This window comes from Oncorhynchus tshawytscha, linkage group LG28 (genome assembly GCF_018296145.1).
Source record: "Oncorhynchus tshawytscha isolate Ot180627B linkage group LG28, Otsh_v2.0, whole genome shotgun sequence".
Lineage (NCBI taxonomy): Eukaryota > Metazoa > Chordata > Actinopteri > Salmoniformes > Salmonidae > Oncorhynchus > Oncorhynchus tshawytscha.
The window spans coordinates 3829799-3972349 of NC_056456.1; the positions used below are offsets into that span (position 1 = coordinate 3829799).

The 142551-nt window shown below is 43.2% G+C and overlaps 4 protein-coding genes across 21 annotated transcripts; 1 reads left to right on the forward strand and 3 right to left on the reverse strand.

The window, feature by feature from the left end:
- The first annotated feature begins 14907 nt into the window (after window positions 1-14907).
- LOC112247705 (cold-inducible RNA-binding protein B) lies at window positions 14908-22120 on the forward strand. 5 transcript variants are annotated; one of them, XR_006080170.1, is made up of 8 exons: window positions 14908-15038; window positions 15747-15856; window positions 15938-16044; window positions 16286-16451; window positions 16608-16779; window positions 17784-17845; window positions 20254-20353; window positions 22035-22120. XR_006080170.1 is itself a non-coding variant. In XM_024416523.2 (7 exons), the coding sequence occupies exons 2-6, from the start codon at window positions 15757-15759 to the stop codon at window positions 17842-17844; spliced, it is 606 nt and encodes a 201-aa protein (XP_024272291.1). In that variant the 5' UTR covers window positions 14908-15038; window positions 15747-15756; the 3' UTR covers window position 17845; window positions 18192-19058. The 5 variants fall into 5 exon arrangements, 3 of the variants coding, with proteins under 3 accessions (XP_024272291.1, XP_024272293.1, XP_024272294.1); XR_002953106.2 differs by lacking the exons at window positions 20254-20353; window positions 22035-22120 and adding an exon at window positions 18192-19058 and having other exon boundaries at window positions 17780-17845; XM_024416523.2 differs by lacking the exons at window positions 20254-20353; window positions 22035-22120 and adding an exon at window positions 18192-19058.
- An 8292-nt stretch (window positions 22121-30412) lies between these two features.
- Window positions 30413-34790, reverse strand: LOC112247703 (NADH dehydrogenase [ubiquinone] 1 alpha subcomplex subunit 13). Its single transcript, XM_024416521.2, has 5 exons — window positions 34636-34790; window positions 32652-32730; window positions 32466-32537; window positions 30858-30927; window positions 30413-30661 (listed from the first exon to the last, which is right to left on the reverse strand). Exons 1-5 carry the CDS (start codon window positions 34727-34729, stop codon window positions 30542-30544), a joined length of 435 nt encoding a protein of 144 aa, XP_024272289.1. The 5' UTR covers window positions 34730-34790; the 3' UTR covers window positions 30413-30541.
- Window positions 34791-36054: 1264 nt separating this feature from the next.
- Window positions 36055-97244, reverse strand: LOC112247706 (transcriptional repressor p66 alpha). 12 transcript variants are annotated; one of them, XM_042307857.1, is made up of 12 exons: window positions 97072-97244; window positions 81578-81666; window positions 64642-65160; window positions 56834-56963; window positions 53397-53525; window positions 53025-53102; window positions 52764-52892; window positions 52259-52432; window positions 40824-41097; window positions 40218-40657; window positions 38411-38642; window positions 36055-37928 (listed from the first exon to the last, which is right to left on the reverse strand). In XM_042307857.1, the coding sequence occupies exons 2-12, from the start codon at window positions 81610-81612 to the stop codon at window positions 37792-37794; spliced, it is 2277 nt and encodes a 758-aa protein (XP_042163791.1). In that variant the 5' UTR covers window positions 81613-81666; window positions 97072-97244; the 3' UTR covers window positions 36055-37791. The 12 variants fall into 12 exon arrangements, with proteins under 12 accessions (XP_042163791.1, XP_042163784.1, XP_042163785.1 ...); XM_042307850.1 differs by having other exon boundaries at window positions 52259-52453; XM_042307851.1 differs by having other exon boundaries at window positions 52259-52429; window positions 53376-53525.
- Window positions 97245-108444: 11200 nt separating this feature from the next.
- Window positions 108445-129795, reverse strand: LOC112247702 (MAU2 chromatid cohesion factor homolog). 3 transcript variants are annotated; one of them, XM_042308031.1, is made up of 19 exons: window positions 129293-129795; window positions 129064-129081; window positions 126146-126211; window positions 125690-125785; window positions 120809-120903; window positions 120637-120664; window positions 120179-120331; window positions 114197-114343; window positions 114016-114106; window positions 113744-113847; window positions 113567-113644; window positions 113360-113434; window positions 113186-113269; window positions 113040-113089; window positions 112871-112948; window positions 112588-112699; window positions 112375-112465; window positions 112171-112298; window positions 108445-109809 (listed from the first exon to the last, which is right to left on the reverse strand). In XM_042308031.1, the coding sequence occupies exons 1-19, from the start codon at window positions 129524-129526 to the stop codon at window positions 109732-109734; spliced, it is 1806 nt and encodes a 601-aa protein (XP_042163965.1). In that variant the 5' UTR covers window positions 129527-129795; the 3' UTR covers window positions 108445-109731. The 3 variants fall into 3 exon arrangements, with proteins under 3 accessions (XP_042163965.1, XP_024272287.1, XP_024272286.1); XM_024416519.2 differs by having other exon boundaries at window positions 113369-113434; window positions 120179-120334; window positions 129293-129793; XM_024416518.2 differs by having other exon boundaries at window positions 120179-120334; window positions 129293-129792.
- Window positions 129796-142551: the final 12756 nt, after the last annotated feature.

Consider the following 142551-nt stretch of genomic DNA (forward strand, 5'->3'; position numbering starts at 1 on the left):
TTTTTCTACTTGCGTGCATGAAATCAGAACCATTGACAGCCACATCATATTTAGCTTATGATGATTGGGCAAATGATTTTTAGTATCTTTTAGTTGTCACTGAAGTAGACTAAGCAGAGGTGATTTGATGATGTTGAAATGGTGCTGGAATAGTGAAGGCAGCTCCTGATTTCTTTGCGACTTCTGGTAACTCCGTGGTTCTAAATCAATAGGGGTTTAGTGGTCCGAAAATGTCGGAAAGATTAACCTGCTTAACCTTACTGTAGGTCATGTAACTGTCTTACGCACAAAGTGTCAGTTCATGCTGCAAGAGCTGCAAGAGCTCTGATAGGTTGGAGGACATCCTCCGGAAGTTGTTATAATTACTGCGGCAGGTAGCCTAGTGGTCAGAGTGTTGGACTAGTAACCGTTACGGTTACAAGATCGAATCCCTGAGCTGACAAGGTAAAAATATGTTGTTCTACCCCTGAACAAAGCAGTTAACCCATTGTTCCTAGGCTGTCATTGAAAATAAGAATTTGTTCTTAACTGACTTGCATAGTTAAATAAAGGTATACAATAAAACTGTGTAAGTCTATGGAAGGGGGTGAAAACCATGAGCCTACTAGGTTTTGTATTGAAGTCAATGTACCCAGAGGAGGAAGGAACTAGCTGTCCTCCGGCTACACCATGGTGCTACCCCAGAGAGAGCTGTTGAGGCTACTGTAGATCTTCATTGCAAAACAGTGTGTTTTAATCAATTATTCGGTGATGTGAATATATTGATTATAGTTTTATATAAAAAGGATAACTTTTTAAATGTTTCACTATTTTTATGAAATTCACTGAAGAGTATGGTCCTCCCCTTCCTCCTCTGAGGAGCCTCCACTGCGCTCAGCCACGAGCTCTGGATAATGATTTGCCCAGCATTTTGTATTTCCTTCATTACCGTTCTTATAATTAGGCCTATCTGTTGTATTTATTTAGGCTACCCCACCACTAATGCGCAGAGACGTTGACCAAGAAATGCTGTATTTAGATTGTGTGTGATTGACATAATGAATAACATATTCAGAGTCTCTGTAACCCACATGATTCACATATTATTTAGTCTACAGACATAGACTCAAGGTGTCGACTGAGTATTTGGAATGATTCCACATTTGTCTTGTTCACTGATGATAGTAATCGGCATGAGCTCATCGCTGAAGGTCCTAGGACTGAGGACACACAGGAACACGTACACACATAGTGATCTATTAAACCGTACCTCTCAGGCTGTGTAAGCTGTGTTCTTTCTAATATAGGCTGGGAAACAAATATCCACTGAAGCTGATTTTGCTCATTTGTGGAAATCTATTTTTGCAACTTGTATTGTGTTATTGTATCCACTGAGACTACTCGGGGTTATTTCAGGATAAGTCCACGGACTCTAGACAATAAGGTACAGATTATTTCATTGCACAGGGTTGGAAAGGGATTGATTTTGATTACAGGAGGCAGTGTCTTGCATTCTATCATACTCAATCAGGTGTAAATCTGTATTAGGCAGTATAGGCAGTATTGTGTCTTAATGAAGATAGCTTATATCTTTTTGAGCAGGTATGGCAGTGAGTTGGTGTTCCTTTGGGTTTGTGTTGTTGGTAGTGTTTACATGTTAAACTGATGCACATCCTAACTGGAGGTTTCCTCCATACAACAACCCCCAACCCCAAATTACAGACTCTATGCCTAGACAGCCCCAGGGGCCACAGCTGCAGACTCCCCAGAGGAGTCAGTGCCCACAGCTGCAGAATCATCAGAGGCAAGAGCCCCAGTGGCCACAGCTGCAGACTCATCAGAGACCAGAACCCCAGTGCCCACAGCTGCAGACTCATCAGAGGTCAGAGCCCCAGGGGCCACAGCTGCAGACTCCCCAGAAGCAAGAGCCTCAGTGCCCACAGCTGCAGAATCATCAGAGGCAAGAGTCCCAGTGGCCACAGCTGCAGAATCATCAGAGGCAAGAGCCCCAGTGGCCACAGCTGCAGAATCATCAGAGGCAAGAGCCCCAGTGGCCACAGCTGCAGACTCATCAGAGGCCAGAGCCCCAGTGCCCACAGCTGCAGACTCCCCAGAGGCAAGAGCCCCAAAAGCAGACTCCCCAGTGGCCAGAGCCCCAGTGCCCACAGCTACAGACTCATCAGAGACCAGAGCCCCAGTGCCCACAGCTGCAGACTCATCAGAGGTCAGAGCCCCAGAGGCCACAGCTGCAGACTTCCCAGAGGCCAGAGCCACATGGGCCACAGCTACAGACTCCCCAGAGACCAGAGCCCCAGAGGCCACAGCTGCAGACTCCCCAGAGACCAGAGCCCCAGAGGCCACAGCTACAGACTCCCCAGAGGCCAGTGATCCAGAGGCCACAGCTGCAGACTCCCCAGAGGCCAGAGCCCCAGAGGCCACAGCTGCAGACTCCCCAGAGGCAAGAGCCACATGGGCCACAGCTGCAGACTCATCAAAGCCAGAGCCCCAGAGGCCACAGCTGCAGACTCATCAGAGGCCAGAGCCCCAGAGGCCACAGCTGCAGACTCATCAGAGGCCAGAGCCCCAGAGGCCAGCAGTAACCAAAACTCCAGATCAGATATGTCAAGTACAGGTGGGATCTCATCATTGAAGAGTAACTACAGTACTATCCACCTCATTTCCATGCTTGCTGCTCCCTGATTATACGACTTGCTCTTTTTACTAATACTGTATGTATTTTGAACAATATGTTTGAGATCTCTTCGTTATGTGACATCAAAGGTATCATGTACCAATATGTATTTTTTATTGAGGCTTGCATGGAAAGTGCTTTGGACTGGAAGGGTTGTATGACATTTTGCAACATGAAGTTTCTATTACTCCCCTTTCTTTCCAGATGTTCCTACCAGAATGATAATTACCTGACCACCATGGTCCCTGTGGAACGTTCCTCTGGCCTTCTGTACCCCAACCACTTCAAACGTTTCACCCTCGATGTTCACCTCTGTGGATCACACTCTGTCTCCCCAGAAAGATTGGGTAATTAGCTGGCTTTTTAAAATAATAAATACTTAATTTGATATACTATTTACTTTTCACTAATTATTTTTTATTCTGTACTCCCTTTCCAGATTTTCATCCACTGTAGTACCTCTGTGTGCTACCCTACTCCAGGGGTCTCCTGTGAACCGAAATGCAATTGGGAAAATAGGTAGTGGTTCTCCCTTTATAAAGGCCTTGCTTGGGCACCATGGCCCATATTTAAAGTGTCTCAGAGTAGGAGTGCTGATCTCCAATCAGATCCTCCCTGTCCATAATCTTAATCGTTATGATTTAACAGACAACTGATCCGAGATCAACACTTCTACGTTCAGATGTTATTGTGAATGTGGCCCAGGTTCTGTTCTTATCTGTTTCCGTGTTGTTTTTCAGGGAGAGATGTTTCTGCTGCTCAGAGGAAGACTATACAGAATGCTGTGGTCTCCAGTGGAGAAGTGGTCCTGGTTGACAAAAGGCCTGTCTCCCGTTCAGACCACTAATTCAACCAGCTACATACAGTTTGTAATGGGGTATGAAATAATGTACTCCGTACTTCCATACCTGTTACAGCAGAGGTAGTGAAAAGCACTAGCACTCATTTTTCAACAAACCTTTACTTGGCGATACTTTGTTCTTGATTCGTAAGAAACTTGTCTTTAATAAACACCCGTGTCCAGTTTTTTTATTTTACCTTTATTTAACTAGGCAAGTCAGTTAGGAACAATGACGGCCTAGGAACAGTGGGTTAACTGCCTTGTTCAGGGGCAGAACAACACATTTTTACCTTGTCAGCTCAGGGATTCGAACTAGCAACTTAGTTGCAGGTGATACTCCAAAAATCAGAGAATATTCAGAACGATATTAAATCCACCTTTTGCACCGAGTGAGGAGTTCCCTCGCCATTTTAGCTGCCAGACATCTTGCTTTTCCCAACATCTTTAGAGGAACTAGTCGTTTCTTTGCGACGTGGCCGTATCACACAGTGCAACCAAAACAAAGATCTATACACCTGCAAGAGGCATTTCTCACTCGATCCAAGTATTTTTCAGAATATTCTCTGGTTTATAGAGTTCTACCTGCAACTAGCCACAGAAGTTGAAGAAGAAAGTATTGCAAGTAAAGGTTAGTCAAAAATATCCTGATTACGGCTAAACAGCAGTCTATGCACAATCTCAGACACCAACCTTAGCTCTGCCACTAAGATTCATGTTAACATGGTTATAATACAACATGGGCTCCTGATTTTGCTACGTATTCATTGTTTCTAATAAACAGTTGTACCACAAAGTTGGCAATTCATAAAAAATGTATTTTTACTTATTTGTGCATATTGAAGCCTACTCTCTCGACATAAAAATGTGGATGTAGGATCTGTAAATATACACCTTGATAGCAGTGGTCAGGGTTGTTATGTGAAGGCATTGTCTAATTCCTGGAACACCTTGATAGCAGTGGTCAGGGTTGTTATGTGAAGGCATTGTCTAATTCCTGGGACACCTTGATAGCAGTGGTCAGGGTTATTATGTGAAGGCATTGTCTAATTCTTGGGACACCTTGATAGCAGTGGTCAGGTTTGTGTAGAACTATCATTCTGGGCCAAAATACAGAACAGTTTTAGTAGTTTTACTATATAAGGTCTGTAGGTCAACACTAAATTGCCTCAATTATCCATACTATTATCCAACTGAGTATATTGACACAAATAATTATGGTGGAAAATAAGTATTTGGTAAATCTCAATACTTCGTTATATACCCTTTGTTAGCCAGCTACTCGCCTGAGTTAGTATACCTCATGGTGTATGCTGTAGACTATTTACAGTACCACCACAAACCTATGCTGGCACTGAGACCGTACTCAACGAGCTATATAGGGCCATAAGCCAACAAAAAAATGCTTATCCAGAGGCAGCGCTCCTTGTGGCTGGTGATTTTAATGCAGGAAAACTGAAATCCATTTTACATCATTTGTACCAACATGTCGCCTGTGCAACCAACCTGGTCTCAGAGCATTTCGTATTATTCTGTATGTAAATCCAAGACACTCCATTTAGTATATGTTAAGTTTCGTATGGTATGTATTCAGTTGTCCATCATGCATTTCGTATGATATACAAATTGTAATTTGTAACATATGTTTCGAATTTGCAAAAGGTACAATATATTCAGAATTTGCTAAATGTATGATATGTTACAAATTCTAATTTGTTGTGGCTAACACTAGCTAGGTAGCTAGTTGGTGAGTGCTAACCTTAGCTAGCTGGGTAATGTTAGCTAGGCTAGGGATTAGGGTTAGGGGTTAGGCTTAAGGTTAGTGTTACATTTAGGAGTTAGTTTAAAGGATTAGGGGTAGGGTTAGCTAAAAGGGTTTTAGGGTTAGCTAACATGCTAAGTAGTTGCAAAGTAGCTAAAAAGTAGTAAGTAGTTGAATAGTTGCTAATTAGCTAAAGTTGTCCGTGATGAGATTCGAACACACAATCTTTGGGTTGCTAGACGTTTGCGTTATACACTCACCCATCCGCCCCGACCAACCATCCTACTTTGTATTTGCCTTAAGTAACCTTGTGTCTTATGTAACCATACCAAATTTAATATTTCATACTAATTTAAGTGTCCCGACATACATTTACTATGTTATGTATAGTCTGAGACCAGGCTTGTGCAACTAGATGAAAAATTTTTACTCTAGATCATCTTTACTCCACTCCCAGAGATGTATTCAAAGCTCTCCCTTGCCCTCCATTTGGCAAATCTGACCATAACTCTATCCTCCTGATTCCTGCTTACAGGCAAAAACTCAAACAGGAAGTACCAGTGACGAGCCCAACGCGGTATTGGTCCGATGATGCGGATGCTGATGATACAGGACTGTTTTGCTAGCACAGACTGGAATATGTTTCAGGATTCATCCGATGGATTCATCCGATAAGTACTCATCTCAGTCATCTGTTCTGATCTTCAGCTCTTGCAGGCTCCAATGAAGTTTGTGCCATGATCACGTATTTGCTTTGCAGGTCCTCGGATAGAGAAGAATCTTCTCAAAGCATTGATGAATCTGGGGGTAGACATAGACTCTATCAATTTGATGTGGACCGCTCTTGTACTCATACAGGAGAACAGGACGGCCCAGCGTTGACTTTCAGCGCTGCCTCTTCTGGTCCGAGGGGAGGTGATGCTCCAGGGTCCAAAGATGTCCAGTCCAATATGAGGGAACGGAGGATCAGAGGCAAGTCTGTCTGCAGGTAAGACTGACATATTTTTCTCTTCTAGTGTTCCTCTAAGTTTTCTGAAGATCACACACTTATGGATTATGCTGGATACAAGTATTTTACTTCCAATGATCCACAATCCAGCTGACCGGACTGCACCTTCAGTGAATGGATCACCCTGATGTGCAACTTGCTTGTATCTCTACCACTCCTGCTGTCTCTAGAGAGTTGAAATCAGCAGGTCTGGGACAGGTAGCACATCCAGTGAACAGGTCAGGGTTCCATAGTCGCAGGCAGAACAGTTGAAACTGGAGCAGTAGCACGGCCAGGTGGACTGGGGAAAGCAAGGAATCATCAGGCCAGGTAGTCCTGAGGCATGGTCCTAGGGCTCAAGTCCTCCGAGAGAGAGAAAGAAAGAATTAGAGAGCATACTTAAATTCACACAGGACACCGGATAAGACAGGAGAAATACACCAGATACAGTGCCTTGCGAAAGTATTCGGCCCCCTTGAACTTTGCGACCTTTTGCCACATTTCAGGCTTCAAACATAAAGATATAAAACTGTATTTTTTGTGAAGAATCAACAACAAGTGGGACACAATCATAAAGTGGAACGACATTTATTGGATATTTCAAACTTTTTTAACAAATCAAAAACTGAAAAATTGGGCGTGCAAAATTATTCAGCCCCCTTAAGTTAATACTTTGTAGCGCCACCTTTTGCTGCGATTACAGCTGTAAGTCGCTTGGGGTATGTCTCTATCAGTTTTGCACATCGAGAGACTGAAATTCTTTCCCATTCCTCCTTGCAAAACAGCTCGAGCTCAGTGAGGTTGGATGGAGAGCATTTGTGAACAGCAGTTTTCAGTTCTTTCCACAGATTCTCGATTGGATTCAGGTCTGGACTTTGACTTGGCCATTCTAACACCTGGATATGTTTATTTTTGAACCATTCCATTGTAGATTTTGCTTTATGTTTTGGATCATTGTCTTGTTGGAAGACAAATCTCCATCCCAGTCTCAGGTCTTTTGCAGACTCCATCAGGTTTTCTTCCAGAATGGTCCTGTATTTGGCTCCATCCATCTTCCCATCAATTTTAACCATCTTCCCTGTCCCTGCTGAAGAAAAGCAGGCCCAAACCATGATGCTGCCACCACCATGTTTGACAGTGGAGATGGTGTGTTCAGGGTGATGAGCTGTGTTGCTTTTACGCCAAACATAACGTTTTGCATTGTTGCCAAAAGTTCAATTTTGGTTTCATCTGACCAGAGCACCTTCTTCCACATGTTTGGTGTGTCTCCCAGGTGGCTTGTGGCAAACTTTAAACGACACTTTTTATGGATATCTTTAAGAAATGGCTTTCTTCTTGCCACTCTTCCATAAAGGCCAGATTTGTGCAATATACGACTGATTGTTGTCCTATGGACAGAGTCTCCCACCTCAGCTGTAGATCTCTGCAGTTCATCCAGAGTGATCATGGGCCTCTTGGCTGCATCTCTGATCAGTCTTCTCCTTGTATGAGCTGAAAGTTTAGAGGGACGGCCAGGTCTTGGTAGATTTGCAGTGGTCTGATACTCCTTCCATTTCAATATTATCGCTTGCACAGTGCTCCTTGGGATGTTTAAAGCTTGGGAAATCTTTTTGTATCCAAATCCGGCTTTAAACTTCTTCACAACAGTATCTCGGACCTGCCTGGTGTGTTCCTTGTTCTTCATGATGCTCTCTGCGCTTTTAACGGACCTCTGAGACTATCACAGTGCAGGTGCATTTATACGGAGACTTGATTACACACAGGTGGATTGTATTTATCATCATTAGTCATTTAGGTCAACATTGGATCATTCAGAGAACCTCACTGAACTTCTGGAGAGAGTTTGCTGCACTGAAAGTAAAGGGGCTGAATAATTTTGCACGCCCAATTTTTCAGTTTTTGATTTGATAAAAAATGTTGAAATATCCAATAAATGTCGGTCCACTTCATGATTGTGTCCCACTTGTTGTTGATTCTTCACAAAAAAAATGCAGTTTTATATCTTTATGTTTGAAGCCTGAAATGTGGCAAAAGGTCGCAAAGTTCAAGGGGGCCGAATACTTTCGCAAGGCACTGTATAACAGACTGACCCTAGCCCCCCGACACATAAACTACTGCAGCAGAAATACTAGAGGCTGAGATAGGAGGGGTTGGGAGACACTGTGGCCCATCCGACGATACCCCCGGAGAGGGCCAAACAGGCAGGACCTAACCCCACCCACTTTGCCAAAGCACAGCCCCCACACCACTAGAGGAATATCTTCAACCGCCAACTTACCATCCCGAGACAAGGCCGAGTATAGCTCACAAAGATCTCCGCCACGGCACAACCCAAGGGGGAGCGTCAACCCAGATAGGGAGATCACGTCAGTTACTCAACCCACTCAAGTGACGCACCCCTCCTAGGGACAGCATGGAAGAGCACCATCTGATTATGGTGGTTTTGGCTTGTTTTAGATGGTTGCCCTTGTCACTGTTTGGAGCCCTGGAGAAGGATTTGGCCATTTGGAGTAGTTTTGCGATTGCTTGGGTGAGCGACTTCCAGCTTGAGAACTGTTCAAACCTGTGTGGGCCAAGTTGGACTTCAGTAGCGAAGGTTGTGACTTGCAAGCCAGTCCGGACATTCCCATGATGAACCCAACGTGACTTCTTCCTTCGACATCGACCACTCTGAGGTAAGCTACAGCTGATGTGGATGAATCTGAGAAGACGCACAGTTATCTTCATTGCATGGAAGACAAGGAGACAGGGACATAGGGCCTTCGGATGGTGAGCTGTTCGAGTTCCATCAGTGGGTCTTTCCACATTTTCCACTACATCGCTTTCTCTTCTGGTATGTTCATGTTCAGTAGAGATTTCTCTACTATAGATTTCTCTATTTCAATGCCTTGCATTGCATAGTGATAGGTGCTACAAAACATCTAGGCTGTTGACTGTGGACAGGACACCTCGTCTTGTGAATGGCTTCTCTTCTCAGGATACAGGAAAGGAGAAGCTGTCTGTTTCCAGATTCCAACTGATGCCTAAGCTTCGCTGAATAGGTAATGGATCTGACCCTAGATCCAAATCTTTTAGATCTTTTGCGCGATCCTCTGGAAGAAATGCTTCCATGACTTTGCTGCTGTTGGAGGCTATCTTGTGCAGCCTCAAGTTTGACTCGACTAACATGTCTGTTTTTCTTTTCAGGATGTCAATTGCTTCTTCATCGCTGGAGAATGAGGTACATCCATTGTCCACACAGAAGTTCCTCATGACAAACTGTTTTGCATCTGTGCTGTGCTCTTCTTCACCCTTCCACCCACCTCAGGCTGTAGATGGCCACAGCTGGAGAGGGGATGTTGCCAAGCACATGTACTTTCATCCTGTACTCTGTTATATCAATGCTAAGGTCGTGGTCTTCAAACCACAGGAACCTCAGGTAATCTCTGAGGTCTTCTCTGACAAAGAAGCAGTAGAACATCTGTTGCACATCAGCTGTGACTGCAATACGTTATTTTCGGAATCAGATGAGGAGTCCGAGGGGTGTGTTTTTCAGGTCTGGTCCACTGAAGAGGACATCGTTGAGGGAGACGCCTTCATGCTTAGCGCTGGAGTCAAAAACTATTAATATCTGACCTGGTTTTTGGGGATGTTAGATATTGGGTGTTGCTAAGAAAGGATGATTTCCAGGCCCAGTAGTTTTCTGGATGGTCATCAAACTTGAGTAGGCCGGAACTCACCATTTCACGACGTATCAGGTATTTCGTTACATCTGTAGCTCCTGGTGAATCAGGTGGATCCTCTCTGAAGGCAGTTACAGGCCGTGGTTGTGGCTGAGGAGACAGCAGGTGAGCTTGGTTGGACGGCCCGATGTTGTAGAGTTGTTCTCCTACAGACATGTTCTCTCTTCTGTAGCTTTTAATGGTGTTCTGGAGAGGGGGGAATATGTTTCAGTTCTGCTGGTTACCTGAAGGACTGACAGGTAGACCTCTGTGCTCATGACCACTTTGTTTGCCAAACCGGAGGACTGGTTCAGTTTTGTAGCATCTGGCTGTATAAACGTTGACCACTGCTGAATGGACCTCCAATGACCTTGGGTCATGATGAGATGGAGCAGTGTACATGGTTGTGTGCGATTGTACATACTCACTGATGCATTGAGCTGTGCTGAGAGGTGTCATCTGTGTTTCTATCAGACGATGTGACTCCATGTTTTCATCTTCAGCGGCTGCTTCCAGAACCTCAGCTTTCGCTATGGCTGCACTAGCAGCTTTCTCCTGTTTGAGAACATGCAAATGGACGTTTACCTCTGCTTTCCTTCTAGCTGCCAGGGCAGCTACTTCAGCCATAAGCCTTTGTTGCTCTTCTTCCATGCAGGCTTGTTGTCTAATGATATCCTCTTCACGTATAGTATAAGAAGCCAGTGTGCGTGCCGCCTCTGCATTAGGACAAGCCTTAGTGGCTGCAGCTTTAGCTGATGACAGGTTAGAGTGACTTGAATGCGTGGAACTCATGCGTTGTGACATGGCAGCTTCAGCACTAGCTGATGTCAGGTTTGATTACCTAGAGTCTCTAGAGCTTGAGCACCGTGACCTAGTCCCCAGGGTGTTCTATGGGCAGCCCTCTACATCTGGATGCTGAAGGAAGGTTGGGGTTTTACCTTGATCCTTTGGTTGTTGCACGATGAGCTTGGGTTACCTCCCTGCGATGATGTCTGATGGCTGAAGAGTCTGGCTGGATAGCGACAATACCCCACTGTTAGTCTACACCTGCTGTCTACGAAGCATGTGACAAATAAAATTAGATTTATATTTTATATTTGATTCAATAAACAGTGGATATGTTTGCGATGCATTTAATGTCTCTGGATAGATTTGAACAATCTAGACCAGATTTCATAATATACTGATCCAGAATAAAATTATATGAACAGCGGGGACCTGATCCTAGATCAGCACTTCTACTCTGAGACACTTTATAAATATGGTGCAGATTTGCATCAGGATTGCTTACGTTATCATCACACCATTGACTCAAAATGATTGAGTTGGTATTTGTTTGTCCCTCAGCCACATGAAATAGAATATTTATATTGTATCTCATTGCTCTTCTGGTCCCAGTAAACCGTTTCCTCATCAAATAGCACATTCGGATGGGTGAGGATAACATTTGGCAATTATTTTAAATACAATGTTATTATGTTATAACAGAGAATTTAAAAAGAAAAATGTATGTGTAAAACTAGAAGCCATACAGGAAGGGGGAGGGAGGAGGAAGATAAAGACACGTTGAGGACATCTAAGGACCAAGAAAATTCCATCTGTTCATACTGTCTGCCAGCAGATGGCCCTGTTGCACTATTTGGGGTATTGAGAGGAACACTTTGATCATATACTTTGTGAAAGAGAAAGAAATGGAAAAGTTCCACATTCCACATGTAAAGGATTCGATAGATAATTAAAATAGATTTAAATACTTCAACATTTCAGGACCTGCTTTGTAATTGACAATTGTGCTACCATTTGAACACTGTCCCTCATGTTCCACCTCTAGCCTGCCCTTAACCCCAACAACTTTACATTTACTGTATATTCTGTAGAGGTTTTGTTGTTAATGTAAATGTCGATATCTTGGCCACATGGACGGCATTGTCTCATTTCCATTCACACAATCAAGAGTTGACTGTGAAAGGGACAGCCATCCACCCCAGTGTGTCTCACATTGTATTCAGTGATGTGGGGGATGGTCCCTTCAATGTTGTTCTAGATGGGAGGGGTAGATGTTTCACCAACAACCGACTGTCACCCCTGTAGGGACACTTATCCAAAGTACAGTCATGAACCTGAAGGGACCAACCTTCCCTGGTGGAGCGTAGAACCTTTCACAATTCCAAACAAAACCAACTTATATCTTCCAGTTGCATTTTTAGCATGTAAATCTTGGTGGGGCAAACAAACTAAGCTAATTTGGGATGCATGCAAGCAAAGGCACTACACTAACACTATAGCCCACCCAATTTACCTACCTCATCCCCATACTGTTTTTTTTATTTGATTTACTTTTCTGCTCTTTCGTACACCAGTATCTCTACCTGCACATGTTCATCTGATCATTTATCACTCCAGTGTTAATCTGCTAAATTGTAATTATTCACTCCTATGGCCTATTTATTGCCTACCTCCTCATGCCTTTTGCACACAATGTATATAGATTATTTTCTTCTACTATGTTATTGACTTGTTAATTGTTTACTCCATGTGTAACTCTGTGTTGTTGTCTGTTCACACTGCTATGCTTTATCTTGGCCAGGTCACAGTTGCAAATGAGAACTTGTTCTCAATTAGCCTACCTGGTTAAATAAAGGTGTTCTCAACTAGCCTACCTGGTTAAATAAAGGTGAAATAAAAAATAAAAAACAATACATTAATTGCACTATAACGATGACAAACGATGCCCACAAACTGTTAGGGCCTATATCAGCAGAGTCCCAACAGCAGAGTCCCAACAGCAGTCCCAACACCTTACCACTGCAACACCTGGCTATCAGAGGAGCCTGGTCTGGCAGCCTCATTTACTGCCTTTAAAAAACATAGACATATCAGCTAACTTGCAAATGTGATTTCATACTGACAATTGAGATGTACAAACTATAACATAAGGGGACAACAAGCGAATACGAGGCAATACGTAATTTCAATTAAAAACATTAATGAGCGAGCTAGGACGGACGAGGCCAATATCACTATTTGTTCAGCACTTTTGAAATGTACAGTGACAGAATTCTCCCTGTACACCAAGTCAGAACCATAGAATAAATAAAGGAGGCATATGAGCAGACAATGAAAGCTCTTACAACATTCAATGATTACATTTCTCTAAAACAGGTTATAGGCTACATGTGCATCACCAAGTTAGAACAGTAGGTGAAATTAAGAGGGAATAGGCTACAAACAGCTTACTACACAACATACACTTAGTATTACTTTCTAATCTACAGGATACAAATCTCCCTGGCATATTACATAATTTATGCAGCAACATACAAGACATTTTTGGACTCACCTGTTGTGCTGTGCTCACTTGAACAGGAGGTGGCACGGAGGTCCTTCGTGGGCAAATTTTGTCCTCAAAGTCTGTAATTATCTGGATTTATGGTGCTATCAAGACAACTTCGAACTCTGAAAGAAACAAAGTTGAATCATGATGACGTCAGTAATCTTCACGTCGTAGCTCTAGAAAGAGGCCCGAGTTCCCGACTTACAATTCCAAGTTCAATGACCGTTCAAAACTTATTTTCCCAGTCGGAACTCGTTTTTTCCCGAGTTCCCAGTTGTCTTGAACTCACTGAAGTCAGATTTCCCAGTTCCAGAGTTAACAGTTGTTTTGTGCGCGGCAGAAATCCTGCTGGATTGACAGCATGGCCAATGTTGAATGTTTATAATTTTAAGCTTGGAAAAGATACCCTTAAACCCAGACTTGGGACCACACACCCACTCCACTGAATAGCAGGCTAGTGATTGTTTTGCCAAGCTTGCAGTTAGCCACTGATTCCTTCCAAACCACTCATTGTTGAATGTGTGTTTTCCAACTTGTTGTGTAATGTTTATGTCCAATGGTCGATGAGCATTGATACGTTTTATCTATAATTTATCTTCATTATTTCTCTTCATATGACGAGGATTAAAAAGGATTTGCCAGGACATTGTCTACTTGATTCATGATGACTGCTAGCTAAGATTTCGAAAGTATTATGTTGACATGATCAGTCCAATCAAAGCTACTCTAGATATAATGTCATTTGACATTATGTTATCTGTGGCCAATGACCTTGAGCCTTCGTGGATGGGCACTTCTAATGTAACTCTATGGCAGCACCCAAGGGGCTTGAATTTTCAAGCTCTACCCTTAGATTTGGCGGTGACATAGTGTTCCCATGAGTGACTGAACACTGAGCCAATCACAGCGCAACTAGAGAACATTACCATCCCCTACGCTCCGTATTTTCTGCTGGCTGCCCCACCACCACAGAAAGCATTGAGCTAGGCTGAAACACCTGCATTTTGGAGCTGCCTTATGCAAGAAAGCAAAAAATAGAACATGTTTTTATGCAGCTTTATTAACTCAATGATTAAATTATTATTTATTTTTTTACAATGTTTGCAAACTTATATGTGACACGTATTAATGCCAAAATAACATGCAAAACAGGCAAGCCCACATGCCCTGAATGACGGGTCGACACTGATCGATCTCTTCATCTTTCCAATGTAATTTTCCCTCTCAAAAAGGCAGAATAAAGAAGGTGATATAGAGGATCTCAGAGTAGGCAAGACAGAGATTTAAATGTCTGAGTTTTGTATATTGTCTTCTGTAGGCTAAATCCCCATCACACACATGGAGACAACAAAAAAAGCTTTTAAGTGCTATATGCAGAAAGAGTGCCATGCTTGCAGAAAAAGTGGACTGTGGGATAGATACATGGACACAATTATCATTATTTGTCTCTTTTCCACTTCCAGTACAAATGTTTTGAAAAGTTGCCTAAATAAAACTAGTGTGTGCTTAATTGATAAATAGCAAACTCATATATTATTGAATAGCTGTTATAATGTGATCAATTCGTTTGATCAGGACATTTCCAACAGAATGTTACCGCCAAAAATACGTGTCTATATTCAAATTAGACAAGATGACGCCCTCCTCCTATTTAGCCAGCACTCTCCACAGAGCACCACCTTCCATTTATCTTGCGACGACGAGCCTCTTCAAGCACCAGCTCTTCGCACTCGGTCTGTCAAAGGTACATTTTATACAAGGTCGTGTTTATCTGACTACACAATTTAGTCATATTATTATTTAAGTATTCTAAGTAGTAGTTAATGTGTAAATGACTAGACTTGAGTTATTGTGAATAAACATGGTTGGAATGCGGCTTCAGCTGTTATCTAACATTAGCTGTAGTAGCTTCTTCACACGCACCAATTTGCCAGTTTACTTAACCTGTGAACATTTTATACGGGCTACATTAACATCTGTCAAACACACGGCGGGGGTTTCACTCTTACAAATATATAATGAACCGTATTTAACTACGCTAGTGATCAACTTTATTGTAATGATTGTTGCATCCGCCTTTAGCCAGTTAGCTTAGCACCAAGTGGCGAAGCAGGCCAACGTGGTGCAAAATGGCGCTTACATTCTTGGCCTGCTTTTTCCCCCAACACGCATTTAGCCAGACTCATTTAGTGGGCTTAGTCTGTCGTCCAAACCTTATCACGTTATGTCAAATAACATTGAAATTGTTATTTGCCTGAATTGGATTAACTATGTACAGCTAGCTAACTACAGCACCTTGGTTGGCCTACCGCTAGCTATCTGGCTAATTCTGTGCGCAATATTTCGGACAACAGCTCCCGCACACGGCGTGACCTACGTTTACGACTCTGAGCTGCAAGTATCACAATGTAAAAAGTAGGTGTTTTACTTGACCCGGATTGATCCCTTGCAGACACAGAATCATGTCCGACGAAGGAAAACTTTTCGTCGGAGGCCTGAGCTTCGACACCACAGAGGAGTCTCTGGCGGAAGCTTTCGCCAAGTATGGAAACATCGCAAAAGGTGCGTTCTAGACATGTATTTCATTTGCTAAGTGATCGCTGGCTACGTCCAGAAATAATAATTTCTGTTTCTCTCGCACAGTTGATGTCATCAGGGACAAAGAAACGGGAAGGTCTCGTGGATTCGGCTTCGTAAAGTACGATAATGCCGAGGATGCGAAGGACGCATTGGAGGGAATGAACGGCAAGGTATATCGTTATTACTTATATTTACCAATTATTGGAGTTGCTTTTGTTTTAATAACCTTAATGACATAACTGACTAGATTACTAAGAATACATCTAGGTGTAGCTTAATGAACCATAAAGTTATTTCTGGTTTTATCATATCGAAGTTAGCCAGGTAATTTATTAATCCTGTTAACGTTATCCCATTATGAAATGTCACATGTTTATGGCCCATGCTGAGTAACTCTCCTGTCTCTTGCAGTCTGTCGATGGCAGAACCATTCGTGTGGATGAAGCCGGCAAGGGTGGTGGTCGCTCAGGAGGTGGAGGTGGCGGTGGATTCAGAGGTTCCAGAGGCGGTGGCGGATATGGTGGTGGAGGTGGCTATGGAGGGGGGAGAGGAAGAGGTGGGCGAGTTTACTCGCGAGGTATGGGCAGGCAATCTGCAAGATGGTGTGCTCCCCATCATCCATTAGCGTTTTGTCTTGCCCTCCCTCTTAGCCGTAGTTACATTTCAGTGTGTTTGTTTTAGCCGTGAGTTTGCTTTGGCCGTGAGTTTGAAGTCTTGCGGTGTTTGTTCCCAGGTGGTGGAGGATATGGTGGCGGTGACAGGGGATATGGTGAGAGGAGCTATGGTGGTGGTGGAGGAGACCGCAGCTATGGGGGTGGAGACCGGAGTTACGGGGGTGGCGGTGGATACAGGAGCGGCGGTGGCGGAGGGTACTCTTCTGGTGGCGGAGGATACAGAGACAATAGGTGAGGCGACACGTCTGATTACACATTTCCTAAATTGGTGTTTGTGGACATTCCCCTCTTGCATCCTTTACAATGAACTGTAGTGGTGAACGATTAACTGATGTTATAAATTCCATTTAGCTCAGGTGTTTGAGCCCAACGTGCCCCTTTCCCCCCAGTTCTTGATGTCAAGAACTGGGGGATGCTGGGTTGAAGGGAGTTGAGGTTTTCATTCTGCACGTTTTCAGCTTGGTACAGCGTAGAGGCGTGGTAATTAACTACAAAGACTGCTCGACTGGCTTTTTACATTTTTACCCCCCATCTCGGTGGAAGGGGTTTTAAGAGGATTCACACCTGCTAAAGTCTGCCCAAAAATAAGCCCAATGTGTATGTATGGGACCATCTATTGTTGGGGCATGGACATGATAATCGCGTCATTGTGTACAGCTCTCTGGGCAGATAGGCCTACACTTAAAAAAATATATATTTTTTTTTATTTTACCTTTATTTAACCAGGCAAGTCAGTTAAGAACAAATTCTTATTTTCAATGACGGCCTGGGAACAGTGGGTTAACTGCCTGTTCAGGGGCAGAACGACAGATTTGTACCTTGTCAGCTCGGGGGTTTGAACTTGCAACCTTCCGGTTGCTACTCTAACCACTAGGCTACCCTGCCGCCCTTTTGTGTCCACTTTATGCCTGCATGGTATGTTGGATGCACACATGAGGGGGAGCAGAGACTGGACTTTAAGGATTGGGAAATTAAGTCATCAAACTATGTAATATACACCTATCTTATTTCATAGTAACTTTCTTTCTATTGTCTAGACAATGTGAACCTGCCAAACAATGGAATGTTTTGGCAACTGAATAGCTGACTTTGGATTCATTTTTTTAATGCTAATGACATTTCATGTTAAATAATTCGAACAGTGATTATTTATTAACAATCTTGCTGGAACCAAACTGGCCCCAAAGCACTAATGAGCAGGGACCTTACCTATATTTTTTCCCTTCCAATGTTAGGGGCCAGGGAGGCTACGGGGACCGCTCTGGGGGTTCCTATAGAGACAGCTACGACAGTTAAGGTATGAGCTCATGTATTTGTTTCTTCATAGGCCTAGGCTGCGTTAGGCCACTTCCTCATTCCAAGGTTCTGGACTTGAACCTTTTACTAGGTTGCGGCTGAATAGTTTAGGATGAGATCTAGTTCTGCTCCAACCCTAATCTAGCACACCTGATTCTAATACTTAGCTGGCTGAATCTGGTTAGTTACAAGTGGTTGGAGTGATCCTACAGGGGTAGCTCTCTAGGAATATTGTTTGGAGAACCCTGGTTTAGTGGGTAAGTGGGGATGTTATCAAGCTCAAATGTTCGTGAAACTTGTTTCCTAAACTCAGTGTCTTTACCTGTGTGCCCAATTCTTGTCCTCAGCTGCACACGAGTAAAAATCCACCCCTGATTCAAGATCATCCCTTGGCTGGCTGTATTTAAAAAGCTCCTCAAGAAATTTGTCCACATGTTGACCTGATTTTTGTAGTCCTATTCTGTGTTTAAGTAGCTCGAGCGTCTTTAAATTTAGCCATGAGTTTTGGCCATTAATTTACAAACCATGTTTAAAAAGTTAATGATCTCTAAAGGATGCATCTCAATTTGCTCTTATGGCATTTAGTTCAATTGATAAAGCATAATGTCTGACTTGTTGGTGCTGTAAAAACCAAAACGTTGCTTCACATGGCTGTTTGTATATAAACGCCCACTGTTCTTTACATTCTACTCCCTGTCCCTATCAGCACTGACATCTCCATTTAAATCCTTGATATTAGTATTGTGGATATCAACGAGGCTTGTTTACCTTCCTGTTTTCCTTTGTTTTAAACGACAATGTCCGACCTACCTCCTGCCAAGTTTTAAACTGAGCGAGAAATAAAATGATTCCTTTGACAACCTTTATCTACACAATTGAGGTTCTTAAAATAGCTGAGGGTCCTGTATGTTCAGTTTCCAAAAAGAGTGAATTCCTTTCAGGCTGGTAAAGCTGTTCATGAAGTTGCAAATTGCAGCATGCTACAGTCTGCTCACGGTATTTTGTTATTTTGCTCTGCTCAATGCCTGCATTTTAAATGTGCTTGTTATAATGGACTGAACACAAAGATCAACATCAATGTTACTGCTCTTCTTGCCCAATAGTATTCCACCTGGGAACGATTTTGTACTTTCTGTTCTTTGTATCATCAACATTGAAGATTATTTTGTCAATTTTGGCTTCATGGAGCCTATTAAAACAATTTGTTGAAAATACTTTCTTGTGCCTTGAACATGCTTATGGGGGAATTGGCTGGTTTATTGTCAGTGATTATTATAGTTTATCTTCATAGCGTTGGCTTGTTTCCCTTATGTGGGGCTTTAGAGCTAATTTCTATGGTTTAAACTTCCCAAAAGTGAGAACAAGAACTTTGAAATTTTACAGAGATTCATAGGAAGTGACATGGTTCCAGTATTTGTCTTGTCTTTGGCCTATTTAAGTGATGCTTCTCTGGTGGCTTATGTTGCCACTGACTCAAGTGTGGTGTTTGCCTTTAAGTGGTTAACAGTGAGTGGGGTACTGGTCAAGTATAGTCAATGCACTTTTCCAGTTTCCTCAAAGCAAAATTTCACTGAAGTATTGTTCTCATTTTCTGCTGGCTTGCCACCGCAGGGCACAGCAGTGGTTGGTAAATGGTCATATAATCCTCTAGTTGTAGTCAATGGCAGTTTCCAAATTGGCCGTTCAGTATGACTTTGTTTCAAAAGTTTGTCAAACAGTGCTAAGACGTACCCCTCAATTGTCATGCATATTTCAACCTCTTGGGTTGACAAATCTTCCATGACTTAAGTGGGGCCTAATAGTGGGAAGTAGGTGGTCCTGTTAATGCTCCATTGCTCAGCTACAGAAAATGCCTACAAGTCCTTGGAGAATGAAGTGTTGCGCCTACCAACAAGTGCTCGTCAGAAGTGAAAGCTGCTCTCTTGCCTAGTTCATTTGTGGAGAATCGATAGGCCAGTTCACGTGAGGTAATCTCCTTTTGCTCTCCTGCTCACATCCTTCAAACTGAGTTCTCATTATTTCCAGAAATATGTTATCCATTGTCCCCCTCTGCTGCAAAGATTGCCACAGTCCAATGTTCCTTGGCCACTTCTGAATTTCACAACTCTACACTCTTAAATCCACATAGAAAACAACTGCCCCCCCCTTTTCAAATGTGCCTTAGCAAAATTACCATTACCTGGCCCCAGTCCAATTACTTTTGCATCATGTCCTTAAGAAATTATCTGATCACCTCAACTGGCTCAATTGTCCCCTCCTTCAGGCCTGATTTTTAACAACCCCCCTTGTATAGTGTGGTTCTAAGCATTGTGTTAAGTCTGGGTAGATGAACATGTTATGGACGACTGCTTGCTAAAGTATTGGTGTTTGTGAGCTTCTGTTCTAATCTCGCGAATGTCTTCTCGTTAGGATGAATTTACCCTCTGGAGACTAACCTGTCCTGAACTCTCCAGTGTGTCAGATGGTGATGAGCTGGAGTTGCAGTTACTCCTGCAGCTACATTTTTCAGGTTTGTCTCTTGTTCCTGTAAATTTCCACAGGTGGCAATTAACTTTTTTTTTTTTGGCAATGCCGTGCTTTACTATTTGATATGTGCTAGTACTTTGGTCTTTATTTTCAGGGCTGGGTTGTATTTGAATTTTACCACTCAACAGCATAGCGTTTGTTAATCAGAAAAATGCCTTGAATTCTTTGACTAATCCAAACAGCTTTTTTTGGTAGCTTGGTTGCCTGAGCCATAGAGCAAATTAAAATAAAGGGTTGCGAACATGTTTTTGCCCCTTATTTTTGACCTGAAAATGAACCATTTATGATTTGACTGCATTTTACAATGCTGCTGCTCCCCATGTGTCCCCAAGACAAATGGTTTTGATTCATGGCTTTGGTGCAGCTAAACCACACGTCTATCCTATATCTGCAAAAAAATAAAGGAATTTGTAACTTGTGCTGTTAGATTTGTATTGGCGTCTCAGGTCCGACGCGCTCAGGATGTTACATGTCATTTGCGATGTGCATTGTAGCATCTCATTCCACTTCCCCTGTGAGAACCATGAGCATAGGTTGGCTGTGCCAAGCCTGCCAGGAGCCTACCATACAATGTAAAACTCCCGCCTGAGCCATGGCACAAATTAAAATAGGGGTTTCAAACTTGTATTTGCACCTTTTACCAGCGGCAAGCCAGCAGTTGTCATGACCCTTGTGGTAATTAAAAGTCCCATGACACTTAATGTAAGAGTAGGGGTGTTAGCCACGACCCCAGGGTTAAATTCCTAACCTGCCACCATTCCATCATTGTCATCTAATCATCCCCCTCATTCCTAAATGGCATCACTCACCTCCATTTGATAACTGTGGTGTGCGTTCTGGCACAATGGTTGCCGTGCATTGGTGGTGGATGAGGTAAGTTTCCCCCTTACTGTGCTTTCCTCAGTTGGTAGAAAAGCACTAAATCCAATCTATTATTAATACTATGGAAGATGAAAAACATTTGGAAATATGAACAAATAGATGGAAACCAGTATCTTTGATTTTGCCATCTGTTGCAAAGTTTTCCCTAATATGACTAACAAATCCAGCTCCAGAACCAGCCTTAACTTTACTTCCGGGTAGTGCAGATATCTTTCGAAAGTTTAATTTTGTGTTCGTCTGGAAACTAGGGTGACTTGTAACCACTGAATTCAGATGCTTCCCTTCCACCACAACCTCGTTGGTGACTTGCTCTTTAGTCTTGTTTTTGTCTAACAGCTGAACATACAATTTTTTTTGTTATTGAAAAGAGACAGCATTTTGCAGCAATTTAGATGGTACAATTATTCTTTACGCTGGCTTGTTTTGTCACAAACTGAAATTAGGCGAATGCCATTTCCTGGTAACCAGAATCATACAGAGTGATATCTTTTGAACGCTTGCTCGAGATGCCCATGCCTCTGAGTGACTGAAGAGGGGGATGGTGAAGCCTTCCAATTTGATAACGAGAGACAGACAAGCTTTGGTTGAGAAATCAGAGGGCAATTTTTCATTAGAATGCAAAATTATTGAAACAATATTACTGCAGATATTAAGGACATTTTTAACATTTCAATGCAAAAAATATTACATTGATCCTTTAAGCGTGTCCATTAAGCCGCTACTGTTCTAATGTTCTGACAATACATTGATTATAATTGGTTTCTTTCATTCCTCGGTCTCAGGTCCAGTGTATGGCGTTGACGTGCGTGTGAGCAGAAGTGGAGTCAGAAATCTGCATTAGTCCGAAGACCTTGGACTTTAAATATTTTAATGTACAACAAGCTGCACCTCATTTAGGAAACTGCTGTTAGGTGAAGCTTTTCGCTATACTGACGTGTTACAGAAGAAACAAAAGCACTTGTTTTAATTTGAGTTACAACATTTCACAGCTCAGTTGGTGTTCATGGCTGTGCAACATGTTGGAGCATGTGTTCAACTAGTTTTAATGTGATGAATTTGTACATGATGTATTGTGAATTCAAGTATCTTCAATAAAGGTGCAAATCATTAAGTGCTCAATCCCATATTGCTTATCTATCAAATTATTTAAGGAAATAGACGAGGACAAACCTGTTGAGTCTTTCAATTAGACATGGAATTGATCAGTTAAAATCCCTGAGAGATGGCAAGCAATGTTTGGTTATCCCAGCTCAGACATTGTGCTGCAGTACTCTGGAGCGTTGATCATAGGGAAAGATGCATCCTGCCCAGTGATTAATTTGTCAATTGGGGTGACCTGGGGAATCAGAACCATGAAAGAAATCCCATAGAGCATTGCATGCCTTATCGCTTTTACGTACTGGTGTAAAGCGGTGCTTGCAGAAGTTGCACACATGGGGAACATATTTGATTTCATACAATTCTACACCATTTTATATGCCTGGAGAATTTTTAATACCTCACAAATGGAAATGACAGGCTCCTTTGACAACCTGAGATCAATGAAAACAGCCTTGGTCTGGAGACATTGTACAATATGAGGAAATGATAACCCTAAAAAACCTTTGGCTCAGTGGAACTGGAATGATGTGGAGCTCACCCACCGGCGATGGCCAATGCGCTCTTGCCTGTCAATTCCCTTTGCTCAGGTCTATTTGGAAGTTTAACTTGGTAGCCTACAAACAGATTAGTCTTTTCCTGCGATTGTATTTGGAATGTCACAAAGGGCCTGATTTGGTAATTTTAACTTTGACATGTATTTCAATTTATCATGGGCACCTCCAGTACCCATGATTCAGTGCAACGCTGGAGAGATGGGTTGCATGCTCATGTCTATCACAGCAGGGAGAGATAATAGAATGTGATAGGTGCACTTATATAGGCTACAATGTTGCATAAACTGAAAATGTCTCATGTCATGAAAGGTACCGGATCCTGGAAAATGGGTTCCTGAGAGATGAACAGGATCAGGCTCAAATTAAGCACTAGTCCCACCAGGTAATGTGTCCCACCGAAACTGACAGCACACTTCTTTAGTGCCATGTATTAGCACTGTCGGGTTTATACAGTCGACATTGGCCTTGTCTCACCCTGAAATCACAAATGAGGTCATCAAATAAAACTGGTGTAGACCTTACCGTGAAATGTTAACTTACAAGCCCTTAACCAACAATGCAGTTCAAGAAATAGTTAACCTAAAGTGAAGGGGAAAAAATTACACTATAAATAGTCCAGGTGGCCATTTGAATAATTGTTCAGGAGTCTTATGGCTTGGGCATAGAGGCTGTTAAGGAGCCTTTTGGTCCTAGACTTGGCCGTGCGGTAGCAGAGAGAACAGTATGACAGGTGACGAGTCTCTTGGGTGACTGGACAATTTTTGGGGCCTGACACCGCCTAGTATATAGGTCCTGAATGTCAGGAAGCTTGGCCCCAGTGATGTACTGGGCCGTACGCACTAGTGCCGTATGGTCAGATGCCGAGCAGTTAACATACCAGGCGGTGATGCAACCGGTCAGGATGCTCTCGATTGACAAGCTGTAAAACTGAGGATCTGGGGACACGTTACATTTCTTTTCAGTCTCCTGAGGGGGAAAAGGTGTTGTCGTGCCCTCTTCACAACTGTCTTGGTGTGTTTGGACCATGATAGTTTGTTGGTGATGTGTACACCAAGGAACTTAACTCCCGACCCGCTCCACTACAGCCCCGTCGATGTTAATGGGGTCTGTTCAGCCCTCCTTTTCCTATAGTCCAAAATCATCTCCTTTGTCTTGCTCACATTGAGGGAGAGGTTGTCCTGGCACCACACTGCCAGGTCTCTGACCTCCCTGTATGCTGTCTCATTGTTCTCTGTGATCAGCAAACTTAATGATGGTGTTGGAGTCGTGTTTGGCCACACAGTTATGGGTGAACAGGGAATACAGGAGGGGACTAAGTACACACCACTGAGGGTCCCCAGTGTTGAGGATCAGCGTGGCAGATGTGTTGTTGCCTACTCTTACTACCTGGGGATGACCTGTCAGGAAGTCCAGGTTCCAGTTGCAGAGGGAGGAGTTTAGTCCCAGAGTCCTTAGCTTAGTGATGAGCTTTGTGGGCACTATGGTGTTGAACACCGAGCTGTAGTCAATGAACAGCATTCTCGCATAGGTGTTCCTTTTGTCCAGGTGGGAAAGGGCAGTGTGGAGTGCGATTGCGTGATCTGTTGGGGCGGTATGCGAATTGGAGTTGGTCTAGGGTTTCCGGCATGATGTGAGCCATGACCAGCCTTTCAAAGCACTTCATGGCTACCGACGTGAGTTCTACAGGGCGGTAATCATTTAGGCAAGTTACCTTCGCTTTCTTGGGCACAGGGACACTATGCTGGTCTGTTAGAAACATGTTGGTCGTTCGGAACAGCTGGTGCTCTCATGCATGCTTCAGTGTTGCTTGCCTCGAAGTGAGCATAAAAGGCATCTAAAAGGCATTTAGCTCGTCTGGTAGACTCGCGTCACTGGGCAGCTCGCTGCTGGGTTTCGGATTAGTGTCCCGCTCCTTGAAAGCGGCAGCTCTAGCCTTTAGCTTGTGCTAATGTTGCCTGTAATCCATGGCATCTGGTTGGGAAATGTACGGTCACTGTGGGTACGACGTTGTCGATGCACTTACTGATGTAGCTGGTGACTGAGGTGGTATACTCCTCAATGCCATTGGATGAATCCCGGAACATATTCCAGTCTGTGCTAGCAAAACAGTCCTGTAGCGTAGCATCCGTGTCATCTGACCACTTCCGTATTGAGCGAGTCACTGGTACTTCCTGCTTTAGTTTTAGCTTGTAAGCAGGAGGATAGAATTCTGGTCGGATTTGCCAAATGGAGGGAGAGCTTTTTATGCATCTCTGTGTGGAGTAAAGGTGATCTAGAGTTTTTCTTCCCTCTGGTTGCACATGTGACATGCTGGTAGAAATGAGGTAAAACAGATTTAAGTTTGCCTGCATTAAAGTCCCCGGCCATTAGGAGCATCACTTCTGGATGAGTGTTTTCTTGTGGCCTTATACAGTTCGTTGAGTGCGGTCTTAGTGCCAGTATCGGTCTGTGGTGGTAAGTAGACGGCTACGAATAATATAGATGAGAACTCTCTTGGTAGACAATGATAATCTGTAGACCACACTAAGTATTCTCATGCGAGAATACCTCGTGCGAGCAATACCTCGGGACTTCTTTAATATTAGACATTGTGCACAGCAGTTATTGACAAATAGACACCCACTCCTGCCCCTCGTTTTACCAGACGTAGCTGCTCTGTCCTGCCGATGCATGGAGAAGCCAGCCAGCTCTATATTTTCCGTGTCGTCTTTCAGACACGTCTCGGTGAAACATAAGATATTACAGTTTTTAATGTCCCGTTGATTGGATAGTCTTAAATTGTAGATTTGGGCCTCGTCTTGACAAAGCAGTATATCCTTCGCGTCAAAAATCTCTGTCCTGTTCGAGGTGAGTAATCGCTGTTCTGATGCACAGAATCTCTTCGGTCATAAGAGACGGTAGCAGCAACATTATGTACAAAATGAGTTAAACAAAATAGCACAGTTGGTTAGGAGCCCGTAAAACGGCAGCCATCCCCTCCAGCACCATTATCCAACAATATCATACGTCTTATCTTATACTGTACTGGCAGTAAAAGAACACATTACGGCATCATCAGTCCAACCCTATCAAATAACACTAACCTTGGATAGGTTTTTAGCCCCTGGTAATCTTGCAGGTAGATATCATGTCAAGCAGTTTATTATTGATTAGGCTGTCTTGATGCTTTCATCCAAGTGTGTGTATACGTTGTAGTCACATGAGGGGATGTCCACGCTGGCGATGGGGATGCCTCGGTGTCTGAGGGAAAGCAAGATGCTTGAACCTTGGTTAGCATTCATTGATTCATAGTAGTTCCCTTACCTCTGTGGGGAGAAATGAGAGGAAAGGGAAGTCAGTTCTCTCACACTGCTGTAAAGTCCTGGTGCAGGGCAAGAATAGAGCACTTAGGGCCTTCCTCTGACACCTGGTATAGAAGTCCTGGATGGCAGGAAGCTTGGCCCCAGTGATGTACTGGGCAGTACGCAGTACCCTCTGCTGTCTAATCAATGGCCACTGTGAGATCAGGAAGCAAGCGTTGAACTTTCAGTGCATCCTGCTCTAATACACAGCTCTATTAACATCATATACAATGAGTGTACAAAACATTAGGAACAATTTCCTAATATTGAGTTTCACCCCCTTCTGCCCTTAGAACAGCATCAATTCGTTGGGGCATGGACAAAGTGTCCCACAGGGATGCTGGCCTATGTCGACTCCAACGCTTCCCACAGTTGTGTCAAGTTGGCTAGATGTCCTTTGGGTGGTGGACCATTCTTGATACACACGGGAAACTGCTGAGCATATAAAACCCAGCAGCGTTGCCATTCTTGACACACTCAAACTGGTGCACCTGGCACCTACTACCATGCCCCGTTCAAAGGTACTTAAATCTTTTTTCTTACCCATTCTCCCTCTGAATGACACACATACACAATCCATGTCTCAAGGCTTTAAAATCCTTCTTTAAAGTGTCTCCTCCCCTTCATCTACAGCAGGGACCATCAACTAGATACAGCAGTGGGTCGATTTTTAACATGTCTCCTCCCCTTCATCTACAGCAGGGACCATCAACTAGATACAGCAGTGGGTCGATTTTTAACATGTCTCCTCCCCTTCATCTACAGCAGGGACCATCAACTAGATACAGCCGTGGGTCGATTTTTAACATGTCTCCTCCCCTTCATCTACAGCAGGGACCATCAACTAGATACAGCCGTGGGTCGATTTTTAACATGTCTCCTCCCCTTCATCTACAGCAGGGACCATCAACTAGATACAGCAGTGGGTCGATTTTTAACATGTCTCCTCCCCTTCATCTACAGCAGGGACCATCAACTAGATACAGCAGTGGGTCGATTTTTAACATGTCTCCTCCCCTTCATCTACAGCAGGGACCATCAACTAGATACAGCAGTGGGTCGATTTTTAACATGTCTCCTCCCCTTCATCTACAGCAGGGACCATCAACTAGATACAGCAGTGGGTCGATTTTTAACATGTCTCCTCCCCTTCATCTACAGCAGGGACCATCAACTAGATACAGCAGTGGGTCGATTTTTAACATGTCTCCTCCCCTTCATCTACAGCAGGGACCATCAACTAGATACAGCAGTGGGTCGATTTTTAACATGTCTCCTCCCCTTCATCTACAGCAGGGACCATCAACTAGATACAGCAGTGGGTCGATTTTTAACATGTCTCCTCCCCTTCATCTACAGCAGGGACCATCAACTAGATACAGCAGTGGGTCAATTTTTAACATGTCTCCTCCCCTTCATCTACAGCAGGGACCATCAACTAGATACAGCAGTGGGTCGATTTTTGTCTTGAGTGGATGATCGGTGGCCGGAACATAATTACAAATAATTTGTATACTGTAAATTGACCGCAAGAAGCCCGAACAGATAATTTGGACAAAAACATTATTTCAAACCTTGCTTACATTTGTATATGATCTCTCTATTATGCATGGAAATACTTGGGAACAGATTTACGCTTGGGAACAGCTGAATTCCTGGTGTTCAATTGTTTTATATCCAACATTGAAAGAAACAAAAAACCTTTGGGGAGCACAGAAAACATGAGGACAAAATAAAAACCCCACAGGCAGCCAGTTGGGGAACCCTGATCTCTACGGATTGAAGTGGATTTAACAGGTGACGTCAATAAGGGATTATAGCTTTCACCTGGATAGTCCATGTCAAGGAAAGAGCAGGTGTCCTTAATGTTTTGTATACTCAGTGTATATCCATTATGAATGAGTGATGCTGGGGGGTATCTAGCACGGCCTCTTTGCCCCAGATTGGAAGCTGGTGATGGGTAGGGGAAATGAGGGGGAGTGTGGCATGGTGGATGGAGGGCTGGACTGCTGCAACTGGTTTCTCTAAATGGTTCTTCCTCCATAGGGAGTTTTTTCTTCATCTGATGTTACACTAAATTCTCTCTTTTATGGGATTTAGATGATTCGTTAGGAATTCTGTGAGAAAATATTTTAAACACTAAATTTCAATTAGATTGATGGTCTGATTTAAAAGAGAACATTAAAGGCAGGTAAAGACCTCCTACCCCCTCTACTAATCCCTATGGGGCCACGGTAATCCTCAAATGTCACACAGCAGAATTATTCATAACATACCATCAATCTGACACCGGTCTGTCACAATTTTTACAAGAATATTTACATAAATACTAGTAACAGGAATGTGAGAATTTTGAGGGAATGATAGCAAATCATGATGTGGAAACAATATTTTTTCAGCATTGTGGGAGAGAGAACTTCCTCAAACACTACACATGAAAAAACATAATCCAATGACAAGAATGCCTTAACAAGAGTAGCTACATGAGTGAGACGGTGTTCAGTCTCACCTGAGGGAGGCTTTCTGGGCATTTCCTCCAGGTCAGAACAGCTGTAGTTCATCTTCAGAATCTGTCACAAATTGGTATTTTTGTTTGTCTCACCTCTCAAACTCACAGTGATGCACACCTCCTGTGTGAGTGATGCCCTTTCAGGACTCAATGGGGGTGAATCTGATTAGTTGAAAGTAAACAGTCTAACTAAGCTAAAGTGAAGGGTAACACACCGCTGGAATGCAAAGCAGTTGAGAGGGGTATGTGGGTGTGTGCCAGATGCAGGGACCTAGTAACCGATTTTCAAGCTCCCACCGATGAACTGGACATAACAATGAAAGCGTTGAGGCCTCTCACTCCATCTGCACATAATGAAACAGTGTTACCAACAGCAGATAGGTGTCATCCAGAGACCGCAAGAGGCTGAAAAGAACAAGGAAACGGCAAGTCTCTTTTCATCTGTCACAGTTTTTCTTTCATAGTCTGGGTGGAGTGACAAGTGTTGGCCCCCTTTGTTGAATGGGACAAAATAATTGCTGAAGACATTACCACTGAAGCAGATGTAGGATCAGCGTTTCTTGCCCCAATCTTTTTTTTGGGGGGGGGCATTTATTGTATTTTAAAACATACAATCTACCTGCAGTGAAGCCGCACAACATTTACATTAAATTCAGTCATCTAGCAGACACTCCCATCCAGAGCGACCCACAGGAGCAACAGGGTCAAGCGCCCCACCTTAGGGCACGTCAACAGATCTCCAGCCAAGTCAAATCGGGGACACGAACCAGCGACCTATCGGCCACCTGCCCAAGCTCCCAACCGCTAGGCCAACCATTCAAGATTCCCCCACAGTTCCCCGAGAGCTGCCCCTCAACTGCCCGAAACCCCCCACAGCTGTCTGCCAGTTGATCTTTTATATTGGGAAGATAGACCAGTTCCCTACCTCTTGCCCCAATCTTAACCATAACAAAACAATAAATAACATGCACAACTGACTTAAGATCAGATATGTTGGCCTGTTTGGGCTGGATTTTGGTTGCAAATAGTAATGTGTAGATGGCAGACACAGTTCTCCACATGACAGAGGCATGTCTGTTCTACACAACACATTTCTATCATGCGGCTAGGCATTCTGTTATATAGAGCGCTCCTGAATAAGCTTGGTGATTGTCCTTGCCTCCACTGACCGCTGCAGTCAGGCTTCCTGTTGTAACAGGTGCCAGCACAATGAAGAGCAATTTAACATGACTGCATCTCACTGAATAGCAGGCTAAAAGGAAAACAACTTTATTTGGTTGAAATTCCCCAACAAGGCTCAAAGGAGTCTGAAGAGTAGCCTGTTTGGCACCACTCAACAGAATCACTCCACCCAATAGGGCTGGAAGACTGTGTTCGGGGCTGCACAGACAGCCATTGTTAAATAAGGAAATCCACATTGCATTGACAACATGTTATTCTATTGCATATTGTTATAACGGAAGAATTCAGGCTTGTGATTTGAATAGGTGCTTACATGTTGGGTAGACTACACACTTTCACTAACCTGGAGAGAAAAAGAAGCAGGAACTCAATGACAACCATGTAGGCCTGGCTATAGAATACATTCAAGATCCTGGTAATCCTGTAATATTCCTTCAGTAATTAAAATAAACAAAAGCGACAGAGAATCAGTATGGGATACAGAAAAGATGACTTTAATATAGAACATTTACAAGCTGTGTGGAGTTGTGGACTCCGGTCAAAAGGGTACTGGCTGTGGCTGGTATGGTAGCTGAGGTGTACACAGTTGGACTGGGGTGCGGCTACACGTACCACAGGAAGCCAAAGCGCTTGTGGAGAAGCTCTTCACGGGGTCGAAGGTTAAACAGCTCCTCTGTGAGGGGGGCCACCCAGCGGTCTGTGTGGAAGACATTCTCGCCCACCTAGACGGAAACAAATAGGAGCTTTGTATTCATCCTCACCGTAGAATAAGCAGCATTGCAGGGTTATTACCTTTTCTTGCTTTCATTTTAGTGCATATTCCAGAACATTTAGAACTACCATTTCCCGCTTCATGACAATTGACAAATAAAACAGATGTGTGTGTCTAGACTGAAATGGAATCAAGCTTCTCTTTACCTTCCAGCCGGGCACACCTTTCATTACAACTGCTTCCTCCTCCAGATTCTCCCTCAGCATCCGTAGTTGCCTAGAGAGAGAAAAAAATCATCAGCTAAATTTAGAGCTCCTAAAACAGATAATCCAGTAACTAGGTTTCTATCCAATTGACGACATATGTTCGTTCATGTGAATATTCTACATGAAGAAAATATTCACATTTTCCCAAGTGTTGTTTCCATTAAACTGACTTATTGCGGATCAATTGCATGATGTCATCCACAGAAAATGTGTACTTTTTCTGCTTACATTTTTTATGTAACAAATATAAAGTTCAATGTGCTTCCCTCGTATTTTTATCTGTACTGATAATTTTGTCACAAACACTTAAATAGTACATGTGCCTACTCTGGTCTTGGCATGTTTGCGCTAGCCAATAGCACGATACAGTGCAGATATGTGCAGGTAGGCTAGTCTACATGATGAGATTATTACAGTGCCTTGCAAAAGTATTCATCCCCCTTGGCATTTTTCCTATATTCTTGCATTACAACCTGTAATTTAAATGGATTTTTATTTGAATTCCATGTAATGGACAAACACAAAATAGTCCAAATTGGTGAAGTGAAAAAAAAAAACTTGTTTCAAATAATTGAAACTGGTCAGAATTGAAGGAATGATGGATGGCACTAAATATAGGGAAATTCTTGAGGGAAACCTGTTTCAGTCTTCAAGAGATTTGAGACTGGGACGGAGGTTCACCTTCCAGCAGGACAATGACCCTAAGCATACTGCTGAAGCATCACTCGAGTGGTTTAAGGGGAAACATTTGGGTAAAAAGCCCAGTGGCTAGATGTGCCAAGCTTATAGAGACATATCCCAAGAGACTTGCAGCTGTAATTGCTGCAAAAGGTGGCTCTACAAAGTATTGACTTTGGGGAGGTGAATAGTTATGCATGCTCAAGTTCTGGTATTGTTTCTTGTTTGTTTCACAATAAAAAATATTTAGCATCTTCAAAGTGGTAGGCAAAGTGTAAATCAAATGACACAAACCCCCCAAAAATCTATTTTATTTCCAGGTTGTAGGGCAACAAAATAGGGAAAATGCCAAGGGGGTGAATACTTTCGCAAGCCACTGTATGTATTAAATATATTTATATTTTTCCCAAACGGCAGTCAAGCATCGACCATCATGTCACCAGAATAAAACCCTTGATATTTATTGGAATGGAGCATCAAGCTCATCATCTTGCACTTTCACTACCCTATGAAGTTCATCATAACTTATTTCATCGGTAGCCTAAACTGCATGGTTTCCCCGAGTCGTAAAAGATAGGCTACTGACTAACTTAGGTTTGATCACTAGTTTCTCCTTTCATCCGTGGCGCTGCTTTCCTGTGCTAGTCTACAAGTGCTGCACTATCATATCAGCTGCTTAATTAGCCATATGTACTGTAAGCCGAACAGCTGTACAGACTAATAATATGACCTCATTAGGAAAAATAATGCTTTACTTCACTCCCTTACTCATAAAAGTAATCTGATTATGTAATGCGTTACCCCCAACACTGTTCATTGGCACATCACCTATACCCCTGTTGAAGTAGCCTTTGACTCTCTCTCCCTTACCTCCGGTCCTGCTCTGCTTGCAGCAAAGGCAGAAGAGCTATCCTCGCTTCCAGCTCCTCAATCTGCAACCGCCTACAACACACCAGCAGAACATAACAGAAGGACATTGACCAACAATAACTCGTCACAATGATCTGAATTGGTACAATGAATCAGTGACATTAACTGGATTACGGCAATTCTTACCTCCTCTCCCTGTTCCATTTGAAGAGTCTCCAATAACCGAAACACATAACACCAACTCCAATGGTGAGCATGCTATACCCTGAAAATAAGAATGTATATTAATTGTCAGCCATTTATTTCAGCGAGATAAGAATCACCACCACCAATTTGACCACTAATGCTAGTTACTAATCAGGTTTCCATCCAACCTTTATGCGAGTAAAGTACATATTTGATTAAAAAAATAAAATAAATGTGAACAGGCCTTTTGTTGTAATGTTTGAATCACATGAATACACATTAGACATGGAAAAATGTGTAGAATTGAAGACACTTAGCTTTAAAGCTGCAATATGTAACTTTTTGGGTCACCTGACCAAATTCACATAGAAATCTGTGTAATAGATGTTACTGGCATTGAAAGCCTAAAGTCTAAGAAGCCGTAGATATATTTTGTGTGCTATTTCCATGCTTAAGATTCATATTTTACTTTGTTTTGTACACCAGCTTCAAACAGCTGAAAATCTAATATTATTAGTTATGGAAAACATATTTCACATTGGTTTATATTGTACAATGATTCTCTACGCTATACTAAGTAGTTTTATCACAAACTTAAATCAGGCAAACTGTCATGAACAGTGTTTGTGCTCATAGAAATAGACGGATGGGGCACAAGATGTTCCCCAATTCTGGAAGGGGGGCCTGAGTGAAAAAGTCTGGGAACACCTGGTGTAGACTATCCTACCTGCACTGTATCTGCGAGCTGTTGGCTAGCGCGCATATACCAATATACCAGTGGGCACACTCACTATTTCAAATTAGATGGAAACTCATTTAACTTCTATTGTTTTATTCGGTACATGGGAATTTATCCACAAACTGTATGTTTATGTGCACTACTTCATCAAGCAAATACTTTTATCCGCAACAAGTCAATTTGATGGAAACGCTTCTCTGGTGGGAAAATAATGCACATTGGAATATTCAAAACTCACCATAAAAACAATGAAAATCTTTGCCAATTGGATGGAAACCTAGCTACTACTGTTTTGTTAGATCTGTTAAATTGAACTTGGACTGATCTGTTAATTGTTTACATTACTGCGCAATGCATGGCATACATTCAAATAAAGCCAGCACAGCCCTGATTTTCAAACAACTGACAAGGGGGAATGTACATGATGTTTCACTGATTAGACTTCACCATGAAGCTAGGCAACTGATTAGTTTACCAGCTAAGCTAGGCAACTGATTAGACTTCACCATGAAGCTAGGCAACTGATTAGACTTCACCATGAAGCTAGGCAACTGATTAGACTTCACCATGAAGCTAGGCAACTGATTGATTAGGCACTTCACCATGAAGCTAGGCAACTGATTAGACTTCACCATGAAGCTAGGCAACTGATTAGACTTCACCATGAAGCTAGGCAACTGATTAGACTTCACCATGAAGCTAGGCAACTGATTAGACTTCACCATGAAGCTAGGCAACTGATTAGACTTCACCATGAAGCTAGGCAACTGATTAGACTTCACCATGAAGCTAGGCAACTGATTAGACTTCACCATGAAGCTAGGCAACTGATTAGACTTCACCATGAAGCTAGGCAACTGATTAGACTTCACCATGAAGCTAGGCAACTGATTAGACTTCACCATGAAGCTAGGCAACTGATTAGACTTCACCATGAAGCTAGGCAACTGATTAGACTTCACCATGAAGCTAGGCAACTGATTAGTTTGCCAGCTAAGCTAGCAAGCTGAACCAACAAACTATAGTTGGTGGCAACTACACGTCGCTACATCGGTTTCCATATTTCTAAAGTACAATAGTGGGATAATAAACATGGTAACAACTATTTAATGGTAGAATAAATAGCTAATATCACTAGCTAGCTAAAATATTGAACTTGTTAGCCACTAGCATTGGGGTAATTGTTTGACTGTAAAATGATCTCCTCAGAACTTCGGCCATTACAACTGTAACTAGTATACTGACCAGAAAGTCCCCGTTTCGGGAGATTTCTCTTATAGTCGACAGGGCCATAACCTCCAGGAGGAGGCATGTCCTGCTTCACCTTGGACGCCGCCATCTTCCACTCCTTCCCTTCTCCAAAACAGACCGGAGCGTGACGGTTTTGACTAGATGGTATACAGCTACGGCCGGAAGTGACTTTTCGTAGAAGGTCGATCACCCGCACAATGTTTTGCGTTTTGGAACACCAGAAGTGCCTTTCAGTATTGCGTCGCAGAGGCAGTTGCAGTGCGATCTGTTCTGGGTGGCGTTGCATTTATCGAATGTACACATTGTATGCAAACTGCTTGACAGAAATGGTAGCAGAAGGTTCATGTTGAATTTATGTTGCACACATATCCAGATGATGCCGCGTGCCAATTTGCACAATAACGCCTCGATCACACCGAGTGTCCAATCCCATCATCTGGATATGCGCGCAACCACATTCACCTTCTGCTACCCTTTCTGCCAAGCCTTCAACACATACACGTTATGCATATGTTCGACAACATACTGCCTCTGCAACGCAAATGTAGCGTTCCATTGGAAATGTATCTACTTTTGGTGTCCCAAAACGCAAATTCCCTGTCTGTGTAATTAAGGAGTTATTATATTTTGTGCAGCAGGTTAGGAGAATAAGGTTACATTAGGAAAACGTTTAGGGTTAGGTAAAATGCGATCCTAACCTGCTACGAAAAGTCACTTTCGGTCATCTGAGCGTGATACCATATTAATCTACTTCTTGTCTAGCGCGACAAACCACAGGAGAATGGGCTCTTTCGCCCCCGGCCAAGCAAAAGTGTAATAGAAAATCAAGTCCTGAGAAATAATACTATGACTGGCAGAAGCAACAATTTAATGACACATTCCCACTAAATGAAAGGGTTCAAATGACTTCGTATGTTTATTGGTACTTCTTGGAGCTGGGAAACATCAAACCAAACAAATTGGACAATCAGTTTCCATGAATGGGTGGGAGGGTTACGCTTGACAGTGAAGAGCCCAATCTGCCCTAAGAAACAGGGTGGTTGCTGGCGGTCAGTGTTGTGTAGTGGTTCTGTGGTCCAACTTCAGTTCTTGCGCTAGGTGTCACGTTTTTCATATTTCTCAGCGATGGCATCTGAACTAGCACTGCAATTATTCCCTAAACAATTTCGACAGCAGTAGACAGAAACCCAAACACAGATGTTAATTCATTTATAAACCAAATAGCAGGCCTATGGAACTTTTACAGAAGATAATTACAGTAGAAGAGAACAAAACTGAAAAGTGAGTATGAGACTGTAGTTGAGGAAGTAAAAGGAGCCTACAGGAGCACTGTAGTAAACCCAATTACCTCACCACAGGCCTGTCTGGGATACAAGTTATTGGTCCTGATGCCAAGCATACACAATCAATGAGTGATTTCAATATAAGACATGTTTATTCTCTCCTCAGTCTTTTGTACATCCTCAAACTTCACCAAAAAGTTGCTGTACCTAACCAAGCTTCATGACATGGAATCCAAAAACCTGAAATGTACCTGAGCAGGTGACAATACCCGCAATGTTAACTTTTTTTCTTATCACCAGATGAGATCATTTTGTAAAATGATCTGGGATATGACTCCTGTGAGTCTAGATTATTGTCTTCCACTGAAACTTTGTTTGCATGTAATTCAGACAGTCTTTATTATGCCACTAGTTCTCTTTACAGACATGTTATTACACATATGAAGGGGCAACTCGGGAATTAAATGATGTAAAACCAAAGCAGAGGCTACAGACAATATAATAAAGAGATCATCTCTACTTGTTCTGCGTATGTGAAACATATGAAAGGAGAGAGGCTCTGTCAAACTGTAAATAGCTGAATAACATACATGTGTATGAGGCTAGTATTAATTGTTCAGTTTTTAAAACCATAACACCAAAACAGGAATTGTTCATTTATACATCAGTCCCAAAAAACAACCAATAACTTACTGTAAATACCCCAACAAATCTAAGTCAACCGTTTGAGTTTATACACTGAAAACATCCCTGCTCAGTTTCTTTAAAAAGATCATTTTCCTTTTCTATAAGCAAATAGCATGTTTTCGAAAGGTCTAGACACTTTTTTTCCCCAGTTTCACTTGTTTTTGAGAAACTTACCCCAAACAGCCATTCACCCTCATTGTGCCATACGGGGGGCTCTGAAAAGACATGAATAAATGCTCCACAAACACCCTTTTAGAGACTGAAATGCTCTATTGTGATGCAGGTCTTTAGATGTTGTACAAAATGGAATATAACGTTGCGGATGAAGTTTGGAATGACACAATTGCATGTGTACAACATCTAAAGACCTGCGTCACTATACTGAGAGCGTTTCTGTATTTAGGTGTTTTTGGAGCATTTGTTCATGTTTTTTCAGAGCCCCCGTACTGGACAATGAACATGATGAAGTGAATTGTTGGTTCAGGTAAGTACAATTCTTTTTTAAGGGAAATCGCACAAAGTGTGTGGACCCTTCTATAACATGCAATTTACATCAAAAATAGAGATTTGGTTGTAAAAAGCTAACTTTTCACTTAAAGAAGATCTTTACTGATCATATTTTTTGTCTTTTATATTTTTTGGGGGTACTCTTGAATATAAGGCAAACAGTTCAACTAGTCAGTCATTTAATCTTGAACACACCTCGACAGTTTGTCTGCATCCCATTGCTGAGTCTGTGATGACAAAAGGGCAATCGGCTCATTGTTCTGTCCAATAGGTAAAGCTCCATACATCGTTTTCATGGTCGGATATCAACGCACAGTTGGCAGAACGCCGTCTCATGAGTTCTTGAGAGAAAAGCAGCATTCTCAAAGCATCATGAACTCGCAGACATCATGGCTGACGAACATATGGAAGGAAGCCCTTCAGACACGTGTATTTCTGTCCTTCGGAGTAAATCGCTGTTTATGCACACTGACCAAACATCGGTGAACTTCAGAACAAACAATAGACATGAAAAATAACATAAGAGAAACAAAAACACTGCAAAAAAAGAAAAGAAAGGAGAATGCTTCTCCTCAAAAGTTTGAAGACTGCGTTTCCTTAACTGTAAATTGCATTGTTTGCGTTGACAACAGTAGCTATTGGTAAAAGGTTATTGATAATGAGTATGAGATGATTATTTCCACGTGTTAGCTGTCTGGGAGATGGAGTGCGAGGGGATCATGTCCAGGAGGTACTCTCTCTGGCGGGCGTCCACTGTGGACGAGGTCTTATGGACTGACAGGCTGGGGTTCACATAGGCCATGGTCACACCTGGAGAGAAAGAGGGGAAGAGGGGTCAGTCTCTGAATGGGAGGGTGCACTGAGCAGAATAAAACACACACACACACATAACATTGATATCATAGCAGGGAAATCATGGACCAACTCTACTATTGGGGAGGTGAGCTAGCCAGGGAGTCAAAGGAGAATGCCAGCCACCAGAGGGACTGAAGCAGAGAGAAGGAAACAGAGCATTGGGGACACAAAGAGCAGTCAAATGCCTAGTCCAAAAACAATCCCTGGCCTCTATTGTGATCCATCTAACCCTCTGATGGGCGTAAAGGAGCCCCAGCCGTATTGCTTAAATGCTTTTCTTATTTTCATTGAGACCTGCAAACACCACGGTGGAGGTGACTAGTAAAAGGGGCTAGGAGATATTTTTTGGACAGGACAAAAGTTCAGGGTGTAGAGGTAGGGGTTGGGGGGGGGTGAGTTGTGGTGGTGGGTTGGAGTCCGAGACGGTATTAGTCTACCTGTGTTGATGTTGTTCTGCTTCCTCCATGCAGTGGCTTGGGCGCTACCACTGCTGCTGTTCCCACTGGAGCTGCCCTTTGAACCCTGGGCAGCCGAGCGCACATGGGCATGCTTACCTGGCCGGCTGACCAAGCCTGCAGCGGCCACTGCACTCTGCAGCTGAGAGGAGGAGAAAGAGTGGGACACGTCCCTCACTCCCACAGACGGGACACCGCCACGGGAGAGCTGGCCCTGAGGTGGAAGGGAGGGGGGGAGAAGGAAAAAGAAGATTAAGTGACAAGAACATACAACACAAGCCAAGGGAACCATTGGGCTGTTGCAGATGGGGAGGTTCAAGTCCCTAGTGAGACACCATGGTAGAATGTAGGGATGTACTGCAAGAGGAAATGGTACAATGCTGATCTAATGGAAAAGATGGCGTGATCTGTGGCTGCATGTTGGAATGAATGAGTGATGGGATAAATACATACACACATGCACAGTGGAAAGGTTTGAGGTCCTCTAATCAGGGTTGAGGGTGGGGGTGCGTTGAGTTATGTGTGTTTTGTGTTTTTGTTTCACGCTGTGAGCGAAGGGTATGCTGATCCTGGTGGTTATGGGTGCACTTGCTTCCATGCCTGCCCGGCGTCAGCGGGTCTTGGTCCTTCCCGCCCTTGGAAAAGCATCTCAGGCCGGGTGGGGGCGAGCGTAACCACTGATCAGAACACCCACTGATGGGAGCAGCCATTTGTATTGATGTTGTATTGTAGTTGTTCAAATGATTAAAAAGGGAACCATATGTAAGTGAATATTATAACCGTCTATATCTAATTGAATGTGACAGGACCTGTAGTCATTGAATGTGACAGGACCTGTAGTCATTGAATGTGACAGGACCTGTAGTCATTGAATGTGACAGGACCTGGAGTCATTGAATGTGACAGGACCTGGAGTAATTGAATGTGACAGGACCTGGAGTAATTGAATGTGACAGGACCTGGAGTCATTGAATGTGACAGGACCTGGAGTAATTGAATGTGACAGGACCTGGAGTCATTGAATGTGACAGGACCTGGAGTAATTGAATGTGACAGGACCTGGAGTAATTGAATGTGACAGGACCTGGAGTAATTGAATGTGACAGGACCTGGAGTCATTGAATGTGACAGGACCTGTAGTCATTGAATGTGACAGGACCTGTAGTCATTGAATGTGACAGGACCTGTAGTCATTGAATGTGACAGGACCTGTAGTAATTGAATGTGACAGGACCTGTAGTAATTGAATGTGACAGGACCTGGAGTAATTGAATGTGACAGGACCTGTAGTCATTGAATGTGAAAGGACCTGGAGTAATTGAATGTGACAGGACCTGGAGTAATTGAATGTGACAGGACCTGGAGTAATTGAATGTGACAGGACCTGTAGTCATTGAATGTGACAGGACCTGTAGTCATTGAATGTGACAGGACCTGTAGTCATTGAATGTGACAGGACCTGTAGTCATTGAATGTGACAGGACCTGTAGTCATTGAATGTGACAGGACCTGTAGTCATTGAATGTGACAGGACCTGGAGTAATTGAATGTGACAGGACCTGTAGTAATTGAATGTGACAGGACCTGTAGTCATTGAATGTGACAGGACCTGTAGTCATTGAATGTGACAGGACCTGTAGTCATTGAATGTGACAGGACCTGTAGTCATTGAATGTGACAGGACCTGTAGTCATTGAATGTGACAGGACCTGTAGTCATTGAATGTGACAGGACCTGTAGTCATTGAATGTGACAGGACCTGTAGTAATTGAATGTGCGTCACCCCTACCTGTTTGATGTTGGTTGAGTGGTGGCATGCAATGCTCTGTCCTCTGTTGTGCTGATGGTGATGCAGAGAGGAGGCCTTAGCCTGGGCCTGGGCCTGTTTCAGTTGCTGGGACACTAGATGCTCCGCCTTCACCGACGGAGAGGTGGATGAGGAGGAGAAAGAGGAGGAGGGGGTGTGAGAGACGGGGGCGGCAGCCTGCTGGAGGATCTGCTGCTCTATCTCCTGTTCCTGCTGCAGGGCCTTGACAAACGCAGCCTTCAGCCTATTGGTGTGCTCGGCCTTCAGGGCCTTCTTCTGATTGGAGGACATGCAATCCGCACAGAGGATGGTCCCGCCCTTGGCCTTGTCTTGCCTCCAACGGCAGGTAAAATCGGTGCTGCACTGGGTGCAGGTGAAGGGCTCTTTGATGGAGGGCTTGACCGGGGGCTTCCCTGTTTTAGCTGGGGAAGACAAAAAGGATAGCACAGCAGGGGGAGGGGTGGATAAGGAAGTGATATTATTGTGTAAATTAATTGTATGTAATATGATGGAATACTGTATGTAGTGTTTGCACCTCTGATAGCATAGTGTTATATAGTGTTTACACAAGCATAATATGTATACTACCTCTAATCATGGAGTCCAGCAGGTTCTGCACCACATCCTCCAGGCCCACCAGGTAGATGAACTCGTTGTTGGCTGCCGAGGGCAGGAAGTTTAGCTCTGGGGTGGGAAGTTTGGGAGGAGGGATCTCCAGAAGGGTCTTCTCCAGCTGCTTACGCAGGGCTTGCTTAGCTGCGGCCTGACAGGCAGCAGGAGAGTCGTTCACGTTGACCACAGACACACTGCTGTTTCCAGACTGGGTGGTCATAGAAGGAACCTTCATGTTAGTTGCGGAGGCCTGGGGGAGAGAGGAATGAGAAGGGGTTGAGAGGGAGAAAGAAGGGGGTAAGATCTTTTTATTTAACCTTCATTTAACCAAGCAAGTCAGTTAAGAACAAATTCTTATTAAACAATGACAGCCTCCCCCGGCCAAACCCGAACAAACTATGTAGAATAGGTTTGTATGTAGACCTACTGATAACTAGCTATAATTCTATCTATCTAATAAATAACCTCTTTAATCTAATAAATAACCTATCACAACAACTACTGACCACTTCCACACAACTACTGACCACAACTAACCACAACCACACAACTACTAACCACAACCACACAACTACTGACCACAACCACACAACTACTGACCACAACCACACAACTACTGACCACAACCACACAACTACTGACCACAACCACACACCTACTGACCACAAACACACACCTACTGACCACAACAACTACTGACCACTTCCACACAACTACTGACCACAACTAACCACAACCACACAACTACTAACCACAACCACACAACTACTGACCACAACCACAACCACACAACTACTGACCACAACCACACACCTACTGACCACAAACACACACCTACTGACCACAAACACACAACTACTGACCACAAACACACAACTACTGACCACAAACACACAACTACTGACCACAAACACACAACTACTGACCACAAACACACACCTACTGACCACAAACACACACCTACTGACCACAACCACACACCTACTGACCACAACCACACACCTACTGACCACAACCACACACCTACTGACCAAACACACAGCTACTGACCACAAACACACAGCTACTGACCACAAACACACAACTACTGACCACAAACACGCAACTACTGACCACAAACACACAACTACTGACCACAACCACACAACTACTGACCATCAACACACTACTACTGACCACAAACACACTACTACTGACCACAAACATACTACTACTACTGACCACACATCTAATCACCACAACTACTGACCACACAACCACTGACCACAACCGACCACTTCCACACAACTACTGACCACAACCACACAACTACTGACCAAACATACTGCTACTGACCACACATCTAATCACCACAACTACTGACCACACAACTACTACCGACCACTTCCACACAACTACTGACCACACAACTACTACTGACCACTTCCACACAACTACTGACCACAACCACACAACTACTGACCACAACTACTAACGACCACTTCCACACAACTAAATCAAATCAAATCAAATTTTATTTGTCACATACACATGGTTAGCAGATGTTAATGCGAGTGTAGCGAAATGCTTGTGCTTCTAGTTCCGACAATGCAGTAATAACGAACAAGTAATCTAACTAACAATTCCCAAAAAACTACTGTCTTATACACAGTGTAAGGGGATAAAGAATATGTACATAAGGATATATGAATGAGTGATGGTACAGAGCAGCATAGGCAAGATACAGTAGATGATATCGAGTACAGTATATACATATGAGATAAGTATGTAAACCAAGTGGCATAGTTAAAGTGGCTAGTGATACATGTATTACATAAGGATGCAGTCGATGATATAGAGTACAGTATCAACGTATGCATATGAGATGAACAATGTAGGGTAAGTAACATTATATAAGGTAGCATTGTTTAAAGTGGCTAGTGATATATTTACATCATTTCCCATCAATTCCCATGATTAATGTGGCTGGAGTAGAGTCAGTGTCATTGACAGTGTGTTGGCAGTAGCCACTCAATGTTAGTGGTGGCTGTTTAACAGTCTGATGGCCTTGAGATAGAAGCTGTTTTTCAGTCTCTCGGTCCCAGCTTTGATGCACCTGTACTGACCTCGCCTTCTGGATGACAGCGGGGTGAACAGGCAGTGGCTCGGGTGGTTGATGTCCTTGATGATCTTTATGGCCTTCCTGTAGCATCGGGTGGTGTAGGTGTCCTGGAGGGCAGGTAGTTTGCCCCCGGTGATGCGTTGTGCAGACCTCACTACCCTCTGGAGAGCCTTACGGTTGAGGGCGGTGCAGTTGCCATACCAGGCGGTGATACAGCCCGCCAGGATGCTCTCGATTGTGCATCTGTAGAAGTTTGTGAGTGCTTTTGGTGACAAGCCGAATTTCTTCAGCCTCCTGAGGTTGAAGAGGCGCTGCTGCGCCTTCCTCACGATGCTGTCTGTGTGAGTGGACCAATTCAGTTTGTCTGTGATGTGTATGCCGAGGAACTTAAAACTTGCTACCCTCTCCACTACTGTTCCATCGATGTGGATGGGGGTGTTCCCTCTGCTGTTTCCTGAAGTCTACAATCATCTCCTTAGTTTTGTTGACGTTGAGTGTGAGGTTATTTTCCTGACACCACACTCCGAGGGCCCTCACCTCCTCCCTGTAGGCCGTCTCGTCGTTGTTGGTAATCAAGCCTACCACTGTTGTGTCGTCCGCAAACTTGATGATTGAGTTGGAGGCGTGCGTGGCCACGCAGTCGTGGGTGAACAGGGAGTACAGGAGAGGGCTCAGAACGCACCCTTGTGGGGCCCCAGTGTTGAGGATCAGCGGGGAGGAGATGTTGTTGCCTACCCTCACCACCTGGGGGCGGCCCGTCAGGAAGTCCAGTACCCAGTTGCACAGGGCGGGGTCGAGACCCAGGGTCTCGAGCTTGATGACGAGCTTGGAGGGTACTATGGTGTTGAATGCCGAGCTGTAGTCGATGAACAGCATTCTCACATAGGTATTCCTCTTGTCCAGATGGGTTAGGGCAGTGTGCAGTGTGGTTGAGATTGCATCGTCTGTGGACCTATTTGGGCGGTAAGCAAATTGGAGTGGGTCAAGGGTGTCAGGTAGGGTGGAGGTGATATGGTCCTTGACTAGTCTCTCAAAGCACTTCATGATGACGGATGTGAGTGCTACGGGCGGTAGTCGTTTAGCTCAGTTACCTTAGCTTTCTTGGGAACAGGAACAATGGTGGCCCTCTTGAAGCATGTGGGAACAGCAGACTGGTATAGGGATTGATTGAATATGTCCGTAAACACACCGGCCAGCTGGTCTGCGCATGCTCTGAGGGCGCGGCTGGGGATGCCGTCTGGGCCTGCAGCCTTGCGAGGGTTAACACGTTTAAATGTCTTACTCACTTCGGCTGCAGTGAAGGAGAGACCGCATGTTTCCGTTGCAGGCCGTGTCAGTGGCACTGTATTGTCCTCAAAGCGGGCAAAAAGTTATTTAGTCTGCCTGGGAGCAAGACATCCTGGTCCGTGACTGGGCTGGGTTTCTTCCTGTAGTCCGTGATTGACTGTAGACCCTGCCACATGCCTCTTGTGTCTGAGCCGTTGAATTGGGATTCTACTTTGTCTCTGTACTGGCGCTTAGCTTGTTTGATAGCCTTGCGGAGGGAATAGCTGCACTGTTTGTATTCAGTCATGTTACCAGACACCTTGCCCTGATTAAAAGCAGTGGTTCGTGCCTTCAGTTTCACACGAATGCTGCCATCAATCCACGGTTTCTGGTTAGGGAATGTTTTAATCGTTGCTATGGAAACGACATCTTCAACGCACGTTCTAATGAACTCGCACACCGTATCAGCGTATTCGTCAATGTTGTTGGCTGACGCAATACGAAACATCTCCCAGTCCACGTGATGGAAGCAGTCTTGGAGTGTGGAGTCAGCTTGGTCAGACCAGCGTTGGACAGACCTCAGCGTGGGAGCTTCTTGTTTTAGTTTCTGTCTGTAGGCAGGGATCAACAAAATGGAGTCGTGGTCAGCTTTTCCGAAAGGGGGCGGGGCAGGGCCTTATATGCGTCGCGGAAGTTAGAGTAACAATGATCCAGGGTCTTTCCACCCCTGGTTGCGCAATCGATATGCTGATAAAATTTAGGGAGTCTTGTTTTCAGATTAGCCTTGTTAAAATCCCCAGCTACAATGAATGCAGCCTCCGGATAAATCGTTTCCAGTTTGCAGAGAGTTAAATAAAGTTCGTTCAGAGCCATCGATGTGTCTGCTTGGGGGGATATATACGGCTGTGATTATAATCGAAGAGAATTCTCTTGGTAGATAATGCGGTCTACATTTGATTGTGAGGAATTCTAAATCAGGTGAACAGAAGGATTTGAGTTCCTGTATGTTTCTTTCATCACACCACGTCTCGTTAGCCATAAGGCATACGCCCCCGCCCGTCTTCTTACCAGAAAGATGTTTGTTTCTGTCGGCGCGATGCGTGGAGAAACCCGCTGGCTGCACCGCTTCGGATTGCGTCTCTCCAGTGAGCCATGTTTCCGTGAAGCAGAGAACGTTACAGTCTCTGATGTCCCTCTGGAATGCTACCCTTGCTCGGATTTCATCAACCTTGTTGTCAAGAGACTGGACATTGGCAAGAAGAATGCTAGGGAGTGGTGCACGGTGTGCCCATCTCCGGAGTCTGACCAGAAGACCGCTTCGTTTCCCTCTTTTTCTGAGTCGTTTTTTTTTTTGGTCGCTGCATGTGATCCACTCCGTTACACTGGTTGTAAGGCAGAACACAGGATCCGCATCGCGAAAAACATATTCTTGGTCGTACTGATGGTGAATTGACGCTGATCTTATATTCAGTAGTTCTTCTCGGCTGTATGTAATGAAACCTAAGATGACCTGGGGTACTAGTGTAAGAAATAACACGTAAAAAAAACAAAAAACTGCATAGTTTCCTAGGAACGCGAAGCGAGGTGGCCATCTCTGTCGGCGCCGGAAGTCTTCTACTGACCACAAACACACTACTACTGACCACAAACACACTACTACTGACCACACATCTAATCACCACAACTACTGACCACACAACCACTGACCACAACCACACAACTACTACTGACCACTTCCACACAACTACTGACCAAAACCACTGACCACACAACTACTGAACCACAAAACTATTAACCAAAACTACTTACCACAACCACACAATTACTGACCACAAACACGCTACCACTGACCCCACATCTAATCACCACAATTACTGACCACACAACTACTGACCACAACCACACAACTACTGACCACACAATTACTACTGGCCACAAAACTGACCACAACTACTGAACCACACACCTACTTACCAAAACGACGGACCACAGCTATCAACCGCAACTACTGACCACACAACTACTGATCACAAATACAAAACTAATGACCTTAACCAAGTATATTTAAACTCAGTTTTTCACAATTCCTGACATTTAATCCTAGTAAAAAAATCCCTGTCTTAGGTCAGTTAGGATCACCACTTTATTGTCAGAATAATAGTAGAGAGAATGAATTATTTCAGCTTTTATTTCTTTCATCACATTCCCAGTGGGTCAGAAGTTTACATACAGTCAATTAGTATTTGGTAGCATTGCCTTTAAATTGTTTCACTTGGGTCAAACATTTTGGGTAGCCTTCCACAAGCTTCCCACAATAAGCTGGGTGAATTCTTGCCCATTCCTCCTGACAGAGCTGGTGTAACTGAGTCAGGTTTGTAGGCCTCCTTGCTCACCCACGCCTTTTCAGTTCTGCCCACAGATTTTTGAGGTCAGGGATTTGTTGTCCTGCGATGGCCACTCCAATACCTTGACTTTGTTGTCCTGAAGCCATTTTCCCACAACTTTGGAAGTATACTTGGGGTCATTGTCCATTCTGGAAGACCCATTTGCGACCAATCTTTAACTTCCTGACTGACATCTTGAGATGTTGCTTCAATATATCCACATAATTTTCATTCTTCATTGTGCCATCTATATTGTGAAGTGCACCAGTCCCTCCTGCAGCAAAGCACCCACATGACATGATGCTGCCACCTCCGTGCTTCACAGTTGGGATGGTGTTCTTCGGGTTGCAAGCCTCCCCCTTTCTCCTCCAAACATAACGATGGGCATTATGGCCAAACAGTTCTATTTTTGTTTCATCAGACCAGAGGACATTTCTCCAAAAAGTACGATCTTTGTCCCCATGTGCAGTTGCAAACCATAGTCTGGCTTTTTTATGGTGGTTTGGAGCAGTGGCTTCTTCCTTGCTGAGCGGCCTTTCAGGTTATGTCGAGATATAGGACTCGTTTTACTGTGGATATAGATACCTTGTACCTGCTTCCTCCAGCATCTTCACAAGGTCCTTTGCTGTTGTTCTGGGATTGATTTGCACTTTACGCACCAAAGTATGTTCATCTCTAGGAGACAGAACGCATCTCCTTCCTGAGCGGTATGACAGCTGCGTGGTCCCATGGTGTTTATACTTGCGTACTATTGTTTGTTCAGATGAACGTGGTACCTTCAGGCATTTGGAAATTGCTCCCAAGGAAGAACCTGACTTGTGGAGGTCTACAATTATTTTTTCTGATATCTTGGCTGATTTATTTGAATTTCCCATGTCAAGCAAAGAGGCACTGAGTTTGAAGGTAGGCCTTGAAATACATCCACAGGTACACCTCCAATTGACTCAAATGATGTCAATTAGCCTATCAGAAGCTTCTAAAGCCATGACATCATTTTCTGGAATTTTCCAAGCTGTTTAAAGGCACAGTCAACTTAGTGTATGTAAACATCTGACCCACTGGAATTGTGATAAGGTGAATTATAAGTGAAATAATCTGTCAGTAAACAATTGTTGGAAAAATTGTGTCATGCACAAAGTAGATGTCCTAACAGACTTGCCAAAACTATAGTTTGTTAACAAGAAATATGTGGAGTGGTTGAAAAATGAGTTTTATTGACTCCAACCTAAGTGTATGTAAACTTCCGACTTCAACTGGTTCTGAAAGGCCCCAGAGTCTGCAACACCACTAAGCAAGGGACACCACCAAGCAAGCGGACCATGAAGACCAAGGAGCTCTTCAAACAGGTCATGGACAAAGTTGTGGAGAAGTACAGATCAGGGTTGAGTTAAAGCATGTCCCACCAATTGTACTTCATGTACAATTACCATGTAGTTATTATTATTATTATTTTTATGATCACTACTCCTCTTATGCCGTTTAAATTAGAAACGCCATTCAAACTTTAAAACGTACAGACCTGTCTGGAATAGTGTGCTTGCACACAACTTTTTGATAACATCTATACTTATTAAACTACTAAAAACTTAATCCACTCTTATGGGATTTCTTCAATATTCTAAAGCTTCCATTGTGACATCATGACTTCCAACATTCCATTCGCTGTGAATGCAATAATGTAAATTTGGACACAAATCAGGACTTTGACCACTTTCCCAACAAGTTAGACAAAAGGCATTGGAAATCTTCCTCTAATTCTCTTCTATTCTAAAATATATCATATAGCTGTTTTACTAACCAGGTCAATTACATTTCCTCTAACCTTTTATATATATAAAAACACGGACATTTGATCACTTTCCGAACAAATTAGACAAAAATGTATGAATCTTGTTCTACTTCACTGCTATTCAAATCTGGAATCAGAACATAATTATTTTCTACCAATCAAAAGTTACAGCTGTTTGTCAGTGTTTAGCCTGATGAAAACTTGCTAGCTAACGCCAGTTAACAGTACTCTCATGTCTTGTCATTGAGCAGCACAAACAGAGCCATTGTTATGGATACCAATGCATACTATTGCACAAAAGGGCCATAGACTAGAATGTAAAAACAAAAATCAAATTCTAGTCCTCTCCTCTTTCACCATCATAGCTATCAACTCCAAACCAACATTGAGATGTTAATACAGATGCTACTTAGATTGCTTGTCAAAAGATTTTTGATACTAAACTCAGCAAAAAAAGAAACATCCCTGTCTTTCAAAGATAATTCGTAAATAACTTCACAGATCTTCATTGTAAAGGGTTTAAACACCGTTTTCCATGCTTGGTCAATGAACCACAAACAATTAATGAACATGCACCTGTGGAACGGTTGTTAAGACACTCACAGCTTACAGGCGGTAGGCTATTAAGGTCACAGTTATGAAAACTTAGGAAACTAAAGAGGCCTTTCTACTGACTCTGAAAATCACCAAAAGAAAGATGCCCAGGCTCCCTGCTCATCTGCGTGAACGTGCCTGACACGGAACCCAAACCAGCTGCGCGCGAGCGCCATTAGGCATAAATGTTTTTTGTCCCCCCACACCAAACGCGATCACAACACGCAGGTTAAAATATCAAAACAAAGTCTGAACCAATTATATTAATTATATACATTTTTTGGCCTCCCGGGTGGTGCAATGGTCTAGGGCACTGCTGTGCCACCAGAGACTCTGGGTTCGCGCCCAGGCTCTGTCGCAGCTGGCCGCGACTGGGAGGTCCGTGGGGCGACGCACAATTGGCCTAGCGTCGTCCGGGTTAGGGAGGGTTTGGCCGGTAGGGATATTCTTGTCTCATCGCGCACCAGCGACTCCTGTGGCGGGCCGGGCACAGTGCACGCTAACCAGGTCGCCAGGTGCACGGTGTTTCCTCCGACACATTGATGCAGCTGGCTTCCGGGTTGGATGCGCGCTGTGTTAAGAAGCAGTGCGGCTTGGTTGGGTTGTGTTTCGGAGGACACATGACTTTCGGCCTTCGTCTCTCCCGAGCCCGTACGGGAGTTGTAGCGATGAGATAAGATAGTAACTACTAACAATTGGATACCACAAAATTGGGGAGAAAAAGGGGGTAAAATTAAAGAAAATATATATATTATATTAATTTGGGGACAGGTCAAAAAGCATTAAACAATTTAACTAGTGAGCTTGCACTTGCTAGCTAATTTGTCCAATTTAGCTAGCTTGCTGTTGCTAGCTAATTTGTCCTGGGATATAAACATTGAGCTGTTATTTTACCTGTAATGTACAAGGTCCTCTACTCTGCCAATTAATCCACACATAAAACGGTCAATCAAATTGTTTCTAGTCATCTCTCTTCCTTCCAGGCCTTTTCTTCTCTTGAATTTATATTGCGATTGGACACTTTCATAAATTATTACCGCCACTGACCTCGTTCGTCTTTCAGTCACCCACGTGGGTATAACCAATGAGAAGATGGGTACCTGCTTCTATAAACCAATGAGGAGATGGGAGAGACAGGACTTGCAGCGCGATCTGCGTCAGAAATAGAACTGATTTCTATTTTAGCCCTTGGCAACACAGACGCTCGTTGGCGCGCGCAAGCAGTGTGGTTGCAATAATTGAATAACATGGATTTCTACATTTATTTTGCAACGCGAGCGGTGTGGTCAGCCTGTTAGGTATGCTGCAAGGAGGCATGAGGACAGCAGATGTGTCCAGGGCAATAAATTGAAATGTCCGTACTGTGAGATGCCCAAGACAGCGCTACAGGGAGACAGAAAGGACAGCTGATGGTCCTCGCAGTGGCAGACCACATGTAACAACACCTGCACGGGATTGGTATATCCGAACATCACACCTGCGGGACAGGTACAAGATGGCAACTACAATTGCCCGAGTTACACCAGGAATGCACAATCCCGCCATCAGTGCTCAGACTGTCCGCAATAGGCTGAGAGAGGCCCGTTGTAGGCCTGTTGCAAGGCAGGTCCTCACTAGACATCACCGGCAACAACGTCGCCTATGGGCACAAACCCATTGTCACTGGACCAGACAGGACTGGCAAAAAGTGCTCTTCACTGACGAGTCGTGGTTTTGTCTCACCATGGTTGATGGTCGGATTTGCGTTTATCGTCAAAGGAATGAGTGTTACATCGATTTGGAGGTGGAGGGTCCATCATGGTCTGGGGCTGTGTGTCACAGCATCATCGGACTGAGCTTGTTGTCATTGCAGGCAATCTCAACGCTGTGCGTTACAGGGAAGACATCCTCCTCCCTCATGTGGTACCCTTCCTGCAGGCTCATCCTGACATGACCCTCCAGCATGACAGTGCCACCAGCCATACTGCTCGTTCTGTGCGTGATTTCCTGCAAGACAGGAATGTCAGTGTTCTGCCATGGCCAGCGAAGAGCCCGGATCTCAATCCCATTGACCACGTCTGGGACCAGTTGGATCGGAGGTTGAGGTCTAGGGCCATTCCCCCCAGAAATGTCCGGGAACTTGCAGGTGCCTTGATGGAAGAGTGGGGTAACATCTCACAGCAAGAACTGGCAAATCTGGTGCAGTCCATGAGATGCACTGCAGTACTTAACGCAGCTGGTGGCCACACCAGATACTGGCTGTTACGTTTGATTTTGACCCCCCCTTTGTTCAGGGACACATTATTCCATTTCTGTTAGTCACATATCTGTGGAACTTGTTCAGTTTATGTCTCAGTTGTTGAATCTTGTTATGTTCATACAAATATTTACACATGTTAAGTTTGCAGAGAATAAACGCAGTTGACAGTGAGAGGATGTTTCTTCTTTTGCTGAGTTGATATATACTTTTGGAACTATAACCATTTATGTGCATAAACACATAGGACTACAAATGGTTCTGCTCCTTGGCCAATGAAGCTACAAGACCAACTTCAAAACATTCAGGCTATGCAAACTTCAAGTTCTTTAGAATCTTTATCAACTACCTACATATACATTTGCATAAATTAGCATAAAGCAACATACCAACAGTAACTCTTGAACCGTTCAAGCTAGATACACCAAACCAACCTGCACATGTTCTGGCTATCCTAACTTCAAATTCTTTAAAACATTAATCAACTATAACTGTATAAATTAGCATAAAAATGTCCCACCAACAGTAGATTAAGGCCTCTCCGATTCAGAGGGGTTGGATTAAAATGCGGAAGACACATTTCGGTTGAATGCATTCAGTTGGTCAACTGACTAGGTATCCCTCTTTCCCTTTCCTAACTCTTGAACTGTTCAAGCTGGAGACACCAAAGCAATTTTCACACGTTCAGGCTATTCTATCCACTGCCACAAAAATACTGAAGGAAGTCACAATTTTTTATTAATGGAAAAAACCATCTAGTTGTTATTATTATCATCACTAACGTGATGCTCTTAAAAGAGGCAGTGTACAATTTTAGAAAAATAGTGCTTTTAAATCATGTAGAAACCTAATATTCCACAAATTACTTTTTAATTTGAATCACAGGTATTTATATCAACATTTTAGGTTTTTATGATAAAAAAATGTCTTTACAGGGTCACACATTAGGTGAGGGCACAACATGTGCTTCAGAAGTAGCTAGAATTCATATAGGCTGCATTTGAATCGATAAAACAAAATAGAGCCCTGCCTCTGCCCCACCTGTGAGATGTTGACCAGCAGGCTGGTATTGTTTCCCACCCTGATGAGGCCTCTCTGGGCCTGGGTGCCGGGTACGTTGGCCCTGGAGGCCAGCAGCAGGGGAGGGGGGCCAGAGCCTCCAGAGCCAGACCCTGACAGTTGCTGCTGTTGCTGCTGCCGGAGAGACTGGATCTGCTGAGGAGACACAGCAATTGGCTACAAAAGGGGGTCAGTGGTGAGATTGGACCAAGGAGGAGAAGAGGGACAGGGCAGGGATAAAGAGGGCCAACATTGGACAGAGAGAGGGCATATAGAAGAGAGCATTGGACAGCTCATGGGAAAGAAGAGGATGAGGGACACAGCAGCAATATGTGAGGGTGGGTGGAGAGACAAGAGGGGAATGAAAGAGACCGAGACAAAAAGAGAGAGAAAAGAAAAAAACAGGTGACACAAAAGTCAGTCTTTAGTAGTGAGGATTGATATCATCTGATGACCAGTTTGGCAGGTAGATTGTGGTCTCTCTTACCTGTGCCCCTCTAACTAGGGGTGGCATGATGATCTGGGAGTTGTGGGAGCCATGCTTGGAGGAGATTTGCTGCCCGCCCCTCACCAGAGGAGGAGGAATGACTGTGCCTGAACTCCTACTTGACCCCACCTGGGGATGAAATAAAGTCTTCGGACTCATGTCTCGTTCTTAAACTAAATTATTCAATTAACAGAAACGTAAACATTTTTTTTTAAACTTGTGTGTGCATACAAGCTTGTTTGTGTGAGAGAGATGTCTGACCTGCTGGGAGCCTTTGCTGGCTGTAATGGATCCCCGGATCAGAGATGGAGGAGCTGCAGAACCTGACAATACTGAGGGCTGTGGAACAAGACAGAGATGGATAGAATGAGCTGGGTGTGTCTATTTGTAAGTTTGTGGAAGTATGCATCTGGGTGAATGTATGTGTTTACCTGTGTGGCTTTTTCTGTATTGTGTGTGTGTGTGTGTGTGTGTGTCAGTTAGTTAGTTAGTTAGTTAGTTAGTTAGTTAGTGAACTCCTGTTTTCTGCTTTGGGAAACCAAATTCCTTCTTGGGCAGAGGGTGACACTGATTTTATGTCACAGGCAGGGCTACCTCATCATGACAACTCACCTTGGCTATATGCGTCCATACCTTCTGCAGTGTGTCCTTCTGTATCTGGCTCTGTCGTAGTTTCTTCAGCAGCACCAGCTTGGCCTCCTCCTGCCTCAGCTCCTCTTTCAACTGCTTTATGATGTGATCCCTGTCCTCTGGACTGGTCTTCTACACACAGAGACCAGATAAAGACCAATTAGACGAGAGAGAGAGACAGAGAGAGAGACAGAGAGAGAGACAGAGAGAGAGAGAGAGACAGAGAGAGACAGAGAGAGAGAGAGACAGAGAGAGACAGAGAGAGACAGAGAGAGAGAGAGAGAGAGAGAGAGAGAGAGAGAGAGAGAGAGACAGAGAGAGAGAGAGAGAGAGAGAGAGAGAGAGAGAGACAGAGAGACAGAGAGAGAGAGACAGAGAGACAGACAGAGAGAGAGACAGAGAGACAGAGAGAGAGAGACAGAGAGAGAGAGACAGAGAGAGAGAGGGAGAGACAGAGACAGAGAGACAGAGAGACCAGTGCGAGAAAGGCCAGTACAGCAGGCAGAGAGAAGTAGCTAAAAAGTAGTAAGTAGTTGCAAAGTGGTTAATGATCTAAAATGCTAAAGTTGTTAATGATCTAAAATGCTAAAGTTGTTAATGATCTAAAATGCTAAAGTTGTTAATGATCTAAAATGCTAGTTGTTAATGATCTAAAATGCTAGTTGTTAATGATCTAAAATGCTAGTTGTTAATGATCTAAAATGCTAAAGTTGTTAATGATCTAAAATGCTAAAGTTGTTAATGATCTAAAATGCTAAAGTGGTTAATGATCTTCAATGCTAAAGTTGTTAATGATCTTCAATGCTAAAGTTGTTAATTATCTAAAATGCTAACGTTGTTAATGATCTAAAATGCTAAAGTTGTTAATGATCTAAAATGCTAAAGTTGTTAATGATCTAAAATGCTAAAGTGGTTAATGATCTTCAATGCTAAAGTTGTTAATGATCTAAAATGCTAAAGTTGTTAATGATCTAAAATGCCAAAGTTGTTAATGATCTAAAATGCTAAAGTTGTTAATGATCTAAAATGCTAAAGTTGTTAATTATCTTAAATGCTAAAGTGGTTAATGATCTAAAATGCTAAAGTTTCTAGAAAAGGTTTCTAGAAAGTTTTGCCAATTAAAAAAACAAAAACAAAACAGAAATACCTTATTTATATAAGTATTCAGACCCTTTGCTATGAGACTTGAAATTGAGCTCAGGTGCATCCTGTTTCCATGGATCATCCTTCAGATTTTTCTACAACTTTATTGGAGTCCACCTGTGGTAATTTCTATTGATTGGACATGATTTGGAAAGGCACACACCTGTGAAAATAAGGTCCCACAGTCTATATAAGGTCCCAAAGTCGACAGTGCATGTCAGAGCAAAAATCAAGCCATGAGGTCAAAGAAAGGGTACCATTTCTGCAGCATTGAAGGTCCATAAGAACACAGTGGCCTCCATCATTCTTAAATGGAAGAAGTTTGTAAGCACCAAGACTCTTCCTAGAGCTGGCAGCCCGGCCAAATTGAGCAATCGGGGCAGAAGGGCCTTGGTCAGGGAGGTGACCAAGAACCCGATTGTCACTCTGACAGAGCTCCAGAGTTCCTATGAGGAGATGGGAGAACCTTCCAGAAGGACAACCATCTCTGCAGCACTCCACCAACCAGGCCTTTATGGTAGAGTGTCTAGACAGAAGCCACTCCTCAGGAAAATATGACAGCCCGCTTGGAGTTTGCCAAAAACCTCCTAAAAGGACTCTGACCACGAGAAACAAGATTCTCTGGTATGATGAAAACAAGATTGAACTCTTTGGCCTGAATGCCAAGCATCACTTATGGAGGAAACCTGGCACCATCCCTACGGTGAGGCATGGTGCTGGCAGCTTCATGCTGTAGAGATGTTTTTCAGCAGCAGGGACTGGGAGACTAGTTAGGATCGAGGGAAAGATGAACGGAGCAAAGTACAGAGAGATCCTTGATAAAACCTGCTCCAGAGCACTCAGGACCTCAGACTGGGCGAAGGTTCACCTTCCAACAGGACAACAAACCTAAACACACAGCCAGGACAAAGCAGGAGTGGCTTCGGGACAAGTCTCTAAATGTCCTTGAGTGGCCCAGCCAGAGCCTGGACTTGAACCTGATCGAACATCTCTGTGGAGACCTGAAAATAGCTGTGCAGCGACGCTCCCCATCCAACCTGACAGAGCTTCAGAGAATCTGCAGAGAAAAATGTGAGAAACTCCCCAAGTACAGGTGTGCTAAGTAGGGATGCACAATATATTGGTGAACATATTGGAATCGGACAATATTAGCTAACAATGCCAACATCGGTATCGGCCCGATGTCTAGTTTAACGCTGATGTGGAAAACCGATGTCAAAGCTGACGTGCATACCTATATAACGTAGGTACATGACGTAATGACGCCACGTAACATTTAGCCCTACACGTGCAACACAGAATTCCTAACCTAGCCCACAATGTCTGCTGTGTGGATCGAGCAGCCAACAAGTCCAGCAGTCATTTGAAAGAGTAAGAACATTTCAGCGAGACAACTCAATGGCGAAATCCATTCACTACAAGATAATGGAATTCATTGCCCTTGAGAGACAACCATTCTCTGTCGTGGGTGACCAAGTGCGCTATTTTTCAGATGTTGCCGTACCGGAGTTACACAATAACAGCGTCACTGCTATTAGCGTCACAACTGACACTTGGACCAGCGATATCAGCCCCATGGGCATGCGGAGTCTGACAACACAGTGGGTCGTCGAGGATTCGTACTGAGGAAAGTCATATTGTATGCTCATGAATGTGCTGGTTGTCATACCGCTGCTGTCATGTCAATGGCATTTGAGAACATGTTTGGAAACATGAACACATTAGTTAGCTCCATTCGAACAACTGATTCGAGAAATAAGCTCATCAACTGTGCCTGCAGCAGACGTGATACCCTCTGTCATGGCACTGAAACGTGTCCATGTGTGTGCGTTAGCTATTTAAACTGTACTAGAATGCTTAAAAGGCTGCTAAAAGTTTAAATATCGGTATCGTTTGTTTTTTTGCAAGGAAAATATTGGATATCAAAAATGTCATATTGGTGCATCACTAGTGCCAAGCTTATAGCATCATACCCAAGAAGACTCAAAGCCATAATCACTGCCAAAGGTGCTTCAACAAAGTACTGAGTAAAGGGTCTGAATACTTAAGTAAATGGTATATTTCAAAACGATTTAATACATTTTAGAATAAGGCTGGAACATAACAAAATGTGGGAAAAGGGAAGGGCTCTGAATACTTTCCGAATGTGCTGTTCATATGAAGTGGGTAAAAAACTAACATTATTAAAGGGACCAGTGTTCAATGTACATGGGGCATCAGTCTCGAAGGTGCAGGATTAAGTACTGGGTAGAAACAGTGACTCAAGTTCAGGGTACAGCTATAGTTCTTTCACTAACCATAAGTAGGTCTGTGTTCAGCTCCTTGAGGTGGTTCAAGCCGTTCATTGGCGGACTGCAGGAGTCATTATCCGACAGGACAATGACATCATCATCTGGGGACAGGGAACACTTCTCCCTCTTTAAAGTGCTAAATCAAAGAAGAAAAGAGTGATTAATTCTACATACAATACCCAATAATGACAAAGCAAAAACAGGTTTTTAGAAATGTTTGCTAATTAATAAAAATGAATCAACTGAAATATTACATAAGTATTCAGACCCTTTACTCAGTACTTTGTTGGTGCACCTTTGGCAGCGATTACAGCCTCGAGTCTTCTTGGATATGACGCTACATACTTGGCACTGGTCTTTAGCGCTCTGGAACAGGTTTTCATCAAGGATCTCTCTGTACTTTACGGCATTCATCTTTTTCTCTATCATAACTAGTCTCCCAGTCCCCGCCAATGATAAACATCCCCACAGCATGATGCTGCCACCACCATGCTTCACTGTAGGGATGGTGCCCGGTTTCTTCCAGACGAGATGTTTGGTATTCAGGCCAAAGAGTTCAATCTTGTTTTCATCAAACCAGAGAATCTTGTTTCTCATGGTCTGAGAGTCCTTTAGGTGCCTTTTGGCAAACTCCAAGCAGGCTGTCATATGCATTTTACTGAGGAGTGGCTTCCATCTGGCCACTCTACCATAAAGGCCTGATTGGTGGAGTACTACAGAGATGGTTGTCCTTCTGAAAAGTTCTCCCATCTCCACAGAGGAACTCTGGAGCTCTGTCAGAGTGACCATCGGGTTCTTGGTCACCTCCTTGACCAAGGCCCTTCTCCTCTGATTGCTCAGTTTGGCAGGGCGGCCAGCTCTAGGAAGAGTCTTGGGGGTTCCATACTTCTTCCATTTAAGAATGATGGAGGCCACTGTGTTCTTGGGGACCTTCAATGCTGCAGAAATGTTTTGTTTCCCTTCCCCAGATCTGTGCCTCGACACAATCCTGTCTCTGAGCTCTACGGGCAATTCCTTCCACTGCATGGCTTGGTTTTTGCTCTGACATGCACGGTCAACTGTGGGACTTATATAGACAGGTGTGTGCCTTTCCAAATCATGTCTAATCAATTGAATTTACCACAGGTGGACTCCAATCAAGTTGTAGATAAATCAAGGACGATTAATGTAAACAAGATGCACCTGAGTTCAATTTCGAGTCTCATAGAAAACAGTGTGAATACTTGTGCCAATAAGGTATGTTTTTTATTTTTAATAAATGTGCAAAAATGACTAACGACCTGTTTTCACTTTCTCTTCATGGGATTTTGTGTGTAGACTGATGAAGGAAAAAGTAAATTGATCCATTTTAGAATAAGGCTGTAATGTAACAAAATGTTGAAAAAGGGAAGGGGTCTGAATCCTTCCCGAATGCACTGTATGTATAGCACATTATCAAGTCATTGAGTGTTAATGAAAAATAGTTTTTTGGGACGGGGGGGGAATAGGTGAGGATATTGAGAAAGGAGGGTCAATTATCCAGTTTTAGACCATACCGTGAAATGCTACCTTACAAGCCGTTAACTCTACTTTTTGAACTGCATTGTTGGTTAAGAAAATATTTACTAAATAAACTAAAGTAAAAGATTTAATAAAAAGTAACAAAATAACAACAAGGCTATATACAGGGGGTACCGGTACAGAGTCAATGTGCGGGGATACAGGTTAGTCGAGGTCATTTGTACATGTAGGTAGGGGTAAAGCGACTACGCATAGATAATAAAACAGGGGGGTCAATGTAAATAGTGCAGGAGGCCATTTGATTAATTGTTCAGCAGTCTTATGGGGCTTGGGGGTAGAAGCTGTTAAGGAGCCTTTTGGACAAAGACTTTGTGCTCTGGTACTGCTTGCTGTGCGGTAGCAGAGAGAACAGTCCATGACTTGGTTGACTGGAGTCTTTGAACATTTTTTGGGCCTTCCTCTGACACTGCCTAGTATATAGGTCTTGGATGTCAGGAAGCTGGGGCCCAGTGATGTACAAGGCCGTACGCACTAGCCTCTGTAGCACCTTAAGGTCAGATGCCGAGCAGTTGCCATACCAGGTGGTGATGCAACCAGTCAGGATGCTCTCGGTGGTGCAGCTGTAGAACATTGAGGATCTGGGGACCCGTGCCAAATCTTTTCAGTCTCCTGAAGGCAAAAATATGTGCCATCTTCATGACTGTCTTGGTGTGTTTGGACCATGATAGTTTGTTGGTGATGTGGACACCAAGGAACTTGAAACTCTCGACCTGCTCCACTGCAGCCCCGTCAATGTTAATGGGGGCCTGAACGGCCCTCCTTTTCCTGTAGTCCACGATTAGCTCCTTTGTCTTGCTCATATTAGGGAGCGGTTGTTGTCCTGGCACCACACTGGTCTCTGACCTCCTTCCGATATGCTGTCTCATCATTGTCGGTGATCAGGCCTACCACTGTTGTGTCATTGGCAAACTTAATGATGGTATTGGAGTCGTGAAAAGGGAGTGCAGGAGGGCATTGGGCACGCAACCCTGAAGGGCCCCAGTGTTGAGGATCAGCGTGGCAGATGTGTTGTTGCCTACCCTCACCACCTGGGGGTGGCCCGTCAGGAAGTCCAGGTGCAGAGGGAGGTGTTTAGTCCCAGGGTCCTTAGCATAATGATGAGCTTTGTGGGCACTATGGTGTTGAAGCTGAGCTGTAGTCAATGGTGGTGGTTGTGCAGACACCCTCAGCGTAATCTGCAAAAGTCTGGTTTTCAGGGGAAAAGGAAGAAACCCTGTAACGTAACTTCTGCTTTTAGACGTGCTTCGCTGTTTACAGTCCCTGGTGAAACATGTTGCTTTTGAACGTGCCTCGCTGTTTACAGTCCCCGGTGAAACATGTTGCTTTTGGACGTGCCTCGCTGTTTACAGTCCCCGGTGAAACATGTTGCTTTTGGACGTGCCTCGCTGTTTACAGTCCCCGGTGAAACATGTTGCTTTTTGTGCCTCGCTGTTTACAGTCCCCGGTGAAACATGTTGCTTTTGGACGTGCCTCGCTGTTTACAGTCCCCGGTGAAACATGTTGCTTTTGGACGTGCCTCGCTGTTTACAGTCCCCGGTGAAACATGTTGCTTTTGGACGTGCCTCGCTGTTTACAGTCCCCGGTGAAACATGTTGCTGTTTTTTGGAAACGTTGCCTCGCTGTTTACAGTCCCCGGTGAAACATGTTGCTTTTGGGCGTGCCTCGCTGTTTACAGTCCCCGGTGAAACATGTTGCTTTTGGACGTGCCTCGCTGTTTACAGTCCCCGGTGAAACATGTCGCTTTTGGACGTGCTTCGCTGTTTACAGTCCCTGGTGAAACATGTTGCTTTTGAACGTGCCTCGCTGTTTACAGTCCCCGGTGAAACATGTTGCTTTTGGACGTGCCTCGCTGTTTACAGTCCCCGGTGAAACATGTTGCTTTTGGACGTGCTTCGCTGTTTACAGTCCCTGGTGAAACATGTTGCTTTTGGACGTGCTTCGCTGTTTACAGTCCCCGGTGAAACATGTTGCTTTTGGACGTGCCTCACTGTTTACAGTCCCCGGTGAAACATGTTGCTTTTGGACGTGCCTCGCTGTTTACAGTCCCCGGTGAAACATGTTGCTTTTGGACGTGCAGTCCCCGGTGAAACATGTTGCTTTTACGTGCCCCTGTGAAACATTTACAGTCCCCTGTTTACAGTCCCCGGTGAAACATGTAGCTTTTGGACGTGCCTCGCTGTTTACAGTCCCCGGTGAAACATGTCGCTTTTGGACGTGCCTTGTTTACAGTTTGAAACATGTCGCTTTTGGACGTGCCTTGCTTTGTCACATATTTGTCACGTGCTGAATACAACAGTGACATTACAGTGAAATTATTACTTACAAGCTCTTACCGAACAATCTAGTTTGAAGAAAAGTCAGTGTTAAAGTATTTACTAAAATATAAACTGAAGTTAAAAAATATATATATTAATAATAATAAATTGAAGGAAATAGAAAAATAACTTTGGGGTAGAAGCTGTTAAGAAGCCTTTTGGATCTAGACTTGGTAGCAGAGAGAACAGACTAGGGTGGCTGGAGATTTTGGCCATTTTTGTGGTCTTCCTATGACAATGCATATATAGATATAGAGGTCCTGGATGGCAGAAAGCTTGGCCCCAGTGATGTACTGGTCTGTACACACTACCCTCTGTAGTGCCTTGCAGTCAGATGATGACAATGCATATATAGATATAGAGGTATAGAGGTCCTGGATGGCAGAAAGCTTGGCCCCAGTGATGTACTGGTCTGTACACTACCCTCTGTAGTGCCTTGCAGTCAGATGATGACAATGCATATATAGATATAGAGGTATAGAGGTCCTGGATGGCAGAAAGCTTGGCCCCAGTGATGTACTGGTCTGTACACACTACCCTCTGTAGTGCCTTGCGGTCGGAGGCCGAGCAGTTGCCATACCAGGCGGTGATGCAACCAGTCATCTGATCAGGGGACCCATGCCAAATCTTTTCAGTCTCCTGAGGGGGAATAGGCTTTGTCGTGCCCTTTTCACGACTGTCTTCGTGTGTTTGGACCATGGTAGTTCATTGGTGATGTCGACGCCAAGTATCTTGGAAGGTCTCAACCTGCTCCACTACAGCCCTGTTGATGAGAATGGGGGTGTGCTCTGCCCTCCTTTTCCTGTAGTCCACGATCATCTCCTTTGTCTTGATCATGTTGAGGGAGAGGTTGCTATCCTGGCACCACACTGCCAGGTCTCTGACCTCCTCCATATAGGCTGTCTCATCATTGTTGGTGATCAGGCCTACCACTGTTGTGTAGCCGGCAAACTTAATATTGATGTTGGAGTCGTGCCTGGCCATGTAGCCATGGGTGAACAGGGAGTACAAGGGTGGACTGAGCACGTATCCCTGAGGGGCCCCCGTGTTGAGGATCAGCATGGCGGATTTGTTGTTACCTACCCTTACCACCTGGGGGCGGCCCATCAGGAAGTCCAGGAACCAGTTGCAGAGGGAGGTGTTTAGTCCCAGGGTCCTTAGCTTAGTGATGAGCTTTGTGGGCAATATGGTGTTGAACGCTGAGCTGTAGTCAATGAATAGCATTCTCACATAGGTGTTCCTTTTGTCCAGGTGGGAAGAGGCAGTGTGGAGTGCGATAGAGATTGCGTCATCTGTGGATCTGTTGGGGCAGTATGTGAATTGGAGTGGGTCTAGGGTTTCTGGGATGATGATGTTGATGTGAGCCATGACCAGCCTTTCAAAGCACTTCATGGCTACCGACGTGAGTGCTACGGGGCAGTAGTCATTTAGGCAGGTTACCATCGCTTTCTTGAGCACAAGGACTATGGTGTTCTGCTTGAAACAGGTACTACAGACTCGGTCAGGGAGAGGTTGAAAATGTCAATGAAGACACTTGCCAGTTGGTCTGCGCAACTCTAGCCTTTAGCTCGGTGTAGATGTTGCCTGTAATCCATGGCTTCTGGTTGGGATATGTACGTACTGTAGGGACGACGTTGTCAATGCACTTATTAATGAAGCCGGTGACTGAGGTGCCATACTCCTCAATGCCATTGGATAAATCCCGGAACACATTCCAGTCTGTGCTAGCAAAACAGTCCTGTAGCATAGCATCTGCGCCATCTGACCACTTCCATATTGAGCGAGTCACTTGTATTTCTTGCTTTAGTTTTGCTTGTAAGCAGGAATCAGGAGGATAGAATCATGGTCAGATTTGCCAAATGGAGGGTGAGGGAGAGCTTTGTATGCGTCTCTGTTTTTTCCTCTGGTTGCAGATGTGACATGCTGGTAGAAATGAGGTTATACAGATTTAAGTTTTCCTGCATTAAAGTCCCCGGCCACTAGGAGCGCCGCTTCTGGATGAGCATTTTCTTATGGCCTTATACACCTCGTTGAGTGCGGTCTTAGTGCCAGTATCGGTTTGCGGTGGTAGATCGATGGCTACGAATAATATTGATGAAAACTCTCTTGGTAGATTGTGTAGTCTACAGCTTATCGTGAGGTACTCTACCTCAGGCGAGGAATACCTCAAGACTTATTCCATATTTGACATCGCGCACCAACTGTTATTGACAAATAGACACACACTCCTGCCCCTCGTCTTTCCAGATGAAGCTGCTCTGTCCTGCCGATGCATGGAGAAGCCAGCCAGCTCTATATTTTCCGTGTCGTCGTTCAGCCACGACTCGGTGAAACATAAGATATTACAGTTTTTAATGTCCCGTTGGTAGTATAGTCCCGATCGAAGATCATCCAAATTTGATTTTCCAGTGATTGCACATTGGCCAATAGAACGGATGGTAAAGGCGGTTTACCCACTCGCCAATTAATTCTCACAAGGCACCCCGCCCCCTGTATTTCCATCATTTCTTCAAGCTGATGACGGGGATTTGGGCCTGGTCTCGGGTAATCCTTCGCGTCGGACTCATTAAAGAAAGAATCTCTGTCCAGTTCGAGGTGAGTAATCGCTGTTCTGATATCCAGAAGCTCTTTTCGGTCATAAGAGACGGTAGCAGCAACATTATGTACAAAATGAGTTACAAACAAAATAGCACTGCTGGTTAGGAGCCCGTAAAACGGCAGCTATCCCCTCCGGCGCCATTATTCATTACGCTGCTGCTACTGTTTATTATCTATCCTGAAAGCCTAGTCACTTTTACCCCTACCTACATGTCCACACAGTATTACCTCATACCCCCAGCACATTGACTCAGTACCGGTACTCCTTGTATATTATTGTTATTTTATTGTGTTAGTATCTTTATTGTTGTTGTTGCAAATTGTCATACATCTTAACTCTGCATTGCTGGGAAAGGGCTCGTAAGTAAGCATTTCATGGTCAATTCTACATCCATTGTATTCTGCACGTGACAAATCAATTTGATTTGATTTGTTAAGGAGTAGCAGGGTTTGTATTGGAAGGCTACCAGTTTATATCTGTTGTATGTTCGACCTGGGTCCAGAACCTTCTGTGGGCTTGCCAGTTGCCGCTAGTCTAATGACATTCTGTTTGAGTTTGATCAGCATCAATGAAATGTGGATTGCTGTAAACTTTTATGGATATGAATAACCCAGTTTAGATTGGAAAATGAAAGTTAAATGTAGAGTAAATGATGAACTCTAATGAGACAGATTGTCAATCCTCAGAAGTGGGCATTACAATACGCAGCCTTCTCCTCCCCAGGGCTTAGCACCTTGAGAGTGTGTGTGTGTCGCCCCATTACCACTTCCTGTGGATTAATCACTCATCCAAAGCAGGTCACATGACCCTCCACTCAGGCATCATCACGTGACCCTGCCTCTCACGTCCCCCCCTTCCTTCCACAGTGGAAACCATGGCAACGGCTGGTTGGAACCGGTTTGTGACAACACAGGCTTCATTTTGTGGAGGGGAGTTTTAGGGTTCAGGTGGTGACAGGGGAAATGGAGGGAGGGCCAGACACTGGAAGTTTTGAAGGACAGTTTTCTTTTGATTTGATTTTTTTTTAAACTGCACCAATAATAGGTACTCCGTTCAATAAAAGCAATTTAGATAACAATTACAAAATCTTCTTAAAAACATACTCTCATTGATCTCACACTATGCCCCCCTCCCCCCCACCACACACCAAACAGGTTTTAAAGACTTGACTTCAGTCAGAACAGAATTCTAAAACTAAGTGCCATCTTGAAACTACTTGAGTAGACAGGGAAACTGACCTCAAGTCAGTTTTGAATGGCATAGAGTAAATGGTACTAGAACTATAGTAAAAGGAGCTGATCTCACATCAGTTTTTAGGATAATAAATAGTGTGGTCTCACCCTCTAGAGGTGCTCATGTCCAGCGCCTGCTCTCTTGTCTGGACCTCAACTTTAATGGTAGCCTTCACCTCTGTTGCAGTCATCATACCACTAGCCACCATCGGTTCCGACTTCACGGTCCTGTTCCGCCCATCTAGAGGCACCTCACTCTTCACCCTGACCTGGTCGCTGTGGTCATTCCTCTCAGTCCGGTTGTCTAAGCTTGGGTCTGACCGTTTCGGGGCCCAGTCCCGCTCTGGCTCCTTTGCTGGTTGGGATGGTAACACTAGCGATAATTTTAACTTGGGTAGTTCTGGTGCCTTCTCAGGCTTGACCACATGTTTAAACTGGTCTAGGTCATCTTTTGTGGTTTCGGGTTGTGGTTTCGGTTTAGTTGAGCTCTCATCATCCTGGTCTGGAGCTCCAGTCTCTGCCCGGTCTAGTTTGGGCTTCTTGCGGTCAGACTCAGTAGGAGGGACTTCTCTCACTAGCGCCCTCTTCTGACTGCGCGTCTGGCGAACAGCCTCCTCAGACATCCCCCTACAAAGAGACAGAAGAAGAAGACTTGGTCAGACATTCACTTGAATAGACAAAGCTGACAACAATAGACAGTAAAGCATATAGCCTTGGACCAGGATGGGTATAGCTGACCTCAAATCAGTTGTAAAACATAAAGTCTATAGAACTTGGACAGGCATAGCTGACCTTGAATCCCTTTTTAGACATAAAGCCCAGCTGACCTTGAAGCATTTACTGAGGACAGAGGCAAAACACAACGCCAGATTCAGTCCCTCTCTATTAAGCTCGCTAAGTGGGCTCCCGATGTTGTCCTGTGGAACAGAATGGAGACAGACTTACAGTAGCTAGTTCTTTCTCTCGCTCTCTCTCCTCTCCCTTGTCTGTCAATGCGACCGATGGCTATGGGATTGGAACACACATGACCACCTTGGTGCCCACTACCCAGATGCTAACGGGTCTTAATCCCTACCTCCCGTTTACACACACACACACACACACACACACACACACACACACACACACACACACACACACACACACACACACACACACACACACACACACACACACACACACACACACACACACACACACACACACACACACACACACACACACAGCGATAGGGAAACAGACAAGACAGAGGAGGTGCCAGGAAACAAGAAGTTGAGAGACTTGACTAGACTGAGACAAGACTAGACTGTCTGTAGGAGATACTCCGAGACTAATCACAGTCATAGTAAGAAACAGACAGACAGTAGTGTGAGGATTTGTGTCCTGCGTCATACATGTGGACTGGGGTCCCACTGCTGTCCTCCATAAATAAACAGAACACTCACTCACTCAGGCCCCTTGTCTGCCCAGTGACGCACGGCAGGAAGCTACGGCTTCGGGAAAAAACTGCCACATTAACCCTTTCACCACCCTCCTTTTTCCTTTTCTCAGAGCAGGGTAGTTATGGCGGCAAATATGCAGCACACACTGCCACACTCATGGCTGTACCTGGGCCACACATCTCATCTGATAAAAGAAAGCTGACTCAAGTTGTTTTCAACCTCTCTGACATCACTGAGGCACACATGACCCTTCCCAGGATTCATAGGGAGACACAAAGCACTTTTTCTAAGAACCAGTCTAAACCGGTTGGCGAGTGATTTTGTGTGTGTGTGTGTGTGTGTGTGAGGCTGAAGCAGTTTTTAACCCTTTGAGGTCCAGAACGGAAACTGAGTTTCTACACTAACAGACGCTTGTATTAGGGATATGGAGTGAGAGAGGGGGAGACGAGAGGAAGGGGGAAAGGGGGGGGAGGGGGAGGGGTTGAGGGAGGTAGCGTTCCAAAACACACGTCTGCCGGGAAGATGAGGGAAGGAAAAAAAGAGAAGGAGGGAGGAATAAATCGCCCAAAATACTGAAGCACACTCATGTCTGCTGCTGTCAAGACTACAACTCTGGGTAGAACTTTTCTGTAGGCACTAGGCAGTAGGGCCGACAAGGCACAGGTCTAGGATCAGCTCACCCTCCTCAAATCCTAAACTCATCTATTAGGGCGGAAAACGCTAAACTAACTTTCGATTAGTGTCAAACTCATTTTCGATTCTCCCTGACTGTCTATGAACGTAAGTCCATTATCATTTCTACACCATTTGGTTTCAGTCATTTTAAAGTATATTTAGTTCATTTCCCACCCCTGGATTAAAGTCTACTTGATCCTATTGTTACAGTGAAAAGTGCAGTGTCACTGTCCAGAGTGTAGTGGAAGTTGACCCCGTCAGCAGCCGGCCCAAGGGCAGTTCAGCTTTTTAACAGGGAAGGTTCTGAATGACGTAATGGCAGACATGTATCAGGTTACATCTCTATGGCAGCTCACACACATCCACCAAGATGATAGGTCCATCAGAAAGCTCTCCCCCTTCGCTACACACAGGAAAGAGAAAGGGGGATACCTAGTCAGTTGCACAACTGAATGCCTTCAACTGAAATGTATCTTCCATATTTAACCCCTCTGAATCAGAGAGGTGCGGGGGGCTGCCATAATCGACATCCACATCTTCGGCGCCCGGGGAACAGTGGATTAACTGCTTTGCTCCGGGGCAGAACGACAGATTTTTACCTCGTCAGTTCGGGGAATCAATCCAGCAACCCCAACGCTCTAACCACTAGGCTACCAGGTCTACATCGGCATGATCTTTATCATCACCAACATCATCTCCACCATCACCTTTGGAAGTTGACCGCTGGTTCTCTTATACAACAGTTATCAGCCAATAACAACACACAATCAGGCCTCTGCACAATAACCTAACGTAGCAGGTGTCTTCCCCACAGTAACAGTACGTACATACCCAAACCAGAAGCCATGGATTACAGGCAACATCCGCACTGAGCTAAAGGGTAGAGCTGCCGGGTAGGTAACAACAAATCGGTAGGTAAGGGTAGGTAACAACAAATCCGCCATGCTGATCCTCAACACGGGGGCCCCTCAGGGATACGTGCTCAGTCCACCCTTGTACTCCCTGTTCACCCATGGCTACATGGCCAGGCACGACTCCAACATCAATATTAAGTTTGCCGGCTACACAACAGTGGTAGGCCTGATCACCAACAATGATGAGACAGCCTATATGGAGGAGGTCAGAGACCTGGCAGTGTGGTGCCAGGATAGCAACCTCTCCCTCAACATGATCAAGACAAAGGAGATGATCGTGGACTACAGGAAAAGGAGGGCCGAGCACACCCCCATTCTCATCAACAGGGCTGTAGTGGAGCAGGTTGAGACCTTCCAAGATACTTGGCGTCGACATCACCAATGAACTACCATGGTCCAAACACACGAAGACAGTCGTGAAAAGGGCACGACAAAGCCTATTCCCCCTCAGGAGACTGAAAAGATTTGGCATGGGTCCCCTGATCAGATGACTGGTTGCATCACCGCCTGGTATGGCAACTGCTCGGCCTCCGACCGCAAGGCACTACAGAGGGTAGTGTGTACAGACCAGTACATCACTGGGGCCAAGCTTTCTGCCATCCAGGACCTCTATACCTCTATATCTATATATGCATTGTCATCATCTGACTGCAAGGCACTACAGAGGGTAGTGTACAGACCAGTACATCACTGGGGCCAAGCTTTCTGCCATCCAGGACCTCTATATCTATATATGCATTGTCATAGGAAGACCACAAAAATGGCCAAAATCTCCAGCCACCCTAGTCTGTTCTCTCTGCTACCAAGTCTAGGTCCAAAAGGCTTCTTAACAGCTTCTACCCCAAAGTTATTTTTCTATTTCCTTCAATTTATTATTATTAATATATATATTTTTTAACTTCAGTTAATATATTAGTAAATACTTTAACACTGACTTTTCTTCAAACTAGATTGTTCGGTAAGAGCTTGTAAGTAATAATTTCACTGTAATGTCACTGTTGTATTCAGCACGTGACAAATATGTGACAAAGCAAGGCACGTCCAAAAGCGACATGTTTCACCGGGGACTGTAAACAGCGAGGCACGTCCAAAAGCGACATGTTTCACCGGGGACTGTAAACAGCGAGGCACGTCCAAAAGCAACATGTTTCACCGGGGACTGTAAACAGCGAGGCACGTCCAAAAGCAACATGTTTCACCGGGGACTGTAAAACAGGGGGACTGTAAACAGCGAGGCACGTCCAAAAGCAACATGTTTCACCGGGGACTGTAAACAGCGAGGGGGACTGTAAACAGCAACATGCACCAGGGACCAAAAACAACATGTTTCACAAAAGGGACTGTTTCACCAGGGGACTGTAAACAGCGAGGCACGTCCAAAAGCAACATGTTTCACCGGGGACTGTAAACAGTGAGGGACTGTAAACAGCGAGGCACGTCCAAAAGCAACATGTTTCACCGGGGACTGTAAACAGCGAGGCACGTCCAAAAGTAACATGTTTCACCGGGGACTGTAAACAGCGAGGCACGTCCAAAAGCAACATGTTTCACCAGGGACTGTAAACAGCGAGGCACGTCCAAAAGCAACATGTTTCACCGGGGACTGTAAACAGCGAGGCACGTCCAAAAGCAACATGTTTCACCGGGGACTGTAAACAGCGAAGCACGTCCAAAAGCAACATGTTTCACCAGGGACTGTAAACAGCGAGGCACGTCCAAAAGCAACATGTTTCACCGGGGACTGTAAACAGCGAAGCACGTCCAAAAGCAGAAGTTACGTTACAGGGTTTCTTCCTTTTCCCCTGAAAACCAGACTTTTGCAGATTACGCTGAGGGTGTCTGCACAACCACCACCGACCAATAGGAGTTAACACAGCGTCTCCGTCTGAATCACTTCATCGGTTTGTTTTGTGGTATTTCAGTCCTTTGCCTCCGTGACATCTTGTCCTTCCTGACCAAATTATACTATTTTTGTTTACTCCGCTATTCACCCAATCTCTATACGTCCCTGTCCAACTAGGCCTAATTGTATACAAGATGTTGAAGATTGTTTTGAGTATCATATCTATATAATTTTGTTCTGATATCCAAGTATCAACTTTAGGACATTATCAACACACAACATGGAGAAAACAGGAAACAGGCTACTTGACAGGTTGATTCCAACTATTGGATACAGATGTAGGTATGCTTGCAATGATATTGCTGATTTTCCAAGATCAGATAATCAGCAAAAAACTCAATCTCAGCAGCAGCCATCTGCAGCCACATCAGTCTTCAGCCTGCTGTTTACTCACCAATACAGACTTAACCCTGGTGAGAAGACATTTTTCAATCCGCACCGCGGGATTCGACCCATCTCAAAGGATCTATGCAGAGCCACACGTTATGATAGCTCTAGAATGATGGTTGGCCCTGGCATTTTGCCAACATAAAGCTCCTCTAAAACACGTGATCTTTAAAAATAATGGTGGGGGGGGGGGCTGAGACCCTTCTCTATGTATTAAACCATATGTCTAATCTTCTCTTTCAGACTAGATTTTAGGCCTAGAATGACAGACAAAAAGACAGACATTTTTATCACTTATGAAGACAGTCTTAATAACCCTTTCTGCCTAATTAATCGGCTAACGGATGAGATGGGGTTTTACGTACTGAGGGTGAGCGGCAGATCTTCCAAGTCTTAAGGCATCAGCATGCTTCAATGTGCTCGCATACTCCCTTAAAAGACCTTTGCTTGAAAAAAATGAAACAAGGTGCAATAGTACTGTTTGTCCATTTTGAGATGCCATACCCAGTATACTCTTCCTCAAAATAGTCCAAATTAATATAACTCAAGAAATGTCATCAATTTTGACATTTCTGCGGAGGAGATCTCAGTAACGCAATTTTACAGCTAACTAAGATGTCTGGTGCAGTATTTCACAATGACATTTTTGTTGTTGCATTAAAACTAGTCACCTCCTTGAATGACAACAAAGACTTATTGAAGAATCCCTACTGTTGACCAATCACCGATGAAGGGGCGTAGACTTCGGCAACTGAACGAGGTGTCTCTCATTGAATAATGACAAAGACTTATTGAAGAATCCCTACTGTTGACCAATCACTGATGAAGGGGCGTAGACTTCGGCAACTGAACGAGGTGTCTCTCATTGAATAATGACAAAGACTTATTGAAGAATCCCTACTGTTGACCAATCACTGATGAAGGGGCGTAGACTTCGGCAACTGAACGAGGTGTCTCTCATTGAATAATGACAAAGACTTATTGAAGAATCCCTACTGTTGACCAATCACTGATGAAGGGGCGTAGACTTCGACTACGAGGTGTCTCTCATTGAATAATGACAAAGACTTATTGAAGAATCCCTACTGTTGACCAATCACTGATGAACGAGGTGTCTCTCATTGAATAATGACAAAGACTTATTGAAGAATCCCTACTGTTGACCAATCACTGATGAAGGGGCGTAGACTTCGACTACGAGGTGTCTCTCATTGAATAATGACAAAGACTTATTGAAGAATCCCTACTGTTGACCAATCACTGATGAAGGGGCGTAGACTTCGACTACGAGGTGTCTCTCATTGAATAATGACAAAGACTTATTAAAGAATCCCTACTGTTGACCAATCACCGATGAAGGGGCGTAGACTTCGACTACGAGGTGTCTCTCATTGAATAATGACAAAGACTTATTGAAGAATCCCTACTGTTGACCAATCACTGATGAAGGGGCGTAGACTTCGGCTACTGAACGAGGTGTCTCTCATTGAATAATGACAAAGACTTATTGAAGAATCCCTACTGTTGACCAATCACTGATGAAGGGGCGTAGACTTCGGCTACTGAACGAGGTGTCTCTCATTGAATAATGACAAAGACTTATTGAAGAATCCCTACTGTTGACCAATCACTGATGAATAGAATACGAGGTGTCTCTCATTGAATAATGACAAAGACTTATTGAAGAATCCCTACTGTTGACCAATCACTGATGAAGGAGCGTAGACTTCGGCTACTGAACGAGGTGTCTCATTGAATAATGACAAAGACTTATTGAAGAATCTCTACTGTTGACCAATCACCGATGAAGGGGCGTAGACTTCGACTACGAGGTGTCTCTCATTGAATAATGACAAAGACTTATTGAAGAATCCCTACTGTTGACCAATCACTGATGAAGGGGCGTAGACTTCGGCTACTGAACGAGGTGTCTCTCATTGAATAATGACAAAGACTTGATTGAAGAATCCCTACTGTTCACCAATCACCGATGAAGGGGCGTAGACTTCGACTACGAGGTGTCTCTCATTGAATAATGACAAAGACTTATTGAAGAATCCCTACTGTTGACCAATCACTGATGAAGGGGCGTAGACTTCGGCTACTGAACGAGGTGTCTCTCGTTGAATAATGGCAAAGACTTATTGAAGAATCCCTACTGTTGACCAATCACTGATGAAGGGGCGTAGACTTCGGCTACTGAACGAGGTGTCTCATTGAATAATGACAAAGACTTATTGAAGAATCCCTACTGTTGACCAATCACGATGATGACGAGGTGTCTCTCATTGAATAATGACAAAGACTTATTGAAGAATCCCTACTGTTGACCAATCACTGATGAAGGGGCGTAGACTTCGACTACGAGGTGTCTCTCATTGAATAATGACAAAGACTTATTGAAGAATCCCTACTGTTGACCAATCACTGATGAAGGGGCGTAGACTTCGGCTACTGAACGAGGTGTCTCTCATTGAATAATGACAAAGACTTATTGAAGAATCCCTACTGTTGACCAATCACTGATGAAGGGGCGTAGAACTCAGGTGTCTCTCATTGAATAATGACAAAGACTTATTGAAGAATCCCTACTGTTGACCAATCACTGATGAAGGGGCGTAGACTCGACTACGAGGTGTCTCTCATTGAATAATGACAAAGACTTATTGAAGAATCCCTACTGTTGACCAATCACTGATGAAGGGGCGTAGACTTCGACTACGAGGTGTCTCTCATTGAATAATGACAAAGACTTATTGAAGAATCCCTACTGTTGACCAATCACTGATGAAATACGAGGTGTCTCTCATTGAATAATGACAAAGACTTATTGAAGAATCCCTACTGTTGACCAATCACTGATGAAGGGGCGTAGACTTCGACTACGAGGTGTCTCTCATTGAATAATGACAAAGACTTATTAAAGAATCCCTACTGTTGACCAATCACCGATGAAGGGGCATAGAATACGAGGTGTCTCTCATTGAATAATGACAAAGACTTATTGAAGAATCCCTACTGTTGACCAATCACTGATGAAGGGGCGTAGACTTCGACTACGAGGTGTCTCTCATTGAATAATGACAAAGACTTATTGAAGAATCCCTACTGTTGACCAATCACTGATGAAGGGGCGTAGACTTCGACTACGAGGTGTCTCTCATTGAATAATGACAAAGACTTATTGAAGAATCCCTACTGTTGACCAATCACTGATGAAGGAGCGTAGACTTCGGCTACTGAACGAGGTGTCTCATTGAATAATGACAAAGACTTATTGAAGAATCTCTACTGTTGACCAATCACCGATGAAGGGGCGTAGACTTCGACTACGAGGTGTCTCTCATTGAATAATGACAAAGACTTATTGAAGAATCCCTACTGTTGACCAATCACCGATGAAGGGGCGTAGACTTCGACTACGAGGTGTCTCTCATTGAATAATGACAAAGACTTATTGAAGAATCCCTACTGTTGACCAATCACTGATGAAGGGGCGTAGACTTCGGCTACTGAACGAGGTGTCTCTCGTTGAATAATGGCAAAGACTTATTGAAGAATCCCTACTGTTGACCAATCACTGATGAAGGGGCGTAGACTTCGGCTACTGAACGAGGTGTCTCTCATTGAATAATGACAAAGACTTATTGAAGAATCCCTACTGTTGACCAATCACTGATGAAGGGGCGTAGACTTCGACTACGAGGTGTCTCTCATTGAATAATGACAAAGACTTATTGAAGAATCCCTACTGTTGACCAATCACTGATGAAGGGGCGTAGACTTCGGCTACTGAACGAGGTGTCTCTCATTGAATAATGACAAAGACTTATTGAAGAATCCCTACTGTTGACCAATCACTGACGAAGGGGCATAGACTTCGACTACGAGGTGTCTCTCATTGAATAATGACAAAGACTTATTGAAGAATCCCTACTGTTGACCAATCACTGATGAAGGGGCGTAGACTTCGACTACGAGGTGTCTCTCATTGAATAATGACAAAGACTTATTGAAGAATCCCTACTGTTGACCAATCACTGATGAAGGGGCGTAGACTTCGACTACGAGGTGTCTCTCATTGAATAATGACAAAGACTTATTGAAGAATCCCTACTGTTGACCAATCACTGATGAAGGGGCGTAGACTTCGACTACGAGGTGTCTCTCATTGAATAATGACAAAGACTTATTGAAGAATCCCTACTGTTGACCAATCACTGACGAAGGGGCGTAGACTTTTTAGCCTGCCTCAAGAATAAATGTCCTGTGCCCGGATAGCTGAAAAAACCCTTAGCAAAGTCCAAAACGTCACAAAATGTCATCATAATATATGCACAAACTCATTCGGTTGGGAAGCACGAAGACGCCTTTAGTCAGTCCTGTGACTGTATGGGGTCAGGGCCAACACAGAGGAGCCAAAAGTCTGGCCTTTCACCCTAGGCTTTACCCTGTTAAACCTATGTCCAATGGTATGTTGGACAGAAAAGTTGGTAAAAGGTGAGAGAGAGAAAATGTATAGTATTTCAATGAGCTGCTTGGATGAGCTACAGTACCTACCTCTAAGCTACTTCAACATTCTACACTGATAGCTGACGGCTAGGTTTTTCAGAACTGGTAGGTTACTTTAGTTACGAGTTACCTGTCCAAACTTGAAATTAGTAATGTAAATTTTGGATTACCCAAACTCAGTAACATAATTACTTGAAGTTATACTTTTAGATGACTTTCCCTTGAGGAGGCGAAGGTTAGTGTTTTTCATCATCATTCATCACTAGCTTGCACTGCCCCAAGTCATAAAATCAGATTTTTAAAAACCTAACCTTAACCCCACTGCTAACCCTAATGCTTAACCCCTAACCTTAACCCCACTGCTAACCCTAATGCTTAACCCCTAACCTTAACCCCACTGCTAACCCTAATGCTTAACCCCTAACCTTAACCCCACTGCTAACCCTAATGCTTAACCCCTAACCTTAAATTGACACCAAAAAGCACATTTTTGTTTTCAGAATTTTTACAATATACCCATTATGACTTTGCAGCTGGCCCCTTTAGAGGAAATCGCTCAGTTCTGGCTTTTTCCTAACGTACTGCTTTCTACTACAGATAAGCCTATTAATACGATTAGATTATATCTTTACATTTAAAAAAAATCTGATTTCCAGTCATTCCAACTAATTGAATACCCCTTGATCTTCAAGAATAGAACTTGGAAATATGGAAACATAGATTGAAGGAGTCAAAAGGCCCTTTAAACAAGACTTGAATGAATCATTTATGATTCATTTGAAGGATATGCATTATTATTTAGATGAGCTTCCCATATTATGGGAAGCTCATTTACCTGAGCCATGATTGACCTCTTGAACCTGCCCACTCTACTGGGAAGCAAAAGTCAATATGGGGAGGTAGTTATATGGGGAAGCTAGGGGGGGGGGTACTAGCACTGGTTGGAGGCTACACAATTTCCAACCACTACCAACACATTTCATATGATCCTTTACACATAACACACTGATGTACAAAAGGCATTGCATTGTTCCTGAAAGTTGACTTTCAGGAACAATGGACCCTACAGGACCCTGGATATAAAGGAACAAAGGAACAAAAAGGTGCGTTGAAACTTAAATCAACTATTCTTAATGCAGTGGATAATTTAGACTTGGAAGCCACTACATCAAGTTGGAAAATGTACACGCTATAGATTTCACACGCCAGTAAACGGCTATTGTGAAACAAAGCACAAGGAGTGCATGAAATAATGGAATGCCGACGTGGGATGTATGAATAAACAAAAGCTATCGATAAATAGATTGTGTGTTACAGGGTTTAATAACTACATGGAATAAATACATTTTTGCAAATGCTGTTTTTTTAAAATTATTAACCCCTCCACCAACCCCCTCTTCGGAGGAGAAATATCTTTTAGTTTTTTTACAGATTTTTTTGCTACATATTGCGTACATGGTACGTTTATATAAAGCAGTCACATTACAATAATACTTTACCAAACATAAACTCTCTAACATAACCCTCAGTCCATCCCACCTATCACCATAGACCTCAGCTCTCTAACCCAACCCTCAGTCCATCCCACCTATCACCATAGACCTCAGCTCTCTAACCCAACCCTCAGTCCATCCCACCTATCACCATAGACCTCAGCTCTCTAACCCAACCCTCAGCCCATCCCACCTATCACCATAGACCTCAGCTCTCTAACCCAACCCTCAGCCCATCCCACCTATCACCATAGACCTCAGCTCTCTAACCCAACCCTCAGCCCATCCCACCTATCACCATAGACCGTCCTCATTTGGTTTCCATGTGCCATATATTTTTCAATTGTGCAGTGATGTTTTACATAATCTTTCTAAATCGTACAGTATCCACAGATTGTGAAAGATGAAAACCTTTCCTATGAGTATTATTATATTATTTATTGACTGGCTATGGCTTTCCAAATCACCCAACATTGCTATTTGTAAGGTTCATTTTAAGTGCATGTTGTGATTTTTTAACCATTCCTGAACTTGTGACAAGAAACAAGATACAGTTGAAGTCAGAAGATTACATACACTAAGTTGACTGTGCCTTTAAACAGCTTGGAAAATTCCAGAAAATTATTTCATGGCTTTAGAAGATTCCGATAGGCTAATTGACATAATTTGAGTCAATTGGAGGTGTACCTCTGGATGTATTTCAAGGCCTACCTTCAAACTTGGTGCCTCTTTGTTTGACATCATGGGAAAATCAAAAGAAATCAGCCAAGACCTCCGAAAATCAAATTGTAGACCTCCACAAGTCTGGTGAATATTTTTTTTTTTTTGTTCACTGTGTTTTCAATTGGTTTTCTATGGGAAACTAGATTTCTGAGGCACCTGGTTGCAGTTCCTATGGCTTCCACTAGATGTCAACAGTCTAGAAATTGGTTGATGTTTTTCTTTTGAATAATGAAGAAGTAGCCCTGTTCAGACCGAGTGAGTGTCAAGCCAAGTGGACTCTTTTGTTTGGGGCGCCCGACCTGCAGCTCGCTCCACTTTGATTTTATCCGCTATTGAACACAGTATATTATGTCTTCAATTTTATCGATTATTTACGTTTTAAGATACCTGAAGTTGGATTAGGAAAGTTGTTTGAAATGTTTGGAACAAGTTTACAGGTAACTTATTAGATCATTTGTAGTCATGTTGGGCGAGTTGGAACCAGTGTTTTTCTGAATCAAATGCGCCAAATAAATGGACATTTTGGGGATATAACGAAGGAATTTATCGAACAAAAGGACCATTTGTGATGTTTATGGGACATTTTGGAGTGCCAACAGAAGAAGATCTTCAAAGGTAAGGCATGAATTATATCGTAATTTCTGACTTTCGTGTCACACCTCCCTGGTTGAAAATGATTTGTTATGCGTTTGTATGATGAGGCACTGTCCTCAGATAATCGCATGGTTTGCTTTCGCCGTAAAGCCTTTTTGAATTCTGACATGGTGGCTGGATTAACAAGAAGTTAAGCTTTATTTTGGTGTATTGCACTTGTGATTTTATGAAAGTTAAATATTTCTAATAATTTAATTTGAATTTCGCTCTGCAATTTCACCGGATGTTGTCGAAACAGCCGTAACAGGTTATCCTCAATAATGACAAAACTAAAATAATTGTGTTTTCTAAAGCAAGAAATAGACCTCTGAACCTTTCACCTATTACGACCTGTCAGGGCAATGAGATTGAGACTGTAAACTCATATATATCTTGTAATTTTAATTGATGACGGCCTCTTTTAAATTGCATATTCAACAACTTACAAAAAAATTGAATCGGAAGTTGGGATTTTATTTTAGCATTGAGATTTATTTTAAACTGCAAAACCCTTACACACCACTGCACTTTATATACCAGGGTTGGCTGGCCTTCTCTAGTCAATCGTAGACTCAGTCACTGGTATACGTTTATTTACAAAGCCATTTGGGTTTAGTACCTTTTTATTTGGGCATTTTTATTGTTCAGAAATGTGGTGGGTACTCTCTTCGTTCGCAGGCCTTTATCCTGCTAACTGTTCCAACTATCCGAACTGAACTTGGTAAAAAGGGCTTTTATGTACTCCGCGCCATCAGCTTGGAACTAGAGGTCGACCGATTAATCGGAATGGCCGATTAATTAGGGCCAATCGGAAATCGGTATTTTTGGGCGCTGATTTTGCCGAATTAAAAAAATAAAAAATACCTTTATTTAACTAGGCAAATCAGTTAAGAACACATTCTTATTTTCAATGACGGCCTAGGAACGGTGGGTTAATGACAGATTTTCAACTTGTCAGCTCGAGGGATCCAATCTTGCAACCTTACAGTTAACTTATCCAACGCTATAACCACCTGCCTCTCGTTGCACTCCACAGGGAGTCTGCCTGTTACGCGAATGCAGTAGAAGCCAAGGTAAGTTGCTAGCTAGCATTAAACTTATCTTATAAAAACAATCAATCAATCATAATCACTAGTTATAACTACACATGGTTGATGATATTACTAGTTTATCTAGCGTGTCCTGCGTTGCATATAATCGATGCAACGCTGGGGGATGATTTAACAACAGCACATTTGCGAAAAAAGCACAATCGTTGAACGACTGTACCTAACCATAAACACCAATGCCTTTCTTAAAATCAATACACAGAAGTATATATTTTTAAACCTGCATATTTAGCTAAAAGAAATCCAGGTTAGCAGGCAATATTAACCAGGTGAAATTGTGTAACTTCTCTTGCGTTCATTGCACGCAGTGTCAGGGTATATGCAACAGTTTGGGCGGCCTGGCTCATTGCGAACTAATTTGCCAAAATTTTGCGTAATTATGACATAACATTGAAGGTTGTGCAATGTAACAAGAATATTTAGACTTAGGGATGCCACCCATTAGATAAAATACCAAACGGTTCCGTATTTCACTGAAATAATAAACATTTTGTTTTCTAAATGATAGTTTCCAGATTCGACCATATTAATGACCAAAGGCTCGTATTTCTATGTGTTATTATGTTATAATTAAGTCTATGATTTGATAGAGCAGTCTGACTGAGCGATGGTAGGCAGCAGCAGGCTCGTAAGCATTCATTCAAACAGCACTTTCGTGCGTTTTTCCAGTAGCTCTTCGCAAGCACAGTGCTGTTTATGACTTCAAGCCTATCAGCCTAATGGCTGGTGTAACCGATGTGAAATGGCTTGCTAGTTAGCAGGGTGCACGCTAATAGCGTTTCAAACGTCACTCGCTCTGAGACTTGGAGCAGTTGTTCCCCTTGCTCTGCAAGGGCCGCGGCTTTTGTGGAGCAATGGGTAACGCTGCTTTGAGTGTTGCTGTTGTCGATGTGTTCCTGGTTCGAGCCCAGGTAGGGCCAGGAGAGGGATGGAAGCTATACTGTTAAACTGGCAATACTATAGTGCCTATAAGAACATCCAATAGTCAAAGGTATATGAAATACAAATGGTATAGAGAGAAATAGTCCTATATTAACTACAACCTAAAACCTCTTACCTTGAAATATTGAAGTCTCATGTTAAAAGGAACCACCAACTTTCATATGTTCTCATGTTCTGAGCAAAGAACTCAAACGTTAGCTTTTTTACATGGCACATATTGCACTTTTACTTCTCCAACACTTTGTTTTTGCATTATTTAAACCAAATTGAACATGTTTCATTATTTATTTGAGAGGCTAAATGGATTTGTATTGATGTATTATATTAAGTTAAAATAAGTGTTCATTCAGTATTGTTGTAATTGTTATATTTGCAAATACATTTAAAAAAATTAAATCGGACAATTAATCGGTATCGGCTTTTGGGGTCCTCCAATAATCGGTATCGGCGGTGAAAAATCATAATCGGTCGACCTTTACTTGGAACGCCTTACAAAATACTTTTAAACTGGAAGAACTTTTCCCGATTGGTGTTTTTAAATCATTGATGAAGGATTTGAGGCTGATTCCCTGACCTGTCAAAGTTTTTACATTTGCTGTTTTATTGTTATACTCTTGTGAATTTTATAGTTTTTTTTACTAGATTACCTGTAGTTTTTCATGTTGTCTGTCTGTAATTGTGTAATGACTTGGTGCTGCCTATCTTGACCAGGATGCTCTTGAAAAAGAGATTTCAAATCTCAATGAGCCCATCCTGGTTAAATAAATGTAATTTTATAAATAAAAATACAGCTTCATAAATCCGTTCAAACTCTATTATCGGATGATGACAAGGGTGGGGATCAAATGGATTAGTTTGACCCAAAAAATGATAAGCTTTGTTGAATTTATGGATAAATGGGTTGGTGATGCAAAATCTCTGGTCACTGAACATCACCCTGAAATAGATGCCGATGACAGTGCGTCACAAAACTGGAGGAGATCCTCAGAGGCTTCCTCCACAACTTCAAGTAGGATAAGAGCTGCTCTATTGGCCAAGGCAGAAGCACTCAGAAGCAGGAATACTAGCTGAGCTAAACGCCAAAAAGGAAAACCTGGAAATGCAAGCCCATCTAATGCCAAAGTAAAAGTTCTGGAAGAACATGAAGATTCCTTACAAATGGGGCCAAAGACACAAAAGGATTTGCATGAATTTATATTATGAGGAGTTCAGAATAATGAGGCCTCTTAGAACCCTGGAAAAGGTCAATCCGTCTTCTGTGGATAACTCACCAGAGGAGGATGGAATGTACACTAGTCCTCGCCTGAACCCGCAGTCAAGATGTATGGCCTAGGAGTAGCCACCAGCATATATCATCATGGCCAACAGGTGGCACCAATATGCCAAACAATTTATATAATTTATATATTTGCTGCTGTTCTACACGGACAAAGCAAAGTGACTGAACACATTGTCAAGCAGCAAAGGTTGTCACTACTTCCTGTCAGAGAAATTCCAGTCATTCATAAGAGCCTTTGAGCACAGTATAGACAGCAAAGCTGACAGGAGTCAAGACAAGATTTATTTCTTACAAATGGTCAAGCAAGAGAACTAGTCTGCAGCTGTCATCATATGGAAGCTGGGGTGGGTTACAGGGAAGCTAGGAGGCTATTAGAACAGCATTTTGAAAGTTAAATGATAATATCTACTGCTTACATGGAGAATTGGGCTGGTCTGCCATTGAAACTGAGGATGGTAATTGTATTTATTTAATTTAACTAGGCAAGTCAGCTCTTCACACAAATGCACTTTTCGTGCAAGGATGCTGCAATGCTATACAACATATTGGATTTATGGATTAAGTGAATAGCACCTCAAACATGAGAATAATCCTTCTAAAATGACCATTCAAACTTGAGTTCTGTAGCCTGTGATATTCAAGAATGAACTAACCTTGTGCTTTTCATTGAGAGGCAGATATCCAAGACCCTTTCATTGGGAATAGAACTCCAAAACCCATACTGTCAAACCAAAGCTTCAGCTGAAGTCAGGAAGCTATGCAACACTTGGTCTGACAAGCTTCTCCGTACGGAATGTTGCTGAGCTGCCTGTATATAAAAACTCTGCTGGAAAAAAACACCCAGTGTGCTACACACGCTAAAGGACAAAGGTCTTCCAGAGAGTCTGCTGGAGAGACAACAGAGGACACTGTGTGCAATGCTATGGTTTCTCTTTCCACAAGTGGCCACACTGGGGTCGGCAACAAAGGCAGTCGTCCCGCCATCGTGCCTGTGCAAATCAAACATACTAAAGAAAACAAAATCATACAGACCTATGAGTTTTTATATACCGGCAGCTCAGCAACATTCTGTACGGAGAAGCTTGTCAGACCTCAACGTCAGGGGAAAGACAACGGGCATTCTGTTAAAGACAATGGGACAGAGGAAACCAGTGGGCTGTTACAAAACAAATGGACTTGAGGTATGTGGTCAAACTTCCAGAAGTATATATACACTCATAGAGAACATCACAAAGGAAATCAAGATCACATCAGCAATGGTCAAATTTGAATGAGGTCAATCTAACAGTATTGATGCAAATGTGGGACTTCTCATTGGTGTAACTGGTGTCTTACGACCGAAAAGAGCTTCTAGCGATCACCCAGTACTGGAGGAATACTTTCTCTTTAACGAGCCGGATGGGAAGCATTTACTACAGACGCCTGACAGGGCCCTCATCCCCATCATTCACAGGAGAAAGAGATGGAGATATCGGGGGCAAAGGTCTGGGTTTCTTGTAAGGAACCGACGGCGAGCGGGTAATCTTCCTTTATTTAATTTTTTTGACATTGCAAGTTAGTTAATAACAAATTATTATTTACGATGACGGCCTATCGGGGTACAGTGGGTTGTTCAGGGGCAGAATGAAAGATTTGTACCTTGTCAGTTCGGGGATTCGATCCAGCAACCTTTCGATTACTGGCCCAATGCTCTAACCACTAGGCTACCTGCCACTCCTTTACTAAATCGGTCCTATTAGCCAAAGTACAATCCATGAAAAATAAAATAGACAAACTACGATCACGTATATCCTACCAACGGGACATTAAAAGCCGTAATATCTTGTGTTTCACTGAGTCGTGGCTAAACAATGACATGAATAACATACAGCTGACGTGTTTTAAGCTTTTCGCCAGGACAGAACAGTGTCCTCTGGTAAGACAAGGGATGGCGGTCTATGAATATTTGCAAACAACAGCTGGTGCACAAAATCTAAGGAAGTCTCGAGCTTTTGCTCACCTGAAGTAGAGTATCTCATGATAAGCTGTAGACCACACTATTCACCAAGAGAGATTTCATCTATATTCTTAGTAGCTGTCTATTTACCACCACAAACTGATGCTGGCACTCAATGAGGTGTATATGGCCATAAACAAACAGGAAAACACACAGAAGCGGCGCTCCTAGTGGCCGGGGACTTTGATGCAGGGAAACTTAAATCAGTTTGACCTCATTTCTATCAGCATGTTAAATGTGCAACCAGAGGGAAAACAACTCCAGACCACCTTGACTTCACACAGAGACGCGTACAAAGCTCTCCCTCCATTTGGCAAATCTGACCATAAGACTATCCTCCTGATTCCTGCTTACAAGCAAAAACTAAAGCAGGAAGCACCAGTGACTCGGTCAATAAGAAAGTGGTCAGATGAAGCTTGAATACAGGACTGATTTGCTAGCACAGACTGGAATATGATCCGGGATTCTTCTGATGAAATTGAGGAGTACACCACATCAGTCACTGGCTTCATCAATAAGTGCATCGATGACATCGTCCCCACAGTGACTGTACATACATACCCCAACCAGAAGCCATGGATTACATGCAACATCCACAATGAAAGCTGCCGCTTTCAAGGAGCAGGACTCTAACCCGGACGCTTACAAAAAAATCCCGCTCTGCCCTCAGACAAACCATTAAACAGGCAAAGCATCAATACAGGACTAAGATTGAATTCTACTACACTGGCTCCGACACTTGTCAGATGTGGCAGGATTTACAAACTATTACAGATTGAGCTGCACAGTGACACGAGCCTACCAGACCAGCTAAATGACTTCTATGCTAGCGTTGAGGCATGCATGAGAGCACCAGCTGTTCCGGACGACACTGATCACGGTCTCCGTAGCCGATCTGAGTAAGACCTTTAAACAGGTCAACATTCATCATTCATATGGCCGGGGGGCTAGATGGATTACCAGGACATGTACTCCGAGCATGCGCTGACCAACAGGCAAGTGTCTTCACTGACATTTCCAACCTGTTCCTGACAGAGTCTGTAATACCAACATGTTTCATGCAGACCACCATAGTCTCTGTGCCCAAGAACACTAAGGCAACCTGCCTAAATGACTACAGACCCGTAGCACTCACGTCTGTAGCCATAAAGTGCTTTGAAAGGCTAGTCATGGCTCACATCAACACCATTATCCCAGAAACCCTCAACCCACTCCAATTTGCATACAACCCCAACAGATCCACAGATGATGCAATCTCTATTGCACTCCACACTGCCCTTTTCCACCTGGACAAAAGGAACACCTATGTGAGAATGCTATTCATTGACTACAGCGCAGCATTCAACACCATAGTGCCCTCAAAGATCATCAATAAGCTAAGGACCCTGGGACTAAACACCTCCCTCTGCAACTGAATCCTGGACTTCCGGACAGGCCGGCCCCAGGTGGAAAGGGTAGGTAACAACACATCTGCCATGCTGATCCATAACAGGGGGGCCCCTCAGTGGTGCGTGCTTAGTCCCCTCCTGTACTCCCTGTTCACCCATGACTGCATGACCAGGCACGACTCCAACACCCTCATTAAGTTAGCAGACGACACAACAGTGGTAGGCTTGATCATAACGATGAGACAGCCTATAGAGAGGTGGTCAGAGACCTGGCAGTGTGGACAACAGGAAAAGGAGGATCGAGCATGCCCCCATTCTCATCGACTGGGCTGTAGTGGAGCAGGTTGAGAGATTCAAGTTCATTGATGTCCACATCACCAACAAACTATCATGGTCCAAACACACCAAGGCAGGCATAAAGAGGGCACAACAAAGACTATCCTCAGTAGACTGAAAAGATTTGGCATGGGTGCTCATGTCCTAAAAAAGTTGTATAGCTGCACCATCGAGAGCATCCTGGTTACATCACTGCCTGGTATGGCAACTGCTTAGCCTCCGACCTCAAGGCACTACTGAGGGTAGTGCATACGGCCCAGTACATCACTGGAGCCAAGTTTCCTGCCATCCAGGACCTCTACACCAGGCTGTGTTAGAGGAAGGCCCTAAAATTGATCAAAGACTCCAGACTCTCCCTGCTACCGCACAAAAAGCAGTACCGGAGCGCCAATTCTAGGTCCAAGAGGCTCTTTAACAGCTTCTACCCCCAAGCCATAAAACTGCTGAACAATTAATCACATGGCAAACCAGATTATATGCATTTACCCCCCCCCCCACTCCCTCTTTTACGCTGCTGCTACTCTCGATAATTATCTATGCAGTCAATTTAACTCTACCTACAGTTGAAGTCGGAAGTTAGGTAGGTTGGAGTCATTAAAACTCGTTTTTCCAACTACTCCACAAATTTCTTGTTAACAAACTACAGTTTTGGGAAGTCAGTTAGGACAACTACTTTGTGCATGACACATGCAATTTTTACAACAATTGTTTACAGACAGATTATTTCATTGTATCACAATTCCAGTGGGTCAGAAGTGTACATACACTAAGTTGACTGTGCCTTTAAACAGGTTGGAAAATTCCCAAAAATGATGTCATGGCTTTAGAAGCTTCTGTTAGTCTAAATGACATCATTTGGGTCAATTGGAGGTGTACCTGTGGATGTATTTCAAGGCCTACCTTCAAACTCAGTGCCTCTTTGCTTGACATCATGGGAAAATCAAAATAAATCAGCCAAGACCTCAGAAAAGAAATTGCAGACCTCCACAAATCTGGTTCATCCTTGGGAGCAATTTCCAAACGCCTGAAGGTTCACCTGTACAAACAATAGTACGCATGTATAAACACCATGGGACCACACGCAGCCGTCAAAGCTACAATAAATAACTCTACAATTATTCGGACATTTCACATTCTTAAAATAAAGTGGTGATTCTAACTGACCTAAGACAGGGAATTTTTGCTAGGATTAAATGTCAGGAATTGTGAAAAAGTGAGTTTAAATGTATTTGGCTAAGGTGTATGTAAACATCCAACTTCAACTGTTCATGTTACCTCAATTACCTCGACTGCCCCCGCACATTGACTCGGTACTGGTACCCCCTGTATATAGCCTCGCTACTGTTATTTTACTGTTGCTCTTTAACCATTTGTTATTTTAAATGTTAACTTTACACTTATTTTTCTTAAAACTGCATTGTTGGTTAAGGTCTTCTAAGTAAGCATTCCACTGTACACCTGTTGTATTCAGCGCATGTGACAAATAAAATTTCCTTTGATTTGAATAAATGTTGAGGAAAACAGTACTAATGTTGGAAAAAACGGTCTTCTTTATGTTGTTACCCAGAGTCACAAGCTATAGCACAATATAAGCCACACTGCTTCTTGACGCACTGCTCGCTTAACCCGGAAGCCAGCCACACCAACATGTCGGAGGAAACACCATCCAGCTGGCGACTGAAGTCAGCTTGCAGGTGACCTTGCCCGCCACAAGGAGTCGCTAGAGCGCAATGGAACAAGGAAATGCAATGTGACACAGCCTGGGATCGAACCCGGGACTGTAGTTATGACTCAAGCTCCACCCGGGAAGCCCTTCAGTTTTTTATTTTTAATACATTTGCCAAAATTAATAAAACAGTTTTTGCTTCATCATCATAGGATATTGTGTGTAGATAGTTTTTTCCCCTGAACAATTTAATCAATTTTAGAATAAGGCTGTAACATAACAAAATGTGGAAAATGTCAATTGGTCTAAATACTTTTCAAACGCAAGGTATATACTGTATTCTAGTCATTGAAGACTGGTCACTTTAATAATGTTACATACAAAACACACCACTATATGTAGATATAAATATATGTACATATAATATATAAATATTCCAGCCTCGTTCTGATATTTCTTAATTTCAGTAGAGCACAGTGCAGTACAATACAGTACTTGTACTTACTGTATTGTACTGTACTGTGCTCAACTCACTGTACAGTATGGTGCTGTACTGGTCTGTACTCAATACTGTGCTATCCAAACATCAATGATGGGTTTGGATTTGGTCCAGTCAGTCTGTGGAGGTTAACATCCAGGCCAGGGTGGACTGACCAAATGTCAAGTATATTTCACCTCGGTTGGTACTCAGTGGGTGAGGATGCTGGTTACATTAAACGTAAAGAGAAGAGGCTCATGGGTAGGTGTCAGTAAGATCCAGGAGAGATGACGCACACACATACACTACCGTTCAAAAGTTCGGGTCACTTAGAAAGTTGCAAAATTAATAGGAAATATAGTCAAGATGTTGACAAGGTTATAAATAATGATTTTTAATTGAAATGACAATTGTGTCCTTCAAACTTTGCTTTCATCACAGAATCCTCCATTTGCAGAAATTACAGCCTTGCAGACCTTTGGCATTCTAGTTGTCAATTTGTTGAGGTAATCTGAAGAGATCACCCCATGCTTTCTGAAGCACCTCCCACAAATTGTATTGGCTTGATGGGCACTTCTTATGTACCATACGGTCAAGCTGGTCCCACAACAGCTCAATGGGGTTGAGTTCCGGTGAATGTGCTGGGCACTCCATTATAGACCAGCTGACTGCTTCTTCCCTAAATTGTTCTTGCATCGTTTGGCGCTTGTGCTTTGGATCACTGTTCTGTTGTAGGAGGAAATTGGCTCCAATTAAGCACCGTCCACAAGGTTTGGCATGGCGTTGCAAAATGGAGTGACAGCCTTCTTTCTTCAAGATCCCTTTTACCCTGTTCAAATCTCCCACTTTACCCCCACCAAAGCACCCCAGACCATCACATTGCCTCCACCATGCTTGACAGATGGTTCACTCCTCCAGCATCTTTTCATTTTTTCTGAACTCATGAATGTTCTTCTTTGTGATCCGAACACCTCAAACTTAGATTTGTCTGTCCATAACACTTTTTCCCAATCTTCCTCTCTCCAGTGTCCGTGTTCTTTTGAGCATCTTAATCTTCTATTTTTATTGGCTAGTCTGAGATATGGCTTTTTCTTTGCAACTCTGTCTAGAAGGACAGCATCCGGAGTCGCCTCTTCACTGTTGATGTTGAGACTGGTGTTTTGCGGGTACTATTTAATGAAGCTGCCAGTTGAGGACTTGTGAGGCGTATGTTTCTCAAACTAGACACTAATGTACTTGTCTTCATGCTCAGTTGTGCACCGGGGCCTCCCACTCCTCTTTCTATTCTGGTTAGAGCCAGTTTGCGCTGTTCTATGAAGGGAGTAGTTCTCAGCTTTGTAAGAGATCTTCAGTTTCTTGGCAACTTCTCACATGGAATAGCCTTCATTTCTCAGAACAAGAATAGACTGATGAGTTTCAGAAGAAAGGTCTTTGTTTCTGGCCATTTTGAGCCTGCAATCGAACCCACAAATGTTGATGCTGCAGATACTCACCTAGTCTAAAGAAGGCCAGGTTTATTGCTTCTTTAAATCAGCACAACAGTTTTCAGCTGTGCTAACATAATTGCAAAAGGGTTTTCTAATGATCAATTAGCCTTTAAAAATGATAAACTTGGATTAGGTAACATTCCATTGGAACATGGGAGTATTGGTTGCTGATAATGGGCATATGTAATCCTATGTAGATAAGCCGTTTTCAGCTACAATAGTCATTTACAACATTATGTGTCTACACTGTAATTCTGATCAATTTGATATTTTAATGGCCAATATTTTTGTTGCTTTTCTTTCAAAACAATAAGGACATTAATAAGTGACAAACTTTTGAAAGTTAGTGTTTGTGCATGTACACACACACAGTACCAGTCAAACGTTTGGACACAACTACTCATGCCAGGGTTTTTCCTTTATTTGTACTATTTTCTACATTGTAGAATAATAGTGAAGACGTCAAAACTATGAAATAACACATATGGAATCATGTAGTAACCAAAAAAGTGTTAACTTGTTATGGCTGGGGGGCAGTATTGAGTAGCTTGGATGAATACGGTGCCCAGAGTAAACTACCTGCTACTCAGGCCCAGAAGCTAAGATATGCATATTATTAGTAGATGTGGATAGAAAACACTCTGAAGTGTCTAAAACGGTTTGAATCATGTCTTTGATTCTAACAGAACTTATGTAGCAGGCAAAACCCCAAGGACAAATCATTCAGATTTTTTTTTGGAGGTCACTGTCTATTCAATGAGTTTTCATTGGGAAACTAGATTTCTAAGGGACTTGTTTGCAGCTTCCACTGGATGTCACCAGTCTTTAGAAATTGGTTGAGGTTATGCCTTTGTGTAATGAAGAAGTACGGCCATCTTGAATGACTGTCACGTTATGTGTACTGTTTGCGCAAGACCAGAAAGGTAGCGTTAGTTTGTGGTCTTCCTGTATTGAACATAGATAGTCCCGTAAACAATTTGATCGATTATTAACGTTTAAAAATACCTAAAGTTGTATTACAAAAGTAGTTTGAAATGTTTTGGCAAAGTTAACTTTGGTAACTTTTGAGATATTTTGTAATGACGTTGCGCAAATTGGAAGCTGTGTTTTTCTGGATCAAACGCGCCAAATAAATGGACATTTTGGATTATATATTGACGGAATTAATCGAACAAAAGGACACTTTGTGATGTTTATGGGACATATTGGAGTGCCAACAAAAGAAGCTCATCAAAGATAAGGCATGATTTATATTTTATTTCTGAATTTTGTGTAGCGCCTGCAGGGTTGAAATATGCTTTCTCTCTTTGTTTACTGTTGTGCTATCATCAGATAATAGCATCTTATGCTTTCGCCGAAAGCCTTTTTGAAATCTGACATGTTGGCTGGATTCACGAGTGTAGCTTTAATTTGGTATCTTACATGTGTGATTTAATGAAAGTTTGATTTTTATAGTATTTTATTTGAATTTGGCGCTCTACATTTTCCCTGGCTATTGGCCAAGAGGGACGCAAGCGTCCCCCCTATCCCAGAGAGGATAATATAACTCATACGGCAGGCAAAAACCTGAGAAAAAATCAAAACAGGAAGTGGGAAATCTGAGGTTTGTAGGTTCTCAAGTCTTCGCTTAACCAATATACAGTGTAAAATTGTCTGATTGCACTTCCTAATGCTTCCACTAGATGTCAACAGTCTTTGGAACCTTGTTTCAGGCTTCTACTGTGAAGGGGGAGCGAATAAGAGCTGTTTGATTAAGAGGTCTGGCAGAATGCCATGAGCTAAGTCTCGCGCATGGCCAAGAGCGTGTGCTGCGTTCCTTTGCATTTCTAAATACAAAGGAATTCTCCGGTTGGAACATTATTGAAGATTTATGTTAAAAACATCCTAAAGATTGATTCTATACATCGTTTGACATGTTTCTACGAACTGTAATATAACTTTTTGACTTTGTCTGGACTAAGTGCCTGCGCCTCGTGAATTTGGATTTGTGAACTAAATGCGCAAACAAAAAGGAGGTATTTGGACATAAATGGACTTTATCGAACAAAACAAACATTTATTGTGGAACTGGGATTCCTGGGAGTGCATTCTGATGATGATCATCAAAGGTAAGTGAATATTTATAATGCTATTTCTGACTTCTGTTGACTCCACAACATGGCGGGTATCTGTATGGCTTGTTTTGGTGCCTGAGCGCTGTACTCAGAGTATTGCATGGTGTGCTTTTTCCGTAAAGCTTTTTTGAAATCTGACACAGCGGTTGCATTAAGGAGAAGTATATCTATAAATCCATGCATAACACTTGTATCTTCATCAACATTTATGATGAGTATTTCTGTAAATTGATGTGGCTCTCTGCAAAATCACCAGATGTTTTGGAAGTAAAACATTACTGAACATAACGCACCAATGTAAACTGAGATTTTTGGATATAAATATGAACTTTACCGAACAAAACATACATGTATTGTGTAACATGTAGTCCTATGAGTGTCATCTGATGAAGATCATCAAAGGTTAGTGATTAATTTTCTCTTTCTGCTTTTTGTGACTCCTCTCTTTGGCTGGAAAAATGGCTGTGTTTTTCTGTGACTAGGTGCTGACCTAACATAATCGCATGGTATGCTTTCGTCGTAAAGCCTTTTTGAAATCGGACACTGTGGTGGGATTAACAACAAGTTTATTTTTAAAATGGTGTATAATACTTGTATGTTTGAGGAATTGTAATTATGAGATATCTGTTGTTTGAATTTGGCGCCCTGCAATATCACTGGCTGTTGTCAAATCGATCCCGTTAACGTGATTTCAGCCCTAAGAAGTTAAACAAATGAAAATATATTTTATATTTGAGATTCTTCAAAGTAGCCACCCTTGATGACAGCGTTGCACACTTGAGGTCAGGTGATTGTGGAGGTCAGATCATTAGGAGCACTCCATTGCTCTCCTTCTTGGTGAAATAGCCCTTACACAGCCTGGAGGTGTGTTGGTGTCATTGTCCTGTTGAAAAACAAATGATAGTGGGACTAAGCGCAAACCAGATGGGATGGAGTATCGCTGCAAAATACTGTGGTGGTCATGCTGGTTAAGTGTGCCTTGAATTCTAAATAAATCACAAACAGTGTCACCAGCAAAGCACCCCCACACCTCCTCCTTCATGCTTCAAGGTGGGAACCACACATGCGGAGATCATCCGTTCACCTACTCTGCGTCTCACAAAGACACGGCACTTGGAACCAAAAATCTCAAATTTGGACTCATCAGACCAAAGGACAGATTTCCTCCGGTCTAATCTTCATTGCTCATGTTTCTTGGCCCAAGTAAGTCTCTTCTTATTATTGGTGTTCTTTAGTAGTGGTTCTTTGCAGCAATTCAACCATGAAGGCCTGATTCCACAGTCTCTTCTGAACAGTTGATGTTGAGATTTGTCTGTAACTTGAACTCTGGGAAGCATTTATTTAGGCTGCAATTTCTGAGGCTGGTAACTCTAATGAACTTATCCTCTGAAGCAGAGGTAACTCTGGGTCTTCCTTTCCTGTGGCAGTCCTCATGAGAGCCAGTTTCATCATAGCGCTGGATGGTTTTTGCAACTGCACTTGAAGAAACTTTCAAAGTTCTTGAAATGTTCTTGATTGACTGACATTCATGTCTTAAAGTAATGATGGAATGTCGTTTCCCTTTGCTTATTTGAGCTATTCTTGCCATAATATGGACCAAATTGGGCTATGTTCTGTATACCACCCCTACAACACAACTGATTGGCTCAAACGCATTAAGGAAAGAATGAAATTCCACAAATGAACTTAACAAGACATAATTTAAATGCATTCCAGGTGACTTCCTCATGAAAGAATGCCAAGAGTGTGCAAAGCTGTCAAGACAAAGGGTGGCTACTTTGAAGAATATCAAATTATTTATTTTGTTTAACACTTTTTTGCCAACTACATGATTCCATATGTGTTATGTCATAGTTTTGATGTCTTCACTATTATTCTACAATGTAGAAAATAGTAAAAATGAAAGAAAAACCCTGAAATGAGTAGATGTGTCCAAACTTTTGACTTGTACTGTGTATATAAACTCAGCATAAAAAGAAACATCCCTTTATCATCAGGACAAAGATCATTTCAAAGATAATTCATAAAAATCTAAATAACTTCACAGTTCTTCATTGTAAAGGGTTTAAACACTGTTTCCCATGCTTGTTCAATGACCCTTTCACAATTAATGTACACGCACCTGTGGAACGGTTATTAAGGCACTAACAACTTACAGACGGTAGGCAATTAAGGTCACAGTTATGAAAACTTAGGACACTCAAGAGGCCTTTCTACTGACTCTGAAAAACACCATTAGAAAGATGCCCAGGGTCCCTGTTCATCTGGGCGAACGCGCTTTAGGCATGCTGCAAGGAGGCATGAGGACTGCAGATGTGGCCAGGGCAATAAATTGCAATGTCTGTACTGTGAGACGCCTAAGACAGCACTACAGGGAGACAGGACGGACAGCTGATCGTCCTTGCAGGGTCAGACACCGTGTAACAACACCTGCACAGGATCGGTACATCCGAACATCACACCTGCGGGACAGGTACAGGATGGCAACAACAACTGAACGAGTTACAGCAGGAACGCACAATCCCTCCATCAGTGCTCAGACTGTCCACAATAGGCTGAGAGAGGCTGGACTGAGGTCTTGTAGGCCTGTTGCAAGGCAGGTCCTCACCAGACATCACCGGCAACAACGTCGCCTATGGGCACAAACCCACTGTCGCTGGACAGACAGGACTGGCAAAAAGTGCTCTTCACTGACGAGTCACAGTTTTGTCTCACCTGGGGTGATGGTCGGATTTGCATTTATCGTCAAAGGAATGAGTGTTACACCGAGGCCTGTACTCTGGAGCGGGATCGATTTGGAGGTGGAGGGTCCGTCATGGTCTGGGGCGGTGTGTCACAGCATCATCGGACTGAGCTTGTTGTCATTGCAGGCAATCTCAATGGTGTGCGTTACAGGGAAGATATCCTCCTCGCTCATCCTGACATGACCCTCCAGCATGACAATGCCACCAGTCATACTGCTCGTTCTGTGCGTGACTTCCTGCAAAACAGGAATGTCAGTGTTCTGCCACAGCCAGCGAAGAGCCCGGATCTCAATCCCATTGAGCATGTCTGGGACCTGTTGGATCGGAGGGTGAGGGCTAGGGCCATTCCCCCCCCAGAATTGTCCGGGAACTTGCGGGTGCTTGGTGGAAGAGTGGAGTAACATCTCACAGCAAGAACTGGCAAATCTGGTGCAGTCCATGAGGAGATGCACTGCAGTACTTAATGCAGCTGGTGGCCACAACAGACTGTTACTTTTGATTTTGACCCCCCCTTTGTTCAGGGACACATTATTCCATTTCTGTTAGTCACATGTCTATGGAACTTGTTCAGTTTATGTCTCAGTTGTTGAATCTTATGTTCATACAAATATTTACACATGTTAAGTTTGCTGAAAATAAACACAGTTGACAGTGAGAGGATGTTTCTTTTTTTGCTGAGTTATAAATATATATATATCCTGTCTCAGCCTCCAGTATTTATGCTGCAGTAGTTTGTGTGTTGGGGGGCTAGGGTCAGTTTGTTATATCTGGAGTACTTCTCCTGTCCTATTCGGTGTCCTGTGTGAATCTAAGTGTGCGTTCTCTAATTCTCTCCTTCTCTTTCTTTCTCTCTCTCGGTGGACCTGAGCCCTAGGACCATGCCCCAGGACTACCTGACATGATGACTCCTTGCTGTCCCCAGTCCACCTGGCCGTGCTGCTGCTCCAGTTTCAACTGTTCTGCCTTATTATTATTATTTGACCATGCTGGTCATTTATGAACATTTCAACATCTTGGCCATGTTCTGTTATAATCTCCACCCGGCACAGCCAGAAGAGGATTGGCCACCCCACATAGCCTGGTTCCTCTCTAGGTTTCTTCCTAGGTTTTGGCCTTTTTAGGGAGTTTTTCCTAGCCACCATGCTTCTACACCTGCATTGCTTGCTGTTTGGGGTTTTAGGCTGGGTTTCTGTACAGCACTTTGAGATATCAGCTGATGTACGAAGGGCTATATAAATACATTTGATTTGATTTTGATTTGATGAGAGCGAGAGTCCAGACTCGACTCCAGACTCAGACTGGTTTAACACCAGATGACAGAAAGACAAAGAAAAAAGTTATGAACTGAACATAACAGTATGGAAGGGAGGACAGTAGCAGGTGACCCAACAACAGAATTATGAGTTTTAATCACTTCAAAAACATTTATATTGGTAAAATCACTATAACTAATTTATAAGTCTACATAACTTGATACTTCTGTGAACTTTCATTATTCTCCCTCATGAGGGAGAGAAATTTGAAAATATCTTAAAAGTGGGTTTTTGGAAATGGAATTTCAAGGCAAAGGGCAATGTTTCTTAAACTTACAAAATGCAAAAATGTTATCCAAATCGAAATACAAAAAGTGTTCATATTAGTTGGCAGGGGTCTTTAACAACATTGTGCTTTGATGTATTTCTGAAGACTTTTTCTGGTAGATGTTTTCTAAGACCCCTTTTCCATGTGTTTCTTCAGAAATCAAAGCCTTTACTTATTTTTAAGATGTAAAATGGTTGAAAAATGTATCTAAGCCTTCATTTCCCAAAAATATATACTCTTAGCATTCATTTTACACCCATTTTGATATGCTCCTATGAACTTCACATTTTGGTGATCATGGGTCCTTTTACATGAAAATGCCCATAGGCTATATCTAAATTGATTGAAAAAAATATTAAATGATATGTTGTGCTCCTAACTTGAAGACCCAGTGCAGTCAAAAACATGATTGTCCTGTGTTTGATATATATTTCCACACTATGAGGTTGGAATAATACTGGGAAATTGATGATGCCCTTTCAGTGTAAGAGCTCTTTGAAAAGACTGCCTGAAATGGCAGCCTGTTTAGGCCTGCCAAGTGATACAAAGTCTCTACTCTGCTACTCTCCACCCTAGTCCATATTACAATGTGCCCAGAATGTCTTACTGAATAGCCTAGTGGTTAGAGCGTTGGACCAGTAACCGAAAGGTTGCTGGATCGAATCTCGAGCTGACAAGGTAAAAATGTATTGTTCTGCCCCTGACCAAGGCAGTTGACCCACTGTTCCCCGGGCAACGAAGATGTGGATGCCAATTAAGGCTGCCCCCTGCACCTCTCTGATTCAGAGGAGTTGGGTTAAATGCATTACACATTTAAGTTGCATAACTGACTAGGTATCCACCTTTCCCTATAAGGTCCCCCTGATTAAAGAAACCCCCGTCAGAGAAGAAGAGGCAAAGCAATAGATTGGACTCGCCAAAATAAGCCCAATGTGTTTCTATGGGCTTATTGCTGGAACGGAAACATGAGCATCTTGTCATTGTATACAGATCTCTGTCTCCATTAGGGTGCTTATTAATGCAACCATGTGATAACACATTGCAAAGAACCCCCAAAGCGATTGCTCTGACGAACAAATGATTGACCATTCCAGAACCTTTCTTTCATATTACTCTAGAATCCCTAAGATAAACCAATCAGCACGACAGCAGGCAGATAGCCTTATCATGCAAACCATTTTCATATGCTAATTGTTTTTAAAAAACAGGAGCCTGTAGCATACTACTTTGTTACACATAACTAGGGGCCTGAGTATTTCCTGACTATGTGACCTGAACAGGAACTACTAAGGACCCATACCCAGAGGCTACTCTCAGCTGACACTCTGGCTACAAGAATCCTCTGCATTATTGGCCTATATTTCACCAAACAAAGTGAGCCCAAAACTGACATAAGTGAACCAAAAAAAGCACTTTTAAAAAAAGCACTTTCCCGAGCAGCCGAAAGAAAACTGGACACACCCGAGGTGTACAGGAACCGGTCACTGACAACTGAACACAACTCACTGAATCTGTGCATGCCTTACAATACAGTGACTGGCTCAGATACTTTTGCACTGCTTCAACCGACTCATACCGCTAGGGAGGAGAGAAAGTGTGTGCGAGTTTGTGTAAATGTGTGTGCGTTCAGCTTTAAGAGGAGGAAGACCATGGTCGTTGCAGAAGTAGGAAGATTACCAAGGACTATTTTGATACAGTAGAACACTGGCAGCCGGTAGGGTTAAGTGGCACGACTAGGGTAGGGGCTCAAACCAAGGCACCGTCCACCATTACGCCACCGTCTACCCCACATTAACCATCAAAATCCCGAACAGGCAAACTCCCCCCTTTAAAAACGAAACACAGCCCACGCTGTATTCTGACCGTTCGACCACAACATGTCTAGAAACCGCGCAACCGTGAAAATAACCTAGCTGCCAGCGAGCATAAATAATGCCAAGGAATTAGTATTGTCCACCTTGCCAGCTACCAGTACCTGTCCAGTTATTTATTTGCCTCCAAAAAAGTGAAACACCAACACGCAGTTCACGAAACCACAATTTGGTGCATTTAAGTTAGATGAAAAGCTCAAATTGAGCTACGGTAGCGAGTTTTTTTGTTGTTGTTGCATTAGAAAATAAACCAGGTACCAGGACCAAGCCAATCTAGTAAATGACTAACCTAATGTAACAGGCGTGAGAAACAAGTAGCTACTAGGACGTTAGCCAGGGCTAGCTTGTCTTCGTTGGGGAGAATGCCAACTCCAAAGCTGGCTAAATCTAGTCGCTTTCTATTTAAATAGTAGTAGAACGTATTACATGTGTTAAGTACTTCGTGATAATGAATATTCGCACTGGCAAGCCATCTACCTGGGTTGACAAAAAAAGATAACAAAGTAACGAAGTGCTGCTCTAAAAATAATCCCAGTCCACGACAATCCAGATTGACAGTCTCTGTTCGATCGAGCCCATTCTAAAATTAGATTGGCGAGGTGAAATTAAAATACGAAATATTGTCAAACTATGTGTGTCCATAAGAATAAAGCCCGGAGATGCAACTTCTATAAACGTATGAAGCCCGTTCCCAACCGTAAACGCTTTCATTCTGCGGAGAAGTGCTACTTTTCAACAGCCCATCAGTTTCTCTATCGTCACAGATAGGTGGAGGAAGAGGAGCTGGCTCTCGATAACTCCAAATAAAAGGCTTCCCTCAATCCACTTCCCCCCAAAAAACTTCGGAACACCTCAATCAACTTACTCGGTCGATTCGACAGCGATCCGTCGACTGCGCTTCGTCCAAGGTATTTAGGGTGACAATTGCTGCAATTATTCGATGTATTTTTTTTAAATTCAGGGTATACCCTGTATCTTTTCTGCCCTCCCCGCTACCGCCTCTGTTGCCAAATAGTGCGCTTCTCAACACACATGGAGCTGCGGCGTCACCGCAGTGGGCATGCGCCCTTCAACACGCCCGGGGGACCAAGTGTACATCTTAACCACTGACCATCAAGGGGCAAAGCAGCACCACCATGCCAGGGTCCCTAGGTCTTGTGGTTGCTTCTTGCCTTCAATACCTGTAACAGGATCCGACTTGCTTTTCAGCCAACAATGGCCATATTGAGAACTTTAATATGTAGAACTGATCCCAGATCAGTTGCCATAGGCATGGGTCTGAGTAGCCCTATTCACATGCACAGTGATGGATGCCATATCCCCTTCTCTCTTCATAACAGGTCAGAAGATAATACAGAAACAAACTGTCTCTACATCAGCAATATCATACCATCGTGAATAGCCTGCCCTTGGGCATGTATGACTGAGACCCCACCTTTGGTGTAATGTTCATTTTCAGTCTTCTAATCTAGTTTATCTCCAAATGAGAAATGACCACAGCTCGCCTAAATGCATGCTCTGTGTGAGAGGGAAGTGGGGAGATGTGAGTTTTTAGGTTTCCTCTACAAACAGATATTGGATCAGATTAGTTTACCTTGCTCTGCCCAAATGCTAACCATACTGACCTTAGACCAGTGTGAACTTCATCCTACTCCAAAGTACTCAGGTGGGTGAAGTGGTGAGATAGATACACCAAAGAGCAGGGGGACCAAGGGAGGGACACTCAAACAGGGAAATTCAAAGTGAATGCTTTATCAGCTAACTGTCATGTTGTTTATCCCAAAAGACACAAAAGGAGGAGCCGGATGAAGTTGCCATAAACACTGATCTGAGGTCAGTTTTGTGTTTCCCCTCCTTAATGAAGGCGTCAGGTAGCCTAGCGCTTAAGAGCGTTGGACCTGTAACCAAAAGGTTGCTGGTTTGAATCCTTGAGCCGACTAGGTGAAAAATCTGTGTGCCATTGAGCAAGGCATTTAACCCTAGTTGCTCCTGTAAATCGCTCTGGATAAGAGCGTCTGATAAATGACTCAAACGTAAATGTAATGTTAGTTATTGATTAGGCTGTGCCTATGGGTAACTCATACCTGGAGTACAAAAGGCCCCTGATATATCCTGTAAGCTGTAGGGTAGTCTTATCCTTGGCCCTAAGTTACTACACACATCTCTATCATCTCTTCACAGGTTCCTGTGTCTGCTAGTGTCAGAGTAAAGCCCTGTTGCTTGTTTATAATGCAGTGAATGGGGCCGTTCTCCCTTTGCCTGAATGATGTCAGACCTCTCCACTCTGCCATCTCTGTTTGCCTGGTCTTTCCTTTACTGTGAACAACCAGCAATATAGTCCTTGAGGCAATTGTGTGTGCTATGCTTTGGTGCCCGCCCCAGTGACCGAGAGCATACATTTGATGTACTTTCGTCCAGCTCAAATTCTGTAACGAACCGCATATGACACTCCATCGCTCCGTTTGCGTAGGGTACTTAATGGTGGGATTCATCTATGTGGCATTAGGCTGAGACAAAAGCCTACAGCCCCCCAGGACTAGGAGCAAAGAGTAGGATATTACTATAGAAGACTACTGCAGACATTCAGGTTGCTTCTTTGTTCTGGTCTCTCAGTGAGAAACGACCCACTGCAGTCCGAGAAGCGACCCATCCATCGAAGACTGAATACCACTCTCTTCAGGCAGCAACTGGGTTTCTTTAACACTCTCAGCCCTCCTCCTACCACTGCCGTGTCATTACATTTTTTGTCATTTAGCAGATCATTTTATCCAGAGTGACTTACAGGAGCAATTAGCGTTAAATGGCAGATTCGGACCAGCGACCATTCGGTTACTGTCCCAACGCCCTTAACCGCTAAGCTACCTGCTGTCCTGTCGTACAACTTTATTTCCCATACACTTGTAAGTTTGTAAATGTAGTAATACAATGGAAGTGTTGTGCTTGTGATGTAAGTTTGTTCATGCTATGGCCCCCTTTTATTCCCTGACTCCCTCACGCTCTCTAACTCACTCTGTTGTTCTCTCTATTTCTCTCCCCAGGTGGTGAGGGTAGGCAACAACATCTCCTCCCCGCTGATCCTCAACACTGGGGCCCCACAAGGGTGCGTTCTGAGCCCTCTCCTGTACTCCCTGTTCACCCACGACTGCGTGGCCATGCACGCCTCCAACTCAATCATCAAGTTTGCGGACGACACAACAGTGGTAGGCTTGATTACCAACAACGACGAGACGGCCTACAGGGAGGAGGTGAGGGCCCTCGGAGTGTGGTGTCAGGAAAATAACCTCACACTCAACGTCAACAAAACTAAGGAGATGATTGTGGACTTCAGGAAACAGCAGAGGGAACACCCCCCATCCACATCGATGGAACAGTAGTGGAGAGGGTAGCAAGTTTTAAGTTCCTCGGCATACACATCACAGACAAACTGAATTGGTCCACTCACACAGACAGCATCGTGAGGAAGGCGCAGCAGCGCCTCTTCAACCTCAGGAGGCTGAAGAAATTCGGCTTGTCACCAAAAGCACTCACAAACTTCTACAGATGCACAATCGAGAGCATCCTGGCGGGCTGTATCACCGCCTGGTATGGCAACTGCACCGCCCTCAACCGTAAGGCTCTCCAGAGGGTAGTGAGGTCTGCACAACGCATCACCGGGGGCAAACTACCTGCCCTCCAGGATACCTACACCACCCGATGCTACAGGAAGGCCATAAAGATCATCAAGGACATCAACCACCCGAGCCACTGCCTGTTCACCCCTGCTGCCATCCAGAAGGCGAGGTCAGTACAGGTGCATCAAAGCTGGGACCGAGAGACTGAAAAACAGCTTCTATCTCAAGGCCATCAGACTGTTAAACAGCCACCACTAACATTGAGTGGCTACTGCCAACACACTGTCAATGACACTGACTCTACTCCAGCCACTTTAATCATGGGAATCGATGGGAAATGATGTAAATATATCACTAGCCACTTTAAACAATGCTACCTTATATAATGTTACTTACCCTACATTGTTCATCTCATATGCATACGTTGATACTGTACTCTATATCATCGACTGCATCCTTATGTAATACATGTATCACTAGCCACTTTAACTATGCCACTTGGTTTACATACTTATCTCATATGTATATACTGTACTTGATATCATCTACTGTATCTTGCCTATGCTGCTCTGTACCATCACTCATTCATATATCCTTATGTACATATTCTTTATCCCCTTACACTGTGTATGACAGTAGTTTTTTTTGGAATTGTTAGTTAGATTACTTGCTCGTTATTACTGCATTGTCGGAACTAGAAGCACAAGCATTTCGCTACACTCGCATTAACATCTGCTAACCATGTGTATGTGACAAATAAAATTTGATTTGATTTGATTTTTATTTACAGTAAGCATTAGTGAGAAAACAGACCACATTCATTATGCGTCTTTCATAAAGACGTGACAATGTGAATGAATGCTCTCTGCTAAATATTCATCAACCACAACACATTATAATGATCAATCGATGAGAACAAAGAACCACGTCCTAATTTCAGATTCACACTGCGTTTCTTTGACTGTGGCTTGGTCAGGACTGTGGCTTCTTTACTCTCCCTGCATGAGGTAATGGCCACCAGTAACAACATGACAGCTTCAACTTAATTTCCATTAAGTACTATAACAAAGCACAAAGTAGCTGTCCCAGTCACTATCAGCCCCACTCACTATTTGGCAGGAAGTGGCTTCCTCCTCATAGCTTTGCTAAGACACCTATTACCTAATAAGTATCCGTGGCTAGTATCACGCTTACAGCATTGCCTTGGAATATCTCCCCCTCCTCCTCCTCCTCTCCTTTTCCTTCTCTCTCTATTCCTCTCTTTCCAAGCTCATCTCTTTTCACTCTATTCTTTCAAAAACCATTGGGGGGTACACATGTGCATTGAGATGAAGCAGATTCTATGTGGGGGTATTTGTGTTTTTCTCCTGCCCTTTCAGTGGAGCTGCCCGAGGGGGTAGAAGTGGCCTCTACTCTCTGATACAGGTTCAGATATCTTGTCATCTCCCTAACAGCTAAGATTTAGATCAGGGGTAGGGTAGTCAGATCCTAGACCTGCGGTTAAGTGCACTTTCTACCTTACGCCGTGGTGTCACAGTCTCCTCGGCAAGTCAGACATAAAGAGAATAATGTGACAAGTCTCTGAAGGACCGATCTCAGTAACTGGCCCAGGTCCGCTCGAGGTAGAAGACGCCTCTAACTACATATGTAGGATCAGTTTATGCCCCCACAACCGTAGCCATAGTCTTATGGCAGATGTTTCACCTTGACGGCTCGGGTATTCGAACCAGCGACCTTTCACTGCGGGCTTCTGGGGTCACTGGCCCAATTCCCAATCCACATATTAAATGACCCTGTTTCAGTATGGGGGTACTTCTACCCACTTCTTCAGTGTCCCTGTGGTAGCACAACCATGAGGTAAATCTCAAGTGTCTTTCCTTGATTCCTTGTGTCCTTGATTCCTCAACCTCCTTCTCAAAACACATTGGAGAAGGTCTGAGGGGAGGAACCTGCGTTTTGTGAAAGAGGTTGAGGAATCAAGGACACAGAGTCAAGGTAAGACTAGAGCTTCATATGGAATAAGAATTTGAATTTTGTGTACGACAACCTCAAATACAGATTGTACGCAACACAGCCGAGACCAGGCCACTAGGATTTATGGTGACAATCTGCTCCAATTATTCGATGCATTTTTAAAAAATTCAGGGTATACCCTGTATCTTTTCTGCCCTCCCCGCTACCGGCTCTGTTGCCAAATAGTGCGCTTCTCAACACACATGGAGCTGCGGCGTCACCGCAGTGGGCATGCGCCCTTCAACACGCCCGGGGGACCAAGTGCACATCTTAACCACTGACCATCAAGGGGCAAAGCAGCACCACCATGCCAGGGTCCCTAGGTCTTGTGGTTGCTTCTTGCCTTCAATACCTGTAACAGGATCCGACTTGCTTTTCAGCCAACAATGGCCATATTGAGAACTTTAATATGTAGAACTGATCCCAGATCAGTTGCCATAGGCATGGGTCTGAGTAGCCCTATTCACATGCACAGTGATGGATGCCATATCCCCTTCTCTCTTCATAACAGGTCAGAAGATAATACAGAAACAAACTGTCTCTACGTCAGCAATATCATACCATCGTGAATAGCCTGCCCTTGGGCATGTATGACTGAGACCCCACCTTTGGTGTAATGTTCATTTTCAGTCTTCTAATCTAGTTTATCTCCAAATGAGAAATGACCACAGCTCACCTAAATGCATGCTCTGTGTGAGAGGGAAGTGGGGAGATGTGAGTTTTTAGGTTTCCTCTACAAACAGATATTGGATCAGATTAGTTTACCTTGCTCTGCCCAAATGCTAACCATACTGACCTTAGACCAGTGTGAACTTCATCCTACTCCAAAGTACTCAGGTTATGGGTGAGAAGTGGGGAGATCGGTCCCCCTGCTCTTTGGAGTATCTATGGAGGGATACTCAAGAAGGGAAACTTAAAGTGAATGATTTGTCAGCTAATTGTCCTGCTGTTCTTCCCCAAAGAAACACAAGGAGAAGCAGGACAAAGATGCCTTATAAACTGATCTGAGGTCAGTTTTGTGTTTCCCCCTCCCTAAACAATCGATCAAATGTATTTATAAAGCCCTTCTTACATCTAATGAAGGTGGCATGTAGCCTAGCGCTTAAGAGCATTGGACCAGTAACCAAAAAGTCCCTGGTTTGAATCCCTGAGCAGATGTGCCCTTGAGCGAGGGCACTAATTGCTCCTGTAAATCGCTCTAGATAAGAACATCTGCTAAATGACTAAAACGTAAATGTAATGTTAGTTCAAATCAAATCTTATTGGTAACATACACATGGTTAGCAGATGTTAATGCAAGTGTAGGGAAATGCTTGTGTTTCTAGTTCCGACAGTGCAGTAATATCTAACAAGTAATCTAACCATTCCCCAACAACTACCTAATACACACAAATCTAAAAGGGGTGAATGAGAATATGTATACAAGTATATGGATGAGCGATGGCCGAGCGACATAGGCAAGGTGCAATATATGGTATAAAATACAGTATATACATATGATATGAGTAATGTACAATATGTAAACATTATTAAAGTGGCATTATTTAAAGTGGCATTGTTTAAAGTGACTTGTGATCCATTTGTTAAAGTGGCCAGTGATTGGGTCTCAATGTAGGCAGCAGCCTCTCGGAGTTAGCGGTGGCTGTTTAGCAGTCTGATGGCCTTGAGATAGAAGCTGTTCTTCAGTCTCTCGCTCCCAGCTTTGATGCACCTTTACCGATCTCGCCTTCTGGATGGTAGCGGTGTGAACAGGCAGTGGCTCGGATGATTGTGGTCTTTGATCTTTTTTGCCTTCCTGTGACATCGGGTGCTATAGGTGTCATGAGGGCAGGTAGTTTGCCCCCGGTGATGAGTTGTGTAGACCACACCACCCTCTAGAGAGCCTTGCGTTTGTGGGTGGTCGTACCAGGCAGTGATACAGCCCGACAGGATGCTCTCAATTGTGGATCTGTAAAAGTTAGTCAGGGTTTTGGGTGACAAGCCAAATTTCGTCAGCCTCCTGAGGTTGAGGAGGCGCTGTTGCATCTTCTTCACCACACTGTTTGTGTGGGTGGACCATTTCAGTTTGTTGTTGATGTGTACGCCGAGGAACTGAAAACATTCCACTTTCTCCACTGCTGTCCCCTCTGTGGATAGGGAGGTGCTCCCTCTGCTGTTTCCTGAAGTCCACGATCATCTCCTTTGTTTTGTTGAGTGAGAGGTTGTTTACCTGACACCACATGCCGAGTGCCCTCACCACCTACTTTAGGCGGTCTCGTTGTTGTTGGTAATCAAGCCCACTACTGTTGTGTCGTCTGCAAGCTTGATGATTGAGTTGGAGGCGTGCATGGCCATGCAGTTATGGGTGAACAGGGAGTACAGAGCACGCACCCTTGTGGGGCCCCAGTGTTGAGGGTCAGCGAGGTGGAGATGTTGTTTCCTACCTTCACCACCTGGGGGCAGCCCGTCAAAAAGTCCTGGATCCAATTGCACAGGACGGGGTTGAGGCCCAGGGCCTCCAAATGACACAAGTCATTTGTACAACAATTGTTTACAGAGAAATTATTTCACTTACAATTCACTGTATCACAATTCCAGTGGGTCAGAAAATTACATACACTAAGTTGACTGTAACTTTAAACAGCTTGGAAAATTCCAGAAAATGATGTCATGGCTTCAGAAGCTTCTGATAGGCTAATTGACATAATTTGAGTCAATTGGAGGTGTACCTGTCGATGTATTTCAAGGCCTACCTCTTTGCTTGACATCATGGGAAAATCAAAAGAAATCAGCCAAGACTAAGGTCCCTTTGCCCGCATTGAGGAAAATACAGTGCCACCGTCACAGTCCGCTAATAAGAACTGTGCCCCACCTCTCCTTCTCTGTGACTGATGTGAGTAACACATTTAAAAGGGTTAACCCTTGCAAGGCTGCTGGCCCAGACAGCATCCCTAGCCACATCCTCAGAACATGCGCAGACCAGCTGGCTGGTGTGTTTACGGACATATTCAATCTCTCCCTATCCCAGTCTGCTGTCCCCACATGCTTCAAGATGGCCACCATTGTTCCTGTACCCAAGAAGGCAAAGATAACTGAGCTAAATGACTATCGCCCCTTTGTACTCACTTCTGTCATCATGAAGTGCTTTGAGAGACTAGACAAAGATCAAATCACCTCCACCTTATCGGCCACCCTAGACCTACTTCAGTTTGCATACCACCCTAACAGGTATACAGACAATTCAATCGCCATCACACTGCCCTATCCCATCTGGACAAGAGGAATACCTACAGTTGAAGTCGGAAGTTTACATACACCTTAGCCAAATACACTTACACTTACACAAATACACTTACACTTTTCACAATTCCTGACATTTAATCCTAGTAAAAATTTCCTGTTTTAGGTCATTTAGGATCACCACTTTATTTTAAGAATGTGAAATGTCAGAATAATAGTAGAGAGAATAATTTATTTCAGCTTTTATTTCTTTCATCACATTCCCAGTGGGCCAGAAGTATATATACACTCAATTAGTATTTGGAAGCATTGCCTTGAAATTGTTTAACTTGGGTCAAACGTTTCGGGTAGCCTTCCACAAGCTTCCCACAATAATTTGGGTGAATTTTGTCCCATTCCTCCTGACAGAGCTGGTGTAACCAAGTCAGGTTTGTAGGCATCCTTGCTCGCACACACTTGTTCAGTTCTGCCCACAAATTTTCTATTGGATTGAGGTCAGGGTTTTGTGATGGCGACTCCAATACCTCGACTTTGTTGTCCTTAAGCCATTTTGCCACAACTTTGGAAGTATGCTTGGGGTCATTGTCCATTTGGAAGACCCATTTGCGACCAAGCTATAACTTCCTGATTGATGTTTTGAGATGTTGCTTCAATATATCCACATAATTTTACTGCCTCATGATGCCATCTATTTTGTGAAGTGCACCTGTCCCTCCTGCAGCAAAGCACCCCCACATGATGATGCTGCCACCCCCGTGCTTCACGGTTGGGATGGTGTTCTTCAGCTTGCAAGCGACCCCCTTTTTCCTACAAACATAACGATGGTCATTATGGCCAAACAGTTCTATTTTTCTTTCATCAGACCAGAGGACATTTCTCCAAAAAGTATATTTTTACCCATGTGCAGATGCAAACTGTAGTCTGGCTTTTTATGGTGGTTTTGGAGCCGTGGCTTCTTCCTTGCTGAGCAGCCTTTCAGGTTATGTCGATATAGGACTCGTTTTACTGTGGATATAGATACTTTTGTACCGGTTTCCTCCAGCATCTTCACAAGGTCCTTTGCTGTTGTTCTGGAATTGATTTGCACTTTTCGCACCAAAGTACATTCATCTCTAGGAGACGGAACGGGTCTCCTTCCTGAGCGGTATGACAGCGGTGTGGTCCCATGGTCTTTATACTTGTGTACTATTGTTTGTACAGATGAATGTGGTACCTTCAGGCATTTGGAAGTTGCTCCCAAAGATGAACCAGACTTGTGGAGGTCTACCATTTTTTTCTGAGGTCTAGGCTGATTTTCTTTTGATTTTCCCATGATGTCAAGCAAAGAGGCACTGAGTTTGAAGGTAGGCCTTGTAATACATCCACAGGTACACCTACAATTGACTCAAATTAAGTCAAATAGCCTATCAGAAGCTTCTAAAGCCATGACATCATTTTCTGGAATTTTCTAAGCTGTTTAAATGCACAGTCAACTTAGTGTATGTAAACTTCTGACCCACTGGAATTGTGATACAGTGAATTATAAGTGGAATAATCTGTCTGTAAACAATTGCTGGAAAATGTACTTGTGTCATGCACAAAGTTGATATCCTAACCGACTTGCCAAAACTATAGTTTGTTCACAAGAAATGTGGAGTGGTTGAAAAACTGGTTTTAATGACTCCAACCTAAGTGTATGTAAACTTCCGACTTCAACTGTATATACTAGACGGTGTCAGAGGAAGGACCAAAAAATGTAGACTCCAGTCACCCAAGTCATAGCCTGTCCTCTCTGCTACTGCACGGCAAGTGGTACCATGAGCGCCAAGCCTAAGTCCAAAAGGCTCCTTAACAGCTTCTACCCCCCCAAGCCATAAGACTGCTGAACAATTAATAACATGGCCACCCAGATTATTTACATTGATCCCACCCTTTACATTATCTATGCATAGTCACTTTACCCCTACGTACATGTACAAATGACCTCGACTAACCTGTACCGCCACACATTGACTCGTTACCAGTACCCCCTGTATATAGCCTTGTTATTATTTCATTATTTTATTTTTCACTTTAGTCAATATTTTTTTAACCAACAATGCAGTTCAATAAATGGAGTTAAGGGCTTGTAAGTAAGCATTTCACAGTAAGGTGAAATGATGTTGTATTCGGCACATGTGACAAATAAAATTTGATTTGATTCCATTCTCTCTGTTTGCCTGGCCTTTCTGTGTACAACCAGCATTATGGTCATTGAGGGCTAGGAGCAAAGAGTAGAATATTACTATAGAAGACTACTGCAGACATTGTCTCATTCATATCTTGTCATCTCCCTAACAGCTAAGATTTAGATCAGGGGTAGGGTAGATCAGAACCAGCAACCTTTTGCCGCAAGTCAGACATAAAGAGAATAATTGCCCAATCCATTAGGGGATGATAATATGGACTTCTACCAACTTCCTATGTCCCTGTGGTAGCAACCATTGAATAAAGCTCATGTCTTTCCTTGAGTCATTGATTCAACCTTCTCAAAACACATTGGAGAAGGTCTGAGGGGAGGAACCTGAATGACCCTGTTTCAGTATGGGGGTACTTCTACCCACTTCTTCAGTGTCCCTGTGGTAGCACAACCATGAGGTAAATCTCAAGTGTCTTTCCTTGATTCCTTGTGTCCTTGATTCCTCAACCTCCTCAAAACACATTGGAGAAGGTCTGAGGGAAGGAACCTGCGTTTTGTGAAAGAGGTTGAGGAATCAAGGACACAGAGTCAAGGTTAGACTAGTTTCATATGGAATAAGAAGTAGAATTCTGTGTACAACCTCAGATACAGATCGCACGCCACACTGGGACAGGGCCACTGGGACTTCCATACATTTCTCTGTTCACATCATTATTCATTTAGGTTTGATCAATGTCTGGAGGACAAAAATCAAGACCATTGAAGGGCTGGGCTCTCCCATAAGCTTCACAATATTAACATGGAAACCTCCAAAAAGGTTAATAATGTGAAGATTGGTCTGGCCAACATTTTAAGTGTAATTCAAACCTTGGTTACTACACACAATTAAACCTTTGGTTTTACCGTTCTCTCAGGAAGGGGTATAGAGGGGAAGAGACATTTCCAATGCAGAAACAATGTTCTTAATAGTTCCTTTCAAAGTACCATTGCCTGGCCTTCAGCCATTTCCACACATCTCTTCCAGCCTACATTGTGGGCATGAATGTGCCCTCAAGCAAAAATGTGAAAATGAGCATTTTAAGTGTTGTGTAAAGCCAATTCTCATAGGATTGGGGTCAAGGTGTCTGTTACATGAGTTGAGCAGAGTGGTTAGATGATCTGTTGTCTCAAATCAGGACCAATGCTCTGTAATAGCCTATTTATTTGGTCTCAAAAGAAAAGTTGAAGATAACGTTTGTATGTTGGAGTGTTCAGATCAGCATTATTTTTTTATTTAAAAAAAAAATGAATGCAAAATAACTCAATTTCCTTTAGCAATTCTATTTGAGACTTCTTGATATCGTGTTGAATTATTTAAAACAATACCAGCAAAGAAAATAACCAACCCATAATAACCCCATAGTATAAAAAGACTTGATAAGGCTGTCGTAGCTCGAGCAGTTTGCTCCACAACTGACCAAACCTAGCTTCTACATGTTTCAATCATTCATAAGAAACAGCAAAATACACAACAGGGAAAAAGTCTAAATGTTTACATGCCATATTACAAAAACATATCTGCATAAAGAAAGAAACGTGAAACTAATATATTGTTAAACCTGGTATATAAATAGTTAAACTTTACAAAATCTAATAAATGATTCATTTGGTAAAATAAATGGTTAATATTTACAACACATAGGTGTCATTGCAAAATGGTTTGTAAGTCTGGAAAATAAGAATCAGCATTGTGATACACCATACAAAGAAAAAGTGACTTGTGGTATTCTTGAAAAACCACCATTTAAAAACTGTTTCATAAAATACAACTAAAAGTGTCCTTTGCCATTTCACCAACAGGTTTCTCAAATATGACTATGCAGTGCCCTCCTCTGGTTGCAATGGGTACTGTAGTAGAGTTCAGGCGGACAATACTTTTTAGATGCGAAAAAAAGGGGGGTGCCAACACCACTGCCATTAAAAAGTTGAGTAAAAACATAATAAAAACGACTAAAATATTCACCCAATCCAATGCCTTTATTGCCCACTAGGACTGTTGTGTAGGACCGAACCATGTTTTAAAGTTCTCTCGCTCCAGTGACTGTCTTCTCACTGGTGTATTGTTCTGCTTTGAGCTTGGGGTAGGGGCGGTGTCTTTTCTCTCTGTGTGTAAAAACCTTCTACGGAACCCTTGTTGTCAGCAATTCAAAGTCAACCATACACACCACCGGCTAGACCAAAAAGCTAGCTTTGACTGCCATGTGGATATCAGTAAAAACTTGAGAAAAAAAAATAAGATTAGATGTGAGGTTTCAACTCGATAAGGTACTCTACTTTCATTAAATGTCCGGTGGCAGTCTGAGGTTCTCTCTCTCTGTAGTATTCCATTTCAGCATTAGTTAGTGCTTCTCGTTGGCATGGTAACAACAATGTTCAAACAGACCGGCATCCAGGCTGTATGCAGATCAGCAGCATTACGAGTCTCCCTCTTCTTTTCTTTCCCTTCACTTCTATCCCCTCTCAGCCGGTCCTGGCGTGGTGGTGCTCAGAGCAGGCTGGCCAGGCTGGTAGTGGGTCCGTTCTGTGCCTGAAACTGGCCCACTGGAGGTGGTCCATCCGTCCACTGCAACAACAGTCAGTCCATCAGCTCACCGTCTCACATTAATTCCTCTAGCTGTGCATGTACATTACTAGTCAAAAGTTTTAGAACAACTACTCATTTAAGGGTTTTTATTTGTACTATGTTCTACATTGTACAATAATAGTGAATACATCAAAACTATGAAGTAACACTTATGGAATCATGTAGTAACCCCAAAAAAGTGTTAAATCAAAATAGAGTTTATATTTGAGATTCTTCAAAGTAGCCACCCTTTGCCTTGACAGCTTTGCACACGCTTGGGCATTCTCTCAACCAGTTTCATGAGGTAGTCACCTGGAATGCATTTCAATTAACAGGGGTGCCTTGTTAAAACTTCTTATGGCTGGGGGGCGGTATTGAGTAGCTTGGGTGAATAAGGTGCCCAGAGTAAACTGCCTGCTGCTCAGGCCCAGAAGCTAAGATGTGCATATTATTAGTAGATTTTGATAGAAAACTCTGAAGTTTCTAAAACTGTTTGAATGGTGTTTGAGTATAACAGAACTCATATGGCAGGCAAAAACCTGAGACAAAATCCAACCAGGAAGTGGGAAATCTGAGGATTGTGGTTTTAACTCATTGCCTAGCCAAGATAGTGTAAATTTGGTCCGATTGCACTTCCTAAGGTTTCCACTAGATGTCAACAGTCTTTAGAACCTTGTTTCAGGCTTCTACTGTGAAGGAGAGAATAAGAGCTGATTGAGTAAGAGTCATGCGCGCAGCTGTGAGAGCGAGCTGCGTTCCATTGCATTTCTAAATACAAAGGAATTGTCCGGTTGGAACATTATTGAAGATGTATGTTAAAAACATCCTAAAGATTGATTCTATACATCGTTTGACATGTTTCTACGAACTGTAACGGAACTTTTTGACTTTGTCTGGACCTAGTGCTCGCCCCTCATGAATTTGGATTTGTGAACTAAACGTGAACAAAAAGGAGGTATTTAGACATAAATGGACTTTATTGAACAAAACAAACATTTACTGTGGAACTGGAATTCCTGGGAGTGCATTCTGATGAAGAGCAAAGTCAATATTTATAATGCCATTTCTGACTTTGTTGACTCCACAACATGGCGGGTATCTGTATGGCTTGTTTTGGTGCCTGAGCACTGTACTCTATTGCATGGTGTGCTTTTTCCGTAAAGCTTTTTTGAAATCTGACACAGCGGTTGCATTAAGGAGAAGTGTATCTAAAGTTCCATGCACAACACTTGTATCTTTTATCAATGTTTATAATGAGTATTTCTGTAAATTGATGTGGCTCTCTGCAAAATCACCAGATGTTTTGGAAGCAAAACATTACTGAACATATAACGCACCAATATAAACTTAGATTTTTGGATATAAATATGAACTTTATCGAAAAAACATACATATTTTGTGTAACATGAAGTCCTATGAGTGTCATCTGATGAAGATCATCAAAGGTTAGTGATTCATTTTCTCTATTTCTGCTTTGTGACTCCTCTCTTTGGCTGGAAAAATGGCTGTGTTTTACTGTGACTAGGTGCTGACCTAACATAATCGCATGGTAAGCTTTCGTCGTAAAGCCTTTTTGAAATCGGACACTGTGGTGGGATTAACAACAAGTTTATCTTTAAAATGGTGTAAAATACTTGTATGTTTGAGGAATTTCAATTATTATATTTCTGTTTGAATTTGGCGCCCTGCAATTTCACTGGCTGTTCAGTCGATCCCGTTAACGGGATCTCAGCCATAAGAGGTTTTAAATGTTAATTTGTGGAATTTCATTCTTAATGCGTTTGAGCCAATCAGTTGTGTTGTGACAAGGTAGGGGTGGTATACAGAAGACAGCCCTATTTGGTAAAAGACCAAGTCCACATTATGGTAAGAACAGGTCAAATAAGCAAAGAGAAACAGTCCATTACTTTAAGACATGAAGGTCAGTCAACACTTCAAGAACATTGAAAGTATCTTCAAGTGCAGTCTCAAAAAACATCAAGCGCTATCTAACTGTCATCAAGGCAAAGGGTGGATATTCAAAGAATCTCAAATATATTTTGATTTGTTTAACACCCTTTGTGGTTACTACATGATTCCATATGTGTTATTTCATAGTTTTGAAGTCTTCACTATTACTCTACAATGTAGAAAATAGTCAAATAAAGAAAACTCCTTGAATGAGGCGGTGTTGTAAACCTTTTGACCGGTAGTGTAAATGTTGGACATTTTGGGTGGATAAATATTCGCCATGGTGCAGTACAAAAATATTGACGTATGACTAACTGATAGATTGATGAGTTCTTATCCTAATGAAGTAATGCTTTAGAAGGCTGTGCATGAATTATATACATATTGATAGCCTGATTGATGGATCCTTACACTGATGAGGTTGTGCTCAGGGAGACTGCAGGCAGCGATGTGGTCCTGCAGGAGCTGCTGGGAGAAGTTCTGATGCATCTGAGCCGCCTCGTGGGCATCTATCGTGTTCCCACACGCCTTGTTTAGATCTACAGGGAGGAAAACAGTCCCAGTCAGTACCCCCCACACACACACACACACACACACACACACACACCATCTTACCCTTGAGCAGAGCTGAGGACCAGAGCTGGACTGACATGTCGGGGATCTTGCTGGCCAGCTGCATAGCTGGAACAACCATGTTGTTGCTCTCCTGGAGGAAACACCGCACCAAATGCATGGTTCAGATTGAATCACACCTCCTAGCATTGCTCTGAGGCATTATGTGGTCTGGGAAACACTGCTAGAAAACCCTGGAGTGCCCTGTGATCTCACCCGGTGGTTCCCCAGCACATAGAAGATATGGCCCAGTAGGACCAGAGAGCATGCGGTCAGACGATTCAGGTCTTCGGCATTGGACATCTTCAGAGTCTCCCTCAGGAACCGCCTAATGGGACACAGTCGTACGCACATTTGTTTAGGCTTCACAGTTGTGCTCTCAGGCTCTCTTTCCAACTGAGCAAGTATTCAAAGTGTTGAAGGTATTATTTGTATGTCATGTATTGGAAACATAAACAACTTGTTCCTACAATGTCTGGTGAGTCATAGGTGAACTTACTTGGCCTCATTGTATCGTCCCTGGAAGAAAGAGAGCAGTCCACGGATGTAGAAGGCTGCTGCTCGCAGACAGTGAGAGCTGGAACAGAAGGGGAAGAGGAGTCCATTTAGACTCAAACATGGCAAGATTGCACTTGGAACTGCCAAAATACATAAACACATTCTCCTACCTGACAGGGAAGTTGTGATCTGGGTTTATCCTCTCCAACAGGCTATAAAGCTGTTATAACAAAAAAAAGGGACATCAGACCCAAGTCAAAAAGTGCCATTCAGCACTACAACAATGCGATTCTGAATGCAGCCGATGCCCTCTGACCTCCTGGTGCCTGTTGCCTTCCCTGATGTAGACGCTGGCCAAGTTGGTCACGATGAACGCCCACAGCTCCTGGTGCGTCGTCAGCTGGAAGAGTGAAACAAGTATTTCAGTAAACACACCAAGAAATATAAGAGGTTACTAAATGTTGCCAATAGGTATCTTAGACACACTCACGTCACTCACCCGCAGGGCAGCAGTGAACTGCGCCTCTGCGTTATCCATGCAGTTCACGGAGATGCAGTACAGACCCTGGAACAGACCACAAGCGTGATAAGGGATGTGATTGGCACAACACAGAAAAACAGGACAAAATTACTACCATTTATAACGTATAGATATAAGAAATCACATTAAAAGGCTTGAGAAATGACTGATACTCACTAGCAGGGTGTGTAGCTGGGATGCGTGGTTGGTGAACAACCTTGGGGACTGAGCGCACAGCTGACACACCTGAGAGATCTGAGAATAGGGGAAGATGAAAAATCAAGCAGGTCACGTGCGCTTCAGTCCAACGCTCTGTATACATGAATGAATGCGCATGTTAAGCTAGTTCTATACCTCCTGCAGTGCCGTGGCCTTGTGACCAGTGACGAGTCGACACATGATGATGTGTTCCAGTAGGATGACTTGGAACGTGGAGAGGATGGGGCTGGAGTCCAGCACTAGAAAACACGACAATACAATCAATAACAGAACGTTACCAACAAACATGAATACTACTACTGCTGCTGAATGAAAAAAGGCACTGGGAGCTGTTGAGAGGGTATGGTTCAGAGGACCACAGAGATCCAATTAAATTACCTCTATAGGCGAGGATTCCCAGGACTTACTTTTGAGCTTTTCCAGTTGCATCAGAGCTTTGTCTGTGTATTTCTGGGCCTTCTCCAGGTAGCCTGCTTGCATGGAGTGCATGACTGTCACCTGTGGGAGAAAGTCCCCTTTTTTAACATATGTAGTGACAACAATATGACCCATAGAGGTGAAACGTCATGTGCAGTGTCTGTATCCCACCAGGTAGACGAGGACACACATGTGCTCCTTGGGAAGCCAGTGGAACAGGTCGGCAGGGTTACTGGGTAGGATCTCATCGTCGTGGAGTGTAGAGATGGTCTGGATGCACTGCTGCAGCTGCTTCAGACACGGCTTCACACTCTTCACCTATCAGCCCAAATACAATGCATTCATCACAGCAGTGCCTTTACAAGTGGGGCTACATATGAAATAATGCCTGAGCGTTGTATAACTTCATCAACACGACAGGAATTAGGAGCAATAAGCACACAGAAATTAAGTCCCATTTCAAACAGGTTTCAATAACAGGCCCTTATATTTTGTGACCAGTGACCACACTCAAATACAGAAAGCAGGCCTTTGCGATGATTACTCAGGCCATACCCTGTCTGTTAAGTGTATATAGCTACTGTACCTAGAGCGTGTGAATTGCTGATATAGATATACACTGCTCAAAAAAATAAAGGGAACACTTAAACACAATGTAACTCCAAGTCAATCACACTTCTGTGAAATCTAACTGTCCACTTAGGAAGAAACACTGATTGACAATAAAATTTCACATGCTGTTGTGCAAATGGAATAGACAACAGGTGGAAATTATAGGCAATTAGCAAGACACCCCCAATAAAGGAGTGGTTCTGCAGGTGGTGACCACAGACCACTTCTCAGTTCCTATGCTTCCTGGCTGATGTTTTGGTCACTTTTGAATGCTGGCGGTGCTTTCACTCTAGTGGTCGCATGAGACGGAGTCTACAACCCACACAAGTGGCTCAGGTAGTGCAGCTCATCCAGGATGGCACATCAATGCGAGCTGTGGCAAGAAGGTTTGCTGTGTCTGTCAGTGTAGTGTCCAGAGCATGGAGGCGCTACCAGGAGACAGGCCAGTACATCATCAGGAGACGTGGAGGAGGCCGTAAGAGGGTAACAACCCAGCAGCAGGACCGCTACCTCCGCCTTTGTGCAAGGAGGAGCAGGAGGAGCACTGCCAGAGCCCTGAAAAATGACCTCCAGCAAGGCCACAAATGTGCATGTGTCTGCTCAAACGGTCAGAAACAGACTCCATGAGGGTGGTATGAGGGCCCGACGTCCACAGGTGGGGGTTGTGCTTACAGCCCAACACCGTGCAGGACATTTGGCATTTGCCAGTGAACACCAAGATTGGCAAATTCGCCACGGGCGCCCTGTGCTCTTCACAGATGAAAGCAGGCTCACACTGAGCACATGTGACAGACGTGACAGAGTCTGGAGACGCCGTGGAAAACGTTCTGCTGCCTGCAACATCCTCCAGCATGACCGGTTTGGCTGTGGGTCAGTCATGGTGTGGGGTGGCATTTCTTTGGGGGGCTGCACAGCCCTCCATGTGCTCGCCAGAGGTAGCCTGACTGCCATTAGGTACCGAGATGAGATCCTCAGACCCCTTGTGAGACCATATGCTGGGGCGGTTGGCCCTGGGTTCCTCCTAATGCAAGACAATGCTTGACCTCATGTGGCTGGAGTGTGTCAGCAGTTCCTGCAAGAGGAAGGCATTGATGCTATGGACTGGCTCGCCCGTTCCCCAGACCTGAATCCAATTGAGCACATCTGGGACATCATGTCTCGCTCCATCCACCAACTTTGGGGTGACGTTGCACCACAGACTGTCCAGGAGTTGGCGGATGCTTTAGTCCAGGTCTGGGAGGAGATCCCTCAGGAGACCATCCGCCACCTCATCAGGAGCATGCCCAGGCGTTGTAGGGAGGTCATACAGGCACGTGGAGGCCACACACACACTACTGAGCCTCATTGACTTGTTTTAAGGACATTACATCAAAGTTGGATCAGCCTGTAGTGTGGTTTTCCACTTTAATTTTGAGTGTGACTCCAAATCCAGACCCCCATGGGTTGATAAATTTGATTTCATTGATAATTTGTGTGATTTTGTTGTCAGCACATTCAACTATGTAAAGTATTTAATAAGAATATTTCATTCATTCAGATCTAGGATGTGTTATTTTAGTGTTCCCTTTATTTTTTTGAGCAGTATATATATATATATATACACACACACACAGTTGAAGTCTACATACGGTTAGGTTGGAGTTATTAAAACTTGTTTTTCAACCACAACACAAATTTCTTGATAACAAACTATAGTTTTGGCAAGTCGGTTAGGACATCTAATTTGTGCATGACACAAGTAATTTTTCCAACAATTGTTTTCAGACAGATTATTTCACTGTATCATAATTCCAGTGGGTCAGAAGATTACATACACTAAGTTGAATGTGCCTTTAAACAGCTTGGAAAATTCCAAAAAATGATAGCATGGCTTTAGAAGCTTCTGACAGGCTAATTGACATAATTTGAGTCAATTGGAGGTGTACCTGTGGATGTATTTCAAGGCCAACATTCAAACTCAGTGCCTCTTTGCTTGAAATCATGGGAAAATCAAAAATCAGCCAAGACCTAAAATTTTTTTGTAGACCTCCACAAGTCTGGTTCATCTTTGGGAGCAATTCCCAAACGTCTGAAGGTACCACGTTCATCTGAACAAACAATAGTACGCAAGTATAAACACCATGGGACAATGCAGCCGTCATACCGCTCAGGATGACCATCGTTAAGTTTGTAGGAAAATGTGGGAGGCTTGCAACCCGAAGAACACCATCCCAACCATTATTGAGTAGGTTATTGGTTCTGTCTCCTGGAGATAAACGTACTTTGGTGAGAAAAGTGCAAATCAATCCAAGAACAACAGCAAAGGACCTTGAAGATGCTGGAGGAAACGGGTATAAAAGTATCTATATCCACAGTTAAACGAGACCTATATCGACATAACCTGAAAGGCCGCTCAGCAAGGAAGAAGCCACTGCTCCAAAACCACTGCTCCAAAACCACCATTAAAAAGCCAGACTACGGTTTGCAACTGCACATGGGGACAAGATGATTATTTTTGGAGGAATGTCCTCTGGTCTGATGAAACAAAAATAGAACTGTTTGGCCATAATGACCATCGTTATGTTTGTAGGAAAATGTGAGAGGCTTGCAACCCGAAGAACACCATCCCAACCATTTGTTTTATTTCACCTTTATTTAACCAGGTCGGCAAGTTGAGAACAAGTTCTCATTTACAATTGCGACCTGGCCAAGGTCAAGCAAAGCAGTTCGACACATACAACAACACAGAGTTACACATGGAGTAAAACAAACATACAGTCAATAATACAGTAGAAAAATAAGTATATATACAATGTGAGCAAATGAGGTGAGAAGGGAGGTAAAGGCAAAAAAAAGGCCATGGTGGCAAAGTAAATACAATATAGCAAGTAAAACACTGGAATGGCAGATTTGCAGTGGAAGAATGTGCAAAGTAGAAATAAAAATAATGGGGTGCAAAGGAGCAAAATAAATAAATAAAATAAATACAGTAGGGAAAGAGGTAGTTGTTTGGGCTAAATTATAGGTGGGCTGTGTACAGGTGCAGTAATCTGTGAGCTGCACTGACAGCTGGTGCTTAAAGCTAGTGAAGGAGATAAGTGTTTGCAGTTTCACAGATTTTTGCAGTTTGTTCCAGTCATTGGCAGCAGAGAACTGGAAGGAGAGGTGGCCAAAGTAAGAATTGGTTTTGGGGGTGACCAGAGAGATATACCTGCTGGAGCGCGTGCTACAGATGGGTGCTGCTATGGTGACCTGACTTTACTTAGCAGGGTCTTGTAGATGACCTGGAGCCAGTGGGTTTGGCGACGAGTATGAAGCGAGGGCCAGCCAACGAGAGTGTACAGGTCGCAGTGGTGGGTAGTAAATGGGGCTTTGGTGAGAAAACGGTTGGCACTGTGATAGACTGCATCCAATTTATTGAGTAGGGTATTGGAGGCTATTTTGTAAATGACATCACCGAAGTCGAGGATTGGTAGAATGGTCGGTTTTACAAGGGTATGTTTGGCAGCATGAGTGAAGGATGCTTTGTTGCGAAATAGGAAGCCAAGTCTAGATTTAACTTTGGATTGGATATGTTTGATGTGAGTCTGGAAGGAGAGTTTACAGTCTAACCAGACACCTAGGTATTTGTAGTTGTCCACATATTCTAAGTCAGAGCCGTCCAGAGTAGTGATGTTGGACAGGCGGGCAGGTGCAGGCAGCAATCGGTTGAAGAGCATGCATTTAGTTTTACTTGTATTTAAGAGCAATTGGAGGACACGGAAGGAGTGTTTTATGGCATTGAAGCTCGCCTGGACGGTTGTTAACACAGTGTCCAAAGAAGGGCCAGAAGTATACAGAATGGTGTCGTCTGCGTAAAGGTGGATCAGAGACTCACCAGCAAGAGCGACATCATTGATGTATACAGAGAAGAGAGTCGGTCCCAGAATTGAACCCTGTGGCACCCCCATAGAGACTGCCAGAGGTCCAGACAGCAGACCCTCCGATTTGACACACTGAACTTTATCAGAGAAGTAGTTGGTGAACCAGGCGAGGCAATCATTTGAGAAACCAAGGCTGTAGAGTCTGCCGATGAGGATGTGGTGATTGACAGAGTCGGTTAAGATATCGTTTAGGACCTTGAGCGTGGCTGAGGTGCACCCATGACCAGCTCTGAAACCAGATTACATAGCATAGAAGGTATTGTGGAATTCGAAATGGTTGGTAATCTGTTTGTTGACATGGCATTCGAAGGCCTTAGAAAGGCAGGGTAGGATAGATATAGGTCTGTAGCAGTTTGGGTCAAGAGTGTCCCCGCTTTCCAATCTTTGGGAATCTCAGACGACACGAAAGAGAGGTTGAACAGGCTAGTAATAGGGGTGGCAACAATTTCGGCAGATAATTTTAGAAAAAAAAAAAGGTCCAGATTGTCTAGCCCGGCTGATTTGTAGGGGTTCCGATTTTGCAGCTCTTTCAGAACATCAGCTGACTGAATTTGGGAGAAGGAGAAATGGGGAAGGCTTGGGCATGGCCAGCCTTGGCTTTTCTAACTGCCTGTGTATATTGGTTTCTAGCTTCCCTGAAAAGTTGCATATCACGGGGGCTGTTCGATGCTAATGCAGAACGCAATAGGATGTTTTTGTGTTGGATAAGGGCAGTCAGGTCTGGAGAGAACCAAGGGCTATATCTGTTCCTGGTTCTAAATTTCTTGAATGGGGCATGCTTATTTAAAGCACGGGGGTGGCAGCATCATGTTGTGGGGGTGCTTTGCTGCAGGAGGGACTGGTGCACTTCACAAAATAGATGGCATCATGAGGAAGTAAAATTATGTGGATATATTGAAGCAGCATCTCAAGACATCAGTCAGGAAGTTAAAGCTTGGTCGCAAATGGGTCTTCCAAATGGACAATGACCCCAAGCATACTTCCAAAGTTGTGGCAAAATGGCTTAAGGACAACAAAGTTAAGGTATTGGAGTGGCCATCACAAAGCCCTGACCTCCATCCTATAGAAAATGTATGTGCAGAACTGAAAAAGCATGTGTGAGCAAGGAGGCCTACAAACCTGACTCAGTTACACCAGCTTTGTCAGGAGGAATGGGCCAAAATTCACCAAAATTATTGTGGGAAGCTTGTGGAAGGCTACCCGAAACATTTAACCAAAGTTAAACAATTTAAAGGCAATGCTAACAAATACTAATTGAGTGTATGTAAACTTCTGACCCACTGGGAATGTGATGAAAGAAATTATTTTATTTATTTATTTCACCTTTATTTAACCAGGTAGGCAAGTTGAGAACAAGTTCTCATTTACAATACAATACAGGCTGAAATAAATCAATCATTCTCTTTAAATTATTCTGACAATTCACATTCTGAAAATAAAGTGGTGATCCTAACTGACCTAAAGACAGGGAATTTTTACCAGGATTAAATGTCAGGAAATGTGAAAAACTGAGTGTAAATGTATTTGGCTAAGGTGTATGCAAACTTCTGACTTCAACTGTGTGTGTAATATATATATATAGTCTATCCTGGTATGTGTAAATGCTCTTGGCGAATAGAAGACGATACTGATGCTGTACCTGTCCAGCGTCCAGGTAGTGTGTGACCTGCAGCACCAGGAAGAAGACCCTGAGAGACTCCTTCTGGATGGGGTTTCCCTGCCAGTTCTCCACGATGGTCCCACACAGAGTCAACAGGGGGTGCACTTCCCCCAGCTTCCTCTCCATCAGCAGCAGCTTTAGACAAACACACAGGGTGACATTTCACTTTCCTTAAAAAAAGGAACATTGTGTTATTTAACACTGTTAATCTTAGGAATTAGTGGATAGGGGTGGATTATCCCTTTAATTAAACAGCACAAAATAACATTTTTTGTTTATTAGGTGGGCATCGAGACTCATTAAAACAGTTCAGGAAGCAATGGTCCAAGTGCCTCCAGCAGAATTGAATATTGAATTTACGTCATAAAAATTATCATTACTTAATTTGAATTCATCATGAGAGAATCTTGAGATGATCAGTATGTTTCTCAACTTACCATTCCTTTACTCAAAAGAAAGAGGGCTCTGTGCAGAAGGATAGAAAACAAGGTTCAGTAACATTGTATAACCAGACTATTAGTCATCAGAGCAGTAAAACACTTTGACAATGTACGTGCGTGACGAAAACTGCTCAAATGGTTCAACTTATGTTGTACCATGATACACTACCTGGTGTACTCGGAGCCCACTACCCGGGCATACTCTGCCCCGACCCCCAGGAGGTCACAGGCTGACACTAGATCCTTCTCCAGCGTGTGCAGTTGCTGAGGGGAAGAAAAACAGGACCATTTGAGCAAAGTAACTAATGATCAATATATAAAAGTACAGTTCCTTCAGAAAGTATTCACACCCCTTTACATGTTCCACATTTTGTTGTTACAGCATGAACTTAAAATGGGTTAAATTTAGATTGTTATGGCAAGCCTAAACATGTTCAGTCACATGGACTCACTGTGTACAATGTTTAACATGATTTTTTGAATGACTACCTCATCTCTGTACCCCGCACATACAGATAATTGTAAGGTCCCTCAGTCGAGCAGTGAATTTCAAAAAGATTCAACCAAAGACCAGGAGGTTCCCAATGCCGTGCAAAGAAAGGAACCTATTGGTAGAAATATTAGACATTGAATATCCCTTTGAGCATGGTGAAGTTATTCATTACACTTTAGATGGTGTGTCAATACACCCAGTCACTATAAAAATACAGGCGTCCTTCCTAACGCAGTTGCCGGAGAGGAAAGAAACCGCTCAGGGACTTCACTATGAGTGATTTTGGTGATTTTAACAGTTGTGATAGGAGAAAACTGAGGATGGAGCAACAACATTGTAGTTACTCCACAATACTAAGCTAAATGACAGAAGAAAAAAAATCCAAAACATGCATTCTGTTTGCAATAAGGCACTAAAGTATACTGAAAGAAAAGAAACTGTTTTACTGAGTTACAGTTCATATAAAGAAATCAGACAATTAAAATGCATGTATTAGGCCCTAATCTATGGATTTCACTTGACTTGGCCAACCAACTGGGGAGTCAGGCCCAGCCAATCAGAATGAGTTTCTCACAAAAGGTCTTTATTACAGACAGAAATACTCCTAAGTTTCATCAGCTGTCCAGGCGGGTGATCTCAGATGATCCCAGAGTTTCAGAAGCTGGATGTTGAGGTCCTGGGCTGGCGTGGTTACACGTGGTCTGCTGTTGTGAGGCCGGTTGGACGTACTTCCAAATTCTAAAACGGAGGCGGCTTATGGTAGAGAATTGAAAATTAAATTCTCTGGCAGCAGCTCTACAGCTCATGCAGTCAGCATGCCAATTGCACGCTCTCTCAAAACTTCAGACATCTGTGGCGTTGTGTGATTAAACTGCACATTTTAGAGCGGCCTTTTCTTGTCCCCAGCACAAGGTACACCTGAGTAATGATCATGCTGTTTAATCAGCTTCTTGATGTGCCACACCTGTCAGGTGGATGGATGCACTCTATGTAAAACCTTAAAATTGTATGAGGCCGAGCACAAGATGTAGTGGAGCTCTACTCTATCAATAGCTTCATCCCACCACTCCTGTGTAAATTCAACAACCATTTCCCGTACCCAAGCATATTTAGTTGTTGGTGGTGTGTTTGTCCAATGACATAATACACAGATACATCTGAGAAAAGACTGCTCTCTGTCGAGGTAATAGAGGCAATAAATAAGCCATCCCAGGGTTGGCAAGGGGGTGGAGCAGGGAAGCCAGAAAATTGAGAGGAGACACAATGCCTAATTTGATGGTAACGGAAAAAGTGAGATGGAGGCAAAGAGTATTTAGAGGCCAGGTTGGGAAAACTAGAACAATGTCATTTACATATAAACATCTTGGAAGGACTTAATACCTTTCCTTTTCCAGTGAGAGAAAGCATTATCTATTAGGGAAGCAGAGAATAAGTGACTCTTATCAATAAGGCCCATAGTAGATGCAGAGGAGAATTTAAAAATGCTGTCGAAACTGGTACCAAATCTTAAGTGTGGAAAGCACTACAGGATTGCCAGTATAGCCAGAAGGAGATGCTGGGAGAGAAGAGCAGAGTAGAAAAGCAGGAAGAGAAGCAGAAATACCATAATGTGCCTCTAGGTGGCAGCATGGGGTATCTGGAACTTGTAGCCAGAATAGCAATTCTGTTGGCTGCCCGGTAATAGTGTAAAAAATTGGGTAGTGCCAGCCCTCCACTAACCTTGAATCTCTGAAGTAAAGATCTAACTCTAGGTACCTTTCATCCCCAGATAAATGTGGTAACAGTCTGACCTTTTTTTTTTTAGATTTTTTAATTCTTTATAAAAAAATTAAAAAACTATGGGATAGATTGAAATAGATAAAGGAATTTGGATAAACTGTTCATTTTTACAGCATCAACCCTTCCTATAAGTGACAGTGGTAAGCTACCACAGCTCTGAAAATCAGATTTCATTCGCGTAAGCAGGGGAGCATGAATGAAATGAACAAGTTACATTCACTCCAAGGTATTTGAGACCAGAGAGCTTAAACTGAAAAGGCAAGTCTGTCTGCTGGAGCACTGCAGGAATGATCCAGATTTTAACAGCAGCAAATAATCCTTTATCACAGGAAAAAAACAGCCTTTTATAAGAGTCCTGGTAAGACTACTTACTCCCAGACCCCTCTAGCACCTTTACATCCACATTGAGGCTTAGGTGCCTAAATGAAGAACAGGAAGTAGGGTCTTTCCCTTTAAGGGGTGTTAGGGTAGATGGCAGTGAGCCACGTTAAAGTGATTCATTATACATAGACAAAAGGGGCTAACTTGGTATAGAATTTCTTAAAGAAGTTGGAAACCCATCAGCCCTGGAGCCTTACTACTCTGCATCAACTTGATAGACGAACTTCCAGGCTGAGAGGAGAATCAGGGTCATCTCCAGTTCAGACAGAAATGTTGTCATATTGGCAGTATCTGATGGAAATGTAGACATATACAGGCCAGGGAGGAATAAACATTTGAAGGTGTCATTGATCCCTGTAGTATCAGAAATCAAGCTATGAGAGGAATCTTTCATTTGGGGAATCGGACAGGTAGAAGTGCAGCGTTTTAAATTGGTGTGTGAGTAGACGACTTGCCCTGTCGCCATGTTCATAGTAGGTACCACGTGAACGCAATAGTAACCGTTCTGCATCTGTAGTGGACAAGAGGTTGAATTCAGATTGTAAGTTCAACCATTGCTTTTACAGCTCTGGAGAAGGCATCAAGGCATTTTAGGGGTCTAAGTGAAGGATGGCTCTAGAGTTAGTCTAGTTTAGCTTCCTGAGTTTTGTGTAAATGAGAAAAATAAGGCCTTAAGTGATTCCCATAAAAGAGAATGAGAGGTTGAGCTTTTATGATTTGAAAAAATAAAACGATCAATAGAAGTAGAGAACTTTACAGAAGTCTGCAATCAGACAGGAGAAGATAATTAAATCTCCAGAGAGGAGTACGAGTTTGTCCTGATAGGATGTCGAGGGCTAAAGGTCCAAGGTCAGAAATTACAATGGGTAAATATTCAGAAGAGGTGATATTTGGAAGTAACTTACGATCAATAAAGAAATACTCAATACGAGAAAAATAATGGTGTCTGAAATAATAGTAGTAGAGAAATGTATGATTTTACTAACCAAAAGTGCAACCACTCCAGCTATAGAGTTAAAGTCTGAGTGGAAAACCTGACTGAACCTGGAGTTTTGTAGCCTTGACTGATCTTTAATGAGTAAATGGGTCTCTTGTAAAAAAAAAAAATACCACCTTTGCTGTTAGCTTTTTCAGACCCTTGACAAGATTATGCATCTTCTTAATATTCCAAGATAAAAACTTTATAGGATTAGGCCTACCTATTCCAATATTACTATTATTAGCCATCTAAAATATTGAAAGGAAAAATGTGTGAACAGACCAAGCATTTGCAAAGATAAGAGAAAACTGACAAAAACAAAAAAAAAATTAAAACGACCAAAGGTCACTCCCCTTCCCCTCCTATCCAAACCCAATGTCTCCTTTCCCCAGCGAATGGAGACAGCAGGTTGACATTTGTGCAGCGTTGGTGCTCACAAAAAGAGTAAAGTAGGTCAACAGAAAACCTCATAACCGTAAAACAGAACTCTCCTGACTCATGGAGTCTTCAATCAGTGAATCATATACAATGTGTCTTAAGGATGGGCACTTGCTAAACCGGAAGCACACAATTTTAGCCCAATAAGCTTCTTTGTTTTTCAGCTCATGAAACAAACACTTTACATGTTGCGTTTCTTTGGTATAAAACTGTAGAGACAAAAAAATGTTACAAAGAAATTAACTTCATGTCCTGAATACAAAGCTTGTTTGGGGCAAATCCAATACGACATCACTGACTACCACTACCGATTTTCAAGCATGGTGGTGGCTGCATTATGTTATGGGTATGCTTGTCATCGGCAAGGACAAGCGAGTGTTTTGGGATAAAAACAAACAGAATAGCGCTAAGCACAGGCAAAACCCTACAGGAAAATCTGGTTCAGTTGGCTTTCCAGCAGCTTTCCAGCAGACACTGGGAGACAAATTCACCTTTCAGCAGGTCAATAACCTAAAACACAAGGAGTTGCTTACTAAGACGACATTGAATGTTCCTCAGTGACCTAGTTACATCTACTTGAAAATCTATGGGAAGACTTGAAAATGGCTGTCAAGCTAAGATCAAAACACAACTTGACAGAGCTTGAAGGATTTTTGCAAATATTATACAATCCAGGTGTCCAAAGCTCTTAAAGACTTACCCAGAAAGACTCACATCTGTAATAGCTGCCAAAGGTGGTTCTAACATGAGACCTGTATTTCATTTTCTATAAATTAGCAAGCATTTAAAAACTTTTTTAAAATCTTTGTCATTATGGGGTGTTGTGTGTAGATGTGTGATATTGTTTTTTGTTTTAGTCCATTTTGAATTCAGGCTATAACAACAAAATGTGGAGTAAGTCAAGGGGTGTGAATACTTTCTGAAGGCACCAAATTGAGGTTATTTCAAAACGTACAGGTTTAGTTGTTAGATTGACGTACCGCCAGTTGGAAGAGTAATCTGCAGTGCCAGTAGGGAGTCTGTTGGGAGATCTGAATGGCCTTCCGCAGCAAGGGCTTTGCAGAGTCAACCAGATTCTAAAAACAGACCAGAGAAAATCACTTTTCCTACAATACCAAAACCTACAATCAAAAGTGTTTTCTAAACTACCATTTGCTACTTTATCCCAGTTTCAGAGTTCACTTACATGCAAAAGCAGCTCAATGAGGAAAAAGACAATGCAAGGATTACTGATCAAGCTTATTTTGTGATGACATAACAGCCAAAAGGTAAAATGAATGAGTATGACATTGTCTTGAAAAAAGGTTGAATGACCACAGAAAGGATGACAAATAAAATGGCAACGACAAACATGTGGACAGAGCTGTTTGAATGCAGGAAATGGCCTAGTGCAAGGTGAAGGTAAAGGGTGCCAAGGATAACAACACTTCTCTTACCTGTTGGCAATAGAGCTCTGACAGAAGACTTGCAGCCTCAAATTTGACATCTTCAAACTGAGGGATCTGGTATTACTTGTAAAGGAAAAAAATGTTTCTCTGCAATTTGCACAACACTACAATCAATGAAGATTAAAAAATAAATAATTGAAAGCAAGGTCAACACTTCTCCAGTTAGATCAGAGGTTAGCAAACCTCCCCTGGAGACCTCTCTTTAAATATGTATTGGCGGATTGCAACCAAGAGGTGCATACACCGCAACCTACTATACCTACGCTACCTGCACCTACCCGCCTGTCCAACATCACTGCTCTGGACGGCTCTGACTTAGAATACGTGGACAACTACAAATACTTAGGTGTCTGGTTAGACTGTAAACTCTCCTTCCAGACCCATATCAAACATCTCCAATCCAAAGTTAAATCTAGAATTGGCTTCCTATTTTGCAACAAAGCATCTTTCACTCATGCTGCCAAACATACCCTTGTAAAACTGACCATCCTACCAATCCTCGACTTTGGCGATGTCATTTACAAAATAGCCTCCAATACCCTACTCAACAAATTGGATGCAGTCTATCACAGTGCAATCCGTTTTGTCACCAAAGCCCCATATACTACCCACCATTGCGACCTGTACGCTCTCGTTGGCTGGCCCTCGCTTCATACTCGTCGCCAAACACACTGGCTCCATGTCATCTACAAGACCCTGCTAGGTAAAGTCCCCCCTTATCTCAGCTCACTGGTCACCATAGCATCTCCCACCTGTAGCACACGCTCCAGCAGGTATATCTCTCTAGTCACCCCCAAAACCACTTCTTTCTTTGGCCGCCTCTCCTTCCAGTTCTCTGCTGCCAACGACTGGAACGAACTACAAAAATCTCTGAAACTGGAAACACTTCTCCCTCACTAGCTTTAAGCACCAACTGTCAGAGCAGCTCACAGATTACTGCACCTGTACATAGCCCACCTATAATTTAGCCCAAACAACTACCTCTTTCCCTACTGTATTTAATTAATTTATTTTGCTCCTTTGCACCCCATTATTTTTATTTCTACTTTGCACATTCCTCCATTGCAAAACTACCATTCCAGTGTTTTACTTGCTATATTGTATTTACTTTGCCACCATGGCCTTTTTTGCCTTTACCTCCCTTCCCACCTCATTTGCTCACATCGTGTATATAGACTTGTTTATACTGTATTATTGACTGTATGTTTGTTTTACTCCATGTGTAACTGTGTCGTTGTATCTGTCGAACTGCTTTGCTTTATCTTGGCCAGGTTTCAATTGTAAATGAGAACTTGTTCTCAACTTGCCTACCTGGTTAAATAAAGGTAAAATAAATAAAATACTGGAGTATTTCTATTTAGCCCTGTGTTTCTAACTACTCTTCTGGAGTGTGAATTCATTCAACTTTGTGAGGGGAAAAGTGGAGAAAAATAGCCTTGGAGGGGACACTATCGTTTAACACACCTTGTAACTCTTCTGCAGTAAAATCTACACCCGAGTATTCTTCTCTGCAGTTGTCACCACATCCATCTTCTGAGATTCACGTTCAATTTCTGCGCTACAGTTGATAACCACAGCTTTGAAAAGGAAGAAACCAACCTTTCTGAAGCACATTATTCCCATCACTCTCTATTGGTCTCTGCCTACTCAAAGGGGTGCCTCTTGGGTCATGGCGAGGGATCCTATCCTCCTCTCTTCACTAACTCAACATACAACAACTTCTATAATACTCTGATCCTGGCAACCTCAACCTGCCCCTCTCTCACAGGACCCTTCTGATCTCCAGCACCATGGGTACCCCTACAGTTAACACACACACCTTTTTCCACCGATACTACACATTCCTTCGTCTCATGCCCGGACTGCACACTTCTCACATCAGTGTCCTCTGTTTCACACGCTTTTTTAAACAGCGCAAGTCCACCTCAAGTTCCTTTCATTGACTCGGTCACCAAACTCTTTTCCACCCAACCTGACACCACATATGTAATCAGCCAGAAGGCAAGGATCTCTCCAACAATCTCACTCCTACTGGGCAGGAACCATTCCTTTTCTTTCTTCACAGACACATCAACCCTTGCAGCTCCAAATCCTCTCCTCCATTTTATTTTAACATTATCCTCACTCTCTTCAACTCCATGTCACTCATCAGTTTCACTTTCTGAGCTACTAAAAGTATGGTTGCCATTTTTGTACACCCATCTACTCTTTCCCCAATGTTTTTCCTTGTTCCCTTGACCCTGCCCCAAGCTTCCTCGTGTCAATGCCACCTTCTGAACTGTTGTAGCATGATTTCCCATGTATGTATGTACCTCTCTCTCTCATCAGGTTTTTTCCCCCCTTGTACTTGACCCCTATCAACCTCCCTTCCCCGTCCTCCATATTCAAAACCCTCGAACCACCAAAAAGTCCCTTGCTTCTCAGCCTGGTCTTTACAAGAACTCAGTGCGGAAGTGGTGGCAGCATTATACGCAACATGAACCACGAAAGTACAGCATGACATCATTTCCCCATCCCTAGCAAACACAGTTGATTAAACTATCTGCATTCTTAACTGAAAATCATGATTAGTTGATTATTGAAGTCAGCTGTGTTAGCTGGGGAAAAGTGTGACATAAGTCAGGCCCCCCCAGGACAGGAGTTGCACATCCCTGAGATAGTATTTACACAACAATGCTTATTGACTAAGTGGCTCACAACAACAACCATATAAACAGTCACTATGATGTTGTAGGCCTGAACTAGCTCACCTGATTCACCAGTCAAGGGTTTGATGATTCATTAACAAGTCGAATCAGCTGTTCTATAGATCAAATAAATGGAACGGTCTCCCCCGAGGAGACGTTTGAGAACTACTGCGTTAGATGCATACTCACACACACAACCATTCTAATGCAAAAGGATACTTGTTGTGATATGAACCACTGTGGAAGAAAACAGAGTGCGAAAGTTAGTTTCAATCATCCGTTTTGTACATGGAATGTTGATGTCCTAACAATTAATGTAATATTATCACTGATGAAATCAACAACGTTGGTTCACTTTTCTGATCTGCAACACACATACTGCTTTGCCATAACTGCGGCCTTACTTTCCCCTCCACAATATCCTGGACGTTTCCTAGGGAATGCTCACCGCTTTCTCCAAGTGGCTCCGGGCGAGTTCCGTGTTCTTGGTGTGGTGGTAGAGTACCGAGCCCAGTTGGAGATGAGTTCGGGCTTCGACCCTCTGCGGCGGCTTAAACTGGAACACCGCCTGCAGACAGTGGACGCAGAGACGGATCTTGGGGGGACTTGAGGTGCGAAAATGTTCCGCAAAGCCGAGCAGAGCCAGATACCAAGATTCCGGGGCTTCTCCGCTTGTCGCCATTTTGCTAACAAAAACAACAGCCGCTATCACACGACTGCCGCTGTTCAGCAATAGTTTGCTCCAGGGCGCTGATCTAAGATCGGTTATGCTCTCTGACTTGTGAATGTAGTGGTTAAATTGGGTAAATTGTCATTGACAAAGATGATGGATATACTAACAAGATTGTATGTCTCTCAGCCCTAATTAGTGGGGGGTCGTTATCCACAAAGCGGGCTGTCCAGTTTAGGCTTTGACTTTGGATTGGTGGATACATCTCATTATTGTAACACCTTTTAAATATTCGGTACGGGTTGACGTCAGCCGCATGTATTCAAAGGACAGAGACGCTGTGCGACTAGTCTCATGACATGAATATGCATTACCATCGAGACAACTCCGATAGTGTTTTTTCTGTTTCCTGGGAGTCACGTGTCCTAATCTAGCTAAAGCATTTACTGCAAATGACATGTACCATTTTGCAAGCTTGCCCTTGCTGATATTTGCCATGCAATGCAGATATAAGTAACATAGCTAGCTAAACCATTTTCCTGCTTATTGTGCAGTGGAGGATAAAAATGCCTGTATGCCTACGGATATGTAGCCGATCTGTGTATGGACTCTAAGACGTTTGGTATTGTAATGAAACAGCAGGGAGCAGGTCTCGAACCCTTGACCTTCTAAATCAAATCAAATCAAATTTTATTTGTCACATACACATGGTTAGCAGATGTTAATGCGAGTGTAGCGAAATGCTTGTGCTTCTAGTTCCGACAATGCAGTAATAACGAACAAGTAATCTAACTAACAATTCCAAAAACTACTGTCTTATACACAGTGTAAGGGGATAAAGAATATGTACATAAGGATATATGAATGAGTGATGGTACAGAGCAGCATAGGCAAGATACAGTAGATGATAGAGTACAGTATATACATATGAGATAAGTATGTAAACCAAGTGGCATAGTTAAAGTGGCTAGTGATACATGTATTACATAAGGATGCAGTCGATGATAGAGAGTACAGTATATACGTATGCATATGAGATGAATAATGTAGGGTAAGTAACATTATATAAGGTAGCATTGTTTAAAGTGGCTAGTGATATATTTACATCATTTCCCATTATTAAAGTGGCTGGAGTTGAGTCAGTGTCATTGACAGTGTGTTGGCAGCAGCCACTCAATGTTAGTGGTGGCTGTTTAACAGTCTGATGGCCTTGAGATAGAAGCTGTTTTTCAGTCTCTCGGTCCCAGCTTTGATGCACCTGTACTGACCTCGCCTTCTGGATAACAGCGGGGTGAACAGGCAGTGGCTCGGGTGGTTGATGTCCTTGATGATCTTTATGGCCTTCCTGTAGCATCGGGTGGTGTAGGTGTCCTGGAGGGCAGGTAGTTTGCCCCCGGTGATGCGTTGTGCAGACCTCACTACCCTCTGGAGAGCCTTACGGTTGAGGGCGGTGCAGTTGCCATACCAGGCGGTGATACAGCCCGCCAGGATGCTCTCGATTGTGCATCTGTAGAAGTTTGTGAGTGCTTTTGGTGACAAGCCAAATTTCTTCAGCCTCCTGAGGTTGAAGAGGCGCTGCTGCGCCTTCTTCACGATGCTGTCTGTGTGAGTGGACCAATTCAGTTTGTCTGTGATGTGTATGCCGAGGAACTTAAAACTTGCTACCCTCTCCACTACTGTTCCATCGATGTGGATGGGGGGTGTTCCCTCTGCTGTTTCCTGAAGTCCACAATCATCTCCTTAGTTTTGTTGACGTTGAGTGTGAGGTTATTTTCCTGACACCACACTCCGAGGGCCCTCACCTCCTCCCTGTAGGCCGTCTCGTCGTTGTTGGTAATCAAGCCTACCACTGTTGTGTCGTCCGCAAACTTGATGATTGAGTTGGAGGCGTGCGTGGCCACGCAGTCGTGGGTGAACAGGGAGTACAGGAGAGGGCTCAGAACGCACCCTTGTGGGGCCCCAGTGTTGAGGATCAGCGGGGAGGAGATGTTGTTGCCTACCCTCACCACCTGGGGGCGGCCCGTCAGGAAGTCCAGTACCCAGTTGCACAGGGCGGGGTCGAGATCCAGGGTCTCGAGCTTGATGACGAGCTTGGAGGGTACTATGGTGTTGAATGCCGAGCTGTAGTCGATGAACAGCATTCTCACATAGGTATTCCTCTTGTCCAGATGGGTTAGGGCAGTGTGCAGTGTGGTTGAGATTGCATCGTCTGTGCACCTATTTGGGCGGTAAGCAAATTGGAGTGGGTCTAGGGTGTCAGGTAGGGTGGAGGTGATATGGTCCTTGACTAGTCTCTCAAAGCACTTCATGATGACGGATGTGAGTGCTACGGGGCGGTAGTCGTTTAGCTCAGTTACCTTAGCTTTCTTGGGAATAGGAACAATGGTGGCCCTCTTGAAGCATGTGGGAACAGCAGACTGGTATAGGGATTGATTGAATATGTCCGTAAACAAACCGGCCAGCTGGTCTGCGCATGCTCTGAGGGCGCGGCTGGGGATGCCGTCTGGGCCTGCAGCCTTGCGAGGGTTAACACGTTTAAATGTCTTACTCACCTCGGCTGCAGTGAAGGAGAGACCGCATGTTTTCGTTGCAGGCCGTGTCAGTGGCACTGTATTGTCCTCAAAGCGGGCAAAAAAGTTATTTAGTCTGCCTGGGAGCAGGACATCCTGGTCCGTGACTGGGCTGGGTTTCTTCCTGTAGTCCGTGATTGACTGTAGACCCTGCCACATGCCTCTTGTGTCTGAGCCGTTGAATTGGGATTCTACTTTGTCTCTGTACTGGCGCTTAGCTTGTTTGATAGCCTTGCGGAGGGAATAGCTGCACTGTTTGTATTCAGTCATGTTACCAGACACCTTGCCCTGATTAAAAGCAGTGGTTCGCGCTTTCAGTTTCACACGAATGCTGCCATCAATCCACGGTTTCTGGTTAGGGAATGTTTTAATCGTTGCTATGGGAACGACATCTTCAACGCACGTTCTAATGAACTCGCACACCGAATCAGCCTATTCGTCAATGTTGTTGTCTGACGCAATACGAAACATCTCCCAGTCCACGTGATGGAAGCAGTCTTGGAGTGTGGAGTCAGCTTGGTCGGACCAGCGTTGGACAGACCTCAGCGTGGGAGCCTCTTGTTTTAGTGGAGTCGTGGTCAGCTTTTCCGAAAGGGGGGCGGGGCAGGGCCTTATATGCGTCGCGGAAGTTAGAGTAACAATGATCCAGGGTCTTTCCACCCCTGGTTGCGCAATCGATATGCTGATAAAATTTAGGGAGTCTTATTTTCAGATTAGCCTTGTTAAAATCCCCAGCTACAATGAATGCAGCCTCCGGATAAATCGTTTCCAGTTTGCAGAGAGTTAAATAGTTCGTTCAGAGCCATCAATGTGTCTGCTTGGGGGGGGATATATACGGCTGTGATTATAATCGAAGAGAATTCTCTTGGTAGATAATGCGATCTACATTTGATTGTGAGGAATTCTAAATCAGGTGAACAGAAGGATTTGAGTTCCTGTATGTTTCTTTCATCACACCATGTCACGTTGGCCATAAGGCATACGCCCCCGCCCCTCTTCTTACCAGAAAGATGTTTGTTTCTGTCGGCGCGATGCGTGGAGAAACCCGCTGGCTGCACCGCTTCGGATAGCGTCTCTCCAGTGAGCCATGTTTCCGTGAAGCAAAGAACGTTACAGTCTCTGATGTCCCTCTGGAATGCTACCCTTGCTCGGATTTCATCAACCTTGTTGTCAAGAGACTGGACATTGGCAAGAAGAATGCTAGGGAGTGGTGCACGGTGTGCCCGTCTCCGGAGTCTGACCAGAAGACCGCCTCGTCTCCCTCTTTTACGGAGTCGTTTTTTTGGGTCGCTGCATGTGATCCACTCGGTTACACTGGTTGTAAGGCAGAACACAGGATCCGCGTCGCGAAAAACATATTCTTGGTCGTACTGATGGTGAGTTGACGCTGATCTTATATTCAGTAGTTCTTCTCGACTGTATGTAATGAAACCTAAGATGACCTGGGGTACTAGTGTAAGAAATAACACATAAAAAAAACTAAAAACTGCATAGTTTCCTAGGAACGCGAAGCGAGGCGGCCATCTCTGTCGGCGCCGGAAGTCCAGCGCGCTATCGACTATACCGCAAAAGCATGTTCAAGCGGCAGTCGATATCTGCGCTTATAAACCCAGGGTCGTTACAGTATACATGTTAGTTCAGAACCTAGCTATGAATCTCAGCTGTCAGAGCCAGTTGTATCAAATTCAAAACAGTTTGAATGACATTAATGAAGCCTATGTATTGAGTAGAATATAACTTTGTGCCAAGGATGCAAGTCGTATATACATGTAGTTATTACCATGCATGAGATCCCCACATTGTAGCCTGTACATTTAATATATTCACTGATCATGTAACTCTACCTTGGCAAATAAAGGTGCAGTTCAGGAATGAATGTCTGAGATTCTTTTTCAGTCATATCCAAAACCAGGAGTATCAAACTCCAGTCTTTGAATGATGCTGTGTCTACATGTATGTATTACAATTATACACTTCAACAGTGTTTACCACTGCTGCTCCTGGGACATCAATGATTACACATTGTAACTATGCAATAGACTAGAAACATGATTTAACTAGTTAAAGGCTGATTTGTTATTCATATATATATATATATTTTTTAAATTAAACAGTACACACTTCATATGCATCATGTAAATACTCTAAAACTGGTTAATCTCAATATCTAATTTCCGTAATCTGCATTGATCTGATTAACACGGAATAGGTGTAGTATTTAATCAAATGAGACTTCATTTAAACCAGTAGAGAACGTGAAACACTTTAGTGAAAGAAGTTCATTATCCAAGTGTTAAAAATACATAATGTATTATACATGCATTATAAATACAAATTCAATCTGTACTTCAATGCACATCTGGTGTGCATTATAAAAACAGTAAGAAATGAGGTGGCGAGAGATGTGTAAAAGACAGAAACACAGTGCTACCCTAATATTCTCTCAGTTCATCACAATTACATAAGTGTCTCTCGTGGTTTCTCTTAACCAGCCTTGGGTCCCCAGTCGGCCTGAAGGTTATCTTAAGAGAGGGTGAGTTGGCGATGACGGGACTGGGGGTTGGCATCCTCTCTCACATCAAAACATATCTGCAAACGAGAGACAGATGGAGAGTGATGACGGGACTGGGGGTTGGCAACTGGCTATGATAGCTGAGGTTCATAGCTCGTTTGCAGTTTTTTTAATAGAAATTCTAACACTGTCAGTGATCATAATCATCAGGAGGTGAAATGCAAAACTGACCTTGGATCATTAACTCTGGGACTACTACATCTCTATCTGTATTTCAATGTAAAGCATCTCTTTAATAATACTTCCTGTATAATATAAACTGACCTGGGATCATTAACTCTGGGACTACTACATCTCTTTAATAATACTTCCTGTATAATATAAACTGACCTTGGATCATTAACTCTGGGACTACTACATCTCTATAATAATACTTCCTGTATAATATAAACTGACCTGGGATCATTAACTCTGGGACTACTACATCTCTTTAATAATACTTCCTGTATAATATAAACTGACCTGGGATCATTAACTCTGGGACTACTACATCTCTTTAATAATACTTCCTGTATAATATAAACTGACCTGGGATCATTAACTCTGGGACTACTACATCTCTTTAATAATACTTCCTGTATAATATAAACTGACCTTGGATCATTAACTCTGGGACTACTGCATCTCTATCTGTATTTCAATGGAAAGCATCTCTTTAATAATACTTCCTGTATAATATAAACTGACCTGGGATCATTAACTCTGGGACTACTACATCTCTTTAATAATACTTCCTGTATAATATAAACTGACCTGGGATCATTAACTCTGGGACTACTGCATCTCTGTCTGTATTTCAATGGAAAGCATCTCTTTAATAATACTTCCTGTATAATATAAACTGACCTGGGATCATTAACTCTGGGACTACTACATCTGCATCTGTATTTCAATGTAAAGCATCTCTTTAATAATACTTCCTGTATAATATAAACTGACCTGGGATCATTAACTCTGGGACTACTACATCTCTTTAATAATACTTCCTGTATAATATAAACTGACCTTGGATCATTAACTCTGGGACTACTGCATCTCTTTAATAATACTTCCTGTATAATATAAACTGACCTGGGATCATTAACTCTGGGACTACTACATCTCTTTAATAATACTTCCTGTATAATATAAACTGACCTGGGATCATTAACTCTGGGACTACTACATCTCTTTAATAATACTTCCTGTATAATATAAACTGACCTGGGATCATTAACTCTGGGACTACTACATCTCTTTAATAATACTTCCTGTATAATATAAACTGACCTGGGATCATTAACTCTGGAACTACTACATCTCTATCTGTATTTCAATGTAAAGCATCTCTTTAATAATACTTCCTGTATAATATAAACTGACCTGGGATCATTAACTCTGGGACTACTACATCTCTTTAATAATACTTCCTGTATAATATAAACTGACCTGGGATCATTAACTCTGGGACTACTGCATCTCTATCTGTATTTCAATGTAAAGCATCTCTTTAATAATACTTCCTATTGACCCCACCATGTGACCTCTCACCTCTGATCATGCTGTGCCCTCTATGTAGCCAGTTCAGATGCGGGAGGGGTTCACCGACACAGCTGATATAAGCTAGAGGATTTAGGGAGAAGGAGAGAGGGATGAAGGTAAGGAGAAGAGACTGTTATTGAGAAAATAAGGTAGTTATTAAAGAGAGTGTTCAATAGGAATCTGTGTGTGTGACCTCACCTGGTGTCCACTAAGTGGCTGCAGAGTACTTCATGCTGAAAAATAGCCACAGACACACGAGGAAAAACAATATAGCGTGTCTAACTATTCTCCATGGTTGGCCCTCTTGCCTATTCTTTGAAGGTGGAAGGAGCCACAGTTATACACCTGAGCCTGCTTACTGCACAACACAGTCCATCAATCAGATTGATACATGAGTGTGTAGATGTGGGTTATAGGGTGTCTAATTGTTCTACATTTCTTCAATATGGGTGACTTCAAAAAGCCTGTTTTGTTTTTGTACAGACATCACACCCTTACCTAAACAGCACCCTCACCCAAGAAGTAGAAATCAAAGGGAGAGTGGGAATTGAATAACTCCAGTTGACATAGCTAAGTAAATACTCTTATTGCAATGTAGATGGCTCTTAAAAGAGCCTTTGGTTGTGCATAGTGGTGTTGCCAGGGTACATCACCCTCTTTGAAGAAGTAGGAGTTGAAGATCTCCCACACACGGATTGCCTCTTTTGCTGCGTTTTTGGACCCCATCCATTAAACATCCTGCTGAGCAGTAGACTTCTCCTCTAGCAGACGGTGGCGAGCTACAGATCCCCTACATTGTCATGAAGTTATGCAGGACACAGGCAGCCTTCATACGCCTGAATTCCTCCAGGAGGCAGTCCAAAATGGCCCTGATCACCCAACCCTGCAATGCCCTACACGGTAACTGTAGGCAATCGTTTAGAAGGAATCTCCAGTTACAAGGTGTCTAGGAATATAATGTCATTATTAGACTTTGACAACACCAGGTCATTGTGGATTACTAAAGTATAATATCCCTTATAACAAATCATGACATTTTTTTATTAACTTAACAAGTCAGTTAAGAACTAATTCTTATTTACAATGACGGCCTACCGGGAACAGTAACTGCCTTGTTTAGGGGCAGAATGACCGATTTTTGACGCTACCTGTCGCCCCAATGATAACATTGGATTGATAGATGCATGTATTGTGTGTGCACGTATAGCAGGTGACAATAGCAGGATCATATCAAGGATAGCATCACAAATCAATACATGAATACCACTTGAAGCTTGATGAGGAGTTGATCATTTGAATCAGCTGTGTAGTGCTAAGGCAAAAAACAGAAATATACACCCTTTTGAGTCCCCAGGACCTGAACTGAGAACTGTTACTCTCACTTTGACAGTTGTGGCTGCTATCAATTCACCTTCCTCCATGGCTGTTAGCCAGCAACCTACGCATGCATTTGGAGTTAAAAAATTTTTTTTTTACAGTGATAAATACATCAAGTTAGGTAGCTGGTGATATTTAATTCACTTAGCTAGCTATCTATACAGTATGTAAAGTTGGCTAGATAGATACTGTAACTAGCTAAGTTAGCAGCTCATTTGAGTTAGCATGCACTGTAGGTAGTTAGCTAATATTACATCGTTGTTGTTGTTTTTTTTAAACATTTTTAGACATGTATTTATTTGCTTGAATAGTTTCTCCCAGCCATGTACACGATTGCAAACTGGGCAGCAAAGTTTGTTTGTCACCAGAGCGTTTTAGAGCATATTACTATGTAACTATTTACCCATTTAATAACCAGACTTTCATACAAACTCTCTATGCTGAATTCTTGACGCACAACCGATAAGGCTGCCATATGCTGCCAGCACGCCCACAAGCGAGTCACAATGGGCAGCCACTCCGTAGTTTTCTGCAGAGCTCTCTCATTGATTTACATTGGGTTCCCAGGTGTCCGTAGTTACAAAACGTCCTAACATGACCAGTGGCGCCCCCCTGTGGCCGACCGATAAAGGGTGTTGAGGGGTTGCCCAGCGGCCAGGGACAATATCAGATTAGGGATAATACACACATGATATATGTATGCATGAACTTCATCTCTATATAGGACACTGGTCCAGAAGAGCTTATATGGTGTGCAGGCTTTTGCTCCAGCCCATCACTAACACACTTGCTAAACTATAAAGGAAGACATTGCACTGTTTGTTGTGCACATTTATTAGAATCTGCATAAAACATATACACTTTTTTACATAACTATGTGTGCCCGCTTTCGTAAATTACAATATTTGTTGCATGTTTAGTTACTTGCAAAATTCATAGAAGACTCAAAGAAATTCCCACCAAAAAAGCCCCTCAAACGGACCATCCAAGCAATGACAATGTAGTAAAGCATGCGTCACCTCCCACTGACTTCATTTCCCACAATCCCACTGCATTCGTCCTTGCTTCAAAAAGTGTCAGTCACAGCAAATACAAACAACATGAGTTTTCTACTACAGATTGAGAACTACAATGAAAATGTATGTTTGTAAAGTATAAACATATAAAGTATGATATACACTCAGTGGCCAATGGTACACCACCCCGTTTATGACATGATTTGTTCCTTCAGACAGTGAGTCACGTGGCCATGGCTTGCTATATAAAGCAGGCTTCGAGGCATTCAGTTACTGTTGGATTGAATATTAGAATGGGCAAAACCAGTGACCTAAGCGACTTTGAGTGTGGTATGATCATTGGTGCTTGGCGCGTCGGTTCCAGTATCTCAGAAATGGCTGGCCTTCTGGGATTTTCACACACACAACAGGATCTGGGGTTTACCAAGAATGGAGTGACAAACAAAACATCCAGTCAGCCGCAGTCTTTTCGGCGAAAACAGCTTGTTGATGAGAAGTCTAAGGGGAATGGAAAGAATCGTGCAAGCTAACAGGCGGGCCACAAACAGGCAAATAACGGCGCAGAACAACAGTGGTACATTTCCACATCTCTAAGCACAAAAATCTAAACAGATCATCAAAATGTCTCAATGTATTCAATTGATTGGACATTTTTTGAAAAGGCACACACCTGTTTATATAAAAGGTCCCACAGTTGACAGTGCATGTCAGAGCAAAAACCAAGCCATGAGGTCAAAGGAATTGTCCGTAGAGCCCCGAGACAGGATTGTGTCGAGCGACGGATCCAGGGAAGGATACCAAAACATTTCTGCAGCATTGAAGGTCCCTAAGAACGCAGTGGCATCCATCATTCTTAATTGGAAGAAGTTTGGAACTTCTGTAAGGAAGAGAAGACTCTTCCTATAGCTGGCCGCACAGCCATACTGAGCAATCGGGGGAGAAGGGCCTTGGTCAGGCAGGTGACCAAGAATCTGATGGTCACTCTGACGAAGCTCCAGAGTTCCTCTGTGGAGATGGCAGAACCTCCCAGAAAGACAACCATCTCTGCAGCACTCCACCAATCAGGCCTTTATGTTAGAGTGGCCAGAGGGAAGCCACTCCTCCATAAAAGGCACATGACAGCCTACTTGAAGTTTGCCAAAATGCACCTAAAGGACTCTGACCATGAAACTTGATTCTCTGGTCTGATGAACCAAGCTTGAACTCTTTAGCCTGAATGCCAAGCGTCACGTCTGGAGGAAACCTGGCACCATCCCTACGGTGAAGCATGGTGGGGGCAGCACCATGCTGTGGGTATGTTTTCAGCAACAGGGACTGGGAGACTAGTCAGGATTGAGGGAAGATGAACGGAGCAAAGTACAGAGATCATTGATGAAAACCTGCTCAGGATCTCAGACTGGGGTGAAGGTTTACCTTCCAACAGGACAATGACCCTAAGCACACAGCCAAGACAACGCAGGAGTGGCTTCGGGACAAGTCTCTCAATGTCCTTGAGTAGCCCAGCCAGAGCCCGGACTTGATCAAACATCTCTGTGGAGACCTGAAAACAGCTGTACAGCGATGCTCCCCATCCAACCTGATAGAGCTTGAGAGGATCTGCAGAGAAGAATGGGAGAAACTCTCCAAATATAGGTGTGCCAAGCTTGTAGTGTCATACCCAAGAAGACTCGGGGCTGTAATCACTACCAAAGGTGCACTAAAAAAGTACTGAGTAAAGGCCCTGAACACTTATGTAAATGTGATATCTAAGTTTTGTATTTTTAGTAAATGTGTAACTTTTTATAAACAGTTTTTGCTTTGTCGTTATGTGGTATTGTGTGTGGATTGAGGGAATTAAAAAAAAATCATTTTAGAATAAAGCTGTAACGTGGAAAAAGTCAAGGGCAAAAAGTCAAGGGGTCTGAATACTTTCCGAATGCACTGTAGGTACTGTACAGATGACACTTGTAATGTAAAAGCTATCTCTCTTTGTTAAATTATGTTGCCACTCTTTGTTTGCAGCCACCTGTCTGATGTCCCTGTTATTGAACTGTTATCAGGGATGGTGATGTCATCTGGATGAATACAGGAATCCTAGCGAGCTAATCCTTTGCTGCTGGAATATGTAATGCTTCACTTAGCTAATCATTCTGAATGGGAGGAGCTATAGGAGGGCGGGCTCATTGTCACTGATGAAATTGAATTAATGGACGGTGTCAAATGTAGAAACCACATGTTTGACTCCGTTTCGTTCGATTACACCCATTATGATGAGCCCGTCCTCCTATAGCTCCTCCCACCAGCCTCCACTGCATTTACTATAGGGTGTTGATGATGGAATTTATATGAATGACTAGAATAATCCACCCTGAACCCTGAAGCCGTATAATCGTATGAGTATGAAATAGATTAGAATTACGTATGACCATAGTCTGTACAACATGTCTATAAACCTTATTTGAATAACAGACCGACTGTCTGAGCAAGAGTCAGTGCCGACCTTGGCTGGGGCCACAGAGTACTTCCCAGGGTCTCCCTATCTTGAGGGAGGAGGGGGAGTAAGTCTCACAGATTCCCCTAATCTTTGTCGGCTGGGTAGCAGGACATTGTGTGCGTATGTTAGTGTGAATGTGTGTGCGTATGGTTGTTAGTGTGAATGTGTGTGTGTACATTAGTGTGAATGTGTGTGCGTACGTTAGTGTGAATGTGTGTGTGTACTTTAATGTGAATGTGTGTGTGTGTACATTAGTGTGAATGTGTGTGAGTACGTTAGTGTGAATGTGTGTGTGTACGTTAATGTGAATGTGTGTGTGTACGTTAGTGTGAATGTGTGTGAGTACGTTAGTGTGAATGTGTGTGTGTACGTTAGTGTGAATGTGTGTGTGTACGTTAGTGTGAATGTGTGTGAGTACGTTAGTGTGAATGTGTGTGTGTACGTTAATGTGAATGTGTGTGAGTACGTTAATGTGAATGTGTGTGAGTACGTTAGTGTGAATGTGTGTGTGTACGTTAGTGTGAATGTGTGTGTGTACGTTAGTGTGAATGTGTGTGCGTACGTTAGTGTGAATGTGTGTGTGTACGTTAATGTGAATGTGTGTGTGTGTACATTAGTGTGAATGTGTGTGAGTACGTTAGTGTGAATGTGTGTGTGTACGTTAATGTGAATGTGTGTGTGTACGTTAGTGTGAATGTGTGTGAGTACGTTAGTGTGAATGTGTGTGTGTACGTTAGTGTGAATGTGTGTGTGTACGTTAATGTGAATGTGTGTGAGTACGTTAGTGTGAATGTGTGTGTGTACGTTAGTGTGAATGTGTGTGTGTACGTTAGTGTGAATGTGTGTGAGAGTACGTTAGTGTGAATGTGTGTGTGTACGTTAATGTGAATGTGTGTGAGTACGTTAATGTGAATGTGTGTGAGTACGTTAATGTGAATGTGTGTGAGTACGTTAATGTGAATGTGTGTGAGTACGTTAGTGTGAATGTTTGTGAGTACGTTAGTGTGAATGTGTGTGAGTACGTTAATGTGAATGTGTGTGTGTACGTTAATGTGAATGTGTGTGTGTACGTTAATGTGAATGTGTGTGAATACGTTAATGTGAATGTGTGTGAGTACGTTAATGTGAATGTGTGTGAGTACGTTAGTGTGAATGTTTGTGAGTACGTTAGTGTGAATGTGTGTGAGTACGTTAGTGTGAATGTGTGTGCGTGAGAAGCCAGTATAAAATGAATGGTTTTGTACAATAGAGCAGCACGCTCTCCTAAATACATTTTCTGACTATTGTAGCTGGGCCTCCGTCTGATTCATTTCAACCAGTTTCCTACAAATTCTGACTATTGTAGATGGGCCTCCGTCTGATTCATTTCAACCAGTTTCCTACAAATTCTGGGTTTCAGTCTGAGGAGTTCATTGAATTGGGTTTATGAACATTGAGAACATAATTCTCATGACAGGTGTGTAACCTGGTGTTATGCATTCCCGTATGTTGTGTCTTGTCGGTTTCAT

Coding starts and splice junctions, on each gene's coding strand:
- LOC112247705 (XM_024416523.2), top strand. CDS start 15,757: ATGTCCGACGAAGGAAAACTTTTCGTCGGAGGCCTGAGCTTCGACACC. Junction 15,857..15,937: donor GTATGGAAACATCGCAAAAG/GTGCGTTCTAGA, acceptor TCTCTCGCACAG/TTGATGTCATCAGGGACAAA. Junction 16,452..16,607: donor TGGGCGAGTTTACTCGCGAG/GTATGGGCAGGC, acceptor GTTTGTTCCCAG/GTGGTGGAGGATATGGTGGC.
- LOC112247703 (XM_024416521.2), bottom strand. CDS start 34,729: ATGGCGGCGTCCAAGGTGAAGCAGGACATGCCTCCTCCTGGAGGTTAT. Junction 32,731..34,635: donor CCCGAAACGGGGACTTTCTG/GTCAGTATACTA, acceptor TCTTATTTTCAG/GGTATAGCATGCTCACCATT. Junction 30,662..30,857: donor AAGGTGTGCCCGGCTGGAAG/GTAAAGAGAAGC, acceptor GTTTCCGTCTAG/GTGGGCGAGAATGTCTTCCA.
- LOC112247706 (XM_042307846.1), bottom strand. CDS start 81,612: ATGTTGCTGAGCTGCCGGTATATAAAAACTCATAG. Junction 65,161..81,577: donor CGGTATATAAAAACTCATAG/GTCTGTATGATT, acceptor GTCTCTTTGTAG/GGGGATGTCTGAGGAGGCTG. Junction 53,103..53,375: donor TATGGACGCATATAGCCAAG/GTGAGTTGTCAT, acceptor CTTGTTCCACAG/CCCTCAGTATTGTCAGGTTC.
- LOC112247702 (XM_024416518.2), bottom strand. CDS start 129,526: ATGGCGACAAGCGGAGAAGCCCCGGAATCTTGGTATCTGGCTCTGCTC. Junction 120,335..120,636: donor TTCTTTTGAGTAAAGGAATG/GTAAGTTGAGAA, acceptor GTTTGTCTAAAG/CTGCTGCTGATGGAGAGGAA. Junction 114,344..120,178: donor ACTACCTGGACGCTGGACAG/GTACAGCATCAG, acceptor TTGGGCTGATAG/GTGAAGAGTGTGAAGCCGTG.